We start from the raw sequence: 144,179 nt of genomic DNA on the forward strand, positions 1-144,179 counted from the left end.
TCTCTCTAGAATGCCCTGCAGTATTCTATGTAGAGTTGGATTGGTGGTTGCGAATTTCTCAAGTTCCTCTTTGTCTTGGAAGTATCTTGTTTCCCTGTTAATTTTAGAGAAAATTTAACAGGGTATATCAATATGGGTTGGAGGTTATTTTCTTTCAGGGCTTGGAATATTTCACTCCAGGATCTTCTTGACTTGATGGTTTGTGTCACGAAGTCTGCCATTATTCTGATGCGCCTTCCTTTATAGGTTATCTGTTTCTTGTGTCTAACAGCTTTTAATATTTTGTTCTTATATTGAATTTCTGGGATCTTGATTATTATATGCCTGGGTGTAGCTCTGTTTTGGTTGTAGGTGGCTAGAGTTCTGTATGCCTCATATATCAGAATATCATTTCCTTTTCCTAAGTTTGGGAAGTTTTCCTTAATTATTTCTGTTAATAACCTTTATAGTTCCTTTGTTTGTACCCCTGCTTCTTCTCTTACATTCTTTATTCTCAAGTTGTAGATCCTCTTCTTGTCTTCTAGCCTTTGTATTTTTACTGCTTGTTTCCTTGTTATTTTTAAAGTTTTTCCTTTCATAGTACAACATTGCAAAACTGTCCTCCAGTTTGGATAATCTATCCTTAGTTTCTTTCAAGCAGATTTGCCATCTTTCCATAGAGTTTTTAATTTTCTGGTAATCTTTTTGAATCTGCTTCATGTACTCTGTATTTGGTTTATATTCTTCATCAAATGGTTCTCTCCTTTGTTTGGGTTCCACCCTTCTTACAAATGTGTCTGCTTGAGGGGTGCTTAGCATCTCTTTTATTAATCTTGTTATATCTTGATTTACTTAGCTAAATATTTCACTTTTGAACTCAGCTATGAGGTCCCAAAAATATCTCTTTATGTCCACTGGTACAGTGTCTGGTGCTGCATGTTTGCTGTTCTCATTCTCCTTTGTATTTACCTGTCCTGGGTCAGTGTTCTCAGGGTTGGGACCTGGGGACTTTTGTTGTTGCTTCCTTTTCCCTTTTTTTTTTTTTTTTTTTTTTTTTGTTTCTTCCAGGAGGCCCCAGTTTCTTTCTTTGTTGGTTACAATTCTTCTGAAGCATGCTGGGTAGGTGACACTTCCCAATACAGTGTGCTAGTGAGTTGCAGACAGGTGCAGCTTATGTTGGCCCACCCCTCCGGATCAGTCAAACTTCTGAGGCTTCACTGCGTTAGTGTGGTTAGTGTGCATTGCTGCTGTAGGGAATTGATTTAAGATACTATATTTCGGGCTCAGCCAGGTCACATGACCCAGGCGTAGCTCACTCCACCAATTCTGTTTGGGAAGGGAACAACTGACTGAAGTCACTGCTGCCCCTTGTACTTGCCAGTCTTTCCCATTCCCAGAATGTCGTCCACCAGAGCCCCCCTTTCTGTGGAATGGCTCCACTCCCATTACTCACAACAGGTTGGTGCTGGCTCCCCGCCAGCTCAGCTCCAACCACCCCCGGCCCCCAACCTCCTTGTTACTGTGCCTCCAGTAAGCCAAGTGGCAGGACCTCGGATGTCTCAGCAAGTCACCCACTGTGTTGTGAACACTGAACCTTTAGCTGTTTCAATAATAGCACCAGGACTGTATCTTTGATTGCTTCTTCTTACCTTAGTTTCTCTGGGATGACAAAATTCATCTCCCTCTGCTCGATACTCTCCACACTGTATTATGTGGAATTCTAAGTTGACTTTTAGTGAGCCTCTGTAGCCAGCTGTTATCTATCCACCATCTTTGCTCCACCCCCAATGATGTTTTTAATTCTTCTGGAAAGATACTCAAAATGGGAAGAGCTGGGTCCAATGGGACCTCTAATCCTACTTTTTAAAGGAGTCTCCGTAGTACTTTGCACAGTGGCTGCACCAGTCTGCACTCGCGCCAAAGTGAAGAAGGACCCTCTTTCCCCCTCAGAGTCTCCAGCGTTTGTTATTTGTTGATTTTTATTGATAATCATTCTTTCTGGAGTGAGAAGGAATATCACTGTTATTGTAACTTGCATTTCTCAAGTGGCCAGTGATGTTGAACATTTTTTTCATATATTTATTCACTGTGCATCTTCATCTGAGAAGTACATATTCATCTCGGATGCCCATTTTTGGACTGAGTCTTTGAATTTGGGGGCTCTGAGTGTTTTTAATTCCTTATATTTTCTAGATAGATATCCTTTGTCTAAGGTACATGTGGCTAAACAATTTTTGCACTGTATAAGTTGTCTTTCACATTGTTGGTGAATCTTTTTGATGTGAAAAAGTGTTTTAATATGCTGAATTTCTAGTTATTGGTTATTTGATATACTTCTTATGTACTTTTCATTTTGTTCATAAACTCTCTGCACATATGTCTTCAGGATTTATATCTATTTTTTCTTTCAGACAATTTAGTGTTTCTGTGTTAATATTTAGATCTTTGGCTATTGATATCACTTTTCATTACATACAAATTGATACAGCCTTCTGGCAAATCAGATTAAGACTTTAGTGTGTGATAATAAACATGAGTCTAGTTTTAGTCTTCAACATGCAGAGAACCAGTTTCTCCAGCACCACATAGTAAAGAGGCTGTCTTTCTCCCTCTGAATATTTGGATCCTCTTTAAAAGAGAAGGTAGCAAGTTGCTGTGGAGTTATTTTTGCATTTTCTAGTCTGTTCTGTTGAGTCTTAGGTCTGTTATTAAGCCAGTATCACAATTTTTCTTCTTTTTTATCACAGTGACATTATAGTGTAACTTCAGCTCAGGGACTGTGATGCCCTTTGCCTTGCTTGCTTGCTCAAAATTGCCTTTGCTATTCTAGGACTCTTCTGTTTTCACATAAATTTTAGGAATTTTTTTTTCTAGAACTGTGAGGTATGTTAATGGTATTTTGATTGTGATTGCATTAAATCTGTACAAGAGTTTTGGCTATTTTCACAATGTCAGCTCTTCTTATCCATGAGCAAGCTGTATCTTTCAATTTTCTGATATCCTCTTTGGTCTCTTGTTTTACATTACAGTAATTTTCAATATATAGATCTTTTAATTCCTTCATTAAATTGATACTTAAGTGCTTCAGTTTTTAAAACCTATTGTGAAGGGTGTTGGTTCCCTAATTTCTGTGAGTTTGTAGCTTATGCACAGGAATGCTATTGATTTTTGAGTATTGATTTGTATATGTCTATACCACCAAGTTTGCTTATTAAATCTAGAAGTCATTTGCTGGAGAGTTTTGGGTCTTCCATATACACTACCATGTTATCTGCAAATATTGAGAATTTAATCTTTTTTCTTTTCCTGTCCTTATTCATTTTATTCTTCTTTCATCTATTTTCTCTGCCTATTTTTTTTTCTTGTTTGTAATGAGCAGCCAACTCAATACTTCATACTTGCTAAGAAGGTGCTTATGCCACTGAGTTGAATCCCTGGGTTTCTGACTAATATTTCCAAAACTATATAGAATAAGAACGATGATAATAGAAATCCTTGTCTGATTCCTAGTTTCAGAGTGAAAGTTTTTAGTTTTTATCCACTTAGTATGATGTTTATTATTTGGATTGCTTTTATCTGATTGAGAAAATGATAATCTATTCTGATTTTCTGTAAGATTTTTATCATGATTGAACTTTTTACTTTGTCAAAAGCTTTTTCTGCATTTATTGAGATGATCAGTTGACTTTGTCTTTGATTCTGTTGATATAGTGTATTACATGTATTGATTTATGTATGGTGATTTATCTCTGTCTTTCTGGCATGAATCACACTTAGTTGTGGTGTATAAACTTCTTGCTATACTCTGCTAGTATTTTATAACAAGTTTGCATGTATAGTTATTAAAGAGTTTGGGCTATAGTTCTCTTTTTGTTTGGGACTTTCTCTGGTTTGGGTATATGAGTAATAGTGGACTCCAGGTATGAGTTAAAGAGTATTTCTTCCCTTTCAATTTCATTAAACAGTTTGAAGAGTATTAGCATTAAATCTTCTCTAAATTTCTTGTAGAATTCAGCTGTCATCATGCACTTTACTTTGTTGGTAGGTTTTTAATTTTGTTTGTAATTTCATTAACTGACATTAGGTTATTCAAAATTATTATATCATCTTCATTCAGCTTTGATAATTAGTACATTGAGGTGGACATAAAATCTAGTAACTTTTTACAGCTAGATTGTCAACTAGCTACTCAGCCACATTAAGCACCTGTCATCAAGCATCTAGTCTCTGAAGAGAAACTACTTGCGAGTATAGGAAAGCCGCTTTGTTTTTCTCCAATATTTGCCCTATTACTATGATGAATAGTGTTTTATAATGATGGAATCTAAGTATTTAGAGAATGTAATGGTTTAGTACTCAGTAAAATCTTTGAAAATGTTTGACATTGTTTCTTGGTCTATTATGTATATCTTTAATTTTTCATGTAGAACACTTCATAATGGTTTTTGGCTTTCTAATATATCTTTCATATTATCCATCTTTTAAATTTTTAATACATTAAGAGATGTTGCAAAATTTTGGTAAATTGAGTTCCATCCTAAAGAAAGGCAGGCTCATGTAAGCAGTACAGCATGTCTTAACCCACATTATTTACTGAAATGCGCACTGTACAATTTCTGGCTCTTTCCTTAAGTCAAACTGACCATGAAAGGTAAATGATTTGAAACAGTCCTATAACACTGAGGTTCCAACAACAAAGCACCTAATGACACTACTGAAAGAGGACTTCTAGAACTACTCCAGAATGTGTAGAAACAGTGGTGTTTGAGGTGAGTGACTGTATGCTGAGGAGCATTAATATCTTATTCTGTAGTAAATTTGAAAACAATTAGACATTCATTATGTTTTTATTATAGAGTAATTATTGTTTATGTGAATCCCTTAGACCCATTGTATAAATTTGTGTAGTTTTAAAAGCTTGTCCTCATTTTAATAATGATAATTTTGTCTTAGAAATTACATTAGGGATTTTCAGAATTTCCTTGAATTATCAAATTAATGTCATCTAATTCTTTCTGTAATCTTAAGTAATACTACACATATTTTGTCACTTTATATGTTTCTTCCTTAATCTGCATTGAGTTTTCAACTGTATTTCTTAAAGGTGCTAATTTTCTTACTTATAACAATGAATTCCCCTAAATATTATTTCTTCATATGGTGACATTTTCATTTTTAGAGTTTGATGCTTTAGGTCTGTGACTTTTGCTGTCGTCATTATTTTTCCAATTTTCTCTTGTCAATGCCTCTTTGGTGGAGAGGTTCATATGCTTTGGATTTAGAAATATTTCAATTCAGTTCATTTGTCCATTTATTGATTGAATCACCTTTTTGACATTAATTTTTTTAGTTCTTTGCACACTCTGGATACGAATTCTTTTGCAGAGGAGTAGCTAGTAGAGATTTTCCAATTCTGAGAAGTGTCTCCACTCTATCAATTGTTTGTGCTGTTCTATAGAATGTTTTAATTTGAAGTAATCCTACTTGTCAAATTCTATAATTTCCTGAGCTGTGGAACTGCTTTTCAGGAAATCCCTGACTATGCTAGTACTGTATCTTGAAGTTTCTCCAATTTGTTTTCCTCTAATAGCTTCAAGGTTCAGATTTTACTTTAAGATTTGATAAATTTGGGCTTTTTCTTGTACAAGGTAAGAGCTACACATGCAATTTCCATCCAGATAGTTGAATGTCCAGTTTTCGTTATTTGTTTAGAATTAGATGGTTGTTAATATGTAGATTTATTTTTTTTCCTCTATTCTATTCCATTTTCCTATGAGTCAGTTTTTATACTACCATCATTCTGCTTTGTTACAATGGATTTTTACATTATTTCAAATTAGGATGTGGTACATCCAGCATTCTTATTTTAAATATTGCTCAGGATCCCTTTCTTCATTTGAGTCTTTTGTGCTTTTAGATAAACTTTAGGATTTTTTAAAAATAATTTGTATAAAGTATATCATAGATATTTTGATAGTGATTGTCTTGAATCTGTATATCACTTTGGCAAGTATTTTAAAAAATCTTTATTATGTCAATCCATGACTATAAGATGTTTTCCATTCTTCTAGTTCTGTAACTTTCTAGTTCTGTTCTGTTTCATTTTTACTTGTTTCTAATTTTCTACTGTTGAGGCCTTCTTGGTTATTTTAATTTTAATTTTTAAATAAAAATGGACAAAAATATGAAAACTTTTTCTCTTTAACCATCAGACAAATGTAAATGAAAACTGCAATGAGACTCCATCTCACATGGCAGCCATTGCTGATTTAATGTTATTTTGCTTTGAAGTGTTACTATGCCTTTGTTCTTCTGTTTCCATTGGTTCTATCATGTTGTGTCTTACTGGATTTTAATATGTTTGATAGCATAAACATTTTTTATGGAAAATGAGATAATATAGTAGCCATTGTTCATTTTCTGTTATTCGGTTCTGAATGCCCTGCAATACTTTCCTTCTCTTGAATGTTTTTATAGTATTTTGTTGTATTTGGTACTATTGTATGTGAAGGTATGCTCAACTGCTTTAAAGAAAGAAACATTATGGTTAATTGCTGTTAATATCAGATTGTCTTGTGGTGAAATACTGTGTTGCTTACATTGTTCTGTTCTGATATGACTTGTTCTGTCATCTTTTGTCTTAATCTTTTTAAAAATAAAATTAAAATTAAAAATTAAAAAAAGAGATTCCATCTCATTTCAATCAGAACATCTGTGAGCAACAAAACAAAACAAAACAAAACAAAACAAAAAAAAAAGCAAATGCCGGTGAGGATGTTGAGGGAAAAGAGCCCTTTATACACTTTTGACTGGGATATGAATTACCACAGGTACTATAGAAAACAAGACGAAACTTCCTGAAAAAAATACAAATATAAGAAACATATCCCACAGCTCTATAATCCAGAGTATATAGCCAAAAGAATGAGAGTCAACATATAGAAACAGTAGCCTGTGTATTCATGATAGTATTCACCACTGTCAAGTTAAAGAATCAGCCTGATTGTCAATCAATCAGTGGATAAAGGGATAAACAAAAATGTGGTAAACAGTAACCAACCATTATTATGCAACCATATGTAAAAATATATAATGTCGTCTAAAAGAAAACAGATGGAAATATTATTTAAGAGAGTCTCAGGTAAGTAGTGCCTGCATTCTTTCATTACGAACTCTGGGCGCAGATAACACGAGGTACATGGGAAAGTATAAGCTAAGAGAAAGGGGAGGGGAAGGTAGGGAAAGGCAGCAGCCGCGAGGCTGCTATCGGTACATTTTATATGATGGCGTTTCCCCAGTGAACTGCATTAAGTTTTATACTTGAAACCCATTAATAATTATAATAAAGGATAAATTAATACACTGCTTTTCATTGTGATATACATATACACACATATACAATATGTGTATATAAATGCATATGTATATAAAATTTAGTGTGTGTGTTAGATAATTGTATATGTCTAAAAAATAAAGAAGCATTTCTTTAAAAGCAATTAGCAGATCTGTCTAGTTTCTAGTATTGCACCTAAATCTGGACGTGTAGATTATTCTTTAATTATACTATGAGTACTCATAGTACTCAGATACTTAGCTCCAAGCTTCACGTCATTTTCTGTTTCTCAAGATTAACACTCTTCCCATTCTTCAAGTATGATTATGTTTAGTTTTCTGAAATTTTATTGTAACTTTTAGCCTACCTGCTTTTATAGACCTGTCTGTTTTCTCCTCAAGGTACCAGTTCATACCCTTGTCTTGAAATTTCTAAACATCTCTACAGGCCATAGGCTTTTTACTTCTACATATAATCCTGATTTTTGTTCCTCACAGTTTATAATATCAGAGTGTTTCCTTTTCTTTTGAAAATGGAATTTTAAATTATTTTATATGTCATATTGAATTTAATTTTCATTATTACACTGACATTGGCTAATTTGACTTTGTCACACACGGACAATGGTTGCTTTCATTTTTAAGCAATTTTTAAAATTTGAAACCATTGTGTGGACTGACATTTCTTTTACTGAATGGAAGCCCATTAAGGCACCATACTGACTGGCTCATCCATGAGGCTTACCCTTTGAATATGGAGAATAACATCATGGAAAAATAATGTGTACAAGTGGGAAGCCACACAGCAGGCAGCATTACACTTATTTAGAATCCGAAGGCTGAGAAAATCTTTCAGCAGGCAAGTTGGCCTAAGAAGAAAGCCCATTTAGAAATCCTTGATATCCAACACTAGTGCTCACAGTGCAGCTGAAGAGGCTATGACAAATTATGTTCCTTTTTTAAATTTACTTTTTCATTTTATAGAATAAAAGTAAAACAAAATTTCATATCAAAATAGAGAAATTGCATAGAGTCTCTTTTGAATACAGTGCCCCTCAAAATGCTCTCAAATGTGATAGGTGAATTTTTGTTTTCAGTCTCCCTGAAAATCAGGCTTATAACTGCAGAAGAAACATCAGGAGTGGAAAGCTGCATATGCAAAATGGATTTGTAGTGGGGAATATGTGTGAAATGTATTCACCTCTCTATCCCTCCTTTCCATATGGACGTGACTGAGTGCAAACAGAAACAAAAAAAGGAGGAATCATAGACTGATCTAGAAATTATATTCTATTTCTCCATATTCCTCCCAAGAAAGCTAAGTAAAAATATACGGGAAGACAAGATTTCAGTTTTAATTGAACATGGAATAGAGTTTTTAATTTGAGTCAGCTTCTTATGTGGTTGATCATGAACAGAAAGTAATATTAGCTACCCACAGAGAAGTGAAGGAAAGATTGAAGTCAGTGACGTGTGATAGAAGGTGAGGAATATGGAAAAAATCTAAAATCAATTCATATTGATGAACTGTGCAATAACACAGTTACATATGTTTTGGAGCTAGGTGTGAGGTCTGCCTCTGTCAGCTCAGTCTCCCTTATTGATGACATACCATTTATTTTACAAACGAAATCATCTTCTCTATGGCGAGAAAAGCATTTGCAGATCTTTCTAGTCAAAATGTTGATTTATGTTAATGATATTTCTAAAACTCACTGGAGGTAAAAAAGAATTGTTAAAATTTAAAAAGACTACAAATCTATGGTGAAGCATTGATCACTGGGAATATGTGTGTTTTCTTAAACTATACAAATCACTTAGAAGGAGAATGAATCACTGGCCAATTAGGTGAGTAGCTTACATTTTAGAAAAAAGAGTAGATCATTTTCTAACGATACTTGCTCTTTGGTCAAGAGCAAGAAATTCAGATAAGCATTGTAACTTTATGGTGGCCTCTTGAGAATAAAATGACTTCTTTCACAGCCACATGTATTCTATCGAGTAAAATAAAAATAGATCAGAACAATTTTCTTTGATGTTCTGGAATAAATGATGAAACTCTTCATAGAAGAAATAGGTTAGCACTTGGCATTGCTAATTGCCAGTTGTAAACATATAATTCACATTTTAAAACATACTTTTTCAATATTTTATATTTGGTTTTCCATATTAATACTTAAAGGTTTTACTCCTTGATTGTATAGATCACTATTACATTTCTCTACACATATAACTGATTTTGTTAAGTGCTTACGTATATACAATAATTTAGTTCTTCCTGGACTGTCTAGGCTACAGGTCCCAAACAATCACAATTTACTCTTACTTTGCTTCTTTTCTTCAGGGTTTTTTATTTGAACTATATTTTAACAACTGATTCAATAGCTACTTTTTAGTTTTGTAACCATTGTTATTTATTACTTTATGTCATGGCAGGACCTATGGTTAACACCTACCCTATAATCATTGGATTATAAACAAGTTCCTCCTGAATTAGACATAACTTTATATCTACCCTTTTGACTCCATATTTTTCCTCACACATTTTCTTTCCAGTTTAAACAAGTGCAAGAATTTCTTTTTGTAGAAAAATACTGTAGCAATTATACAAAATTTCTGATTAATACAGCCTGACTCCAAGGTGAATTAAACTTTGGTAATCAATTATCCAACAATCCTTCCCTTTCTCCTAGATACTTCTTTATCCTTCCTTACTGAAGAGTTTCCAGTGACTCAAAAGGACTCTTTCATTATCTTCACCTCAGCATTTCAGTCAGATAATCTCATTAATTATTTAAGAAATGAAGCATGGATTTTGTTTTTCAAATGGAGAATTACTCTCTCCTTGTCTAGATCATCTGAAGGCAGACTTTTAAGGCAGCTAGATAAACTAAGGAAAGAGACAATTCCAAAACTATCCCAATATGTTTGAAAATTTTGTATGTACAATTAAATTTCTCTAAAGGTCATTTCAGTGTGTCAGTGTGGGCTGCAAGGCTATGGTATTTAAAGTATATTTGCTTAATGAATATTTGAGAATATAGAACACATGTCTAGACTCTGCATCTGTTTGGGTGTTCAACCAGTTCAGCATAAACTGGTTGTGAACCCGTTGGGGAAAATAACCAGGCAGACAAGAAATTACATGAATACTGTTTGTTACTTAGAGGTAGGCAGCAAGGAACTTTAGAAGTCTGATTCACTGCATCTCAGTTTCCTATTATTTTTGGGAAGCTGCTTCAGGTAGATGAGTTACTTAACAATGTTGCCTAATCTTTCCTGCTATGGAGGATTTGAATGTAGTGGATTAGTCAGTTTTGCATAACTATACCAAAATACCTGAGTTATTTGACTTATAAAGATGCAAGGTTTACTTTATCTCATACAATTTTCCATTTTAGAATTATCAAGTGACTTTCAAAAAACACATGAGTTCCTCATGAACTGAAGAGAGAAATATCAGTATTGATTTTACTTTCCAAATTTCTAAAATTTATAAGAATAATAGACACAATCAAGTAATATGAAAAAAAATAATATGATAGAGTGGGAAAGGAATTCTTTTGGCCATTCTACTTTTCTGACAAGGTTAAAGATTAATACAATAATGGATCCAAGTCATTTGTTAGATGTTCATCCCTAAAATCTATGTAAAATTGAATTAAAACTTTAGCTTCATTCCCTGAAAAACTACAAAACAGTCTTCAAAATTTGCAAATTCCTAAGGGCTCATGTTCAATCAACTGTCAAAATCTGATATATGCATTCTCACAAGTCCACCACATTACCTGAATCAGGGCAGGATTCAGATTGATTTTTCTTTATTTTTGATGCCTGTGTGCATTACACACATGGACCAGCACACACAAATAGACTAAAAATTCAAGTGAACAATATATCCAAGAATGGAATAATGTGAATATTTGTGGGTCTCACAAACCATCATTTTATAAAGAAATAGAACTTTTCTCTTTTTTCCAATTTACCAACTTCTTATTTTTCCCTTGGTTCTTTTTTTTTTCTAAATGGAATATTTGTGTGTTATGGTCTGACAAAGTGAATATTTATATATAGTTTCTTTAGATGAATTACGTTGCCAATGGTGGACTCAAAATATCTTCTTGATGTAATGTCCCAAATTCAGTGTCTGCTGACTACTTGACAGTATTTCCAACTATGGGAGAAAACTTTAGGGTATTACCTTGAAATTCATTCTGATAATGATTCTTTGTAAAACATGGCATAATTATGATTTGCTATGCAATATTTTGTTCTAATCTTATCTTAGGTATTCATTTTGTAGTTATCATACATGAATGTGTTCTGGTCAGCTTTGCCCTTGTTGGAAAGAAATACTTGACATCTGCAATGTAGTGGAGGAAAGCTTTGGCTCATAGTTTCAATCTATGGTGAGCTGGTTTCAAAACAGAAATGTCATGGCAGATAACATACCAAAGGAAAGCTGCTTAACTCGTGGTGGCCAGGATTAGTGAGTTTCAGGGTCCAAAGATGAAAGATCGAGGGGCCAGGTGCAGGTAATGACCCAGTGACTAACTTTCTCAGCTCCAACCCTTACTTCTAACATGTCCTGCCACATCAAGTTACCAATGGATCCACTGATTTTATTAGTGCCCTCACACTTTGATTCTCTAGATAATCCAAGAAAGATGAAAAGTCAAGAGAGTAACTGTCATTAGTAAATACCTAAGAAATATCAAGAAGATTCTCCTACTTTGGAGATAGAAAGTATGTTTTTTAGAGTCTTGTTTGACTTTGAAATATCAGTAATGTCATTTAAATTTCAGATGCTTCCAGTTCACTATAGTACACACTAATTTTTCATATCCTTGGCATTGTGCACTCCGAAGTGCAAAAAGTACAAGTAGAAGTCATTTTGGTTCTTTCAAAGGGGTAACATTTTTATGTGAAAAAAAAAAAAAAAAAAAAAAAGCTTGAATGTTGTTGGCAGACTTTGGAAAGTTCTGAAAATTTACCAGTGTTCATTCAAGAATCAGGCAGAGTGAGGCAGGAGAGTTTCGAACTCAAGGTTAGACTGGGCAATTTAGTAAGATCTTGTGTGATGAATATTGTATTCACATAATTCTGTTGTAGGATCTATAAGTTTTTTTTTTAACATAAATATGTCTTGTGAAAATGCTAATTTACAATCTTTTAAAGTATCCTTTATCCTTTAACCAAAAATACAGGAAAATGTTTATCATGCTTCAGTCTTACTGACAATATCTTATTTTGTTCCAAAAATAAGTTATCAAAAATATTGATTGTAAGTGAAGCAAGGCCTTATAAAATATTTATTTTCTTAATTTCCTCTAAAAACCAAAATAATTTTCTTGATTTAAAGATAACAGAATACATTATTTTAATATAATTTTGTTCTATTTTCTTTTCAGGTAAATGCTGTGAGCTTGGAAGAATTAAACCAATAATAATTGTTAATATATATTGCATACTTATTAAGGATCAAGTAATCTTCTAGGTATTTTACATGCATTGCCTAATTAAATTTCAACAGCAATGCTATTAAGATAGGCACTTTATTTATTCTCATTTATAATTTAAGAATTTTTGTGGAACTAATTTGAGTGGAGCTCAGTTTTAAACCTAGCCACTCTGATTCCAAAACTCATACTTTTATGTGCTGATTATTTCTGACAGAAACTGTTCACTCAGATAATATCTCACTGGATTTTAACTTCCTATTCTTATGGAACAATGTAAAAGCATTGACTATACAAAACCTCTGAAAAAAACATATAATATATGAACTTTTCTTTTTCTATGAGCACCAAAGCCACAAAAAATTGCTTGATCTCTCATTTTCTATGATCTATCTCTTATTGTTTTTAATTTATATTTTGGGTTTCTCATATACAAAATCATACTACTCACGAAGGATATAATCATTATGTACTACAAATATGTATTAAATAAAAAATAAAAATTTTAAAAAGAACTGCTTAAGCTGAACCTGTTCATGGATATCTTCCGGTAGAACTTCTGAGTCTAACTTAGTGTACTAACATTCACTAAGTTTTCTCTACATGGCTGAATTTCACAACCCCCAATCCATCCTACACCCTACACCCTACATTTATCAGGCTTTCCATGAGATCCAAAAGAAAGAAAAGTTAATGTACCCTTTTCTTAACGTACGAGTCTACTTAAAATAAATATCCTTGATAAGTCTGATAATTTGAAGTTACACAATAAATAGTCGGTCCCAGTTAATAGCTATGTAGAAGTTGTATAATAAATGTGAAGGGGAAAAATCAAGATTAGCTTTTCCTAAAAGATAAGGCATATCAAATTCAAAATGCACTTGTATTTTCAAAGATGAGAAAAGCAGTAGGCATGTTATTGAGCAGTGGAGCTAGAAATATTTCAAGAGCAAATTGATTTTGAGTCTTAATTGTGTATCATTCATTGATTCCTGGTTGCCATGGAGTCCCAAATTATCAAAGACTGTAGAGGAAACACTGATGTTATGAAATATTTTGCCACTTGAAACTAAATTTTATAATCATATTTTTTGCTTCTTTTTATTCTGGTCATGTTACCACTTAAAATAAAAGGGAGAAGTATTTTCCTAACTATAAAATAAATGTTTTAGTATAGACATATATAATGTACATTTTAGAATGCTTATAACAAGTGTAAAATAATCGTATAATTCTTTATTTCACTATTTTTTAGTTTTTATTATTCACACATTTTGCAAGTTTAAAGAAATGCCTTTTTATAGTTTGCCTAGTTTAAATTTTCCCACATTAATGGAAATACTAAAACAAAATATGATGATAAAAATGGTTCTGAAATAATGCCCAAGAGAGCTTCTAAGGAAGACTTTATCTATTCCTTGCAGGCACAGCCTTAAAATATCATAAGATGTGAACTCTATTTAGCCGACGCTTCGGTGGTGTGTTTTTTACAACTAATCAGCACCTGAATAATCAAAGATGTGTACCATCAGTCAGCTTTAATGAACCATTAAAATACTTTAATGGAACTTAGGGTAATTAGAAAGTCTCTTATGCAGTTCATCTACTAACAAGAACATTTTCAGGATTAATAATAATGGAGTAAATTTTCTAACAAAGAACAGGCTCTTACTTTTCTTCAGCAATCCCATCTGTAAAAATAAAATTGTTTTATGTGTTGCAAGGAGGTGTTGCTTATAACTGATGATGAAAGTCATTCTGAGGTATTAATAGCTCCTGAGTTGAAATTATAAAAATCTGTAGTTCTTCCTTGGGGATCTGAAAGAAGAGAAAAAGAAGAAAGAAAAAGAAAACAAGGCAAAATTTCCCAATGATTCAAATTACCTTTGAAAAACTCTGATGCCTCAGACCTACTTTACCTTAAATATTAATGTTTGTGTTAATACTATTAACATAATATCACAACATAAAATGTTACTATGTGTTAACAGAAAGATTGTATATAATATTTAATGTTCGTATGACTGATTTTCAATGTTAGTTTCATTGCTCTTTGAAGATCAATATAAACAAGAGAATTTTTAAATTATCATTTTATTATATACTGATAGTATTTCAGTTATTCATACTCTACTGAATATCTAACTTGTCTTTATTGCTTGCTTTTAAACCTTTGTTTTGTTGTTTTGATGACAATGTATTTACTAAATAAATCTAAATTTCCAAGTGTTATTTGTAGTTAAATAGGAGAAGTACAAAAAATTACTGCTACAGCCTTCTATCTTTCCTTTAATGATTATTCCCCACTGAAGGGAATAACAGAATAATGGAATAATGGAATAATGGAATAATGGAATAATGGAATAATGGAATTAAAAACTTAATTGCCCATATGTCTAAAAATCATATCTCTGCACCTGAGTGATCTGAATTTTTTCTGAAGTTCTCTCTTCCTGCTTACCTCATACACTGCTTTTCCAGTTGAAAAAACGGAAAAAGAAAAATAATGCCAATTTCTCAGGAGTTAAGTGTTTCTTTTCCAATTAGAATTTCTGTCATTATTTCTCCACTCTTATTACAGCTGGGTTAGTTTTGTTTGAGGGGCTTAGGCTGCCCCATGTTCACCTATCCTTTTTGATTCTTTAAATCGGTGCCTGAATAGGATGGAGAAGTAAAAGGCTTCTCCAGCCTTGAGAAGTGGAAGAGGAAGCCATACTGCCCTGCAGCATCTGCACTTTCTCTCATCGCTACTGCCTGTGTTCTCTCAGGTATGACAGATCTTTTTGCTGGCCCAGGTGTCCTGGATAATTTATCTTGTCTCATTGTTGCTGTCTAAGGCACTTAATGTTTTCTCTTGGCAAGTGGTTTCCATCAACGTGCTTGAAATAGTACCGTTCTTTCACTGGACCCCATGGGACAGACACTCGTGGCATCCTGAATAAGACATTCAGGGTAAAACAGTGTCTCAACTCCATTTTGCTCCCCACTTCCCGTTTTCTTGGCTGTGGGATTTGTCCCGCATCCCTTGCAAGATAGTGCTGAACTTGTATTCCAGAGTCTCCTAACTTGCACTTCTGTTCTGTGCAAAGAAGAAAGCAATTAACTAACACCTTGACTTTCTGTATTCTTATATTAGTGAATCTAAATTTTTCTTTCCTGTCAATGTTGGGTCTTTTATCAGATTTTCTAATTTCCTCTCTCAGGTTTTAATAGTCTTTCAGTAAGAGCAGAAATTGTTAACTGAATTAAATTAGTATCTTTCATGTCATGTATACCAAAGTTAAAACTCAAAACCTAGATCAGACAAAATATACTTTATTTTTCTATTCCAGGAATCACAAAGGTTAAATATTTATTTTCTTAGCGACTCTTGTCATTAGAAGTAAACATGTGATAGCATATTATTCAAAACTAGAGAAGCAGAAATCTGTCCCAGTTGTAAAGTTAAAAGATAGGCCAACATTTTTGGAGCTGCTGTCATCCTTTCCCCGGCTCAATTTTATTCTTGGAACACAGAAAATCTCAATAATCTTTAAGAGGAAAAAAAATGTAGGTATATATGTTCCACATAATTTTGAATATATGTATATGAAGCAACTGTATCTATTACTTTGTGCCCACAAACTACTCAGTATTTGAGGAAAAATAAACTTGCATTTTTATTGTTTCCTGAGTATTTTATCACTTGTAAAATTTCTATAGCTATAGACACTCTCTACTTTTCAGATCCTGTAGAATGCTTTCATTTTTCTCTCGTGTCCTTAGCTTAGAGAAGTTTCATCATTCCTCAAAGAGTAATTGGCAGAAAGGAAATTCCAGATTAAAAGTTTATAGACCAGTATTTATCATAAAACCCTAGGTTACTCATGAATTGGAATATATCCTGGAATTTGTATGCATTTTAATATAAATATTGTGATTTAAGATTTTTTTTATATACAAAAGGTTGTTGGTATTACTATCCCTGGATGTTTCACTTGTTGTTAACCATCTCCCAGGATCCTCAGGTCTGGCTGGTAGATAGCAAATGAGGAGGAGCTGAAGCAGATACAAATTGTGTACCTGACTGTCATTTCATCATAGTTTCCAAAATAGGATGAATTTGAAAAATGATTCATATTGTCACTAATAAATTCTCTATTGTTAATTTGAAACAAATCTAGATATTTGAATAAAATTTTTGAATATATTTTTCCAGGTGTGGGAGGTCCAAATAATGAGCAAGAAGTCAGTAGCATACAGTATCTGGCTTTATGAATTATGAAAAATATAATATGCCATAGGTTGGTGATTATTTCCAGTACTTTACTAACTCAGTAAAAAAAAAAAAAGCTTTTTGAATAAAACATCCTGTCACACAAGGCATACTCTGTTCTTAGATGTGTGGACATTTCTGCCACGAAGAAGAGAATTGATATAGATGCACAGCTCATCTCTTATTTTAGAGAAATCCTCTTCTACAGTACAACTCCAACATGAAACATATATGTATATCAATTGTATGCTCTTGTAAAGACTGTAGTCCAACTGTGACCCTCACATTAAATCAAAACTATTCTATGTTCCATAAAAGAGCTATTCTCCACAAAGATCTGTTTTGAAACTTGGATGAAACTAGCACTTTGAAGCTTGGGCTATCTGATCTATATTTATTCAATTGTTTTACCTATAATTTCAGGTATGATGCTATGGTCTAGGAAAGGAACAAAGAAAGACAGATACGAATGCTAACTGCAAAAGTTCATTCTTTCTTTTGGAGAAAGTGGTCAGTAATCAAAGAAAAAGCACTATTCAGTGAGAGAGGAAAAAATACTGCAGAAATATGTTAAAAACTGAACGATTTTAGTGTTGTCAAAATCATGACTTTTTAAAGAAGTGTATGTAAACTGATGTCTAGATAAAATGCAAATAAACTAATTCATTACAATCAAGTTATTCTTGGAAAATATGTAACTGTACACTGTACACTGAGAGAAACTGTGAATGTTTGCTACACTAACAATACATTTCTCTAGCCAAATATAGAAATTAAAGAAACTGCAAGAAAAGTAATGATCAATTTTGAGACATGTATTTCATACATATAATGAAAGTTAGGGCTGTGTGGGTTTTGAGGGAGTCCCCTCATGAAAAAAAAATAGATTTTTACATCTCGCATTAATATTCCCCAGTCAAAGTACTTGTACAGTGAAATGTAAACAGACTTGCAGGTAATTACTGGACCCATAAGCCTCAAAATTTACTAAGCATCATATAAATGATACTTAGTGATTCATAGTAATGATTCATATAAAAACTCTCACAAATCCATATAAAATAGACAAAGATCTGTTTTCCTTTGTTCCAATCAGCCACTCTGGTCAACATCATTAGTTACCACACAGACTTGAATTACATAAAATAAAGCCAAAGAAATTTCATTTTGCCTATTACAGATGAACGCAATAATTATTCTTTTAATTTCTGTATCTTAGTTTTGGTCTTTATTGCTATTTGTCAAGTAGCAAAATACTGAAACCATTTATATTGGCAGAAGAAAATCCTATCAACATTTTAAGTGGTTTTAACTGTGTAAAACAGTACTTTACCACTGTTGAAAAAAAATATGAATGAACATGCACATAAAAGCAAAGGACTCATTCTGGTTTCCTGAAGGTACCATATCAAATTGCCACCATCTTGGTGGCTAAAAACAGTAGAATTTATTTTCTCAGATTTCTGGCATACTGGAGTTCAAAGTTAAATCCAGTGTCTTCTGGGAGTTCTGAGGGAAAGTCAGTGCCCTGCCTCTGTCTCAGAAGGGAGTGCCTTGGGCTGACCCTGAGCTTTCTTTGACTTTCAGCCACATGACTCCAAATGTCTATTTCATTCTTTACATCATAGCCCCTGTATGTGGAAAGGCAATTGTCCTGGGAATCAGAAGCCATCCAGAAAATGTGGTGTATCTTTCTAACCTCATGATCTTCAACTTGATTACAAATTCAGTAATCTCCAAGATAACATTCACAGGCCCCGGGGTTGAGGTGTAGTTTATTTGCAGGGTTGGGGCAGGGGGGCAGACTATAACTCACTAGTGAACCATAAAGACAAGTAAATGTGCCTAGCAGTTTGAAGCTCAGAAAATACAAGAAAAAAAAAAACCCACAGCTTATTCTATGTAGCAAAGTAAGAAGGTCTTTTCTTCATATTATTTTTATGTATGAACAAAAAAATAGGGAAGATAACGGCATAGTTTAGATACATGGCAATGTTACATATGGTCTTCAGTTATTGAAGATTAATTTTTAATATCTGCAAACAAGGCATTCAAATACATATACGTACTTGTATTATAATGAAAGACTATACAGTATTTCAATAAATTCTACTGTAAAGCTATGCTAATTGTAAGGAGTGGCTGAAATTGGAGATTAATCTCAAATGCAGAGAAGAGGCAAGTCTGGTTGGAAAACAATGAACCCCCCTGGCAACACAGTCCAGAGAACCCCAAGCCCTTAGGTGTCCTGCATGGGTGCAGATTTCTAGGCAATGAGATGTCACGTGACACTAAGTAGCTAGTGTTTAAATAAGCATGCTAAAGGGGTTGAGAATTTCTTTTCCTGCCATTCAGACAGAGGGACGCGGAAAACTGGAAACACCTCGAACTGCAGTTGGACACTACACATGTTATATTGCTCTGTGCCTTGTTTAGCTAGCTCTCATGTTACTTCTTATAATCTGCATTTTAAACAAAAATTACTTTTTGGCTATGGTTATGGTAATAAAGTTTATTTTTGGAAGATTTTAAAAATTATACTCAATTTTATTAGTATTCTTTTATTATTTAAAAACTAATACAAAACATGTATTACAAGTATATACTAATAAATAACATAGAAAGAAATTAATTTTTGCCATGTATATAATCTCAGAACTAATTAGTAGACACTATTACACAATATCATTTGTTAGAAATGAACAATACATGTGATTTGTTAGAGAAATATTGTCACTGTTTCTGGGTGCTAGGGATTCTACAAGAGATTTTTTTTAGGTTTTTCTCATTCTAACAAAAAACGGCACAAAACAAGCACAAAAAGTAGTGAAGTTTTACACTTATCAAGGTTAGAAAAACAAACACACTCTGCAGATGAGTGTGTGCCAGTTAAAAGTCGGAAAAGAGGTGCACTTCTCACTAGGAGAGCAGATCGTAGAGAAAGAGAGCACAGTGGCTGAGAGAACTTCACGGCAGTGTCTTCCTGCGTCCCACTCTTCAGGCTGACTCAGGTCGAGGCTCTCCTGCATTTAAAAGTCACTTACGTTCTCCTGAGACTAACTGAAGGAAACACTCTCTGGGCGGTGTGGCCCTGAGTGTATGTCTCCTGGGTCCCCATGATTGACAGGTCATATCTACTTGCCCAGCCAGTTTCATCTTGAGCCTCACTCATGCCTTCTTTGACATTAAAAAAGAAGGAAAGCATGCATAAGTAAAATATACAGAAAGAAATACACAAAAATAGAGGGAGACGAGAAAAGGAAGAAAATGTTCACTACAAATTTGACAATTTAGAAATGTGCACTATTAAAATCTTATGAATAATCTTTTTAACATTTTTTTCTTTTATTTTTTTTCTTCCCTTTCTGGTATTTACCTCACTTTATTCACTGATCAGATTTTTTTTCTCGACTGCTTGCTTTCTTCTCTAATTTTTATTTAATAATTTATCATCAATATTTGTCATTTACCAATATTCTCACAATATAATATTAATGATCTTCAGAAATTCACAGTTTTTTTGATATTATATATGAAATGTTTGGTGCTCATTTTAGCAGACTGTGTACTATGGAATTGGAATGATGCAAAAATTAGCAAGGTCAGCGCACAAAGGTGGCAGAAATCTGTGAAGTGTTCCAGAAAAACATTCAACAAAATGCAATCCATGTTATGTTTTATCTTGATACTTCGTTGCTGTCCTTAATGTTTTGTGACTCTATGTATCATTTTCACAGTCCTAGTTTTATGTCAAATTTATAGCCACAAATCAGGATTGGAAAGAATGTAGCATCTAAGAGGATCGAACTCTGTTCCTTTACAGCAATGAGATAGATTGGGTATGAACAAATTGAAACTACTCACTACATCTTTTGATGAGCAAAGCAATTGGGAAAAAACAGAAAAAGAGCCAACATTTTCTGTGTTTTTTACATTCTCATACTAATAAATTTAGAAATTTCATTAAATTTGGTATTTTGAGATTTCTATATTTTAAATAATTATCCAACTATCATCATTTTCAAATTAATTTAAAATTTCCAATTTATATATCTAACAAACTACCTTCCTTAACCTCCTTGCCTGCTTCTAAATTGAAAAACTGTAGTGATGTCATATAGAGCAGATTTTTAAAGATTAGTCATGTTTTCCTAATTCCTACTTATAAGTGCATTAATTTAAATATTTTCAAAAATTTGAATTCTGTGTTCAGTTGATCTCAGTGCTTATCAATACTTCTAATGCAGTCGTGGGCTATTGTAACATCTTTTGAGAAATATACTGTGCAGGATATACACAGTTTTTAATGATCATTTGCTTCCTACAGTTATCCATCTTTATTATAGTTTTTATTAATTTTTTAGTTATTTTTACATTCTGGAAGTTAGCTCCTTTTCAGGTGAATAGTTGGGAAATATTTCCTCCCTTCTTGTGGGTTCTCACTAGGGTACATTTTTTTGTTGTGGGACTGGGTACCAGGATTGAACCTAGGATCTGTGTACCAAGCTACTTTCTCAGGCTTTTTATTATTATTATTATTATTTAAAATTTTGAGACAAACTCTTTCTAGGCACTAAGCTGCCCTATTTTGATTAAAACCTGTGTTTCCCCTGCTAAGACGTCCAGAATGCTAGGGTAACAGTCATGAACCACCATGCCCACCCATGATACAAACTTTTAACAAACTAGGTATAAAAAGAAGATAACACAATAAAGCTTATATATGAAACCCCACAATTATCACCATATGCATGGGAAATTTTGAAAGCTTTTGTTCTCACTTCTGGAATAAAGCAAGGATGTCTACTTTGAATATTTATTTTCTTTGCTGTTTTCTTTTTTTTTTTTTCTTTTGTATGCAGGGATTCTCTGTGTTGCCAAGGCTGGCTTTACACTCTCAATCTTTCTTCCACAGACTCCTGATTAACTGGTTTTACAGCCATGTACCACTGCTCCTGGCACTTGCAGAAGTAATTTTGAAAATGCTGCTGGAAGTCCTAGCCAAAGTCATAAGGTAAGCAGAAATAAATACAGGGCATCCAAATCGGAAAGAAAGAAGTCATATCATCCTTGTACGTCAATGTGATCTTGTGTACAACATACATGGAAAAGACCATCAGAAACAGTCCTTTTTTGTTTGGTAATGCATTTTCTATGTGTATTTCTGAACAAAACAATTCCTACATCACAAATCACTCCACACAAACATTTGTTGAATTGACTATCTTTGGGAAATGTATTATCAATGAAAGTCTGTGGCTGACTTAACTTGTAAATTTAGAAATAAAGTTTGAATCTTTCCTGTTGAAAGTATTTTAGAGTTATTTTCTTTATACTTGAAGAGCTGTTATCAACTTGTCATTAATTGCCTAAGGCAGTGGTGGCGAGCCCATGGCACATGTGCTACAGAAGGTGCGCAGAGCTCTCTCTGTTGGCGCCTAAGCCAAGTCCCCCAGCAGCTGAGCATCAGATAGCAGTTGCTTTTTTCTAAGTTAAAACCTCGGTATTCAGGTTTAATTACAATATTGGCACTACATGGTAAATAAGAGGTTTTTAGGTTGTGGGTTGGATTCTCAGTCTCTAAGTTTTGCCATTACTGGGCTAAAGGCGGACTTATCTCTTTTCCTTTCTCTCTGCCTTTCTCATCGTACCAACACATACAATAATTATTTACTTTTTAAAAAGTTGGTTTTTCTTTTACTAGGGCAAATTTTCTTCTCTAATAATAGCTATTCATACTTAAACTTCTGTACTTGTAATTTTTGTTATCTTTACCGCTGTCATATAACCTGAATTTTGTCAGTTCATGTTTGTTCTTCCTAACAGATTTTGATATTAGTAATGCAATTGTTTTTCCTACTAGTCTTTGCTCTGCTGTAGTATGCATGTTATTTGTTGTAAATTATGGCTTGGAGCATATGGATTTATTTGTGCATATGCATATGTATGATGTGCATCACTTAATAGTGCGGCTATGTGTAACTGCAAAACTCTTACAAATTGCTAAAAATATGGGCACACTTTTCTGTTTTCTCTAAGCACTATATTAGAAGAAATATTTTTTCGCAGTATCAAGAATATTAGTCAGCTTTTCACTGGCTCAAAATATTGGACAGTCACAGCTTAAATGAGAATTCACTGTGGCTAATGCTTTTGGAGGTTTCGGTGTCTGCTGTCTAACTCAAGGCAGTAACATCACTGAGAGAGCATGGCAGAAGAAAGCTGCTCATCTCACAGCACCTGGGAAGCACAGGGCAGGGGAGGGTACGGGAAGAAGGGTCAGGAATCAAGTCCAGCCCCCGGGGTTATGCACTCATGACCTACCCATCTAAGCGCTCTTCTTAGCCCAGCAGAGCACTTTAATAACTGCCTTGATGCAGTATCGCGACAATCAAGTTGACAGGGTGAACCACAGGCGTTAGCATCATTTTGGTAGTATTTATCATAAGAATTTTCTAAATGTGAAAATAATATATTAACTTCTTAAACTAATAATACAATACAATGTTCCACCACTATCTAAAGCAGATTTATACATAGGGAAGCTTACTTTCCGTTATAATTCTAAGAATTATTTATTTAAAATTCTTTTGGAGGAGTTGATAAATTTCATGCATTTTTGTTTTGTTTCTAGAAATGCATAAGTCAACAGTAGAGGTATACAGCATCTTGTATTCTGGTGGTTTATTATTCTTAAAAGCAAGATTAAATATTCACACTCACTCCCAAACCCTATGGAGAAAATATATAAAGAATATTATACAAAATATAATATAGAAGATCACTGACAAGCATCAGCATGTTATATTTTCTAGCTTTAATACAGCTCTTGATGATTCCTTCAACACGACCTTTACTTGGGTACCTTAGGATTACTTTTTTAGGAATTATGCTGAGTATTGTACATGTGTGTATGTGGGGAAAACATATAGTATGCTTCAAAACTACCTTGTTTATGTACAATTAAAATGTTAATAAACTTATTTTTCTATAAAATACAATTGATATATCTGCATCTCAGTAATGCTATTGGGATTTCACTTAACAATAGCTATTTATTGACCATTCAGGTAACAATCACTTATTGTATACAACATTCCTTAAACTGTTCATACTGCGCACCTCTTTAGGCATTTGAGCGCATTCTTGAAAAGTGTTTCTGTGACTTAGTGAATGGTTTTGGTACCAGACTAAAATCACTTTAATCACAATTTTAGACTCTCTTTAATTGCTTTCACCTTTACCTACATAAATAGAAAAATTATACAGCTAGAATCAATCATTGTTGGAGAGGACTTTTTGATTCTTTATTGTTTGATTCTTTATTGTAATGTATTGCAAACACTTGACCACATCAAAATAATGATTCAAAAAGAAAAATATTAATTCAAGAGAAAAATTGATTGCTCTTATACTTAAAACATGATACAAAACTGACCCAACAAGTATATTTATTGAGTACTATGATCAAACTTCCAATGAAATTTATGAGTATTTTTACATGAGCCTGTATGAGATAAAAATAATGATGGAATTCTTTCTTGGGAGACGAAAAAGAAATTAAAAAGTAAAAAAGACAGAAAGCCCTCAGTTAAAGTGTTTTGCTTCATATGGAAAGTGATGTCTTTAATTACCAATCAGTGTTTTTTGAATTAAATCTTATCAAGTGAAACCAAATCTAAACTACATCTCATCGGAAATTAGTACACTCTTAATGAGAAGTGCAATTTAATAATTACAATTTAACCAATCGTGGAACTTAATTGCAAAGAAGCTATCTAATTGAGGACCTAAGCACTTAAAATAGTTTACACTATCATACTTACGGTCTTATATACTGATACTCAGAGTGATGTTTTCTTTATATTAAGCCCAATATGCTAAAGAAAAATATGTGTACAAAATCTTATTTACTGTGTGTTGATAATATTTGACCATAAAATTACCATATATTCTTTCTATTCTCTTTGTGTACATGAATTTTAAATTCTGTGCATTTCCAACTGTATGTGTTTTACTGAAATAGCATCAACACTTCAATGGTACATATTTGTCAGTATTTAAACTATCAAATAGAACATCTCTCAGTTTTATGCTCAGGAAATAGATGAAAATAAGAGATCATCTTGTTTATTTGGCAAGTTAGAAAACAAAGTACAATAAAACAAATATCTTCACCATTTCAAATAGAACATTATTTCCATCATTTCAATTAGAACTATTTCAGTATTTTGACAAAAATATGTCAGCCTTCTTAGAAAATGCTCAGACAAATAAATAGGCATTTCACAGAAATACAAAAGGCCAATGAGTACATTTGGAAACACATAGCATTGGTGGCCAATAAATTAAATTAAAATAACACCACAACTGCATCTTGCCCTAGAAAAAGCAGTCATCATCCAAAAATCCAATAATAAATTCTGGTGGAGCTATGGGGAGAAAAAAGATTTTGTGTAGCTAGTGAGAATATAAACTTGTATAACCACTTTGAATATTAATCTTGAGATTCATAAAAAAAAAATGAAACCATTTGCCCCAGGTATTCCCCTTCTAGAAATCTTTCTGAAAGAGTTAAAGGCATCATACTATAGTGATCCATGAATGCTCATTTTTATGCCAGCTGAATTCATAAGAGCTAACTGTTGGAAGCAGGCTAATATGTGCATCACCAGGTGAATAAAGAAAATGGGTACTTATGCATAACAGAGTACTATTCTGCCATGAGGAAATATAAGGTTGATACATTTTAGAGAAAAATGCATGTAGCTTGAGATGATGAAACTAAGGAAAATAAATAAGACACACAAATTTAAACATCACATAGTTTCACTTATATTAGAAACCCAAGGTACAAATAATGGACAAAATAAAAGATAGATAATAGGAAGTAAGGAGATAGGGCTTTCTCCAAAGGAGATAGAATTAATAAGTAAAGAGGAAGAAGGGAGGGGATGGAAAGGGGAAAAAAAGGAATTAAGCTGTGTTACCAATTCAGCATAAGGAAATATACAAATATGCAAATAAAAGATGGAAATCAAGAGGAGGAGGGAAAGGAAATTGAGGAAAGGGAATTAAGATGTACTATATACATGTACCAATTCCCACGAGGAATGTAAACGTCTACAAACATGTAACAATAAATAATACTAATATTTCGTATTAGTCTCATAGTACTTCAAAATTTGCTTACATGACTCAAAATAATCTCATTCAATAGTGCTTCTGTGGTTGTGTTTTTATATCTCTTAAACTATAAAGATAGGTACATCTGTTTTTACATACTTATCATAAAATTTTGCCTAATAGTTCTAAACTTCTCAAAGAACCCTCATCCACTGTTGATCTCTTAGAAAAATGTTTAAATAACTATTAAGTATTAAACAAGATGCCAGAAAACTGGATGGAGCTTTTTAGCACAGTGTCTGTTTAAAGTTAATGTGTATATAAAGGATACATATATATATATATATATATATATATATATATATGTATATGCATAATTATATAACATCATGATATATCTTTACATATTGTTAAATAATTCTGATTCTGAAGGTTTGAGGTATGCTCTGACATCCTGCATTTCAAACTCTGGTGATGCTTATGGAACTAATGCAAGAAATAAGATTTTACTTGGACAATATGCACCCATTATGACATTTCTAATGTGAAGTGTCTTGTGTTGCTATTATAGAAAAGGAACTAATCTACAAGTAGATTCTTCCTCAAATAAGGTAACAATATTACAATGTATTTCAAATAAGAGTCATCATTTCTGTTACCGCTGAGGCTATGAAACGATTCAGCTTCTACCATTCTGAAATGGTTTTCTAGTTGTAGCCAAATTCCCCATCCCAAACTCCCACTCTTGCACTGGCCAAACTCAATGCAAATCTGAAGTGTTTCTAACTAGGCAGACTCTTTCCTCCAGTAAGTACTGTCTTAATATTGGTAAATGTGATTAGAGTGAATTATAAACTCTCAGACTTCTACTGTCACGAAAATTTCTTCTTTCCTTACTTGGGACTTGCAGCTTCCATTGATTTTAGTATGCTATAAGGAATACCTGTTCAGTACCACCCTAGAATGTCATGATCAGACATCATGCCACAGTTTGAAGCAGAATTTGCCCTTTTTAAAAACCATTTCTAATTTTGATAGATGCTGTACTTAGCAATTGTTGACTTGCCAGGTATTGCATTTTTTCTGATTCTCATTAGTTGTTTTGTAGTTGCTTTAGAAATCAATAAATATTTCCATAAGATTTAGTCTAAAATTTTTGCAGGATTGTAAAAAGAATAAAAACTTTAGCACATTTATGAACAAAGTTTAGAGCCTTTCATTATTTAATTTCATGCTTTATTTTTAGTTTATAAGATATTTATTTTTAATCACAAAGATTTTATAAATTCTAGGTATATAATGATATATTACTGATTCAAAAAATGTCCTTATAAATTATAAAGTAATAGTAATTAGCAACGTTTGGCAAAATCCAAGTTAGTAAGACTACCAGAAATATATTTTATTCTTAGTTTTAATGATTCAAGATATGGAAATGAAGAAAGCACTAATGTCTTCTTTTCTGAACACTGAATACATTTTCAAGTCGTTTTATCTTACATTGCCAAAACGTTGAAAAAGGGTACTAAAGTCATCAGATAAAAAGCAATGTTGCGGCTCCAGAGTTCACCTATACTTTAATTTTTGTGCTTGAATCAAACAGACTTGGAGTGAATTGTGGTTTGTCTATTCTCAGAGATCTATATCTAGAGTCATGTCAATATAAATTAAGCTGAAACATAATGAAAAATAAATTTCCATCAATTTGTTTTACTGTTTGGCTAAGATCCAGAAACCTTATTTCCATTCTTGTTATATCATTTGTATTCCAAGAAAATTAAATCAATCTCTCATGTTCATGTTGACAATTCATCTGCAGTGTATTCAAAGTAAAATTCAGTTTAATATAAAGATAATAATGTATATGTTGTCCAATATAAAATAGTCTTGCATATCGATGATTTATGTATGATCTCCAGCACTGTCAGAATATTCAAAATATATCACAGGTAAAAAGAACTGCCAATATTTTTGTGGAACAAACATGTATAGGACTTAGAGAATCTTGACATTACGCTCATCCAAGATGTTTCCACACATACAATAGTCCAGATTTCAGTACAATAAATTTTGGGCTCTAAATAGTCTGACAGTATGGACTGTTCATGTTACACTTTCCTTCTTCTGTTAGTCCTTCACTTCGGACTCATAATCATTCTCTCTCTGTCTCTCTGTCTCTCTCTCTCTCTCTCTCTGTCTCTCTCTCTCTCTCTCTCTCTCTCTCTCTCTCTCTCTCTCTCCCTCTCTCTCTCTGTCTACCAGTCTTTTTGTCTTTCTCTCTCTCTTTTTATCCATCCTTGGATTTTTGCTCCTTTCTACCTCATCTTTCTATTGTTTGCAACACGTTACTTTAAGTCCTGGGAATATAGTAATACTTTTCATTTTTCCATGTTCATAAAAAACTAAAATTAATTTAAAGTCACTTGAGAATTTGTCCAACGTTAAATAAATTTGTCTCTCTGAATTATAAGATTCTACTCATTTTCCTAATTCTTATCATTTCAGTATTGTCTCCTTGATCTTTTCCCTTTTGCTGCCGTCTTCACACTTTATGGGATTCTACTTCAGACTACCTTCCTCTCGCTATTTCTGTGAATGACAATTTATCTGTCTCAGTGAGCGGTTATGATGATCACACAGTAAAAAATGTAAGATAATTTGATCATATTTTGGCATGTAGTATGCTTCAGTTAAATAAATATCAACATTAATACATTAATATCGTTAAACTAGTACACCTAAAATTTCTCTGCAGTTGAAAATCCCAGGACCATTGCCCATTAGAAGGTCTTAAGTTGCAGAAATTGTTGAGCCAGTAGAGGTGCCTGCCTGTGACAGGGGAAATAACAAGAAAGAAGTTCCCTGCCTTGTCACTTGCTTTTAAATATTTTGTTTATGTTTGAGAGATGGATTATTTAATTCAAGCATCTGAGGCATTGCTCCTTTAGGGTCTAATATCTTTATAACTAAATAGAGACAAACAGCAGAGTGAGTTTTGCCTGTGCAAGAATATCAAGCTTTATTTTAAACAGCATTTTAAATTGCTATTTTAAAATGCCTTCTATTAGTCCAAAATCAAACTAATTTCCCACTTAGGGGAAGATACAGTTTCCATTTAAACATATGTAATCAATTCTGAGTTAATTAACAATATGTAAATACAATAAACAGTACTTTATGGAATTCTCAACAATGCTAAAGTGAGGACATGAAAAAGGTTTGCAAACAGCAACTTAATGGAACATATTTATCTATATAGAAGCAATTGGAGTCTTGGAATGAAATTTATCCGAGATTAGGATTCTGACTCAGTTATTTTAAAACTTATTGATGTGCATCAACATCTGTTATGGATTAAGAACTGGAGGTCAACTTAACGCCAGTTGGATTACATCAGCATGGCACTGAGTGAAGATGCTCCACCTGAGGAAAGTTGCCAGCATAAATAGAGAGGTGGAGAAGGAGAAAGAGGTTGTTGAGAAGTTAAGGCATTAGTGCATTGTTGCATTGAGGCATTGTGGGTTCTCCTATGAGTCACTGTTTGAGCCGCTGGTTCTCCTGGAGAAGCTTTGGTCCTCACATCCGGAATTGCTTCCTGGCTCCAGAAGGGAAGACATGTGTGCTTGGTCTCCAGGATGAACTCGACATGCTGGCTTCCTAGCATGTGCCCGACTGTGCTTTCAGAGGAGGAGCTCAGGGCCTCTGTGTTGCTGAGGATGGCTGTGGTGCTTTTCAGGACAATCCTCGTCTTTGTTGTAAGTGTGACTTCTGGGCTCCAGCACAGAACCCTCATCACCAGCACAGCTCCTTCAACCCGCTGCATGGACTTTCTGGCTTCTACTGCTGACCTTTGGGCCTGCTCAGCACGGATCCGTAAAAGAGATTGGTATGAGTCCTTTTTGTGGACACTAGACCTCCAGTTGGACTTGTGGGAGGCACTGTCATGAGCTCTGGGTTTTTATCTGGACTCATGTGGGACCAATGTCCCACATGAGTGGGATTCAGGCCTTGCCTAAATATTCTATGTCTTTAGTGTTGCAGATAGATTTCTTGCATTTTCTTGTGTTAATTCCCGGTGACCATTATAAAACTAATATTATAAACTCCATATCCTGATTCTAATTGTTCTCTGCACAACCCCTAATTACAATAACATCACGCGAAATTTTATTTAAAAGAATATTATTACATGGGTTCTCATTTTAACTCAGTAATTCAGAACCTCTTGCTCTATAGGGTACATGTAAATTTTTTGAAAGATATCAGTAATATTTAATTTATCTTCAAAAAGATTAATAAAGAAATAGAAAAAGAAAATCAGGGGAAAATATTTATCTGAGATTTATTAAATCTAGATTACATTTTGCCAATGTTATGATCCAGTAATGTTTGTGAATATCCAAATCTGCACACTTGATTGGCAGTGATGGAACTTTCCTGTGGAGCAGAAAGACTGCACTTCAAAAAATTAAAGGAGATGCTACACAATACTTAAATTTGTGTGCAAGGTTTATTTCACTCAAAATTTTACTTTCCAGGTGCATCCATTTCTCTACAAATGTCTTAAAAGTGTCCGTCTTTGTACCCAAATAGTATATCATTGTGTGTAACTACAGCTGCTTTATTTTACTGGTGAGTATACAAGTTGCTTCCAAGATTTATCTATTATGCATGGTGCTGTCTCAAACACTGTTATAAAGACCGAATAAAAGATTGATAGATGGAGAGGAAGAGATTGATCTCTTGCAAATGGGAAGGAATCCTGCAGATTGAGAGCAAGAAGAATGTGGAAGGGGAGATATATTCATTAAAGATATTCCATGTACTAGAACCTGATATGCTCAGTTAATATATGTCTTATATGTTATAAATGTGATATAAGATTAATATATCAACACCAACACAAATGAAGAAAGGAGATTTAGAGGGAGGGAAGCAAGAGGGAAGGGTAAGGGATGTTCAATTGAAAAAGAATTAAACTGTATTATGAAAAGGGCCTCCTTCCCAAGATGACTGTAAACTGCATATATTGCAAACATGTACTGCTAAAAAAAATGAAAAGATGTAAGGGAAAAGGGTTTTGCATTCACGGAAATTATTTGAAAATGATATTTTTCAGTCTTCAGTAACTAGAATTTAATCAACTGACTGTCACAGCTGTAACCTGAAAACTTGCTCATGTTTTTAAAAGGGGAATTCAATGTAAAATTGCCTGCTGACTCATATGCCTGCCGAGAATTTAGTAGCAATTTGATAGCTGATGACCATGTGTGTTAGATGATTGGAATTTCTAGAGTAAAAGAAAAAAAATGCTGAATTACTTCAGTCCATGAATCTAGAAGAATAGTTTTAAAAGTAAATCAAACAATTGAAGAGAAATATGAAAGTGGTGAAAAACTAATTTTCTGGGGAGTCAAATAAGGACATTCTCTATAGTTTTTTAATAGTAAAACAAAGAGGTTGTGGTCATTAAAACTCCAGGTGCAACTAGGAAACATTTCTATGTGAAGAAGACTGTTACTTATTACAATGCTATTAATTATTGGCTGTTTACTTGGAAGTTTTGAAATTAGTATTTCAAAAATATTTGACTTCATTGTTACAATATCCTCAATTGTATAAAAGAAGAAAAAGCGTACTTACCAACTGCTTAAATCTGAGGTTATATTTGAACATGGATATGACACCAAAGTGTTTATTCACAACCATCCTTTCTTTGCTAATTTATGTTCAGATTCACATTATGCATTTTGTCTTTATCCTAAAAATCAATTGTTATGGATCTCTCAAACTCTGTGACTGCAATCCTTGATTTTTTTCAACTATGAGTCAAGATTAATGCACTTTGATATATTCTTAAATAATGTGGTTTTCTTTGTACTCTAACTGGAAAAAGAACTAAAATGCATTTATTTTTATAATTCTGTTTCTTTTAAAGTTATTCATATTATTTTGAATCTCTCCTCTTGCTCGAATGGTTTTGAGTTTGTTCACATGGTATGGTGCTAGGAAAGGAACATTCCTATGCTCAGCAAATGCAGTGGAGAAAATCAGGGTGGGAGATGATAGTAAAGCAGCTTTCATGATGAAGGGCTAGTGAAACAGATTTTATATATCTGAAGTAAAATAAAAATGGAGATATAAAGCAAAGGAATATGGCTACCATTTTTTGAAACAATATATTGTTTTAACACCTACAAGGTCTGGGCTGGGGATTTAGCTCAGCGGCATAAGCGCCTGCCTTCTAAGCAGGCAGTCGTGAGTTTGATCCCTGGTACCGATAAAAAGGTCTTCACACAAATGAAATCAATTAAACATCAAAACAACCCCAACAGTCGTAATTGGCAGATACCGTTACTGCAGTGATAGAATTGAAGCAAATAAATAATGAAGGAGTTTTGATCTTTAAGCAATAATACACAATTTAAGAAATCACATTTTGCATTTTGGGGCCGTTCAACTTTTATTCATATATGTTTGTGATACATAATGATTACATTCATTTTAGGGAGTTGATATCTATAAATAATACATCTTAATTCTTTGCATGTTGTGTGTATATAGTATTTAAGAGTTCTGAAAAAAATCTGTAAGATCTTTTTTATGTGAACTCAGGAATAAAAGTATCATTTAATATATGGGAAATATAAGGAGGAATGTGAGCGAGATACCATTTCCGAGGGGCTAAAATATATAACTGAACAAAGTTACAAAATTTTTTCTAGAAAAGTTTATTTATCTTTAGGCAATACACATAATTAAGAATAAAGATTCAAATGCAGATTTTGCCAGTTTGAATAATTGAAATAAAAATGTGAGTGAAATAATTAATAAATGAAATACAAGGTGACTAACTTTGTTCAACCGTGGAATTCAATAATGGTACAGATTACATAATATTTACTAATTTGATTATAAAATATTAAAATTATATGCCAAAGTACCCAAAAAGCTAGCCATTTTCCTAACACCCTTAATAATACACTGCTTTAGTCAGATTACTTTAAAAGACTTTTGGAACTTTTATAGAACTGTAGATATTTTAAGTCATATTCTTCCTTGACCCCATTTTCCTCCAATACTCTTTCTCCTAAATATTAGCAAAGTCTATGTCAAAACTTATATTTGTGTGTATGTGTGTGTGTGTGTGTGTGTGTGAGTGTGTCTCTTTGTAAAGGTAAATTTATTAGCATGGATTGTCAAGAAGTTGGAGGAACTAAAATATTACCTTGTAAGTTAACTATTTGGGTGGCCACACTTCATGCCTGGTGGCAAAAATTCTACCTTGGATCAAAGCAATAAAAGACTTTATTACTCATAATAATGATAAAAATATTAAGTTTTTCACGAGTGGTTTTCTTGCAATTAAACTTTGATGGAAGAGACATGGCATGTAAGATTAGATCTCATATATATCCTGTAACACACTGTAGTCCCAGGAGGTAACATTATAATAGAGAAACAATGAACTTATACATCTCAAATATTTTGTAATAAGCAGCAAACATGTCTGTTATTTGTTCCAGAAAGAAACTTTGTCTCTAATGCTGAAGGATAAAGTTTGTTATTTACAAAAAAATCTTGAAAAGATAATCTGGTATAATTTTGGATGATTTATATTACCATATATGCTGCTTTATTTTATATCATATTTTGTCAGAGAAAGAAATATTATGTTTAGGATCAGATACACAGATAAATCTGAATCATACAATTTCATACAAAATATGGAAAATATATTTTTGTAAAATTCTTCAGTATTGCCATCAGTCTGATATGTCGCAATTATCTCCCACTTATCCATAGTTTTGTTTTCAGCAATTTCTTTTATTGAAATCCACTACAGTCTGAAACTATTAAGAATTTATAATTTATTAGCTTTAAAATAAAACAAATATTTTGTAATATTAAATCATTATATAACATTGTAATGTCATAGTTGTTCTTTCTTATTATTAATCCCATTATGCCTAATTTATCAATTAAACTTAATCCTAGGAAAATCATATATATATATATATATATATATATATATATATATACTAAGATCTTTTATTATGAGCAGTCTTAGGCATCAGCAGCTTTGGTCCTGGAATGTAGCATTCAGAGATCAGAGAAGACTTGTAACATTTGGTCTGATTTCAAATTTTGTAAATAATGAGATAGATTGTATCTTGGTTACTTTTGTCTCATTGCTGAACAAAATACTTGATGTACAAAATAAAGAAAGGAAAGGTTTATTTAACCTATAGTTTTTGAGCTTACAGTCTATACCCAGCTGGTTCCAAGGCAGGATGGAGTAGCTAGGAAACAGTGCACAAAAGGGAAAAGCACTCCCCTTCCCTCCCTTATATTGTATCTCAGTTGTGCACTCCTGGGTAGATGCAGCACTCACATAGCCAATCCCACTGCTAGACAATGAATCAGTCATAAACTCTGCACTCGGCCACCTCCATGACTGCATGAGGTCTGAGGGGCCACCCAAACACAAACTGACCATTTCAGGTTGTAACCCCTAAATAACATATAGCAATAATTATAGCTTCAAAATGTATTATTTACATTTCCTCTAAGTATATTTCAATTGCAGTTTAGTATATCAAATATTAAATTATGATTACACACTTCGTCCCCTGAAATGGCATTGAGTTATATTCCAAAATCTAAAAATCACAAACAAAATTTAAAATATCGAGGAAAAAATAAAATATGTTTCTTTCTTATTATCTGAGGAGTTTGTCACCCAGATTTTTAAGTATTTTAAAAATGAGAAAAAGAGAGTCAGGTGGAAATTTAGCTGGATTTAGTCAAACCTGGGCAAGTGTCTCAGTATCATCTGGACTAGGGATAACATGTTTTAAGTTATGAATACAGCTATGCCTGAGAAAAGCTCTGTACTTTTTATATTATTTAGGAAAGAAAAAAACAACAGTTTTAACAAAAGAACATTCAAGTGTAACTGCAAACAGTGAGAAAAGAAATAGCTAGACATCTTCACATCACTGGATTATCAGAATATTCTGAGTGAAATTCAGCAAATTACTCATAAAGAAAAGTCTCTTTATAATTCACTCTAGACAGGTCAGTATTCTCTGTGATTTTAATACTAACAAGAAGAAAGTTCACAAATTCATGTGTATCATAGTGACTTCCTGTAACTAACTGTAATTTAATCAAATAATTGATTAGTCTCTCAGATACAAATAAATTATGAGCAATATATTTCTGAAATTTCTAAAATATCTCTCTCCTGTCTGTCTCTCTCTGTCTCTCTGTCTCTCTGTCTCTCTGTCTCTGTCTCTCTCTCTCTCTCTCTCTCTATATATATATATATATATATATATATATATATATATTTCAGAATAAAATTTGTAAAATTAAAACTAAATTCTATTTACTAATCAAAAAATCTCTTCACACTAAGGATGCGAGACTGAATACTAAGGACAGGTTTTTGCTTGGTTATGAAACCGTATTTTTTTTCCAGGTGGGCACTTATAAGGCAGTACGTAGGAACTAAAAGTTTTAATGCAAGATCCAGAAATGGTCATCAGTCTATCAAACAGAAATAAAATTATACTGCACGGGTACATATATGCATTTTTGCCTGATGAGAAAACATAAAGCTTTAATCTGATTACTTCAAACAGTCAAAAGTAAGAATTATTTTTTGAAATTTGGATTAACCTATTACAAGAAATTATGCTTGTAAGCTAATTTCTACTTGGAAAAGAAGACTACTTTTTAAGGACTTGTGTGTAAACAGGAAGTTCAGTAACTGAAAGAAGAAACTAACATATGATTTACCAAAAATTAAAACAAAGGCAAGCACAAAATATTTGCCTCAATATAATTTTGATCAATACGGTATTGGATCAAAGCTTGATCTCTGTCATGGTTTATGTCTGTGTCCCCCAGGCCTCATGCGTTTGCATTGTGCATTTGTGATGGTTCATTGTCTAGTCCTTGGATTGATGGTGTCAGTGCTACATTCACAAAGCGATGGAGCAAGGATGTGATGTAATCGCAGGAAGAAGGTATGTCACTCTCTTTTGCCAGTTTCTGCCTTACTGATCATAGCTGCCATGAACTGCTGTTCTGCCTTGCCAGCCTGCCTTGGAGCCAACTGAGTGTGGACTGAAACCTCCAAAAACTGTAAGAAATAAACCTTTCTTTTCCTAACTTTGGGCTTCAGGTATTTTGTCTCGTCACAGTGACGAGTCAAAAATAACTAAGATAATCTCATACTAAAGGAACTAATCCTAGGTATCAATAATTTCTTCAAGAATGATGAAAAATTAATATAAGTCATGGAACTTCAGCACTGTACTCCTATAAATGTAAATTCTGCTTCAGCATTCCTTAATTAATTTCTATATGCTAATCTTGTCAATGAGAACAATCTTGATTGCTTCAAGTTTACTACCAGGTATTAAGGGTTTAACACTCAGTAAGATAACCTAGTACAAAATACTTACGCTCTTTCTGGCCTGAAGTTAAGAGTTAATATAATGTAACTTACCAGGTAAAGATTATCTTGGTCACAAAAGTTGTAGATAAAATGTGAGTGCACTTGCAAGCAGGCAGTCGTGAGTTCGATCCCTGGTACCGATAAAAAAGAAAAAAGAAAAAAAAAGTGTAAAAAAATGTGAGTGCCATTGTAATCAACATGCATGTACTGACATATCCATTATGCAATAAAAAGGAATCAAGACTATTTAAACATCAAAAATATTAGATTAAAAAATACAGATTCCGCCTAGTGTGGTGGTGCATTCCTGTCATCCCAGCAGTTTGAGGCTGAGGCAGAATTAAAGGTAAACTTGAATTAAAGGTAAACTTGTACTGCATAAAGTGACACTTTAATAAAACAAAACAAAACTACATATATATATATATATATATACACACTTACACACACACACACACACACACACACACACACAGATCCCATGCTACAGAAAACTGGATCAGCATACTGTTAAGTTTATTGTTTAAAATAAGTCAGAAGGACAGAAGCAGTAAAATATGATAGACAGGAGAGTTGGGGATGTAAATCAGTGACACTGTTCCTTCCTGGCAAGCATGAAGTCCTGAGTTCGATTCTGGTTCTCTCCTCAAAAACAAAGATAGGTGAAGAGATTAAAAAAAAAAAAAAAAAAAAAAAGAAGTACCAAAGACAAGAGATGGAAAAAAAGATAAAACTTGTGTATAAAGACATGCTATACAGCTTATAATATTTGAATCAAATGTATATAATATTTCTTATTAGAGATACTTCCTATGAAGTCATTTGACTTGAAGTCTCTCAAAACACTCTTGTAAAACACTAATGCTGTCATAGATTCAGTGTAAAATTGTAGGAAATAATGGCATAAAATAATAGTAAGATTTAAAAAAAACCAGTAATGCTAGCCATTGAACAGTAATGGAGGCCACAAAAATCGGTACTCTGTAGACTTCTGTCATGGTTTATGTCTGTGGCCCCCAGGCCTCATGAGTTTGAATTGTGCATTTGATATGCATTCATTGTCTAGTGCTTGGATTGACGGTGTCAGTGCTCCACCCACAAAGGGGTGGAGCCAGGATGTGATGTAATGGCAGGAAGAAGGTGTGTCTTGCCCTTTGCTGGTTCCTGCTTGCTGTCAGCGGCCACAGTGAACTGTGGCTCAGCCATGCCCACCTGTCTTGGAGCCAACTGAGCGTGGACTGAAACCGCCAAAAACTGTAAGAAATAAATACTTCCTTTCCCAAGTTGGGCATCAGGTATTTTGTCTCAGCGATGAGCATAAAGTAACTAAGACAGAATTTGGTACCGAGGAGTGGGTCCTTTGCTGTGACTATACCTGGCCATGTTTTTCAAGAGACTTTGGAAATGGCTTGTGGGTGGAGTTTGGAAAGGTTTGGACATGTCGCCTGGATGCATAGAGCTGGAGCAGCTCAGGCTGTTCTGTAGAGGAGATTCTGGTCAGAGCTCCAGAGACAAGAAGGCTGATAGAAAGCCTAATGATAAAGGCCAGGCTTGAGAGGTTTCTGCTGGGAAGAAAGACTGCATTGGTTGTTGGACTCCACATGATGTGTGTTATGGCTTGGCAGAAAGTTTGTCTGCATTTTGTTCATGCCCAGAGACTTTGCCTGAGACTGAGACCAAGGGCACTGGACTGATTAATTTTGAAAAAGAAATTAAAAAGCAATTGAACATTGAGGCTGTGGCATGGCTATTGTTCAGGGCTTTCAGATAGCTTTATGTTTCAAATCAAGAGCAAAGAGCCCAGCAGGATAATTTACAATGCTGTGAGTTTGGCCAGAAGGAAAATTCCAGGAAGACTGTGGATTGTAAAGACAGAGTAGAGATTTTGATTGTTGATGGAAAATAGAGAGATAAGAAAGATGGCCCCGGGGCATCCCAAGAAGCGGGTCACCACCCTTTGCAGCCTCACAGCAATTTGAAAGAATTTGTGAAAGAATTTGTTCAGAGTAGAAGGCTGCAGAGAACCATGCTCCAGAATGGTGGCAGAGGCTACGTGAGGTTCCAGAATGGCGACAGAGGCCACATGAATTTCCAAAATGGCGGCAACACAGAGAAGATTTTCATCACAATCAGGTAAACAGAGCCCTGCAATCCAGGCAACTGACCCCTACAGCCAAGAGAGAGAAAAGCCTGGCCACTGCTCCAGCTAGCAGTAAACCTTGGTGGCATCCACAAAGTGCTGATTTTAGGTACAAGGAAAATGCACAAATTCTGAGGGTAAGATGGCTTCCACCTCGATTGCAAAGGGCCTGGCAGGCCAAGCAGTGTGCCCCTGAGGGCAATTTGTGAAGATGTAAGGGTGAAGCTGAAGGTGCAATGGAGACCCCAGAAGTTTGGAAAAGCCAGGAATGTGGATGATCCAAGGAAAGCTGCAAAAAGCGAGCAGAGAGGATTTAAGAGAAAAGCTGCAGGAGTTGAAATCCCTGGAAATGCCATGGGGGTGGAGTCACCCAAGCCTTTCGGAGCTTGCAACCAGACTGCTTCAGATGCTGAGCATGGAACTCTAGGACTTAATGTTTGTCCTGCTGGATATTGGACTTGCTTTGTTTCCAATGCTTTATATTCCCCTTTTGTAACTTTTGGAATGGTAATTTTATCTTGTGCCTTTGCATTTGAGAAATGTTTAACCTTTTTTCATTTGTACAGGTGTTACAGTTAAGAGTTTGCCCTAGATCTTGGAGGAGACTTGGGACTTGGACTTTTCAGCAATGCTGAAACTGTTAAGACTTTGGCAACTCTTGGAGGTGGACTAAATGTCTTTTGTGTAAAGGATGTACATGAGTCCTGGGGGCCAGGGGTGGAATGTCATGGTTTATGTCTGTGGTCCCCAGGCCTCATGAGTTTGAATTGTGCATTTGTTATTCGTTCATTGTCTAGTGCTTGGATTGATGGTGTCAGTGCTCCACCCACAAAGGGGTGGAGCCAGGATGTGATGCAATGGCAGGAAGAAGGTGTGTCTTGCTGGTTCCTGCTTGCTCAGCAGCTGCCATGAACGGGGGCCCAGCCATGCCCGCCTGTCTTGGAGCCAACTGTGTGTGGACTGAAACCTCCAAAAGCTATGAAAAATAAACCTTTCTTTTCCCAACTAGGACATCAGGTATTTTGTCTCAGCGACGAGCATAAAGTAACTAAGACAACTTCTTTTCCTGAAATGGAATAGGTGGGAGAAAATAAAACTTGTCATGGCTTTTAAAACACATTTTAAAGGATGCTGTTAAGTCAACTGGCAAGCACCCATGTTCCTGTCTTCCTGTTACTCACATTTCCTTGATGTATTATTTTATTGTCACTGTGAGAAAACACCTGAGAACAACTTACTATAGGAAAGATTCACTGTGGCTCTTGATTCCACAGGGGACAGTCCATATTCATTCAGCACTTTCCTTTGCTTTTTGGAAGATGGGGGTGCAAACTCATCAGGATGAAAACACAGAGCAAAGGAAAGATGTTTACCTCATGGGAGCTAAGAAGCTGAGAGGGAACAAGAAGATCAGATAAAATTGTAATGGATGTTATCTCCGGAATCATACCTCTTATGGACCACTCCCTTCAAGGAGGCACCTCATCCTATTTCCATCGATGCTAAGAGTACCATCTAATTATGACTTAAATAATGGATCGATGTAGTCATAAATTCAGGTTTTTAATGTTCCAATCACTTAAAAAGACACTAATTGGACACTAGGCCTTTCAAATATTTCAAATCTAACTCATTAAACATACAGAAGAGTAGCTAAAGAAGCAACCATTCCTTTTTAAAATACATGCTAGAACATTCAATGCTGATACTGCATTCATCAAGAAAAAAAGGGGAAAAATTTATTTTCAATAGAATTCTGATCAGATTTTGTACTAGGGATGATAAAATTACTAATTAGCATAAGGAGTCTAATATGCTTATTAATAACATTGTTGCATAAAAATTAATTGATTAGTTTTACAGTGTAAACTAAATATAAACCTGAGTTACAAAACACTGGTTTCCCACAATTTCATAAGCCCAGCAAAAACTGACTACAAGACATGAGGGCTTGTACATATAGTGAACATACTAACACAGAGAAGTTGATTAAATTCAGTGTGTATAATAGAGTTTTGACTTTCTATACATATTTAATTTTTAAGTTATATGATATATACTTTAGGACTTTAGTAAAATAAATTTAAAAATTATCATATTCTTTTATTTGAAAATAACATGATTATTTAAATTAATGGATAAAACTGTTTTATTCAGTGGTAAAGGAAAATAATCAATGTCTGTCTGTAAAATCACTCTATAATGACCTGTTTTAAGTGAATGCTTTCCAAAAATGTATGGTATGTATTCACCTAACAAAAATGTGTATATGATGTAACCATCCACAGGTTAACTAAACTATTGTAACAGTTCTTTTATCTAGTGTGAATTTGAATTTGTCATGTATGATGTATTATTTTTGCTCACTTTAAGGTAATGTGTTTACTTGGAAGTAATCAAAATGACTGATGACTTACAGTATCAAGATTTTCCTAAAACAGAGTAGTTGTACTAAAACAGGAATGAGAGCTAAGCAGTTGAGGTGGAAATAAGTAAGCCTCCAGCTGGAAATGTGCATTATACAATACCAATTCCACGAGCTGACTATAAACAGACACCAATATCAAGCTTCTAGTGCTTTCTGGCTGAGGGTTCATTTTCTGCCTAGAAATGAGATTCATTCTGAATTGTCCTCAGAAATTAATCTTCTGCTAGGTGTTAAATCATATGTATGAACTAGGCACAAGAAACTGATGCAATAGTTTGTATCCTGAAGTAAAAAAAAAATACCAATCTGCATGCTGCTTACAGTCAGTTTTACAGAGAGCAGACTTTTGCTCCACATAAGCTACACATTAATAGCCTGTCCTGAACATTATGCAATCCTTTACCTCCTTTTCATTCTCTGTCCACACTGATCATTTTCTTCATCTTATTGCTCTGGTACCCAATAACTGTGCTACAGGTTTGAGTCTCCAAGTGAGCCACCTTCACAATCATTTGTGTGGTGACCTAATCCTGTTGTTTAGAAGGCTCACAAAACTAGATCAATAGTCCATTTCTTTCTGTCATCAGCACACAGCTCTACTGTCACTTTGTCCTATATAGGGGAAATGCTAAGAGTTGTCATCATTTTTCCTTTTCAAGGTAACAACAACAAGTTTAGTAGAGACCCTTTGTATTTCTCTTTTTATAGTTTTAATTCTCATTTTCTTGTGATACTCAGAAGTGTTGAGGAAAGCTGCACTCTAGGTGTCATTTTCGCTGCTGGTCTGAAGATTTATTTTATTTCCTTTTCTGCAGCACACTCTCCCTGTACTTGGATTCCATGTGTGGCACACTTTTTCACTCTGTCAGGCTCTCTTCTCACATTTTTCCACTGAATCTATCTGTAACTCTCTGGAAATCCTGTGCACAGTCCTGGCCACTGCCTAGTGCCACAGCAAAAGTAGTCAGAGCTGTAGCATCAAAGGAGAGGATCTGATCTCAGAACAGTAGAGAATAATTTATTCCTCAAAATCCCTTCCTTCCCATTGATAGCAACAATTGGACAAATTCCTGATTTTCATAAAGTTAAGTTTCTCTTTTTCATCAAATGACTGCCAAATGGAAAACATTACAGTGTTGTGTGGTAGAAAGAGATAGTGTCTTTTTTTTTTTTAGAGAAAAAATCAAAACAGAAAAAGGGTAGAATAAATAAGAATTTTTAAAAAACTGTAAGAAATCACTAGTTGATAAATTACTTATTGTTATCTTAGAAGTTGTTGTTCAAGTTACAAAATCAAAGCATAAAATGTGGACAGACAATAAAACAATGATAGTACAAACCATTCTGTTTGATAAATTAGCAAAAACTTAGTAGTATGGTTATCTATATTGCGCACTTAAACACATAAAATTATATCATTCAGAACAATTTCCCTTTCATTATTATAATATATATTATACATTTTGGATCATATTAGTCTTTCAGTTTTTTATTATTGTTTTTATAAAAGAGAGATGGTACAATATTTACAAATGTGAGTCTGATTTATTTCACTTATGAGGATAGTCTTAATTTGCCTCCATTACCTATAAAAGCCTCAAGACCACCCTTTTATTGCTAATACTCTGTTGTATAAAAATACCTAATATTTTTCATCCATTATGTTGTTGATGGGCATTTTGGTTGTTTCTAAGACTTAACTATTACAAATTGTGCTGCTATAAACATAGGTGCAGTATATCACTGAGACGTGACCTTTCCAATTTTTTCTGGGAAAATACCCAAGAAGAGAATAGCTGGATTGAATGAAACTTCCATTTCTAGTTTATTGAAGAATATCCATACTGATTTCTACAGTGGCTGTACCAGTCTGCACTCCAACCAACAGGGGAGAAGGGTTCCTTTTTCCCCACAACCTTACCAACATTTCTTATCAGTTGATCTCTTGATGGTAGCCAGTCTTTTGAGAGTGAGATAAAATCTCAATGCTGTTTTAATTTGCATTTCTCAAATGACCAGTGATGGTCAACATTCTTCATGTCTCTGGGCATGAGCAAAATGTAGATAAACTTTCTGCCAAGACATAACACACATCATGGGGAGTCCAACAACCAATGCAGTCCTTTTTCCTAGCAGAAACTTCCTAAGCCTTTTTATCAGCCTTTTGGTCTCTTGACCTCTGACCAGAATCTCCTCTACAGAACAGCTTAAGCTGCTCCAGTTCTGTGCATCCAGGTGACATGTCTGAACCTTTCCAACCTCTGCCCACAAGCCATTTCCAAAGCCTCTCGAAAAACATGGTCAGGTATAGTCACAGCAAATTACCCCACTCCTGGTACCATATTCTGTCTTGGTACTTTTTACTCATCACTGAGACAAATATCTGATGCCCAAAGTTGGGAAAGTAATGGTTTATTTCTTATTGTTTTTAAGGTTTTAGTTTATAGTCAGTTGGCTCTAAGGCAGGCTGGCATGGCAAGGCCACAGTTCATGGCAGCTGCAAACAGCAAGGCAGAAACTGGCAAAAAAGAGAGACACATCTTTGTTCTGCCATTACATTGTTAACTGGTTCCATCCCTAGGTTGTAGCACACCATCAATTCATGCTAGACAATGAATCAGTCACAAATGCATGAGACCTGGGGGCCACCGACATAAGCAATGACAGGTTAAATGTGTAATTCCTCTGCCTCAGCCCTCAGAATGCTGGTTTTATTGGTATGTGACACAGTGCCTGGTCTATTTGCATTTTTTAGCAGAAGACTTTGTGTTTGTAGAAACTTTTTTTAATAAAAGAGAATGTTATATTAATTAGCTAAGTGACTGAGAAGAACCACACTAGGTGAACTCCAGTTATCTGCTCATTATTTTTTCACCTGATTTCTTCAAAGATCAGGTCCTAGAAAAATTTGCCATTATAGAGCCTATGTCTAAATTTTGTGATTATGTGTTCTCCCTTCTGAAATGTGTCTGAACTCTCTCCTGTCATTTTCAGTTGGCCTTCTATGATCAGAGTAACAAAATTCTACTTAAAAAATAAAAGTTTTTGCTTTCTCCTTTTTGGTGCAACAATTTAAAATTTGCTTTTTTTGTATATCTTGAAATGATTTATACAAAAAGTCATAACTCAATAAATGCTAAGTGTTATTCGGATACATAGCACCATAAAATAATTAGTCAGAATCTTCACAATTATATATTATTCTTAAACAAAGTGTACTAAAGCACTCCTGTAATATCAGGATTTTGGAGGGTGAAGCAGGGGGATCACCTGGGCTGCAAAGAGAATTCAACAAGTCCAACCTGAACTACATAAAGAAAGTCTTTCTCAAAAAATAAATATTCTCTTCTGAAGCTGACAAAGTCAACAAATATTGTGCTTGTGTTTCAAGGATTTCCTGAAGGAAGGTGAAAAAGATTTAGGAAAACATTACTAGTATCTCCTACATCCAGGAGAATTTTCAAAGTAGTTTTGAATATAATCCCATATCTAACATGTTAGGTCACTTTTACATCATAGAAAACACTACATTATAGTAACCTGAGGCTTTCTATAAAGCATATTGTCTTCTGAGTTTTATAATGCTTGAAAATTTGTATCAAACGCGTGCTCAATGTTTTGTAAAAATTCTAACATGATTGGTAATTAATTAAGAAGTTTCTAAGACAGTACTGAATTTACTAAATGCACTAAAGGTCACTTACTAGATCAAGTCAAAATTGAATTATAAATAGTTTAATAGTCTATTTTGATGTAATGGTCTTGTTTATTCACTAACTTGATGGAGCTACTATTTCCCCATAGATTTTCCATCAAGCAAAATAAAAGCATGCCTGATGTAAAATGTATACATTAAGTTATGCTAACACCACAGTGTGAAAGGGTGTCTTGATAACCTATGTCTTTGCTTTATCCAATCACATCACACAGATCAAACCTGTCATTGATGCAAGTAGAAAACCAGGGTTATTTCACTTTGATGTTAACAAAAACGGAATTTTTGTAAATTCCAATCCAAATCAGCTTTCTTATTAAGTTTAGCCAAACTCATCTTTATTCTCTTTGATATGTAATACCAACACTTAAAAACAATAAAAGTTTAACCCATTTTATTTTGCAATGAAATGTTTATTTGGTTTCTAACATGGCATTGATTATTCTAATCTTCATTCAGAGTACAGTCTTATGCTTTAGGGAAATGTGATAGTAAAGACTTCTTTTGAAGATTGTCTCCATGCTAAAAACCTTTAATTACATGTTCATAATAAAATACTAAGATACTTTGTTGAAACTGTTTATTTTCTTACCTCATGTGTGGGAAAGCTGCTTTCACTTTGATTAGAAAAGCAAAGAGAGAGATTATGGTTTTGACACAGATGCTTGTGAGCAGGGCAAACTCCATGTCTCCAGCTTTTAGTCAAAGAAAAATAATATTTCTTTACTTTTAAAAGCTTTTTTACTACACAGACATTTTGGTTGCTTGACATTATAAATTTTGTAACCTCCTGTAAATTTCTCCTAGCTAACATGTTGAGAATATAAAATATCTTTGAAATTTGCTTGCAATTTTCAAAAGACAAAGACTCTGCTATGCATACAGCATTACCACACACACACACACACACACACGCACACGCACACGCACAGACACACACATTGGAGTTATACTCATGATTCACAAGTATATTTGTAACTATTTAAATTATAAAGTTTTCACAGGAATCTAAGAAAAATAAAAAAAGGAAAAAGACGAAGAAGAAGAAGAAGGAGAAGGAGAAGGAGAAGAAGAAGAAGAAGAAGAGGAAGAAGAAGAAGAAGAAGGAGAAGAAGAAGATAAGAGGAGGAGTAAGAATAGATAGAAGAAGGGGAGGGGAAGGAGAAGTGGAATGGGAAGAAGAAAAAATAAGCATATAATATCGCTGTAAAATCATCAGTGTTCCAGGGGTAAATTCAGTTGACACATTTTGGTAAATTTGTATCTTACAACTTGTGTGGGGGTAAAGTGTGAATACCAACAAATAAAAACCATAAAATACTAGTAATTGTCTCTTGGCTTCTGTCTAAGGTTGTCACTGAACATGGAAGAGCCCAGTACTCATGTTAGTCTCAATAACCTGTGTTCATTAATGGAGTACGTGCAACATTTAAGTAAAAATGAATGAATATATAGATCTTAAAATATAGGTACCAAGGGATTTGCTCCTAACTCTGTTAATATATTATGCTGGTTTCTACAGTGATAAAAAAACAATGGGCAGAAATTAAAATAGTTAGCTGAGATCTACATACACTTATTGTGTTACTTTAACAAAAATTAATTCTTGAACATATTTTAGCTTTGTGACTGGAGTAAGACTTATTGTTCTGTGTCCCAAAAGTAACATCAGGAAAAAATCATTTTCTTTTATTTTCAGTAAGAATAGACTTCTGAATAGGTTAGAATAGTAAGGCATAACATATACATTATTAAAAGGAGGTAAAAAGATATACAATCTAAGAAGTATTTAAATTTGATGTTTTAGGCAATTATCAAAATATGTGCATATTAAAAGGTATGGAGAAAAAATGATTTTCAAAGAACTACTTTCATTTAATGCTTTAGTTAATTATCAAAAGTATATATTTTTCATATACAAGTTTAATTTTCATTGTACTACCATGTTACATATACTGTGTGTCAATAACATGTAAAGAATTGGAAAAACTCACTGTCCACATCATAAATTAAGAAATTATAAGTATAATAAAAATTACTTTTCTGTGATGTAACATCCTTAATTCATGAGTTTATAAAATAATTAAAATTTAATAAAAAATTCATGAGTCTATAAAATAATTAAAATTTAACATATTCCTTCATATTTCACAGACAAAAATTAAACACTAATTGTATTAGTGAAATTCTATAAGGTTAATCTGTGGTTTATTTTGATTTTATAAGCCGATTTTTTTCCAAATAATTTGATAAGAAAACAGATTATGACTCTATCTTACTTTTTCGTTCCACTCCTCTTAGGATAAACTCAACTATTTTGTTTCCCAAAGACCTTTTCATCAGTCTTTCATTCTCAATAGTGAGGAAGGGATCTCTATTGTCATTATATAGTAAAGTTTGGAAATTAATTGAAAATAACTGATAACATAGTAATCATAGAATCTTAATAAAAGTTAATTTACCACCTATTTCCACCAGATTGTACTTACATGTATGCAAAACAAATTGAGCGTGACATGGTAGGAATGGTCAGTGTAGTTTTCCTTTACCTAAAAAAAAAAAAAACTTAGCTAAAACTAAATTAACTAAGAAGATACACTGTTTAATTGGTTCATCACAAAGGCTCGTGTAGTAATATTATATTTAAGATGTATTTGTGCATGCAATATTTTTATAAACTAGGCTTGGATTAATATATATTTCCATGTGCTATAAATAGAAAATTATTAGAGTGAAAATGATTACATATGTTTAGAATTGATGCATGTGCTAGAAATTTTCCCATGCTATGAATGAAGATGAGAAGGATCTGAAAAACATCAAGGGAAGGCGTTTTTTTATTAGACATTATTCTGTGTGTGTGTATAAGTGTGTGTGTACATAGTTGCATGCACACGTGCATGGTATAATACAATAAAAACATCAGTACTCTTTAATTTAGTTAACTGGATGTTTTTTTTTTCTTTCATGGGAAACATAAAATCACAGTATTTAAAGTATGAGTAAGTAGAGATTTTTAAGCAGAATTTAATTAGGAGTTTACATTAAACTAAAAATGAAAAGGAGTATTTGAAAATTATAACAGTAGCTGAAAATGTGATTTAATCTGTATGCATATATGGATTAAAATTATAGATTCTTTAAATTAATTTTCCCATTTATTTACTTCAGATATTGTGAATATTTCAGTTGACCATTTGAAAGTACCAAATAATGTAACAGTTAAGACATTTTAAAATTATTCCAGTGAACCCACAGGCAGAGATTTCCTTCCTGACCCTAGCTGAAGTTTGACTAAGGAGACTAATTGTGGAACAGGGCCAAAGTAGCTATGTATGCCACCCACTTGCTGGGACACAGTCTGGTTCTGAGGACTTCGTGCCATGTGCATTCTTTTCCTGTGACAGTTATGAACAACGCTGAAATGCATGGTGCTTCTTCACTTTTCCTGACAAAGTGTGACCGTGAGATACTTCAGTGATAACTCAAGATGGACAGTTTGAGAAATAAGATATTGTTCTTCTATTCCAACAGTGTTGGGCTTAGTTGTTTAGTTGTTTCTGCTAACTTGTCCCGACTGAAATGGTTTATAAACAGTTTCTTAACTTCAGGTTTTGAAGTCGCTGAGAAGGGCAAATGATTGGGCAACGGGAATGTTCAAAGCCATTGTGCTTTTTGAAGGTAAGGTTGAGTTTAAGAAAGCTGATTAAACAAAAAAAGCAGAATTAAATTTCCCTTCCTTTTGTATTATTTCACTTGCTGTGAACTTCAGGGCAATGTTTAGTAAAAGATTATGGGAAATACCTTGACCTTCTGAATCTTCACAGAAAAAATTCACAGAGAAGTAGCAATCTAGTTTTCATTTGTTTTCCATAGATTCTTTAGAAGGGTACAGAATAGGACAATTTAGGGCTGCACACGGACCTTTCCATCAGTGATGGGCTTTGTAGATACCTGTCTGTAAGATGTTATTGCCCAAAGTGTGGCAATATCTTAGTTTTTGTAAGTACAAAAATCCCTAATATTCAAATGATGCTGCAATCATCTAACAGACATGTCTTAACATCTGTTATTCTCTAACGAGAAATGAATGGATATATGCATAGTTAGCTCAGAATGTGTATCATAAAGGCATATTTAATTTTACCACGTGAGTTTTCTGTGTGATGACAATATCATGTGAGTTTAGTTTAATTTAGTTTATTTTATTATGCCAAATGGCATATGTTTATTTTCCATATGCTAAAGCAATTTTCCCATCGGAATGAACCAAACCTAGTCATGATATCTTATTCATTTTATATAATATTATATTTGATTCGGTAAGAATTGTAAGACTTACATCTAAAATACTGTATTTAAGAATAATATCTTTTTTCTTAAAGTTATATTTATATTCATTAGGATAATGGGCCTGATGCACATTTATATTGCTGTCAATATTATATTTTTGGATTAGTACTGTCTTCATATTCTTAAATAGATGTAGTTTCATTCATGAATTTTCTGATTTTTATCTTTCAATTAGATATACTTTGTAAACTGAAACATAAAATCATAAATGTCAATGCAGTAATTTCTGTTTGAGATTATATATATATATATATATATATATATATATATCTTTTGTGTAATTTTAGTTAAACTTAATGTATATGTCATTAACTATCATTTATTTAGGGTAAAAACATTCAAGGCCCTTTCTTAGGTTTTGAAATTGTTGTGGTGCATTGTCATTATCTATAGTCACTGTACTATGCACTATAAAATGGCACATTGGAACATCTTACTGCTTCATATAACTTTCCTCTGTCAGGCTGAAGCCTCTGACTCTCTCAGCATCAGGTCATAAACACTCTAAACTTTCATGACATCAACTATTTTAGATTTCACATCTGTGTGAAATCATGGGATACTTGTATTTTTGTGTCTAATTATTTCACTGAACAAAATGATCTCTAGTTGCCTCCATGTTGTCTTGAGCAACAGATTTTTTTTTCTTGTTATGTCCTAACAGTATTTTATTCTTCTCAGGTATCATATGTTTTTGTGCAATCAATGAGCTATTTTCCTATCTAATATTGTAAATAGTACTGCAAAAACCCTAATGTCTCTTCAGTACTCTGATGTCATTTCCTTTCTATAAATACCCAGTGATGAGATTGCAGGATCGTGTAGCAGTTCTATTTTTACTAATTTGAGGAACCTTTATATTATTTGCCATTGACTCTACTTCAGCATATTCTCATCCCTGATGTGTGAAATTTGTTTTCTCCAAATCCTCAACAATAATTGTTATCTTTGAGTTTTTGATAATAGTCATCTAAGTGGAGTGGGTGATATTTTATTATGGCTTTAACATTTTCCTAATAACAAGTGATGGTGAATATTTTTGTTTTCATGCATGTGTTGTTCATTTGTATGTCTTCTTTGAAACATGACTTATTGCCCATATTCTAGTTATGTTATTTATTTTGCTACTGTTGAGCTGTTTTTGTTTCTATTATATTATGGATATTAGCCCTTCGTAGGATGTTCGGTGGCAAATACTTACACTCAATCTGTAGATGTCTTTCCTCAGACTGTTGCCTTCTCTGTGCAGAAAGATTTGAATGTTAGGCAATCAATTTTTTTTTTTTGCTTTTGTCTCATGTGCAATAGGGATCTTAAAGAGAAAATCTCTGCCAATTCTAATGTTTGAGGCATTTCATTTTATTTTCTTGTAGCAATTCCATTGTTTTAGAATGATTTCATACTGAAGTATTTAATAAATTTTGAGTTGATTTTATTAACCACTGAGAGATAGAAGTATGTCTTCTTCTCTATGTGGATGTCCAAATTTCACACTACATTTTTTTTTAACACAGTGCTTTATTCAGTGTGTTCTCTTGACTGTTTAAAGTCAGGTGGCTGAGAGTTCATGGGTTTACTTTTGGGTTCCTATTATTCCATTCATCTGCATGACTGTCTTTATCTATTCTTGCAGTTATAATTGCTATATTTTGCAGTACATTTTGAAATCAGGTAAAAAAAAATTGCCTCATCCTTTTCCTGTTTGCTCAAAATTTTGATTTTTTCATATGTTTTATGGTTCTAGTCAGATTTTTGGATTGCTTTTCTAGCTTTTGGAGACAAGAATTTGCACTTTCATAGGAAGTTGCTTTGAGTTTATAGGTTAAGTTGAATCATATTTTAACAATATTGACTCTTCTACCTCATAAACAGAGAATACATTTAACTTTCGTGTTCTCTTTACTTCATCAATGCTTCAGAAATTTGATGGTAAATATATTTCACTTCTTAGGTTAAATTCCTTTTTAGATTTTTTCATAAGAATTATGGATAAGATTATTTTTATTTCAATTTAGTCACTATTGGTATATAGTAACAGAGCCGAGTTTCATATTTTGACTTGGTGTCCTGAAACCCTTTTGAAATTGTGTATTATTTCTAAGAATTTTTTGGTAAAATCTTTTGAGTTTTCAACATCTGCAAATAGTGACAATTTGACTTACTGCAACTGTCACTTGGACTTGCTTTTTTTCCACTTTTACTGCCCCTAATTTTTTTTTCTCTTGCCTGTTTACTCTGTCTAGAATTGGTATTTCTGTTTTGAATAGAGATGATGAATTGGGGCATGATTTCTTGTTCCAAAAGTTTATTCTATGTCCTATGTCATTATAATTGTATTTTATTCAAAGCTCTTAGCTATATACAATGGCTATTTAAACTCTTTATTGTTACTTCATTTTCCTGGGTCTTTTTAATCAATTAATTATTCTGGGACATGATATATTTTATCTTTTCTGAAGTTTCACTTATCATTAAACAATTGACATTTTAAATTTTACATGTTAGTGCTAGAGTCTATTTCTTTGAAAAATGTTTGATTATATTCCGCAACTCCATCAAATTACAGTTACATACCTTTAAACCTTGCATTTGAGCTTGTTAATCTGGAGGAGGAGGATTTAGTTAGAATCTAGCCACTATTCAGCATATAATCTCATGAGACTGCTTCTTGTTCTTCCATTTATCATGATGTCTTTCAGTTCTGGGTAGTATGGATATAACCTCTTTGAATCTCATTATTCTTGGAAATTCATCGTAATGATGATTTTCCATGAGTCCCCTATTGACCTATTTTTGGTATTAATTTTATGTACTATATATTATATATCTCATATATATTACATATATATCATAAATATATGCATTTAACCAGATATTTCATTAAATATATTTTTAGATGTACAGAGATTTCTCTGAGAAACTCTTTGTATAGCAGTATGGCTTCCTGATTTTGGACTCTTCAATATTTTTGAATGGCAGCTTTGGTCTGCTTACCTTAGCCAGACCAGCAGCACACACTTTGTTCTCCATAACTAGAAATCACCTCCAGATAGAAAATTGAAGTGATAACAGAGTTTATGTCATGTTTTTCTTCTCTCAGAGATCAGTTCTGACTTGCTTGGTTACCAATGTTTAAAAATGTCATTTTCACATATTTCTACTGGTTGCATGGATTTTACACAGAGATAGTAATTACATTCTTCCATGTTACATTATGGTGAAAAAATTTTGGAATTAAAATTTCATTCATTTTCTTGAATTTAAGAGAAATTTTCTTTACACAGCTTTTAAAAAGTCCATCAAGATAAGCATTACTTAGATCAGATTTAGGTTAGGTATAGAAATGACATGCAAGAGAAAAATTACTGGTGATAAATGGTTTTTAAACTGCCCCATGCAAAGTAAACCTGAACATGTCAAACTGTATCAGACATCTAAGAATCTCTGCGGTTTGGGGCTCTCCTCGTCTGGTCAGGGGTGACGGTAGGATAGATGATTGTAGAAATGGTTCAGTAATATCTTCACAGAGTAACGGAGCAACAGCTAGAAGTCAGTAGCTTTATTTAACATAACAGCCTGAAAATAGAGAGGAGCACCTAATGCAACCAGACCACAGGGAATTTGGAGATAGTAAATAAAAGTGTGGTTCCTAGTGTCTGCCACAGAGAGATACATCTATCTACATGAACTTCACTTTGCAAAAAAAGCACAGTTCACCCAGACATTTCTGGACAACTGGCCCAACATGTGAAGTGGCATTATTATGTATAGAAGCAAAGTACCATGGTGTGCCTTTGTTGACATGCCTTCCACAGACCATGTGTTTTCTAGGCATCAGATTCCACCTAAATTAAAGTTCTCAGAGGAGATAATCAATAGGCACAATAATAATGTATGTCTCTCAAAAATCTTTCTTCAAATATACTGATCCTGATGTACAGTTGACCATCTACTTTCCTCTCCCTTTATCTATCATGTGCCCACACTGGGGTTTGAGGCTCTTCTCTCCCTCTGACCTGTTACCTTTTAACTTCAGTCAGTCACTCAAAGCCATATATTCTCCTGGTTTTTGTTGCCTTGACTTATGAAACCTACATCTATACCTGATGTGCTTCCAACCAATGTCAGATTTTTAACACTGTACTCCAAAGCCCAACTATTCAAATCTGCATGTGATGCAAACAGTTATTTCTTTTCCCTGCCAAAAGTCCTTCAATGTCACCAACAGAATCCAGAAGACAGTTCCAAATTGTTTACTATGCATAGAAGGGCATTCACAGACCAACTTTCAACTTCATCTCTTAGCACCTCAGCACTTACCTGAAATTGCCAGCTTCCACCTGCAAACTCAGGCCCCACTCTCATTAGAGTGCTTGCCATTCTTCAGGTTCTCCATGGAAACTTTCTATAATGCGGAAAACCAAAGTAAGAGCTCTCACATTTACCTTAATAGCATCCAAGGCTCATCCTGTCTCAGCAACCACTATGCTTATGTGTCAGTGTATTATTTTCTTTCCCATTAAAATATTGTATGTATCTAGTATCCTAGATTTCCCTTATACATATATGCTATAGAGTGGGCAAATGGTTTTCAAAAGAAAATAACATTTCAAATTATTCTATTGATTCCTGAAATCAAGATTGGTGTTTTTTTCCTCTCGAAGAGAAGATATATATAACACAAATATATTATGATCCATAATTTAATTGTTTTCTAAATGTACATTGGAAATTAATAAAAATAATAAATATTAAACTAGGAAAAAAAATGTCTTCAGGATTGCTCCATTCTATAGAAGATATAACAATATCTCCAGGAAGTCAAGAGTACTTCAATTATTACTATAGATTTTTTTTATTTGTTTTTATCAGGTTGTTAGACATGCAATACCTTTTATGTGAATTTAACTGAAACACAATTTTAGTTTGAGCTATCTTTGCCAATACTTAAATTCAAGTGTTGAAAACTAAAGAGGATCAATCATATCCCACAAAATGCGTAGCTGCTTCACATACTGCATATATGCACTCAAAAACATAAAACCAACAGACATCCTTGTTTCTAGCACATAGGAAACTACTTCTCTTAATACAATACTTTTATTCTCCTCTCCTATGTCTTTCGAGTACACCAACAACTTCTTGTTTCTTCTACCCAGAATATGTCTTTTTCTTCTCGTACAAGGTATTTGATATTTGTGCAGTAAACTGCTTGGTAAAGGTCCTGACAATTCAATTCATGGGTGGAGGAGGGAAAAGAGAAAGAGACAGCTAGCTTGACCAGATATTTAGAAAAAAATTCCTTTTAAAACTCTGCCTTTTGTAACAGCACACCTCTTAGAATAATTATTATTCCTGTGCTCTGTCTCCATCCTCAGGATCTTCCCTTGCCCTCTCCTCTCCCATCTTTTTTCCTCTACATTGTGCACCTCAAATTCTATATCTTTATTCCTAGTTTCTTTCAAGAGTCAAAAATAAAACAAAGATGGCCAGGGATATAGCTCTGCAGCTCAGCGCCTGCCCGTAAGCGTGAGGTCCCAAGTTCGATTCTCAGTACCAAAAAAAAAAAAACAAAAAAAAAGATAAATAAAATAAAGACAAAGTCAAATTCTTTATTTTTTTCTTTTGAGATTGGTAATGATCCTTCACATCATTTTCTAAGTCTACTAACCTACTAACAGTAGTCTAGTCCTTCCAAACACTATTCTGGCAAAATCCAGAATGAAGATGTATTTCTTCCCTAGACCTTTGCCAGAATAGCTTTGAAGTTCAGGCCACAGTTGAACTCACCACAGTTCTTCTATTTCAACCTCCTAATTGCTGGGATTACTGGCATATATCTATGCACCCAGGCCCTTTTCTTATTATATATCACGTAAATTCTCACAAAGATTTCTAAAAGCAATACATTAAATGATGAAAATACTTAAATGTAAATTAAACATTTTTACATTTATAACTACCTTCTGTACTGCACTTATTTATGGTGAAAATGTATTAAGAAAAATAATAATCACCAATATATTAATATTAATATATTAATATCAAAAGGAAAATATTCATGTATTAAATATTTATTATATATAATATATGTATTCTCTTTTATATTGATTATTTAAGACATTTTTCTGTTTTTCTTTTAATTTTATTTAAGACAATGTTAATTATAAGGTATACTAAAAGTTTTTTATCCATATTATAATTGCATATATCTCTTAATACTTGCTATGTTTCAAAAATATAATAATATTGAAAATTTTGCTATTCACTTTGATAACTAGCTTTTCTTGGAAATTAAAAGAAGACTAATTTCATGAAGTGTTTTACTTTATAATTTTGGGTAAAAACTTGATAGGTAAGAAAACAATCTAGCATTGCAGGTTTTTGAAAGCATGCATTTGATTATTTAATACAGTAAGTAAGTGGCGTTGAAAGGTTAGTGAAGCCTCATTAAGGAGAGACAGTCTGCACCTGATAAGAAGCCTGATAGAGTTCTGCACCTCCTTCTTGTTGGTTGTAATACTTGATGATATACTTTAGACCATTATATCAGTCTGCTAAGGCTAGTTGGGTCCTTCCAAACACTAATCCTTACTCTGAATGAAGATAAATTCCTGCTGAGGCCTTTGCCAGAATAGCTGTGCTAACCAGGAAGAATTTCACATTGTGTAACTTACAGAGTTCTGGAATTCAGGACCCACAAGTGTATCGCAGTAATGCTGAGCGATCATGTCAATTTCCCCAGCTAAACTCACTGTTCTATAGCTACGGAATTACTTCAATTTTTGCTGTTTCATTCCGCCCTAATTCCTCCTTTTTATGGACACATCCATTCCTCCATGTGGTTTTCCTCTTGTAGTTAAGATGCAGGGAAAAAGCTTTAGAATGGGAATAGAGGACATTTTATCTACAAATCAGCTTACATAACAGCTTCCATCTATGTGTAAAAATAATTAAAACATTTGTTCTGCCAAGATTAAGGCTCTCATTTTCATTATGGATCTCATCTCTCCCACTTTTCAAAACCTCTGCTTCATGTGTCACGTGTTCTTTTCAAACTGTCTTTTTGTTAAATTCCTTCAGAAATTAAATACGGTAATGGGCACTCAAATTCTATACAGGTGCCTGGGATGTGTTTTATTACAAATGACCATTTTTCATAAACTTTACTGAATGTATGAAGCACTATATTCCACTCACCAATGGAACTTCACACAAGAATGACATTAAACGTACTACTTCCGCCATTCTTTCATTCCCCAGTTTGCACATGCTTATTTTGTTTTTTCAGCCCATCACTGAAATTTATGTTTAAGTAAACTTTCCCTTTATTTTGCTATAAACCATGGCCATCCTTCTTGATTTCTTAACACATTTGGACAAAGTACAGTACTGCGAAACTGGACCTTTTCAATTCTGCCATTGCATGCTTTGTAATCTTTGGCAAGTTACTCCATCTGCATTTCTTGGTTTAGTCATCTCTTACAAAAGAGGGACTTTAAAAGTGCCTGGGTGAGCCAACCCAGCCTGGGAACCAGCGCTATGTGTGGACCCCCACCAGACTGGAACAGCAGACTCTAGCCCTAAGAAGTACCATCCCACAGCCTCCCCACCCCCACCCCGCCATAACTGACTGGCTTATCCAGATAAACAAAGACAGTGATGATAGCTATGGAGGTGAAATGCAATTGGATGCCTGTGGTTCTTGGTGTTTCACTAACATTGTAGGTCTCGGTGCAGTCATCTGATCATGGGTTCAGAGGTTAGTGGTATGATTGTGACCATTGTTGATTTCCTATGATCATGTGTTGGAAGTCCTGTATCATTTCCATTGTTTTGTTGGGCTGAGTTTTATTCTCCTTTGTTTTGTTTGATTATGTCAAATGCGATCGCAGGAGCAGCTATTTGTAAGATAATAAGATGTATCATGGCAGCAATTTGGGACATGCTATTGGCTCGTTTTGAAGACTTTTATTGCATTCAGTGTCTTGTTGTTTCTATTCTATTTGAATTTTACTGTGCCTGAAGTTATCTGCATCTATTTTGAAGATATCAAAAGGCATTATGGTAATTATTGTTGATTTCATGCTGTTATATAGGCCTATATCTCTTATATTGGTTTGTTTTGCTTGGTTGTATGCTGTTTTATGCTCTTTAAAATAAATTTAAAAAACAAAATATTCACTAGTAAATCACAAAAAAAATAAAAGTGTAATGGGTACTCACAAGCATCACATGTAAATTTATGTTAACAATGATACTATGACCAACATTTTAAATACTTACTATTATTATTATTATCTTCATTACTCCCTGAGAAGTTTTAACAGTATTCTCCTGGAGGCAAAGTCTTAATTTTGTTTTGTTCTCCTTTGCCACATTTCTTACCCTCTTTTAATGGGTCAGTGTCCTTTCTGATTTGTTTCTGTGCTGTTCCTAACCACTTTAAACCATTTTTTCCTGCACATTACAATAATCTATAACATTTTCAAAAATCAAAATACCTTGTTGTTTTCCTAGGCTGATGTCCATATGGTGCCCTAGACTAATTATAGTCTACAGTACGCAGATAGTAGAATTTTCGCCCTCTCCCACCTTGTTCTCCTCTTCTTCTTTCTTTTTTAAAAAATTTATTTATTCATATTGGGGGTCAAACTCATGGCTTGTGCTTACCAACCAAGCACTTATGCCACGGAGGTAAATCCATGGCCCCTATTCTTTTCTAAACTCTTTGGTTATTCTAATCTTTTAAAACAAGTATTAGAAAATTATAGCCCCAAAGCCTATAATCACTTTTTTATGAAATTTTGTTGGAAATCAACACACACATTTGCTTACTCTGATCTCTGTCAGCTTTCACATTGAAATGGTAGCTTTGGTACTTGCCATTGAAGTGTATGGCCCCACAAATTTCAAAACATATTCTCTACATCCATAGTACCATAGTCTAGAATTTATTAACATTGAGGATCTTTCCAAGCTTATCAACCTTCTAGAGTCACCTTCATTCTAATATTGATGCCTGTCATGGTAACAGGACAATTACTTTTAAAAGCTACAGTCTGTCTAATCTATTGCTAAAGGAAAATAATCCCATTTTGCCAAATTATCAAATATTTCTAGGCTCTGCTACTCTTTCATCAACTAAATTTCTATATCTCCCCTAATCCAATCACTCTAGATGAGTGGTGAGACTCCAACTACTTCAAGCAATCTTTGAACTATACAAAGCTTGATCTTTGTGCCTTTTGAGTCTTTGGATTTGCTGTTCTACAGTGTAAGAGGTTCCATAGCCCTGATAGAAGAGCTAGAAGCAGTGATAACACAGGAAAGTACACAAGACACCTAAAGAGACAATACTCTGGAATGACAGGGAGAGGGAAAGAGAGAGAGAGGAGGGGGTTCAGGATGAGCTCACACTGTCAGTCATCATTGCTAAAAGTATGAGACACAAAGTGACGCTTACGTGAGTCTGTGACCCTGCAGCCTAGTTTTGCATTGCATAACTGCAATTGTAGATAAAAACATAGAGCTCATCTTCAGGCATCCTACAAAAACATAAGAAGTGATAAATTTCTTGTTGCTGTAAATTACTAAATGTTGGGGCAGTGTGTGATATCACAAGAGATAGTGAAATAGGTAAGTTCAGACAAACTGAATTATGGTAAATCAGCACCCATTTCTGCAGTTGAAGGCAACATAATTATTTCTAAAACATCCAGAATCATAGAGGTAATAGTAAAATGTATACTGAGTGGAAAGAAAATAATGTTCACCAAACTAATCAATCATAACTGGAAATTTAGGAATCGTAGTTAGATTTTTCAATTCTTTTCATTCAGTGGTTGTAAGATTTTATCTGATTTACTTGGTTTACTTAAGCATTACTGTCCTCAAAGCTGCAATTATTATGCAAAACATACTTCATCAATATTGTGGTATATTTGTTTGCTTTTGCTAATTAGAAATAAATGTGATGATCTACAGCTTGTATTTATTTTAGTGTCTACCGTACAGGAAATGGCCAATAACTGTAACATCTATGATAATAAATTGCCTTCCCACTCTGCTAGACACCCTGAAAGGCTGGGCTCTGCCAGCACTGCTGTATTTCACGTTCATGTATTAAAATATTTGCAAATCGCGATCCATCATGAATGTCTATAGTAATGAAATCTCAGTATGTTCAGAGGTCTACTGCTTTCTATTCTAATCCAGGACATATTTTGAAGTTTGCATTTCTGCTGCTCCTAATTAACAGAGAGATTTGGATCAATGTGTCATCATAAATGGGGATAATCATCTCTATAAATTGTGTCCATATTGGTAGGGGCAGAAAGTTAATTCAAATGTATGGATCAGCAGCAGGACCAAGAGAAGTTGGGAAAAGAGCAAATTATTTGAAAATAATGCAGAGAAGACATGAATGACTATTTCTACCAAAGTATTGCTAACCACAGAAAGAACAAATAGTTTTAAAAATGTCTACTAACACTAAAGGAGATAATAAACTTCAGGCTTTATCTACTCAGAACAGAATGTACTGGTATTTAGCCACATTGATCAGTAGCTTTAAAAAAATGTAACATATTGAGAACTCAAAATAACTTTCTGTATATTAGGAGTCTTAAATTATTTGAGAATGTAATGGCATAAGTACTATGATTTTTATTGTTTGCTCTATAATAATAAATCATTTTTAATTATTTTTCTAAATTGTCTGCTGAAATTTGTGTTTTGCTTTACAAGAAAACCGCCCTAAATCTAAGGAGGTATAAAGCTAGGGAACTATGGATGTATGTCTGGCCTCACAGTTAACAAAGTTTCCTTGACATTGAAAGACCGAAAGCATTCCTGGGAAGAGGGAAAAGAGCTCATGATGGTTTGCTGCTTGGTCATCTTCTGTATTGTCTGAAGTATCATTTGGTAACTGTAACAAATAGAGAAAAAAAGAGAATTAAAAAGTGGCACACTGCCATTGTTTTGAAATTCCTCATCATTCAGAAATATATGACCTTCCAAAGACTGGTGGCATTTCTGCTTTTCAAAGGTCAATTTGGATACAAATCTCTACGTTGAGTTCTGTTGTGTACAACACAACCTAAAAGTTTAATCACTACCACTAGGAATGAGAAGAAGTACAACATACAGACCAATCATGCAATTTTTATTTGCTTTTCATGCATTCAACACGATACCCAGAATCCCATCTGTAAAGCATTTCTTTGTTTTCCAATAAGTCCATGTAGAAATTATCTTGGCTATGGACCAACTAATTTTCTCCTGCCTCTGGTTCCTCAAACTATTGTATTTTCCAGGAAACCTCCTTTTTCATTTTTTTAAACTGTCTTCCATCTGCTTGTGACTTAAAACGAAAGCAGCATCATATTGTTATATCTCTAGGACCCAGCAAATGAGGCTTAAATGATTTCATAACCTACAAAGTAAATATCTACAAGCAAATAGGTATATGCATCAAGCTAATAATACAAATTATGGGAATGAATATTTGGTTAGGTAAACAAAGTATTTGTCTATTTCTCTGTCTTATGAAATATCACCTTTCTATGTTTTAAGTGAACAGAAAGGAAAAATGGATGATAAGGGAAGAAAATCTTGTCTTGCCTACATATATATATTCTCATCTCTTTGTGACCCTCAAAGTTAATTATTTCTCTCTACATGTGTTTGCAAAACCAATTTATGTGAAAAATCTTCATAAAAGACCTTAAAAATTGTATCTTCTGGTGACTGACTCTAAACTTTTTACCTCTAACTCACAGTATTGATAATTTTGATGGCTAAAGATGTACTAGATAGAGGTTAAATTTAGATGGCTTGAAACCTACAAAAAGAAGCCTAATTTCATTTCTAAGTAGATGGAATGGCCTGAGTGGCCTTAAAAGTCATTGCAGTTTTATATAAAGCTTGGCAAATTCCCAGTACTCTGATAAGAACTCATACATAGGCATAGAGTACAAAGCCTCTGTGGAGGTCAAGATGATCTCAGTATTTATGTTTGGCACCAAGAATCCATGAAAAATAAATGACTTATCTTACCAGGTCCTTCATATGTTTAAGAAGTCATTTCACTTCAGCTATATTTTATATGATGTGCTATTAAGGCATTTTATACACTTAAGATGCTTGTATTCAAGTAAATGTCTATACATCATTAATTCTTTATATTTTCCTCTTTCACTTTAAATTACTATATATGTGGATATGATGATGTTTATTTCATTAGGAAGTGAAAAACTTTCACCAGGAGTGAATCTCTGAGCAGAGGCACTCAGTTCTCTTTCTTGATCATAGCTGCTCACATCTGGCATCTTTTACAAGTGTTCTGGTCTTCCCATGGTCTCTGGATACCACTCCAATCATTTGGTTATTACTCCATATGTTTATTTTGTTTTTATACTAACAAGTTCAGCTTGCAAATGTCTCTCCATATGCACTGTCTATTCTGCTTTGTTGGTTTTCTTTCTGAAAGTCACTATATTAGCCTTTACAAATTAAATTGTTCTCATAACTTCAATTCCCTAACTCATAACATGCTACACCACCCATCATACAGTCACACACCACCTAAAATATAAGATGTATTGCTTATTTTGAGGCTTCCTTCTTCTTATCTTTTAAAACTCAGTCCATAAAAGTAATTATAAAATGATATTAAGGAATGATTACTAAAAGTGAAAGATACTATGAAAGCAGAGAGAAACACACATGCACACACAAATATGAATCCCATATAACTCTTTTCAAGGAGCTTACAATCTGGTTGGATAATTCCAATAATGCCACAAAAATAACAGGGAAAATATTTTTAATTGAATTAGATAATCCATGAGAAACTTGCTAAAGTGTGGTTTTAAAACCAACAAAATTGGTATGACTTGGTAATTTGTTATCAATGCAATACAAACTGCTGTGTAGAATCCATCTGTCTTGGTTACTTTTTTCTCGTTGCTGAGACAAAATACCTGACACCAAAAACGAAAGAAGGAAAGGTTTATTTAGCTAACTGTCTGTGGAGGATTCGGTCCATAATCAGCTGGCTCCAAGGCAGGGTAGCATGGCACCCGGGCAGCTGTTCATGGTGGCCCAAACAGCAAAAGCAAACAGGACAAAAGCGAAAGAGCATGCCACCTTTATACTCTGACATTGCATGCAGGATCTACTTCTGAGTGGGTGCAGCACTCAGACCACCAGTCCTAGTGCTAGACAGAAAAACAATTAAAAATGCTAAATTCAGCTGCGTGCATGATTGTTTGAGGCTTGGGATGGGAGGTGGGCATCCGAACACAAACCATAGCATCACCAGACATGGTGATTTAAAACTGCATTTTAAAAATGTTTTTGGCTAAAACCCATGCATGTTAAAGTTTGAGAAGCTCTGAACCTGTTCTAAGAAAACAGCAAAACTTTATTTGTGACATGAAATATTGGAGCTTCAAGTACAGAGGTAGAGCAGGAGTGTCGTACCGAAACCAAAAACCATGCCTATGTACAAAGAAAAGGCGTAAGCTATTGGTAACTTACCTTATTTGGATGCAGATGAAGTCAGAGATGACAATATGTATAAGATAACAGTCAGACAAATAACTAGGACCTCTAATCTTCCTGGCAACTAAAGGAAAACAGATGATAGAATCAATCCTGAGGTCACAAGCCTGTAAATGTTTTAAAAGGCAGCTTTAGGAAAAACTTGGAAAGACTGAGGGTGAATTCTGTGACTTTTTGCTAGATTGACATTCAAATTCTAATAGATATTCTACCTTTTGAAGTCAATTCAAAATAAAACAATGATCATATTGTCTTTTTTTTTAAAGTTTTAGAATATAAACAAGATACCAAGTAGATAAAGTTTATTTAAACAGATACAAACCAGAAGAAAAGGCGGGGAGATGAAAATAATGTACCCATTTTACTTTCTCCAAATCTATATTTTAAGAAAAAAAAATAAGAAAATCTGAAACATTGGAGAAGATACTAAGGAAAAAAACAGCAAAGACATATAGCTAGTTAATAATAAGACTAAGTAATTCCTACAAATCTGTAAGAAAAATAATAAGGCTGTATAAAAACAAATACTATAATTAGTCATTAGAAATAAAGAATTTGGGATAACAATAAAAAATAAGTATATAGACAACTTCTTTGGGAAATAAAACCACAAGCAATGAAATATGTCTTAAATATTACACTTTCTGTGCAAAATAAATATGAAAGTCTTACAATACCAAATATGTAATCCTGATAGTAGTATAGGTCTTATTACAACAAAAACATAAATAAATTTTAGTCAAAATATATCTGTAATATTTGAAATTCTATATTATTTTTTAAAAGCCTGCATGTGTAAAAAATCAATATAGACTACATATACTAATCTCTGAAAATTCGTTCATCTCCAAGAAGTTTTTCAACCTAACCATTGTCCAGCAATCTAAAAATTGCATACTACTTTATCTGAAGCTGTTCATCAGAGACAGCTTGTTCACTTCAACTGCTGCTCCAGGATACATTTTCCTGGACTGCCAAATATTTACCAATTAATCCAAGTTCCTGTGGGTCCTAAGAATGCATCTGCATAGTGTTAAAAAACCAAATGATTCAGTTCTCAATGAAAACACAATTAAATAAAAATACACCTGAGATCTAACACCTGAGAGCTAAAGATATTGGAGGAAAAATAAGTTCTGGGCTTCTGGGCTTCCTATCTAAAATTGGTGGGCAATTCCAGTATAGAAAACAAAGAAATGAATTAATCTCTGTCTATAGGTTACACTAGATAAACCTTGAAGTATTATTTAGGACTATCTCTAGATGATCACACAGTGTCTATTTTATTTATGCTTTTTAAATAAGTTTATATTAAACAGTCCATTAAAATATCATATAAATTAATGGCATGCGTCCCTCCAAAATTCATGCTTTATTGTAGCACATGGAAATAAAATTAAATCCACATAAACAGCCTCATGGCTATTCAGGAGAAGTGTAGTAGGCCCCTGTTATATACAAGTGAAATGGTCCAAGACCTCCAGCTGAGACATGAAACCACTTACAATATTGATTCATTTATAATGTATTCCTCATATACCTATAGATAATAACATTCAATTTATGTTAGACACAATAAGATAACACCAATAATAACACAATACAATTAAATAAATTTAGTAATGATGCTATGGGCAGCTGAGCTCATTAGAAATATTATACACAGTCATACAGGGATAGACCTTGAAGAAGCTGGCACAGAGGACCAGATATCTTGTGACCTTGAAGAAGACACACAACTCTTGCAGCAGGCCAGATCTTAAGACAGAAGACAAAACAAATGCAACCACACCCTAACTATAAACATTAGAGATTAGGTTTGGATTACTTTGAGAAGCCAGGAGTCACCATTCCAATCTCCTGCAGGAAGAGCCACTGATCTGTAAGAACACTGTCTTACTGTGTGACTCACTTCCCCTTTTGCCCTTAATTTGTCAATTTTACCTGAACAATCGCACATCTTGGTTCACCATCGCTCTATCCCACCTCTTTTGCCCATCTGCTTTGAGAGTTCTCAGTTTTCCTCACTTTAGACCTGCCTCACCTCATGGTTTACTGGACCCCTTTTTTTCTCTCTCTCAGATAGAAGGTTTGTTTCTCTCAATAAATACTTCTGCTCTTAAACTCCGTTGTTCCTAAATTCATTCTTTGAATTTAGAGAACACAAACTTGTACTGGACATATAGAAGGCCGGGAGTTTTGTTTCCCTATATCAATATGGTATTGGCTCCCCCCTTGCTGGCAAATATCCTACTGTGCTGTATTTGTATTTCATGTGGTCATGGGAAATGGTAAGTGGTAAGAAGTGAGATGAATGACTTACTCTTTATTACATATCATTGTGGCTACTGAAATGCAAACATTGCTCTATGGAATCTGTGTATTGCAAGAGTAAGATATCTAGGAAATGACTAATGGGCAATCAGTGTGCCCACCTTGAATATGCTGCATGAAGTGATAATTCATAACCCTTGAACCTCACTATGCAGAATGGTATGCAGTGTAACACTCTAAATATTTTCTGGAATTGTCCATTTACTATTTTGGCCCTTTTTGACTCACAGGTAAACTCAACAAAGAAAACAAAATTGTGCATAAGGTGGAACTTCTGGGGGCCACGTTCAACTACTGATAATTTAAGCATGGAAAACAAAGCTGTAGATTATGTGGAAGTACTACAAATGCAAGGATAACATTCCAAGGCCTCAACAACAACTCTGACTGAACCAAAGTATTACAAAGTATTAATATACTTGTAGATGCTTCAAAGAAAATGGACTCTAGGTTGAAGATTATAAAGTCAAAATTGGAACTATAATTAGAATTATTCATCTCTATGTGTTCTTCCTCTTTTTGTCTCCATATTTTGTTCCCAGGGGAAGTTGTATTCCATGACACTTTCTGGTGCGTCTGGTGGAGTGGCTTACTTCACCCTAAGCAGCTCTCTGCCTCCAAACAAACCCACAGTGCGCACAAGTCATGTGCAGTGATGTTACATTGCTTGCATAGAAGAGAAGGTGTGAACACCAGAGGAAAAGGCAGGATTTGGAGTGACTGAGTTGGGGAAGGCTGAATAGGTTACTGTGTTAATCCTTCTATAATAATTTTAAAACATATCCCAGTGATGATTTTACCATTTCTGTCTTAATATTTTGACTGTAACCAAAACTGATATTATCCATTACTGTGTCTGCAAACTTGTATTAATATTTTTACATTATTTTATTTTGGTACATTCTTGTCAGACATAGTGGTAACATTCACTTTGTGGAATTTGGACCTTGCGTAATATATATTGATTTTTCTTTTTCCCCACTCTTCCCATTAGGCCACCTCCATCTCCTTATTTAACAAGCTTTGTTTCCTTTTTTTCCTTTAGCTCTGTTTCTTAAAATCGTGTCCTTTCTTTACTGCCCTAGCCTCTTTTGTCCCTCTTCTCATTTGAGCATTTTCTTTCTACTTCTCAATAGATATTATGTATTTTGTTTCTATTTACACTTTTGGTTCCTCACACTAGAGAAACACGCAATATTTACACAGAGCTTCCCGACCCAAATTTAAAGATCCAGTCCAAAACTGAGCATCTGAAATGAACAGACTCTTCTGAGATCAAGAAGTACAAAAGGCAAATAAATATATGGAAAGAAAAGTTCAACATCACTTTTCATGAGGGATGCAAATTAAGACAATGCTAAGATTCCATCTCCAGGAAAAAATGTTGGAATCAAGAAATCAACCAATAAAAAAATGTTGGTGGGGCTGTGGGGAAAAAAGGAACACCTTTCCACTGTTTCTGGGAGTGGAAACTGGGGCAATAACTGTGAAAATAAGTGTGGAGATTCCTCAAAAAATTACAACTAGAGGTTCCATTTGACCTAACTGTTGTCCTTCTTGGTATAGTCCTAAAAGAATAAAAAGCATCATACCACAGCAATTTTTGCATCACTGTGTTTATAGGTTCACAATCTGTAATAGCAGTATCTTGGAAATAGCCCAAATGCCCATCAACAGATGGAGGGATAAAGAAGATGTGTTTTTTTTTTTTTTTTTAAATGCATCAGAGTACTACTCTGCCATGAAAAGATAAGCTTGAGGCATTTCTAGGTAAATGGCTCTACCTTGAAACAATACTCTAACTAAAATAAAAATAATTGTAACTGATACATAAAAAATTTACACATTAATGCGTAACATATTTTCAATAAGTGGAACTTATCCAATTTTTAAATCAGAACAATCAAATCAGTATCCTAGAACATTTATTACTTTTAAGATAAAATCTTTGAAATTCCATTCTAGTTTCTGAAATGTACAGCATATTATTATAGTTAATACTACTGTGTAACAGCACTTCAAAATTTCAGTCCCATATTTAACTGTAACTACTCACTCCATTTTCCTTTTCCAATAATGTAAAATTTAGCATATTCTCATTCATACGAAGATGTTTTTCTTTAAAGAGATTTTTGAATTATAAATTATGAACTAAATATTCTTTCTTAATAAATTAATTTTAGAAAGATTACTTAGAAATATAACTTGTTAAAATGTATTTATATAAACTTAATTATTAATATAACTATAATTATATAATTATTACTGTAACTATATTTTATGGTATCTGTAAAAGATTTGCTGTAAAATTAAAAATCAACTTTCATTATAAGCTAAAAGATTGTCTAAAAAATAACTACATTGTAATTGAAAAGTTTACCTTTTTTATCCTGCAACAAGTTGAACTGGAGTAAGAAATAGAAGATCAGGTTATTTAAATTTATATTCTATGGCAATCATAACCAATAAACCTTCTGGCAGCTCAGTATTTGTTTTTTGTTTGTTTGTTTGTTTGTTTGTTTTTGTCTTTTTTCGTTTTTATCGGTACCAGGGATCGAACTCATCACTGCCTGCTTGCAAGGCAGGCGCTTATGCCGCTGAGCTAAATACTCAGCCCCCCAGTATTTGTTTTTATTTACTAATTGTTATGCAATATTGTTTTCTTTAGGTGAATTTATCCATCTTGATAAAATAATTAACAAATCAAAAAATGTTAAATCAATCCAAAGCTGACTGAGAAGACAATTGTCAAGGGACCAAGAGTTACCATGTATTCCTTCAAAGTGAAATTACATTCAATTTACAGAAATGTGAAAAACTATTTAACCAATAATTACATTAAAAATTATTGATTTGTGGTTCATTGAAATGGGTTTGTCTAAAGCTAGGGTTGGCCTTTGTTTAGAGTGTCAAAATTGAATATTTTTATTTCATTTAATCAAATGATTTTCATGTAATAAAACAGATGAATTACGTACATATTCAGCTCAACCATATTATTTCAGTAATCAAAATAATGATTGGAACACATATTTATTTAGATCTCAAAATTCTAGAAAAATATATTGCCTAAATATGATATTTTATTTAAAATAATATATGTTCAAGAATAGTGATTAAATTCTTTTTACAGCACAAATCTTTTGTATAGTATTTGAAAGATCAATAGAAATTTAAAACTTCTACCATGTTGAACTCAATATATCCCCCCCAAAAAACCCCAAGTTCCTGTCTCCAAGTTTTTATTTATCTATATTAGTGAATATTAACCTTTCAGAGACTAGGAGCCCAAACTGCAACCCAGAACCCACTTATTACTACAAGGTGCCAACACTGTAATTAACCTGCATACTGAAGTTTTAATTTGGAAAAAGCATTACATCTTTTGTCATCAAAGAAAAACACAGTAACACTCAAAGGTTCACCATCACTGATCTCTATTATTGACCTTAATTTTCTTCTTCCTCTTTCTTAGACGTGAAAACAGCTGAATAAAGACTCCAATAGTGTTTTCATCACAGTTGATACTAAAATTAAAACTACAGTAAACCAGAGATTAATGGGGTGCAGTCATATAAGTGGTTAGGAATTCACTCATCACTCTGTATCCTTGAGACCAATTTCTCAGAGCCCTAAATAGACATCCCCTAGTGGCCCAGAGTCCCTGCAATGCTGCACTGACATGACACTGAATGGGCATAAATGAATGGCCTCACTTGACTTCACAGTTGGATACATATAAAAGCAGTCTAGCTGCAGCCTCATAGTTAGGTTATTACCTTGCTCAATTGTTTTGCCTACCAGGAGGCAGCTGCATTGATGACTGATAATGAGGCAGTTTCTGGCACATAAAAAGCCTATGTATTCAAGCTCACACTTCAGTTCTTTGATAAAAATCAGAGAGCCATTCAAATTATGACAGTATAGACTATAAATGGTGCAAAGATGTCAATTAATAAACAGATTAGCTCAAATGCTAGAGAAGTCAATTTAACTTTCTGTAGCAATTTGCATGTTATTAACAAGCTATTATTTTTATGTACTACATGCTTTAAAGTATCTTAGGTAGGGGTTTATTTTTTCCAAATTCATTATATGGCAAACACTTAACTTGGAGATGGGAATTTAGAACAGATGGCCACTAGATCTGTATGAAAAATGAGAAAAATTCAGTGATATAAGAGGAAGAGTACCTGCCAATGACTCAGTCTAGCTTTACTTCAGTTGACAATAAAAAGAATAGTAAAATGTTAATTATGCTATAATACCAATGACAGTAATTAAAACAAAATAGAAACAGCATCAGCAGCAACAACAACAAAACATGCCCCAAATCAGTTTTAAGAATGCTGATAAATGGGATTTAAAAGAAGCTGTAAACATTGAAGATGTTTTGAGTGATGATGTGTGAAATTAGGGCTTGAGAACAATATTATTCTTACCTCTTTTTTAGAAACCTGACTGATTTCATGTCTTCAGGGCTGGCCTAGTGCCATAATTCAGGCCAAGTGGCTTTCACTAATGCCAAGTCTGTAACAGTGTATCCCAGGGCTATACACTATTCTGTCCCTCTAAAGAACATAAAAGATGGATTAACCAGCACATCACCAAGTAATATCAGATGGTCCTCCTAAGTGAAATGATGAAAACATTCTCCAAATGCACAAATTACTCTATTCATGAATTTCATTTTCTAAACCCTTACATTATTTCTTTCTTCATCCTGAGGCTATAACTAACAAAAAAAAAGCAATATTACACTCCAAAAGACAGTGTAATATGCCAGAAAAATTAAAAATACCATTCAGAAGCTTCATCCAACCATAGATGTCAAACTAATTAACAGAATTAATTAAAGATAAATACCTATAATAGATCTCAAAACCTGTTAACGATAATCACTTTATTAAGAAGTCAGCAGCAAGCACATCCCACATTTCACTCATTTTTAATTCTAACAATTCACCGAGGATTTAACATAGTACAGCTCATAGTTAATTAAATAAAAAAATGTGAACTAGGATAGGAAAACATTAGATAAATTTCCAGTAAGTTTAACTACAGTTTTACTTTCATGTTAGTGGAAAGAGCTTGCATATCTGCAAGATGTAAAGCAAGTTAGCTGAACTTCAGGCTACCAAAAAGTCTTTAAAGTAAGAAACACAAGCATATTCATCATTATTACCAAATGTATATGAAAATATATAAGTTCATTATCCTTTTTAAATAAAATAATATCTGATTTATTTTTTAAATGCATTAGTTCAACTTGGGTAGAACAGGGAGAGTGCACTTGTTAAATATGCCTTGAGCTAGCTGTTTCAGATTTTTATTGATGGAAATCTCTCTTTTGTAACTCTTCTTGCATGGCATATACATGCCTTAACTTGGAATTTTCATAAGGAGCACATTTTGCACTTTTGTTAACTGAATAATAATATTTAACCATCTACAATTATTTCTAGTACCATATACAATTTGTGTAAAATAATCTGCTTGTTGGTTACAAGACAGAAAATTTCAGATGAAACTCACCATCATGTAAGCATTATATAGAAATAAAATCAGTGTTCAGTGGACACATGTGTGGACGTGAGAATACAAGAACAAATGTATGAGTAATAAAGTATTAAAGGTTAATCCCTTGACTTTTTAAAAATAAAATTTAATAGTTGTTAATAGGAAGACATAGGTCATACTGTGAATAATCTTAATGGAAACTCTAAAAATCCTCATGATCATTGTTTTCCAATCTTCACCTATACCAATAGGAACATTTCATGTGGAAATGGTAAAAATGCTTGGACAAGTATGCTATTATAACACAGCACCAAAATCTTGATGATGTGGAAAGTACAGCAATGTCTTTCTAGGTTTGCAAGTCTACTGTGAGTGGCTATGGCTCCTTTCAAAATAACCTTGACTTGGAGGCTGGGCTAACTTCTAAGGGCCTGAGCTCTAGGAGCTCCTTTTTTGACCCTGTGTATTAACTTGCAAAATACTTCCACTGATCCCTCTAGAACTCATATTCTTCCAAAAGACATTTCCTTATGTTTTTAAGCGAATCTATAAATGCTTCTTTTTTCATTCTTACTCTGCTTGTGACCTGACTGCTTGGAGCACACTGCTTCCCCTGCTGCCCTTTCAATTTAGTAATCTTCTCTCCCATTTCTATCTCACCACTACAATATATTTTCTCCTTGTACTTCATTCCTATATTCAGATTATTTTAGCTATTTTGTAAATACCTCCCGCTAACAAACATGCTGTCTCACTCCTCTCTGTTTCAGTCTCCAGATACTTCATCCTGCTGCCTGAATGTTTTAATTCTGTCTTCACACTCAGTGTCTGTAACCATTCTGAGCTGTCTTCTCAGGTCTTGCAGCCCCTCACGTCCCAAAACCTTTTGTTTGACACTCCACTTCTTATTGCCAGGGCACGATTTAGGACTTGCCACTACCAATGACTGAAACTTGTGGGTGACCTTAATTTCAGATATTCCACAGCACTCCACCTCTCCAATACATTTGTTCTACTTTGACAAAAACCAATACAATCATATAATAATGTTTGCCAAGAATAGATCCCACATTATTCACCCACTGTGTTGCTCTTCTCAAATCTTCTCGTCCTTAGGAGCTCAAATCCTACAGTCACTGAGGCCACTACTCTCCACCCAGCCTCAGTTTCAAAGCTGACTCTCTCTTCATTATATTTAAGTGCCTAAACTCAAAGCTATGCTAATCGAAATCTCTTCTGTTCTTAGAAACAGAAAGCCAAACATGGCTGGAGCATAGAAATAAACATTTTGATCAGATTCATTTTAGTTTTATAATTTCTATATTGCAGTGACTCGTAGCTGCTTGGCATCCGTATTTTACAACTCTCACCCAGACTTTCAATTTCCAGGTCATTTACTCACTACTTTTCACCTCTCTGGAGCGTTCAGCACTGCTTTCATCTTCTCTGGCTTGATGATCTCGCTCTCTCTACTTTACTGGCACAGGAAGACAATATAAAGTCACACTAATACCCAGCATTTATTCACTCCCTGCATGTAGTTCCATTTTATTCACTAATGCCGGCTACAAATTCTCTATTCTCTGACCAAAGTACAATGTTTCATTGTTGACACTTGTTATAACGAGGAAGTTGCTTATCTATTTTATCTTTATCATACTTTACATTGAAAGATTTTCTGTGCTCATTCTCAGAATTACTAGAATGTAGTATGATTTTTCCAATTTGAAAAAGTGAAAATAGAAAATCTTTTCACGTCACTTGGCTATCTAGCTCCTAACCTACTTCTTTTCTTCACAGGTCCAATACCATCCACTCAAGTTGTACATATCAAGTACACCACTTCCTCTAGAGTAATAAGACCAATATGAGTGTTTCGCCCCACATTTTCAAGATGCAGTAAAACCATGTTACAAAGTCACAGTGCTCTTGACTTTTCTTTGATTTTTAGAATGTGATGCTTTATTCCCACTTATTTTAGAAGTGGTCCAATGAATCTTATTTAGTTCTGCAATACTTTTTCTGAAATGTTCCAGTGCTCAATCGATGGGGTACATTTATTTGTCTATATACTGCCTCAGGGTTAGCAGGATCATGGCAGACACATTCAAACGGTTGAGTGGAGGTGTTTCAAAGACTAACTACAATTAGTAGAGCTATAGAACCACCAATGGGAGACGAAGATAGGAATGAGCAACATTTAAAAGGGCTTGCAGGCGTGAAAAGATGTGTTGAGTGAAATGAATGCACAGCATCTATAGATACGGGAGCCATGGAACTGGTCATGGCGTTCTGGATCCAGCTTTTTATCCTGGCTGACAAAAACTATTAAAATGTGAGAGATTTTACAAACCAATAGCAGAATATGGCTATCATTGAATTATAAATTATATTAACGTTCAACCAAATTATATTAAACTGAGAAGATTAAGCTGTTAGCAGTTCGTACTTTGATGTAATTTTATACTATGGATGTGCAGTAAGCTATATCTTAATGAAATAATTATTTTCTAATAAAATGTTTCTCTGCTTATCTTTCCTATTTAGGCGTAGTGGTAATATTTCTGGCAGAGAAAGCAATGCTGTTCAAGTCCTTTTTCTTCTCTAGTTATAAAGTCATCCATCGTTTTTCTACGAGCCATACTGGAGACACATTACCGAAGTGAAGTCATATGATGAGAGATGTGTTATAAAGAATCGACTATAACCAGAATCAGAGAAATGTAGGAACAGGTAGGAAAAGTATTACCCTCAATTTTCTTTGTTCAAACGTTTATCTTTTTCCTTTTCCTCTCCATGCAAATTACTTGAAAACCTCCAAATGTGGTCCATGAAAACTGGTAGCATGAAGCACAAAGTGTAAGAGAGAAGAAAACGTGGTGCATCTGAAGGGGGAAGCAGAGAGGAGTGCTGGCGATCTCACCTTCGTGGTCTGCAGCAAGCTACTGTAGGTCACTTCCTGGTGTACCCAAACGTGAGTACATTTTCTAAAATACAACATAGCAATGCCATGTGTACTGCTTTCTAACTTGTAGTTTCTCTTAACAGAGTGTACTGGACAACTTTTCACCTCTATAAATATATGTTGACATCATTATCTATTACTGATTAATTGAATTAACTTTTTCTCCATCTCCCCCTTTAGCCTCCATTCTCTCCTTTCATCTCTGCCTATTCCTTCCCTTTGCTAACAATAGCTTCTTTATATTTTAAGGCCATCTTGTTTTAGGATTCATTTATTAGGAAGTATTTATGTTACTTATCTTTGTGAGTCTGGCTTGTTTTGTTTGCATGTTTTTTTGATGCAGGATCTTGATATGTAGTTCAGAGTCGGTTGGAATTTCAAGTGATTCTTCTGCCTCATCCCCCCCATGATAACATTATTGGAATGTGTTTCCATCGCCAGCTATCACTGACTTGTTTTACTTAATATTATCTCAAATTCCTAGCATTTTCCTGAGACTGTCATGGCTTCATCTATTGAAAGATGAGTAATACTATTTTGTGAATATATACCAGAATTTGCTCATCCATTCATCTGTTTGTGATTGCAAAAGCTAGTTGAGTATGTTTGTTATTGTGATTTTGGTACAGGTATGCCCACAGAATGCTGAATATGTATATACATACATATATATATATATATATATATATATATATATAGTATATGTACATGTGTATATATATGGTTTTAAGCAAAGTAGTATAATTGGATCATATGATAGTTCTATCTTTAGGTTTTGACTCTATTAATTTATATTCCTCCCAGCATCCTCATTCCATGTATTATTTTTTTGTATTCCCTATAACTATTCTCACTGAAGTGAGATGGAATTTCTGTGTTTCTAGGAGTGACAGACTAAACACATTTTTTCTTTTAGTTTGAGAGTACTTTCCAATTTGTGCTACTGTAAAATATTTCTATTCAGAGGAAATTGAGAATTACTATAACTATGTGAGGTGATGGACATGCTAATTTGCTTGATTGTAGTAATTATTTCATAATATGTGAGTATCTCAACACATTATGTATACCTTAAATATATATGATTTTGTCAGTTATACTCAATCAAGAAATGCCTAAGGAATACTTAATAAAAAAGAATTTTAACTAAAAAAATCTATTTAATTTAAAGACTCTACAATTTATATTTTGAGTGTGCATTGCTCCCTTGAACATATATATTTCTATTGTACACCTACACTTAACCTTCCATTTAGGAGTGCAATAGGCAGCTTGATCTGATTCTCTTCATAACTGAGTTCTTGTAGTACAAGGCTATTTTTCAACATCAGTCCCTCATCCCAATTTCAGATCATGTAATTTATCTTTCTCTTACTTGCACATGATAAAAGTACTAAATTTGTCCACAAGCAGTCCTCTCTTTTGGCACTACAACCATAATTTTAAAAAATCATTTTATCCATTTTAAAAAATAGTTTTAAGAATTATGTACTTGTACCAAATATATTGCTCTATATTTTCTATACATTCCTGATTCCTTTCCATGTCAACTATATTAGATTGTCCTTTTTATCATTATTTCTTTCTTATCATTTTAAAGACAGTGGTTTTAATTCAGCAAACAGATTTGAAACCCAGCCAAACTATGTCATTCTTATCTGGTGGGCTGAATTGTACCTTAGCCTCCAAGATTCCTGTGTCATAGTTAATATGTATCTTCTCCCAGTTCCTTAAACAATAATCTAGCTGATGTTATGAAATGATATTGCAAACGTGGTTAAGGTCCCAAGTCAAGTCAAATTATACAAGATAATGATGACATACGGGACTGACCTAATTAGGTGAGCCCTTAACAGATCCTTTCCCCTAGAGGCTAAGAGTGATCCTAAATATGGGATTTGATATGAGTGATTGTCTCTATGCCTAGTTTGGATAACCAATGAGAGAAAATTTCATGGGACATAGGGAGCCTCTATCAGCTGAGAGTAGAACTCAATTGACAGCGAGTAAAAATATAAGATCTCAGTCTTATAACCACAGAAACTTAATTTCATCAAAACCTCAGTAATCTTATAAGTATATTTTCCTCCAGGCAAAGCCTGAGCAATACCTTAACCTTAACTCTCTGATAGAGAATCAGTCACACCACATTTGAGCTTTTAAGTTAAAATCTAAACTAGTAATTGGGTATTTCAAGCAACTAAGTTTGTGATGACTAAGTTTGTGATGACAGCAATAAAATGCAAATGTTCTCCTACCCTCTTTCTTCTCGCACCATTCAGTATCAAATTGTCTTCTTTAGTCTTACGATTTCCTCAAGTATGTCCCTCACCCTAATAAGTCTCTCAGTTTCTTACACACAGTTGTCTTATCACTTCCATTCTTTCCCAGGGCTTCATTTCAAGGACTCTCAACTCAAAAGTAACTCATGCAAATTATTTAAAATTCGATGAACATGCAAAGAGGGCCTAAATTTTGAATATTTTATTGATCTTTTATATGTTTTGGAATGCTCTTCCTGGTGCATCCACATGATCATTTCATTTACCAGTAGTATTTTTTTCTTACATATAATGCCTCAATAATATTTTTAGTAGACTTTTCTATGAAATTATAGTTACTTTCCCGTCTGCAATATCTCATACCCTTCATCATTCTAATAATGGTTAATAAGTATGCTACATTATAGCAATTACTAATTTATCTAGTTCAGTATTTGTCTTCATGCATCAGAAAAGGACAGTTAAGGATTCTTCCGCATGTAGTGGTGTATTCCTAATTCCTAGAACAGTACATACTGAATAGAAGGATTTCAATGCATATTTATAATAAAAGGGAATTATAATTTGAGGAATCTTGGTGAGAATAGAGGGCTAAAGTAAGTTTTGGCATTAATGATTGGTTTGGGATTTAACTTAAAATTTCAGTACAAAAGTTTAGATCATATTCTATTATTTAGAGTGTAGAGTTTCTTTTAGGAAGTCTTCAAAAATAAATCTCATAGAGTTGGATATGTATTTTTGGATGTGTTTTATTTTATTTGGTTATTTATTTATTTTGGTACCGGGGATCAAACTCATGACCCTCAGTCTGCCCGACAAACGCTTATGCTACCAAGCTAAATCTCGCGCCCCAGGGTATGTATTTTAGTTATCAATTTCATTCAGTCAAAAGCTTGCCAATTGTACCTAAGGCCATGGCTTTGATCTTCAGCACCACAAAATAAAAGCAAACGAATATATATATATAGCTTGTAAATAATTTATGATCATTGCTTATAAATTCTAGCATGATTAAAAATACAAATGAACAGGTTTAAAACTTATGCAGATTACAATTTGTTTCTATGAATACCACTGTAATGAGTTTTCTATATACTCAAAATGCTTTAATCAATGAGCAACATAAATTGGACAAATGCAAAAGCACTGAGGTTCAAATACAATATGAGACTTGAAATTAAAACAAAAGTCAATAATGTGATGCAAATAATGTCACGTCTGTATGTACTTTATCACCTAATAGCCAAGTTTTAATATCATATTTTTTTTAAAAACACCATAAAGGAGACTAAACACAACTGATTAGAAGAGGAGCCCCGTTGGAGTAACTCAGAGAAAATCCTCTCAGCACACAGGTAATTGAAAGAAAGGGAAAACATAACTTAGATGCTAAAATCCTTCTGAAATAAAAGATTTTTAGGTCTAACAAAACATAGGTACAGGACTCTACTATGAGACACCCCAGAGGGCTGCCTGTGAGAAAGCTGCCTGTGTGTAGAGCCAGAATCCCCATTCTATAAGTTCTCAAATAACTGATGGACTGCACCAGGGTGGCAAGCCTAGGCCACACAGGACAGATTTGGGACATCAGCCCCTTTCTCCAAACAGTGAAATTGCAGACTGCCAGCAAATTTCTCAGGCACACACAGCAGGGAGCAACCAGAAACCTGCTCCCTCCCTCAGGGGCCACCCCTTTGTTTCTTGGTTTGTTTGTTTTTTGGTCATGCACCATTCCAGCTAACTGAAACCTCTAGTGACAACTAGATTAGGGAGGTGGGGAAAGTAGTGAGTGGAACACTCCATCTTTCCTGCCCTCTTCCCAGTAGCGTTTCACTTAAGCAGCCTAAGCCTTGGCATGGCAACTAGGAGGAAGTGAAGATTCCCCCTGCCCTGCTCTTAACCACCGGAGACAGGAGAGAGCAGAGTCAATGAACTGACAGACAGCACGCCACTACCTGCCCCCAGAACTTGAGAGAAGACACAGTGCAGTGTCTGCCAGGGATTGGAGGAACAGACTAGGTACAACTTCACACTGTGACTTGCCCAGCACGTGGCAGCCACTGAGAGAACAAAGCAGAGACAAATAGGGATAAAGAAACAAGGAGGCCCATAGGGACACAGAGAAAGTGCTGGTTGAAGACTGGCCCCAACCCCCCACCCAAAGATTAAGAACAGCTCTACACAGCACTACTGCTACTGCAGACTTGGCAGGGATTAGCCAGCATGGATCTGGGCTCTGACTTGGACACTGCCATGGAACCCAAGGCCCCAGAGACATTATGTTATTGTTTGTTTTGACAAGAGGTCAAACGCCATCACTGGAAGTAAGATAGCTTCTAGTAAATGGTTCTGGAAAAACTGGTTTTCACATGCAAACTGAAACTAGACCCGTGTCTCTCACCGTGCACTAAACTAAAAGCAAAATGGACCAAAGCTCTAAATATTAAACAGAAAGGCTAACTCTTCCAGAAGATAGAATGTGTAGAACATTTGAAGACATAGACTTGTTAGGCAAAGATTTCATGCAGAAAACCCTAATCTTATATTAAGAAATTAGGAATATTAGGAAAAATCAACAATTGAGGTCCTATTTATTAAAAAAAAAAAAAATTGACCCAGCAAAAGAAATCATTAACAGAGTAAAGAGACAAACCACAGTCTGTGGAAAAAAATTGCTAGTCATTCCTCAAAGGACTTGATATCTAGAACAGAGGAAGAACTGAAAAAATCAGATATTCCAAATTTAAAGACCCAGTCCAAAAATGGGCACTTGAAATGAACAGAAACTTCTCAGATGAAGAAGTACAAATGGAAAATAAATATATGAAAAAAACTTCTGTTCAACATCACTGATCACTTGAGGGGTGCAAATTAGATACCGAGAACTACATTTCACTGAAGAAAGGATGGCTATAAACAAGAAATAAATAACGCATGCTAGTAGGGATGTGGGGGAAAAGGAGTCCTTCTCCACTGTTGGTGGGAGTGCAGAATGATGCAACCATTGTGGGAAGATTCCGCAAAAAACTACAACTAGAGGTTCCTTTTGACTCAGCTATCCCCTGCTTGGTGTCTTCCTGAAACAAAATCATCTTACCAAAGGGCTATATGCACAGTCACATTTGGAGCAGCATAGTAATAGCTAAATCTTTGAAATATCCCAATGTTCATCAACTAATGAATGAGTAAAGAAAAAAAATATTTTAAATATTTTAATATTTATATAAATATTATACAAATATACATATATCTGTATATCTCCACACACAATGGTATGCTAATTAGCCTTAAAGAAGTATAATTTTAAAACATTATTAGGTAAATGGATATACCTTGCGACCATACTCTTGTTAAATAAGTCAGACACACATGTGTAAATATTGGATTATCTCTTTGAAATGAAAGTGTAAATAAGAATAAAAATGTGTAATAGGTAGTATGAACTACAAAGAAATTATTCAAATAGGAAGGGAACAAGGAGAACGGGAAAGAATGAAGGGAAAATAAAAATGAGAAAAGAAAGACCAAAGGAAACCAAAGATGTGCAGTAAGGAGGTGAAAACAAAGATACATATAAAAGAGGGGCTAAATGGAGGAGAGTGGAACGGGAACAAAGAGAAATCAAGGTATCTCAGACATGTACAAATTCTTTATGAGTCATGTGATCACTATATACATTAAATTGCTCCAATAAAATAAATTTTAAAAAAACACTGTAAAGAATATTATATACATAGATCAGTTGTTCAAATATTTTCCATTTTCAACTATAAATTCACTTACAATGATTATATATATATATATATATATATATATATATATATATTTATACACACATCTCTGTGTTTTAAAAACAAATTGACTTCTGCCTTTTATACTATCTTGGATTAAATCATAAGTCCTCCATTCACATGAACTAAGCTCTTCACCATGAATTATTACATAATATTTATATCACCCTATTCTTACCATCTTTTCACGTCTTTAAGAAAAACCTAATCTTTTAAAACAATAGCAAATACAATTTAGATCTGAAACAAAAATGAATAGGAATTTATTTCATTCATGCAACAAGTACTAGGAAGTATATTTTATTAGCATGTTACTGAAACATTATTCACAGACATTCAATATTTCTTTGAAAGTAATCTTAGAATTGGTACTTTATTTATTAACTAATCACATGTTAGTCTTAGTATAATTGATGTAATGGTTAAATTGGTATATGATGCTCTTTCAAAATGCCCATATTTTAAAAGCTCTTGGATATAATAAATCAACATTACCTTGCATCTGCCTGATTCTTTGCCTGTAAGTGTGATTACATATCTTATGTAAAAAGTAAGTTTCTATAACTTACTGTAAATGCCAGTGAGAAAATTCTGAAAGTGAAGATATATTTTTGATGTTTCTGTGTTGATCAACATTTCTGCTACCCTCAATGATGTTCAGCTTTTGCTGAAGGAAGATCCAGTCCCAGGTAAAGAATATGAATTGAAAGTTAAGATACCTTTCCTTCTACTAATTATTTTTCCATTAATTATTTCATTCTCTTTACTACAGTAATGTGCTTAATGTCTGGCTCCAACTAGGAGATTGAACCTTTGTTGATGCTAAATATACAAACTATAATTTTATTTTCTTTAATTCAATTGAGTTATTGTCCTGAAAGTATTCTAGATATCTAGCTTCTTTTGAACAACAACAACAACAACAAAAAAAAGGTCAGCAGAAGCCAAGAGTCTATATTCTTTTTCCTACCACATACAGTACCTATGTATGGTATTGCATCCTAACTGTTCTGAGGGGAAAAATGGGACCGACTTGACTGATTTTTGGTACTTAATTGTATCATATATATAGGTAAGTTTGCAATATACAAGACTGAGTTTTCAGCCTCTTCTTGCTGCAAAAATGTTATGATTTTATAATGATATGGGTTTTTTTGCAATCTTATAATGACCTCCTACTTTAGCTAATAACACAACGGATGTATATCACTCCCAGTTTGGGAACTTTGTAATTACTGCTGAAAAATTCCTTAAGCCAAAAATATGTGGAGAGGATGCGAATATGCTGTATTTCATGATGATAGTTAAGCGGTCCTTTAGGTCTAGCAAATAAGAGACTGATGTAAGATTGTAGATTCACAGATGTAGGGGCCAGAAGGTAGAGAAAGAAGCACTGGTCACCACTTAACATTTAGAAAACAGTATCTGAATGTCGGATATCAAGCATCATGCCTCTATGTGGGCAGAAACATGTGATTCTGATGAAGGTGCCCACTCCTGAGCAGTGAACCTCCTTCCACCTACTCACTGTCAAGAATGTTAATGAGCCGTAAGGTTAAACTGCAATGTATAATTTGATTTAGAATTTAGTGTTAATGTTGGCTTTTAGTAGGCTATTAAAACTGTAATTTAGCCTCTGAGATTTGTACGAAATTACTAGCACTTTTTATTTTGTGAAGAGGCAGAACCTGAAGTCACCTAACTCAATATTTGATCTGTGTTGAGGTCATAGAGATAAAAAATATTCAAAAACACCCTAAAACTAATAAGTGAAACTCATGAAATGCTTCACAATTTACATTTTTCTTGCTTCCTTTCATTAAATGCACATTTGAAAGGTGAGGCTCAAAAGAATGATAGATGTGTTTCTGTAGAAGAAATTATTTTATTTTGATTATAAATATAAACATTTCCCTCCAAATGTTAGAATACATTCCCAAAGGTGTCTGCTGTCTTCTTCCCATGCAAATACAAGGGAATTTAAACATTAAATCAGGTTATGTCATTTTCTTGAGTAACATTCTTTATTGAAATCTAGGGTGAAAATCTAGGCACTTATGCCACTGAGCTAAACCCCCAGCCCCAACCTATGTGAGTCTTATTAACAACAAAGAATAGTTACTGAAGAAAGTGAAAAAGAGACATGTGAAGATTAAATAGTATGATATGGGGCACAAGTAAACTTGAAAAAATAGGAACAATGTACAGATTCCATTGGGGAAAGTTCAAGCTAGTGCATACTTGCCTTAGTTTGCATAAACCACATGCATTTGGCAAATAATCTATTCAGGCAGTGATTGGAGTAGCACTTAAGTCAGTGTTCACTCAAGGCTGTATTTCTCTGGATCAGTATCACAAATTCTTCTCCTTCCAAATCCAAACATTTTTTTCTTCAACCGATTTGTTGCAACTGGCTAGTCAGGAAATTAAAGTCAAAGCTATCAGACATAGGTGAATGGGACTTCACCACTGTTCAGCATTTTCATGAGAATCTCAAAGACTAGGCAGGACTCCAGAAATCTGTTATAAGTTGCTCACAGAATAAGCTTTCAGATAATCTTTGTTTCTCGCTTGTAAAGAAGAATACATGGTAGTGTTTGGCAGTTGTTTTTCAAAGATGAAAAGTACATACTGGGTTGGAAAAGAGCTACAGACCATAGGGAGATATCCTCCATCGTATAAGCTGCCCGCAGGGCCCTGTCTTTCTTTAGAGCATTCACACCAGCAACAGCCTTCCAACAATGATGTGCAATCCCTATCTTGTTCAATAAGGTAAACAAGATGTGGCCTATTCCATGTTACATATCATTCACTGCCAGGGATCTCCATGAGTGAATTAAAAGAGATGGGTCTCAATAAATTTAAAATCTAAGGAAATGATATAAAATTATATTGATATTTAAGACTATAGAATAACGAGAGGTACATTGTGATAAAAAAAATCTTGTAAAACAATGTCACAACAACTTAAAGGTTTATATCCTCTGTATATAGATACACACACACACACACACACACACACACACACACACTTTAAATACAACTACACATGGATTTTTTTCCTAAAAAAGAGGACTATTCAATCCGATTCTAAGTCAAAGTTACAAATATTCAACTAAAATACCTGACTATAAAAGCAATAAATTTAAAAAATATATAAATTAATTGCTATGAATGAAAGAGTAAGACCAAGATATCAAAACATAATTGTGTTCTGTAGCTGCTGTTACTTCAGAATGAAAATCTTAACAGAGTATATTACGACGAAAGGCTTCACACATTGTCTCAAAGTGCGAATTCTAGGAAAAGACTACTACCCTCTGAAGAGAGATTTCTGTAGTGCTTCTTTCTTTGATGCTGTCATGGATAATCAGAGAAAATAAAAGTATTTGCCACATTCTATGGTGTCAATTACAATAGAATTTTTCTCTTTGAAAAGTATTGAACAGTTATAAGTTTAACAACAACTCAAAAGTTGTACTTTTCAAAATCATCTTTTCTACGGGCTGGAAAGTGGATATTCCTCACTGTCTACTTTTAATGTAACACTTGCACACAGTGTTTGAATTTTCTCCTGAGAATTGATTTTTATACCAACACATTTATAACTCTGAGATTGTGTGGAGAAAAAAAATATATGCACACACAGACACACTTCCTCTTTGTAACCAATCAAAGCTAACAAATGTGAAATCCTCTCTCTACACTCAAGATATCAAGGTAAGGAGGATACGTTTGAAAAATTGCTCTAATACATCAGAAAATATAAAAATCAATAAGCTATAAAAGCTAAAAGGCTTCTTCAATTTTGTCCCCTTATTACTCAGTGTAGGTGGCCAGAGCCCAGAGAACAATCCAAGGTTGCGAAAAAGCCATTATCTATCTAGTTGTGTATTTGGAACAATGTGTGCAGCTTCTCCAGGAAGGGACAAGTGTGCATCTACTAAAGAATAGGGAGCTTTGAATGGCCTCTAAATTCCTGCTTGTTTGATTGAGAGCTGAAAAGTGTGCTTGAGAAATCAGGCAGTGGAGACTGTGATTTTTGGCACTTTTGTGTGAAAATAAAACAGGCCTGAAGAGCGTTTCCCTCTTTCTTTTCTTCCCCTGCTATTTTTCAGGCATAGCATATATAGGGTGCTTCATGTCAGTGAACTTTACTATAAGACTCTTGGAAGGCAGTGAAATGCAGAATCTATGCTAAATAATGTCTATATTTCAGCCTTATGGTGTGAGAATTAGCTTGATTGGAAAATGTTTATTCTTTTTTCTAGAACATGAATTGGACAGGCACGGGTGATTTGATCATTCACTGATTAATATTATTAAACCAATTTTTCTTTGTCCAAAAATCTCTACATATATTATTTCTTAGTACAGATCATTATTGTGAGAATGTTTTTGTTTCTTTTCTGTTTTGTGTTTGTTCTTTTGTTTGTTTCATTTTGTTTGTGATGCCAGGGATTGAATCACACATTCTACACAAGTGCTTTACCTCTGAGTTATACTGCAGTCCTATTCCACTATGTTTGAGTGGCCATCATCACTATTTTTAAATAACTACATGTGATGTTTTGATAAATTAGAGACATACCATATTTAAGAAGACACCATATTTAAGAAGTATAGATCTATACAATTAGATAAAGCAGGGGTATACATGGTTATTTTTTCATTACTATAAAGTATCTTGCACACTACCCAGAATATTAAAAGCATGACATTAAGGCCATGATTCTTGAAAGATCTAATTTGATATAGTGACTCAGCCTTTATACAATGGAAATGTAAAAAAATAAAATTCTACTTCTTTTTTTTTTCTTCTTTAAATAGGATTTAAGTGCATGACACAGTTAAATAGTAGATTATATTTAACTTTTAAGTGGAATGACCTTTGTATATTCTTCAGTTTCTAAATATAATTTTAAAGATTTGGTATAATATAATCAAGTGCCATTTGCATCCATTCCTATCGCTTTCTATTGTGCTTCTCTGTACTTCTGAGCTTGGAAATCAGTATTCTCAAGAGTTCTCCATAGGTCTAAATGAAAATAGATTTTTAAAATTAGATATATTCCATAAGAATCAAAGCCATTAGATAAAGCAGATGCCAGTTCACTGAAAAATTCAGCTTTCATCAGTTATGGTATTGGACATACGAACTTACTGCTGCCACACTCTTCCAACATACAGAAAATATTTCCATAGTTATCATGGACTTCAGCTTTAGATGTAGGGGAATATCAATCTTTAATCATAAATATGATCTTGTGCTTTTGAACTAAAGTAATTGAGTGGTGGTTCCTGGCATGTTTGCCTGTCGGAAAGTGACAAAATGCCTTCCTTGATGGATCACTTATGAGAGTTCTCCAGGATCCTAGTAAGGTTTGCTCATGATATCCTTCTGACATGCATATTTACTCTATCTTTATTTATTTATTTTGATATCAAGAACCAAACTCAGGACATTGCACTCTCCAGGCAAGCACATATCCCAGCCCATTGTCTGTGTACTCTATCTTAACTCTATTAAGTCATTTCCCATTGAAATATATCAAGTGAATTCTGTTTCTTAACTCATTCTTAATAACACAAACATAAAATACTTATACAAGAAACAAAAATAAAACAGCACTAAAGTACATTTTTTAGGTAGATGGTCAAGGTCTTAAGCAATTTATTTATCAACAAAACCTCCTTTCAAATTTATTTAAATTAACTCCAGTGGAATTGAATTATACCTTCAGTAAAATTTCTGATCATTCCATGTTACATATCTTCAAGCTTTATTGTGAATAGCTTAAACTCCTTATTGATACTAAGAGATTATTCCACTGGCTCATATTTAAATTTTAAAAAGAGCACAAAGTCAAGTCTAGAAACATAATGTAAATATAAGCAGAAAGACAAGCACAGTCATAAAAAGGTTTTATTTATACTTCTAAAGTATATGCCAATACTTATATAGTAGAAGAGTCGCTTCTCTGAAAATAGAGGAGTATGCCAGGTAAAGTAATTGCATTCTAAATTGATCTATCATTAAGGTTTACTAATTTTGGTTATATTTTAATAGGCACCTATCTCCAATGTGAAAAATAGTTTACATATTTAGCAACTATGTTTGCAGTCATAGCTTTCAGAATCACACGGTAAAATACTGGAGACCTCCAGGTATTTTGACATCTCAGTGTCTTTAAACATAAATGTGTAAAATCAGTACTTTGACAACAAATGCACGATCCCTGAGTGGTTAAAGCTACATAGTTTAATCTGTCTATGTATTAAAAAGAATAAAATGCCAAATATATGTTTTCCTCTTGTTTAATATGAAAGTAAGTAATTTCCCTTTTACCTAAATTTAAATGCGTGTTTACACTAACATGTTTAAGAAATGCATTTAGTTGAATACTCATGGACAGTAAATTCTTACAAAACTTTTCCATAACATAGTGAATAGCATTAACATTCTTTAATAATCTAGAAAATGTTTTGAAATGAGAAAATCAAATATTCTTTTTGAAATTGTGCATGCTACCTCTGTTACCTCCATTCACAAGAAATGACAAAATACAAACTTGAAATAAATAAAAGTGTCATAATCTCTTCTGGCTTAAAAATCTGAAATCAATGTATAACTTTCTAACCCAGTAATATTGCCTTTGTTCAAAGAGTCCTAATAATTAAAGTAATGATGATTTTAAACATGCATGCTATTAAATAAAAGATTAAAAGTAAGTGATCATTTTAGAATATGACATTTATAAATATATGCATAAGCAATATACAGTGGTATGGAATAAGAACTGGTGATCAACTTAACGCCGGCTGGATTGCATCAACATGGCACTGAACGAATATGCTTCACCTGAGGAAAGTTGCCAGCATAAATAGATGGAGAAGGAGAAGGAGGGTGTTGAGGTGTTAAGGCATTATTGTTTTGAGGCATCATGGGTTTTCCTACGAGTTGCTGTTTGAGCCATTAGCTTCTCCTGGAAAAGCTTTGGTCCTCTTGTCAAGCATTGCTTCCTGGCTCCGGAGGGGAAGACATGTGCTGCTTGGTCTTCAAGATGAACTCGCATGCTGGCTTCCTGGTACATACTCGACTGCTTGTCATCAGAGGATCTCGGGGCCTCTCTGTCGCTCAGGATGGATGTAGTGCCTTTCAGGACAGCCCCAGTCTTGTTGTGAGTGTGAAATCTCGGCTCCAGCATAGAACCCTCATCCCATCAGCACAGCTTCTTCACCCCACTAGCATAGACTTTCTGGCTTCCACCGCTGACCTTTGGGCCTTCCCAAACCAAGAGACTGGTGTGAGTCCTTCTAGTGGGCTCTAGACCTCCAGTTGGACTCATAGAAGGCATTGTCATGAGCTCTGGGTTTTCATCTGGACACATGTGGGCCATTGCTGTGGGATTTAGGCCCTTCACTAGATGTTTTATGTTTTTAGTGTTGCATATAGATTTCTTGCATTTTCTTGTGTTAACTCCCGGTGACAATTATAAAAATAATATTATAAACTCCATGTCCTGATTCTAATTGTTCTCTGCACAACCCTTAACTACAACAACAGTACCATATTTATTAGTCATTATGTTTTTAAGTTAAAAGTAAATTATTGTATCAAAGCATAGTTAGGTAATATTAATTACCAAATCTTGTATAGTAAATATAAATGACCCAAACGCAATTTTATTAATTTGATCCCAATTTTTAAAAGTTCATATGTCATAAATCTACCTACACCCATTATAGGAGAATTTTAAATGTAGTATCCCCCTTTAAACTCTAAATAGCAAATCTTTTGTAACATCATCATTAAAAAGTTATTAGTGGCTTAATATTAAACACTGATAAATTAATACCTGCTAAACCTTCTCACTAGTTTTTCTATTCAGGCTTTTTTTTAACTTCCAAAGAAACATGTAAGTTTTATTCTTGCTTGGTAGAACATAATGCAGGAAGGCATATGATATTGAACTAAAAATTTAGTGTTGGGATTCTATCCTATTACATAATAAATGGCTTTAAAATCTAGTCTCTAAATATATATTACCAGATTCATAATATAAATGCAATAATATCTACCTTAAATAAATATCTGGAAGATACAGAAAAATATATAAAAAGTGAACCCAATAACCAAAAACAGAATCAATAGTCTATAAAAGTCTCTTCATAATAAAAAAGGTTAAGAAATTGCTACCAGACTCAGTATTTGCCCTATATCTGGTATTTGTTCAAGCTATCCTTTTTTCAAGAGGAAGTTCTTATAGGAAAGTTTCTGTACTGAGCAATCTCATCCAAAAAAGAGGTTATGTTATCGTCCAAGTGTCCTATGCTACACAGGACTGTGAAATTTAAAGACCTATATACCTCTGCAAGAAAGCCATTGCTTTCCTTTTCATGAACTAAGCACTTTTATTTGTTTAAAACAAATTAACAAAGGTGTTATTAGGTTGTTTCCCAATAAAACACAGTCTGAAAGCTTGACTAGTTATGAATGCTGCTCAGAAACTGTTGCTTTGAGGCTGGGGATTTAACTCAGCGACATAAGTGCCTGCCTTGCAAGCGCATGGTCGTGCATTCAATCCCCGGTACCAATAAAAAATAAATAAATAAATAAATAAATAAACGAAACAAAAACTGTTGCTTCTATTCTAGTTCTCAGGATTATTTCAAGAAATCACCTTCATTTTCTAAATGTCTATTTTTTTTTTGCATCTTTTTTGGCCCATATTCAGATACAACATTCCATCCTCATTTCCAGTGATACATATCATTGTCAACATTATTTACACTGAATGCATAAATATTTTACTTATTTATTAATAGCAATTTCTCTGATGATTTCTAACAGTCTAAGAAATGGGTTGCTTCATAAGGACAGAGGACAAAATTTAAATAGCTGACTGGAAAGGCTTAGTGAGCATTTCCAAATGGCCAGCTGAGTCCAGAAACACAGCAACTATTGGGTCAAGAGAGTCCTAAATTGTTCCAATGCTAAGATAATGGACAGGGAGATTATTATACTTATTATCAATGTTTTGTCATGGAAAAGGGGCTCAGGCACGTTTGTAAAATGCAACTGACTAGTACTCTAGAGAGTTCAACTACAACTGAAAACAATGATATTGCAATTAAACATCCCAAACATTTTTACAGATTTTTTTTATGAAAGTGTTTAATCTCTTAGTGTAAGAAAATAGATAAAAAGTTGCATTATTTAAACAAGTTTGTGAATTGGTTAATGAATAAAGAAAAAGGAAATGAAAGGTGTAATTTTGAATCTATTAATGAGATACTAAACCAGCTCATTCTGAGCAGGAAATTAGACCACAGTGACCTGGAGAAAACTATAAGAAAAAGTGTTGCATAAAGCCAGAGATTTTAAACTACGCAAAAATGATACTAATTTTTGCTAACATTAAGACCTTGAACAGAAAGTATTAAAATATATCTTAAAAGCAAAACAATAATTGGTAACATTAAAGTCGAAAGTGTGGCTATGCATTGCTGCTGATGTGGGGAAGAGTTATTTGTTCTCTAATAACTGTTTTATAAATTTCCTACATGGCTAGTTCTTTACTTGTTTTTTTTTTTACAAACATTCTGCTCACCATCTTAGAGATCTTATTCATATAAATATGATATCATTTTGAATAATGTCAACTTTATTTAGGTTTGCACAATTTTCTAAGGCTTTATCTTCCTCAGTTATATATTTAATCAATCTTTATACCACTGTGATAGTCACTGCAAAAAGAACATAGAATATAGAATCTTCCATTTGTTAATTTATTAACATAGTGTGAAAAAAGTTAGTTATTGGTCTCTCTGGGAATCAACGAATTCATCTGTAAAATAAACAACATAGAATTGTTGTAAAGATGACATACGCTGTCATGACATGTAGTTGGCACAGTGCTTGGCACACTGTAGCATGGAAAGCGATTAAAATTAGGATTCCCAATTTGAGACCAGCAGGACCCATTGTGAAGAGGCATCTGAGTGGGTCACATGTTCATGGAATAAATAAACCCTGGTGTGACAACAATGTAAAACATATTCATTACTAAATATTTTCATGTATACGTAAGAAAAGTACGTGGTAAAAATAAATATGTTCTGATGAATGTTTTTAAGCACCAAAGTAAATCCAAACTGTCTTTGCCTTTTGAATGAATTTTGACTCTGTGTGAGAAAGGAGAGGGAAGGGACAGACACGGAGAGAAGAGAATGTAGCTAGGACACAAATGAATGTCAATGGGAAAGAACAGCTACTTGAAGCAAAGGCCCCTTCCTTTCTTTCTCTGTTGTACACCCATGCACTGAGCACGGATATTCTGTCTACAGGCTGATGCAGAAGGTCTTTTCCCAAACAGAACTCACAAGGACGAAGTACCACACTTCTGCTGAAAGCTACGAGGAATCCCTACCTCCGAGGAAAAAAGAGGAGCAAGTTTTGAAAACTGCTTTCCTAACTCTTTTATAACTTGGATGCAATGTATGTTCCATCACTTCATCACTACCCATAAAGAACTTCATTTTGTGGGTTACTCTGATGTCCAAGTAAAACTTGCTTTCTTGGATTTGCTGCTTCTTTGCTTAAGCTTCTACTCTTGAATCTACCTGTCCTCATCATTCGCCTTCAAAAATTCAACTTGAACCTTTTCTTTAACACCAATACTGATCTATTGTCCTTTTTGATGTCACTTGAGCAAGGTACCAACCATTATTCCAATAATCATACTCTGCTCACAATCTCCTATCATTCAATATTTTTGCAAATATGTCATAATTCTATTGAATATCATAAATTCTGTTATACCAAGTCTATTTGATAATTCAGATGTTTCAAAATTTCTAGTACTCCTTTGACATGTAATAATTACTTGTAAATATAAAGGTCATTTTTAGATATATAGAGAACAGTATATAAATCTGTTCAAAAATGACTGAAATAACAATTTTAATATTAACTGTCTCCGAATCTTCCTACTATTTATAAAGGATGTGGGAACGCATCATGACATTTTTTAAAAAGAGATTAAAATTTATAGCTACTCAGTGTCACATTCCTGTAACTGGCCTTCAGAGAAAATGAACACTGTCAGTAAATGACTAAGAAAAGTAGACTAGAAGAGCTACATTATTTAAATGACTATACTACATCCTGGCAATCACTTTTGAAAGAGCTTTGATTTCATTACATATCACCATTGAACTTTGTGTTCATTGTCTTTATTTGTGAGAAGTAAATATATATCTTTTTACTCTGAGAAAAAACTATTTCATGGGGATTGGAATTATTAGTTCACTATTATGAAAAGGGAAATTCTTGTTTATGAATATCATATAAATTATATCAATTAATCTAATTACTAGAAAGCTGATATAAATCTCAATATCCCCCATTTATAGTTGTAATACAAAAATGTAAAATCACATTTATTTTTCTTATCATACACACACATGTTGTGCCATATATCATGAAACACTAATTTTTAAATAAACAATGAAATTGTGTTGTTAACTTTATCCGAAAGTTAAGTAAATTTGTTACACTAAAAATAAGACATGAGAAATTGATCAAGTATAATTTATCTAGAATACATTTAACAGAATTTTACACATTATCAACTCTGGAGGATCTGCCAGAATAGAATGCAGTCATGTCTGAATACCTAAAATTATTTATATTTGACTTTGCAATATAATCTAGCAAAGAACATTTTATTTACTAATTATGATATGTTACTCTGAATGTGAAATGAGCTTATATTCCCTATGTGAACATCCATTGTATGTACTGTCTCAATGCTGTAAAAATTTCATATTGTAAAAAGAAATATTGTTTTCTCACATTAATACTTGCATACTCATAAAACTGACAAGTACTTAGAACATTTAACTCATGCAAAGTCTTGATTTATTTCTTATTAAGTCTCATTGATGTTTTAATTTATGTTTTTGTTGAGAAGAGACTTGTTTTGATATGCAACCTAAGGTTTTGGTGAGTTTATCTATTTGATAAAACTAACCAATAAGTTATAAATGATCAATAAATACTGGGTAAGATATTTTGTGAAAGTTAGGAAAAATGAACAAGTATAAATTTTGGTTGTTATATAGACTTTTTTTTGCAGAGATTCAGATAGCTTTCATTTCTTTATTCTAAAGACATAATGTACTTATTTTTTCCCTATCAAAAGCAAAAGATGTACTTTGGGTAAAGTTAGAAATTCTACAAAATGAGTTATTCTCTGTCATATATTTTACAAGTATTTTTATATTTTACTGACATATTTGTAGTTTTACTGACATATTTGGCAAAAGTATGAGATTTGTAATCGCTTAAAAAAGAGGAAACAGACAATTGGATTTGCTGTAATAATTGATGAGCCCCTAATTTTTTTAGCAAAGAAATAGTTTTTCATAGTTTCCAAAATGTCTACTTACATATTATCAGATTGACAATTTTCAAATAAATGATTATTTTTAAAACTACTTCTTGGTAACTTTTCCAATATTATTAATATCAGCCATAATGTACATGTTTCTTCTAGATCATGGAGGTGTTGGTAATATCCAAAGCAAATCATTACTATTAAAAGGGATTACATATTTAATTCATAAATAAGAATTAAATACTTTTCTGTTTAAAAGATCATCCCTCCTAACAAATTAAATGCATAATTTTAGTGTACTATTCAAGTACTTTTAAACAATTATATGTTGCTCAATTAAGCAATATGGGTGAATCTTTTCACTTCTCACACAGATCGTTTCATATCATGAAGATACCTCTCAGTTTTCAACCACAGTGATGGACACCAAGACAGACTCCAGTTGAATCACTGTGATATGAATGATGCTCAAGATGACTGGCACCATGGAGAACTAGTCAGTCAAGAGATGATTATGTCCACATTTTTCACATAGTGATTGCAACTTCCAGGTCTCTATACATACTGAACATTGAAACCCAAAAGTGACATGATTTCCTAAACAAAGAAAGCAAGCCATTTGAAAATTCTACAATTTTCCTGTTTATTTTCCATTTGTATGCAAAACATACAAATAGACAAAGTGAAGCAAACACTTGATTTTGTTTGTCATAAAAACGTAATATTTGGTAATAAAGCTTGTAGAACTACCTGAAACACTGAAGAAGTTGGATTTGATTAGATAAATTAGCTATATGCATAAAGAGAACCAGGCTAGCAGATAATTACTCACAAAGGGAAATTAAAACTAGCTTTCTAACTGACAGTGCTATCTGACAATATTTGTATTAAACAAAACAAATTCCAGTATACCACAGTGGGAACACTAAAATTTTTAGGAGGCAAATGCATATAAATTAAATTAAAAGACAAGAACTCCTAGGAGAGCAACAGGTCAGCGTATTTTTAATTTTTAATTTTGTTTTGTTCTTATTCTGAGCTCAGTTAAATCATGATGCATCGCAGTATCTAAGTTAAATCGTGATGCATTGCAGAACTCCTCAGGACATCATTTTCCCCACGTCACACTTATGCACCATAAGCATCATACTAAAATGAAAACCTGTTTGGATATTAAACCTGACACACAATTACAGCTGTTTCAGACTTACGTTCTTATCTGTATTTATATTTAAACTTCAGTGTTGACCCAAAACTTACTCATAATTTCAAAATGAAGCAAAGTCTTAGAAGATGTATTGATTTTTTAAATAATTTGAAATATTTTTTTTTAAATATGACCAAGGCAGGGAAAAAGAGAGCAATAGCAGTAAGAACAAGGAAGGAAGAGATAACAGATTTTTAAAGACTACACAGCTGTATTAAAAGATTTGGACAGAAGATTTGAACTAAAATCTACATTCAAAGTAAATGTGTGAAAGTCTGACCTCCATTACAGAGACAGTTAAAATACCACAATATGTTATGATCTGAAAGAGCACACTTAGTGTTATAAAAATACTGCAAAACTAAAACAATATTCTATTATCACAGTATTGGCAGTGAACATATTCATTTGAAGATGATTTCTTTTCTGTTTAGAGTAAATATGTTGATTAGCTGCTAAACAGTTTCCTGAAGACTAGTTCTTCTTCTTTCTTTCTTTCTTTCTTTCTTTATTTATTTATTTATTTTTTGGCAACTGCCCATGTGCAGGTTGCCTACCCAGAAGTGCCTGATTCATTTTGTCAAACACAAAGGAGCCATAGGTGAGAATCACTACTGATTTAGATGCCTTTCATAGTGGTCTTCATATATTCTTGTATGAATAAAAGTTAAACTCTATGTTTAAAAATAAATACTCACTGTCATTCAAATTGTCTACAACTTGAAACAAAATTCTAGCAAAATTCTTTGTCTTTCACTCTGTGCAATCTCGGATAGTTGAGTTATCCTGGTGTTAGTGCGGTAAAATCATGGAAATTAAAGAAAATAAATTGAAACTATGTTAAAAGAAATGTTATTACAGATTGCTGAATATTATGATTAATCAGATGTTAAATCACTGCCTATTAAAACAATGGTCTATCCGTATGGATAGCCATAGCACTTAGGCAGTTGGTTTTGTGAGAGAAATAAGTTTATAAGTAACCATGAGTTAACTTTTAATTTTCTAGACTGTAATAAACAAATCAAATTTTTTTGACAATTTGATGATGACTTGCTCATGATTATAATAGTATCTGTAAGACAAATATTACAAAAGTATTTTAACCATTGTTACAATTTTGTACCATTATCAGGAATTTCATTAAGTCAATATTTTGGTAATGTAATATGTAAGAACTGTATCTTTAATATAGGTACTCTCTTTTAATAACAGTACTGTTATAGAAAAAAATAATAAAGTGGTGGATTATAATGGCTAAATATTACTACAAAGAAAATCAAAGAAAACAGACTATTTTACAAATTTTCATTCATACTATGATTGCAATATACTTTAGGATACAGGCAGTTTAGAGTAATTAATAACAGCAGTTTAAATATTTCTACAAGAGTTTATACAACAAAATAGTCACTTTAATACATAAATTTGATATTCACCAGGAAATTGCCTAGTCTATCAATAATTTCTTTGATAAGTGAGAGTTAACCCTTTTATTATTTTGTTACTGGAAATATATGAGTTGATCTCTATCACTACATTGATAATTGTATTTAGCTAATGTCTCTTACTTTTAAAATTCATTTCCCCATCTTTCTTTGAACATGGCTACTGATGGCCTTACCTACATAGTCTGTTCTGGACTCTCTTTTCAAAGTAGTCTTTCAAAGCAGGTTATCATTTTATACTCCTGAGCTTGTGATGAATAGGATCTGACCAGTTTCTGACATTCCATCAAGGCGTCAATTCTGTTGTGCTGATGCAATATACTTGGTTTTTTATGAAATTAACTCTTTCTGCAAGAAGATTGTCCTTAGTTTCAGCTTCACAGATGCTTCCTTTCTGACTAAGAAGTACAATTTTCATGTGATGAGGCTCTGAGTCTTCTCCCGACTTTTTATAGTAAATATATGCAAATACACCCAACATTATCAGTGTACTGGATTCCATGAAAGTTTTTCCACCAGATTATTTAGACTGTCACTTTTCAGGCTCACAGAAAGCTTTAGAACATGGAAAAAGTCTTAACAAATTATTTGACAAAACGCAATTACCATAGACACCATCCAACTTTGGGTATAGCTCTCATTCAGAACAGAGACCTTATGAGACTGGCCTCTGTTACCCACATTCCTATCAGCATTCCACTCTGAGTTTTCACCAGAATCACCCATAAACTTGTGCTTATCATATTCTAAGACTTCTCTAGCCAACTCTCTAAACCTTTTCCAAATTTAACCCATAAATCTGTACCAAAGACTAGTAAAGCACATTGTCAAGTACAATGACAGCATCTCTCCTACTTCTCTGGTACTAATTCCCTATAATAGTCACTTTTCCATCACTGGTGCAAACTAACTGACACCTGCAGTATAAAGGAGGTGTTGTCCATGATTGTTTTATTCCAAAGCAAAAGCAACATTATGGAGGAACAAAGTGGGGAAAAGCTGCCCACTCTGTGGTTGGCAAAAACAGACAGAGAAGTGAAGAGCATGAGTAAAGACTATACCTTTCTGGTCATCCTCATGGTGACTTGCTTCTTCCAACCAAGCCCCACCTCCTGACAGCGCATTCAACTATAAATGTGTAAGTGGATTAACTAACTGGTAATTATTGTGCCTCTTTTATCCAGCTGCCTTCCAATATCCCCACTTCTTAAAATATAAGCCTTTTGGAGCCATTTTAGATCTAAATCATAGCATCATTAGATATAAATTTCTGTATGCCTTTCTTTCCACTATAGCTTCATCCCTACATTGTGCTTTGGGCTGTTGGCATTTTTCATTAAAAAATATAGTCCAAAAAGCATTAATATGTGTATTGAATCTTTGTAAATCACTAAGAAAACATAAATGAATTTTAGTTATATTGTCTTTCATAACTTTATATATAAAATTTATTTTATTGAAGTTCATTCAGTTTTATTTAATTCATGAAACTGAAATCTTGGTGTCAATAATTTTTGTCTTAATCAACTTTCTTTATAATGTTTCTTTTTAAAAAGGACTTATTCAAAATGTTTTCTCAGATTTTGTTTGTTGGAAAAGTCTTGGAGAAAAGAGTGCTAGTCTTCTCAGTTTTATCTTCTCATAATGGCAGTTCTACCATGGAGGAACAGTTGGCTTGCCCTGTGGGGACCAAATAGCCCTATGCTAATACATGATAGGAAGGAAGAAAGCATTTTGTCTCCATTACTCCTACCAAGAGTGGAGCATCAAAAGTAAAATTTCTGTCCCAAGTATGTGGAAAGGGTTATGTTTGAGATAGACATGTTTCAATGGTGAAAGGCTGTAGCCAAACAAATGAAATTTAGAAATCATTAATGAATAAATATTTCTCTGTTTACTATAAATCTTCATGATTTCCAGAGACCACATTTAAAAATAACTTTTACCAAAGAAATAATTGTTTTGCTAGGACCATCTTATTTTATACCCCATAACGACCCTTCAGAAGAGCCAGTAAGTAGACTTGTAACATTCATTTCACATTTATGACATTATTATCCCAAAATTCAGTACAGTAGCTAAGATTGAGAGAATATATAATTTACCTCTGTGTTTCCTTAATTTATCTCTGTGACATACATAATTAATCAATAAATAAAAATTAAAGGCATTAATGAATAAATAAATCATTGATTTTTGTAGAAGTTTTAAAGGATTCAAGCCCAGAAAATTGAATATTACTATATTATGAAATGCTTTAAAGAAATCTTAGATAATAATATGAAAATATCTGGGATAAAGTCACAGTATTGTAATTACAACCTAGATATTAGTGAGTAGGTTTAGGCATGATGAGTTTTCTCTTTTAGAACACAGCCTTTCATTCAAAGGAAATATTAATTGTGTTTTTCTAAATATTGCTACTTCCCTTTTGAAAACCTTTCTGTGGAACACATATGTAGACAACATGTATGGAGCAATATTTGCAATGGCCATAAATCATTTTTGTGAAACACACTCTTCATGCAAGAGCATACTGCGTGGCATGGGCTTTGGTGGAATTCTGTGGCTGCCCCAGATACACATGTCATAGCCAATCACCCCAGCTCTCTGTCTCTAGTCTCTGCCCAATGACCTCTTCTTGGAGAAGAGACAGAATGTTGACTGAGGCTCTCTGCCAAAGCCATTGCTATTGCTATTGACCAGTGAAAGGCTGTTCTTGCCAGAATACACACTGTCAGTCACCTTATTTCTTTCAGGTCATTTGGGAAAGTATTCATGTGTAAGGGAAAATTCAATGTATACAGAAATTCAGCTAATGCATTTAATGGAATGAATTATTGATGCTTTTTATAGAAGGGATAATTAGTGAAGTAATAACACATGAAAAAGCATATAAAGCAAATAAACAGTATATTTTCATTTCAGATTGCAAGTTACATAAACTAATTTTCCAATGAGAAATAGGTCAGCAATTATAAGGAGAACAGTTGGATTGAGGGATGTGATCATAGGTTGGTAGAAGGAAAGTTCGTAGATAATGGGTAAGTTCATTATGTTGATAGTGTTTATTATTTCAAATATATACATCCATCAAACTTATGAAACTGTAAACTTCAAATATGTGAAGTTTTATGTCATTACACAGTAATAAAGTTATTTTTAAAAAAATAGTATATTAGATATTATCTTGGTTACTTTTCTCTTGTTACTGAGACAAAATACCTGACACTCGAAAATAAGGAAGAAAAGGTTCATTAAGCTTAGAGTTTGCGGAGGTTTTAGTCTGTAGTCAGCTGGCTTCAAGGCAGAGTGGCAACAATTTATGGTGTTTGTGGCAGAAAGAAATAAGAGCAAAAAAGGGATGCAAGCCTTTCTCTATCTCTTATACTGTAGGCGGCTACCTGTCCCAGGGTGTGTGCACCACTCACACCACCAATCCCAGCACTATATAATGAAACAGTCACCAAATCTAAACTCAGTTGCCTCCATGACTACATGAGGCTTCGAAGGAACATTCAGACAGAAACCATAACTTATCTTACACATCATAGTAGTTTATTGCTTCTCTGGCTAAAAGTGGTTTTTGATCAGCTTAAAAGTTTAAGTTATGGTACTGCACCAGTGCAGTGGGTCCTGAGTGGGCCTGCAACAGCCTGCCCACTCCTGGCTATGCTTGGCAGACTCTGGAGGTCGAAGCAAGCAAGCGGGCACCATGGGTTCCAGAGGCTGGGCGGCTAGGGGTAAGTACCCCTTGCACTTTCCCTTGAGCCTAGCTAGTTTGGGACCCTTTCTTGGCCCTAGGGAACTTAGCAGCTTCCAGGAGCACTGTCCCGGCGCGGTGGGTCCTGAGCAGGCCTGCAATCACCTCCCTGCTCCAGGCCTCCCTGCTCCTGGCTGGGCTTGGCAGACTCAGGAGTTCTATGCAAGCAGGCAGGCACCATCAGATCCAGAGGCTAGGTTGGAGCCAGCCTGCCCCACAGCAAGTGACCCTCTCTCAATCCGGGGAACTGGGTGGCCAGAGTCCCAGGAGCTGAGGGTATAGAAGAGGATTTCCAAAGAACTTGGGGAAGCCTTGGAATAACACTTGAAACACTTGAAACACAGAAATATAGGAAAATGACAAAACGAAAAACCAAATTACAATCTCAAACATCCAGCCCATCCCATGAAAACTTAGGAGTGATGTACATAGAAGAAAATATATGCCATACACCTGAAATAGCAACTCAAATAAAGAAGCAACTCCAGGAAGCTTTAAAGGAATTCAAACTAGAAATAATCTCCCAGATAAAAGAAGAAATGATAAAAGAAATGAAGGAGATGCTGACCATATCTAAAGAAGACACAGTTAAAAAAAATCAAGGAACTAGGCAAAAAGATAGAATCCCTGAATGAGCAATATAAGAAACAAACAGAATACATATAGCAGATGCAAAGAGATATACAGGAAATAAAAAATTCCATTGAAAGCTATAAAAACTGCATCAATGAAAGTGAAGATAGAATTGCAGACCTCAAAGACAAGATTGCAGCTAGTGAACAGGAAAGGAAAGATCTTTTCAAAATAACAAAAAATCAGGAAATAACAATTCAACAACTGCAAGATGATGCAAAGAAAACCAACATAAAATTGATAGGGATAAATGAAAAAGAAGAGGACAACATAAAGAGTGTCAAAAGGATATTTAGAGAAGTAATAGCTGAAAATATCCCAAACATGAGATCAGAAACCGACATCAGGATCAGTGAAGCATATAGAACTCCAAATAGTCATAACCAAAATAAAACTATACCCAGGCATATAATAATCACTACCCCATAAATCCAACATAAGAATAGAATATTAAAAGCTGTGAAAGAGAAAAGACAGATCACTTACAAAGGAAAACCTATCAGAATCACAGCAGACTTCTCAGCACAAACAATAAAGTCAAGAAGAGCATGGAGTGAAGTATTCCAGATCCTAAGGAAAATCATTTCCAACCTAGACTGATGTACTCTGCAAAACTGTCCTTCAAAATCCATGGAGAAATAAGATACTTCTATGATTCTCAAAGAATAGCTGAAGAACTTCATGATCACCAAGCTAAACCTGCAAAGAATATTGAAAGACAGTTTAGATAAACTTAGGAAAAAACCACTAAGCAAATCAGACAACCAGAAGAGAAAGATAAAGATGCAACAGCAGAAAGATAACATGTCAACAATAAACCAACATATAACAGGTATACCATTAATGTAAATGGTCTCAGTGCACCAATTAAAAGAAACAGACTGGAAGAATGGATCAAGAAACAAAATCCAACCATATGCTGTCTACAAGAAACCCATCTAATGCAAAAGAATACTCACAAGAGCAAGTCAAGCCCAAAATCAAAAGAAGAGAGGAAATTATAAAAATCAGAGCAGAAATAAATGCAATAGAGACTAAGAAAACAATCCAAAGAATCAAAGAGTTTGTTTTTTGAACGAATAAATAAAATTGATAAGCCCCTAGTCAACCTTAGTTAAAAAAAAAAGGAAGAAAAAGCTCAAATTCTTTCAATAAGAAATGAAAAAGGTGAAATCACTACAGGCTCTATAGAAATACAGAAGATCATCAACACCTATTTGAAAACCTCTGCTCTCAAAGGTTTGATAACACAGAAGAAATGGACAGATTCCTAGAAACATATGAAGTTCCCAAGCTAGGTCAAGAATATGTAAAACTGCTGAATAACCCAATTCCTATTAATGAAATGGAAAAAGTAATTAAGTCCTTACCTACAAAGAAGAGTGAAGAGCCCAGGCCCAGACAGATTCACTGCAGAATTCTACAAGAAATACAAAGAAGACTTAATGCCAACACTCCTCAAACTCTTCAATAAAATTGAAAGGGAAGCAATCCTTCATATGTCATTCCTGGAAGCAAATATTACTCTACTACCAAAACTTGAGAAACAACCAACTAAAACAGAGAACTTTAGACCAATTACCCTAATGAACACAGATGCAATAATCCTCAAAAAAAATTCGCAAATAGAATGCAGCAAATCATCAAGAAGATTATACACCGTGACTAAGTGGGATTCATCCCAGGCATGCAGAGATGGTTCAACATTTGTAAATCAATCACTTTAATCCACCATATCAATAGAGCCAAAAGTAAGAACCACATGATCATTTCTATAGATGCAGAAAGAGCTTTTGACAAGGTCCAATATTCATTCATGATAAGAATCTTGCAGAAAATTGGAATAGATGGTCTTTACCTCAATATAATGAAAGCCATCTATGACAAACCAACAGCCAGTATTATATTAAATGGCCAAAAATTGAAGGCCTTTACTTTAAAATCAAGCACAAGACAAGGATATCCCTTATCATCATTCCTATTTAATATAGTACTGGAAATACTAGCCAGAGCAATTAGCAAGAGAGAGAAATAAAAAGGGTAAAGATAGGAAAAGAAGAAGTTAAATTATCATTGTTTGCAGATGATATGATGCTCTATATAGAAGACCCCCAAAACTCCATTGAAAGACTCTTAGATATAATACATAAATTCAGCAATGTAGCTGGATACAAAATCAATTCTCAAAAATAAGTAGCATTCCTATACACTAACAAAACATCACAAAGATAGAAATAATAGAAACCACCCTTCACACTACCAACTAAAAAATTAAATATATAGGAATTTCTCTCATGAAAGAAGTGAAAGATGTATCCAGAGAAAATTATAATATGCTTAGAAAAGGAAATTGAAGAGGAACTCGGAAAGTGGAAAGATATCCCTTGCTCATGGATAGGAAGAATAAATACTGTGAAAATTGCCATTCTCCCAAAACTGTTATGCAGGTTCAATGCAATCCCAATAAAAATACCATCAACATACCTCATAAACCTAGTGAAATCACTCCTAAAATTCATTGGAGTGAGAAGAGACCTAGAATAGCAAAGACAGTTCTAAGCAGCAAAGGCAAGGCAGGAGGCATCACAATCCATGACTTGAAGTTATACTACAAAGCAATGGTAGTAAAATCAACATGGTACTGGAATCAAAACAGAGCCGAAGGTCAATGGAATAGATGAGAAGATACAACCACAGCTACAAACACACTCAACCAACTTATCTTTGATAAAGGGGCCAAACAGGTTCACTAGAAGAATGACAATCTCTTTAATAAATGGTGGTGGAGGGGCTGGGGATTTAGATCAGTGGCATAAGCCCCTGCCTTGCAAGCAGGTGGTCATGAGTTTGATCCCTGGTACTGATAAAAAATAATAAATTGTGTTAGAAAAACTGGCTCTCCATATGTCAAAAACTAAAACTAGACCCATGCCTATCACCATGTACTAAATTAAAATCTAAATGGATCAAAGATCCGAATATTAAAAAGAAACACTATATCTATTGGAAGAAAAATTGGGTAAAAACCTTGAAGATATAGGGGTAGGTAGAGAATTCATAAACAGGACTCTAACCACATGGGAAATACTTCTCAGAATCAATAGCTGGCATCACCTCTTATGAAAAAGTTTCTGCATTTTAGAAGACATCTCTAACAGAGTGAAAAGAAAACCCACAAACTGGGAAAAAATCTTAGTGAATTGTCCCTCAGAGAAAGGAATTCTCTCCAAAACATAAAAAAATTTTAAAAATCAGACCCCAACAATTCAAAGATCCAATCCAAAAATAGGCATCTGAGATGAATACACACTTCTCAAATGAAAAAATACAAATGGCAAATAAATACATGAAAAAATGTTCATCAACATTACTCATTAGAGAAATACAAATTAAAACCACACTGAGATTCCATCTCACTCCTGAAAGAATGGTCAGGATCAAGAAAACCACCACCATCAAATGCCGGAGAGGCTGTGGGGAAAAAGGAATTCTCCTGCACTTTTGGTGGGATTGTAAATAGACTGGTGCAACCATTGTGGAGGTCAGTGTGGAGGTTTCTCAAAAACCTGGGATTAGAAGTCCTATTTGTTTCAGCTATTCTACTTGTAGGCATATTCCCAGAAGATCTGAAAGCATCATACCACAGTGATATATGTGCACCCATGTTTATAGCAGCACAATTTGTAATAGCCAGATCTTGGAAACAACCTAAGTGTCCATCACCTGAGGAATGGTTTAAAAGTTGTGGTATTTTTATGCAATGGAGTTCTACTCAGCTATAAAGAATGATCACATTGAGATATTTATAAATAAATGGGTGCAGCTTGAGACCAAACTCATAATTGGAATGGTTTTATTATGGGATGTTTGATTTTACTCTCTTTGATGATATGAACAGGTATTCTGAAGAAAAGAAGACATCATAATAGCTAGTGCTGATTTAATATCATCTTGTTTTGAAGTCCCAACAGAAAAACTGTTGTTTTTCTGTCTCCATTGGTTTTATCATGTTGTATCTTATTGGATTTTATTATATGTGATAGTATAAACAACAATTTTTATAGGCAAAAAGATAATATAGAAACCATTGTTCATTTTCTGTTAGCTGGTTCTAAATACCTTGTAATATTTTCATCCTCTTGAATGGTTTTACACTGTCTTGATATGTTTGATGCTATAGTGTATGGTTATGCTGAAATATTTCAAGGAGAGAGACACTATAGTGACTACTATTAAATTGGGTTATCTTGTAGTGAAACACAATGTTGTTTAAATTGTTATGTTCTGAAATGTATTGTTATGTTGTTATGTCCTCTTTTATCTCAATCTCCTGCCCCCCTTTTTAAATTTTTTTTTATGATTTTTAAGAGAAAAATTTTTAAAAATTAGCAGGATATATTATAGTAATAATTTTGACTTTCTATTAACTTGATTTGAAGCTCTGTATTGCTCTCACCATCTTGTTTTGACTGATTTTACTCTATTCTATTCTGTTTGATAGTATCAAGTTTGACGGTACAGGCAACTACTTTGAAGGCGATAAGATGCACTATGATGCTCATTCTGGTTTGACTATTATCTTCTTTTGGAGTCCTGTAATGTTACCAATGTTTAGGTTTTATTGGTATTTTTCTGTACTGATTTGTTCAATTTTATTATACCTGATGATATAAGCAATTCTTTTTAAGGTAGCAAGAGGCATTATGTTAACCATTGTTGATTACCTTGTATTCTGTTTTAACATCATGTACTATGTTCATCCTTTGTTTTGACTGACTCTGCTTTGTTTTGCCACATCTGGTTTTATTCTCTTCCAAAAAAAGTAATAAGAACTGTGGGAGTAATAAAAACCCAAATATGTAATTGTTATTGTAAAAAAGAGAGGAAAAGAAAGTGCTCTAAAGGATACAATTGCAAGTGTGTTTAGGTGTGTAAGATAGATGACCATATTGTTAAGTTTTTGTTGGATCATTGAACACAACTGTTTGCAGTCTCACTGTTTGAATGTCCACTTTGTATGTTTCAGTTTTATAACTTGAACAACTATTTCTAAGATGACAATATGTAATCTATTAAGTAGTAATTTCTTACTGTTTATTTTTTTGAAATCCTATATTACTTGTACCCTTTTTTTCTTTAAATAAAATTTTTTAAAAGTTTAAGTTACACAATGAGAATTTCCAAAAGCAAAAGTCACATTCACAGTATTGCTACTTGTCATGGGTTAGATTTCCAAACATCTTGTGTATTTGGAGACATAGCACTTGAGGAAGTGATTTGAACATGGGAGCACTATACTCATCAATAAATTCATCCATGATACATTCCTGGCTGAAAGTGCTGTTAGAAGGTGGAAACTGGTTGAAGGTTGCATACTGGGAGCATTACCTGGAAAGGTTTATTCTTGTCTCCAGCTTCTCTCTCCTCTAATTCCTGGCTGTCATGGGTAGAACAAATTTCCAGTGCCACTGCCCTCTGCCATGAGTTTTCTTAGTTGGAGGCAACCAGCTGTGGATACTGAACACCATGAGCCAAAATAAACCTCATTTAAGTTGCAAGTTATTATATCTGTGTTATTATATGATGGATAGGTGACTAATACACAAGTTATATATGAATTTCCAAAATAAGTGAGGAAACAGTCACATAAATATCACATATTGAATATAAAAACTTGTTAGTTATTCCCAGTTTCTGGCTCATAGCAATAAAGAGTAATTCTACTCACTCAAATACTCTTTTATATAAAGAGAATTTTCAGAATTATCTTATGTCTGAAAACTCCTTACCCTCTGACAATAACTTGATCATACAACTATAAGAGGTTGTATCATTTATATATTTTATATACATATAATAATTATTATTATATTATTATTATATATAATAATTATTATTACATTATATATTATTATATATTATATATTATATATTATATATTATTATTGAGTTTTTGCTACCCTCCCCAATTTTCTGTTATCTGAAATAGGCAGGAATGGAGGGATGGTGCATAATTATATATTATTATAATTATATATTATTAATAATATATACTTATTATTATTATTATATATTTTATATGTAGCATATTGAGAAATGATGACTTTAAATATAGATTTCAAGTTATGGATGTATATTGATTCTGTTTACCTTTTGTGTTAGCAAGATTGAGTTCTTAAGTTATATATACATATTCAAAGATGAAAAAATTCCATACATTTAATGTAATCCTTGTAGAATGAAAGATATTTTGTATCTTTCATACAAAAATTTGCAGAATTTGAAGAATTTGAAATACAGTGTTATTTTGCGTCAGGAATACTTATGCTTGCAAACAATTTGATTCCCAAACAGAAGCACTTGGCCATATTTGCTTTTGTCTGCAAACATTACAGTGGATAACAAACACAACTGCTACCATCTTTCCATCAAAAAGACAAATAGCCATCATTTCCAAAATCTTAGAACAAATTAACAATTAAGTTCATGAGTTAAGGTGTATTCAAATCTTTAGGATAAGCACTGTAATTTTAACCTTATCACAAGAAAATAAACCTGGCATTACAAACAATGGTGGCTTGCTAGGGGATTGGGCGAGGAGTCTCTGTGGAGAAATCATATTAGAGAATATGATAACATGGAGAAGGCCAGACAAATGGATAACAATTCTTATTAACCAAGGTGGTAACTAAAGGGAAAAATAAAACTGGGAAAAAAGGAAAAGCACGGATGGAGAGCTAAAGCCTGGTGTACTAACTGAGCCCCATTAGGATTTAAGGTCATGCTGAGACTGCAGCTGCTAACAGGAGCCTGCAAATCCCGCACCTTTAAGGCGGTGCACTAACCAGTGGATCAAAGAGGAAAAGTTGTATTGGTTTTTGGAGACTGCTGGTAACTGAGACCAGGGACCCCACGAAGCAGCCAGGGCTGCCTGGCTGCACCAGAGGAGACTGTGAGTTCCGGAGCTCCAACCCAGGACCATGCAGTTTTCTGAGCATTCAGCGCTGTGTCGGGAACCCAGTGAAGACAAGCAGCGCAATGTGCAGTGGAACCAAGAGGAAGATCTGCATTGAGTCCCAGTGAGTACTAGGGACTGGGTCCCCCATGGCTGCTGTCCCTGGCTGGAGGGCATCTTGGAATTGGGCAGAGCCCGCCACTATGGCTGCATCCGTGACATGGAGAGTCTGGTGGAGGACATCTTGAAATTGGGCAGAGCCTGGTGCCCTGAGGGCATCAGCGACACAGAACTAGTGGAGGACATCTTGGAATTGGGCAGACCCGGTGCTGCGGTGACATTAGATAGTCACTCCTGGCACAGAGAGGTCTGGTAGAGGACAGCTGGAATTTGGGCAGAGCTCTGTGCCATAGTGACATTAGTCAGCCACTTCTAGCACAGAGAGAACTGGCAGGATCTTCTGGGGCTGAATCACGCCTCTAGTTGGCAGATACAAATAGTAATAAGCAGATACAAAATAGTAGATACAATAAGCAGATACAAAATAATCATGACTCTGTGACGTCCACAAGGTACAGCCTAAATTACAGATTGACTAGCACAGAATGGAGGCTAGCCTGCACCGTCCCTCCATCCCTGCCTACTTCAGATAACAGAAAATTGGGGAGGGTAGCAAAAACTCAAGTCAGCAAGCTTCAGAAAGGCCCTAAGCAATACGGAGAGGGCCAGAGACCCCTAGGACACTCCAGTCTGAAAGAAACCCGAAACATGACAAGAGATAGAAATTTAAAAAAAAAAAAATTTCCAGCTGCCAAATGTGAGAAAATAAGCCCAGAGGAAGTAAACACAGAAGAGGACCAGCACAGTAATCATCCAATACTAGACACAGCATCAGCTGAAATAAAGAAATACCTTCATAACCTCACAGACAAATTTAAAACTACTTCTGATCCAAGTGAGGTGAGATATAAAGAGATCACTTAAAGAAATGATAAGCCCTGCCCAAGAGAACACAGATGGAAGAATGGAGGAAATCAGAAAAGAAAGAAAATTCTGAAGAATTTAAACATAACCTAGAATACATGAAACAGATCCAAAGAGATTACCAGGAAAATACAAACTCCATTGAACACTGGCAAAATACCTTGACAGAAACTAAAGTTAGCCTTTTGAAACTTGAAGAGAGATTTGTAATATATGATTGTGAAAGGAAAAACCTCTTAAAAATAACGAGGAACCAGAAAGAAACAATTAAAAGGCTAGAAGATGACAAAAGGATGCATAACTTAAAAATAAAGCATGTGAGTGAGGAAGCAGGAGCAACCAAAAATGAAATACAAAGAATATTCACAGATATATTAAAGGAAAATTTCCCAAGTATAGGAAAAAGAAATAATATCCAGATAAAAGAGGCATATAGAGCACCAGCTACCTACAACCAAAACAGATCTACACCCAGACATATAATAATCAAGATTCCAGAAATCCACCAAAAGAACAGAATACTAAAAGCAGCCAGGGAAAAGAAGCTGATAACCTACAATGGAAAAATTATCAAAATAACAACAGACTTATCAACACAAACTCTCAAATCAAGAAGGGAATGGTGGGAATATTCCAAGTCCTGAAAGAAAATAATTTTCACCCAAGACTCATGTACCCAGGAAAACTCTCAAAATTAATGGAGAAACATGATATTTCCAAGACAAGGAGGAACTGTGGGAGTTCGTGGCCACCAACCCAAATGTACAGAGAGTGCTGAAGGACATTCCAGGGAAAGAGAGAAAGGGATACAAGGATTTCAGCAACAGTGGCAGAGAGGCCTCAATGAATTGGGTAGACAGTGGAATGAGGGAATAAGGTGGACAAATTATAGCAGTAAAGTGGAGTAGCAGACATGAGGCAGAAACGGTAAGCTATAGTCTTTAGTACAGATAGCTTTGATACACTAAAAAAAGGCAGATGTCATTGTTAATAGTGTATCAGGATTTAAAAGTCACAGTAGTCTTATCACCCTGTTTAGTTTGAATTTAATTTGTTCCGGTCTGTGCACTCATTTCAGATTTGAGGGCACAGACATCTGACCCAAAAATAGCAGGTTATACCATGGTAACTATTCTTAATTTCCTATCAACATAAACTGAAAACCTGTATTACTTACATTGTTTTACTATGACTGATCTTATTTGAATCCGATTCATTAGATTGTTTTGCCTTGGCTGATTTTATTTGAATTTGGTACAGTTGATAGTACCAACCCTAAAAGTAGAGGCAACTACTCTAAAGATGGCAAGATGTAAAAGATATCCATACTGGTATTGATTATTAACAGCTCTCAAGTCCTACAATGTTTTCAAAGTTGTGTTTTTATAAAAATAGCTATGTAATACTATGCTTAACTATTTTAACCCTGATGATGTGGATAAGTCTATTGAAAATAACAAGAGAAAGCATAGTAACTATGGTAGATCACCTAATATTTTGGTCTTATGTGTCTCATTGCATGTTTTTCTAGGAATTTGTTTTGCTGTCTTGTTATGATTTGTTTTTTCCTATAATACAGACAGTATAGATATACATGTAGAAATTCACACATGAGAAGAGTTTTTAAAAACTATTTACGGGAACAGTTTATATAATGCAAGATGTAATGAACAGATAATCTGAAGAAGAAGAGACACTAAGAAACCCAATGCCAATTCTGTAGCATTATGATATAAAATTTAGCAATATTATTATTTACTGATCAGAGTGATATTAGTCTAGTCTCTCAAGTTCAATTTCAGCATATGCAAAGATAAGGACAGCTACTATGAAGAGAATGAGAGACACTATGGTAGTTATTATTGTCTTCCCCAATGTCAGATCTTAAAGACCTAAAAAGCCTTCATCATCCTGTAATGATTTGATTAGTTCTACAGTATGCAGTATGTATTTAATGTGCGTGAAATGGGAAAAACTATTTGGAAGAAACTAAAGACAATTAGATAAACAGTGAAGATCTCCAGTGGACTTGCATTGAAATCTGTATTTCTTTAAATAGTTTTTTTTTATTGAACTGTTTTGTTCTGTTTTGATATGTTTAATCTTACCCTCTTTAAGATAAAAAACAATTATGTAAGACTGATAACCATATTACGAAGTTTTTGTTAGATCAATGAGCAGAAGTTTTTGCAGTGTCACTATTTGAATGTCACTTTACATGCTTTAATTTTGTAGCCTGAACAACTATTTCTAAGATGACAATATGTACCTTATCAGCTGGTGATTTCCTACCATTTATTTTTCTGTAATTCTGTATTATTTCTACCCTTTTTTATCTCCATGTATTTTTTTTATTTCTTTCTCTTTAAATAAAAAAAGAGAGAAAAAAGAAAAGAAACCTGTATGTGGCTTTGATGCATTTTTGAAAATTTATTATTCCTTTTTTTGGATGCATTATTAATAAAGATTAATAAAGATGATGAAAGGAATCTGGATTTGGAAGCGGTCTCTATTAACCTTTTTGCACAAAAATGGATAAGTGTTGGAGTTAGAAACTAATTAGAGGGCTGCATGGAAGTTGGAAATGATTTGTGGATTTCAAAATTCTAAATTCCTTCACCTTATAGAGTGGATTTGACCAGTTTTAGCTGATCAAAAGGTTAAAAATTGAAGAGAATTTTTTGAAACTGGGTTCAAGATATATCACAAATATGAAACAAATAGAATGCCTTTTGTGATGTCTAATAGTGACCTCCAAGGAGAAAAATCCTGTAATTGGCAAAAAAATTGTTTCAAGGAGATTTCTTAGAGATTTACAGAGATGCATTCTCTCAATAGAGTATTTGAAGATTAGCCAACAAATTACATAACCATCAGTGCTCCTGAGACAGTCCTTACATTACACTATGAGATAATTTATATGCATTTTTAAGAGGCGGGTTTTCAATTAATAGATCACAGAAAATGAACAATGTGATGTTCTATATATGAAGGCTGAATTTCCCAAACAACAAATCATAAAAAAGTAACAAAGAATATTTCCAGCACTTTACATTCACCAGCAAAAAATCAGTATCAGTACTATTGAGATGGTCAAGAGAAAATGTAGTCTCAACTGTACAAGAAGTAGGACAAGTCCTCTGTTAAACAGATGTTAAGTCTCATGGATAATGCATTTTAAAAATAATTAGAAAGCAATGAATTCATCTCTAAACTAAAAATAACGTTGTGTTTATTTGAAGGACAAAAAGATAATTCACTTTGACTTAGTTTGCTAGAAAAACTTGTTAACCTTGATCTTTGGTTTCTGAGGTTATAATGAAAGCAATGACAGGCATTATAGAAAGGTATATAAATAGAAATAACCACACTGAATCCATCAAGATGTATAATGTTAATTGATGACTCTGAACTTATTCATTCACTTATTAAATATTTTAGCAGCTAAAAATACCAGGCATCATGCAATACCTATGAATTCACAAGTGAATAGTTTGTCAAGAAATTTATCCTCAGGATTTAAAGGCTGTTGAGAAAAAGCTATAAAATAAGGATTAGGAGTAGGTCCAAAATAAATGCACACATAATTGCTTAGAACTTTAACACTTGGCATGCTAAGAATTTTTAAAACACAAATTAGTACTTTTTATGTTGTACAATACAATTTTAAAAATTTGAATTATTTTACAAACCACCCATGTAATTTCTTTCTGAGTTCCTGATCTATATAACTATATTCTTCTAAACTTCCTTTGTGGAACATCAAGGCGAATCCTGTCTCCAGTCAAGGTCCATGTAAACAATATCAGGATCATAATTTATGACAAACCTTACCGTGAACACTGATAACTTTTAAGAAACTATGAATTTGCCAAAATGTATTTATTGTTGATTGTCATTTGAACAGGTCTGGAGATTCTGAAGGTACACTAGAGAAAAGCAAGAGAAGTATTTGCTGAGGAGAGCCAAATCTGCACTGAAAAAGACACAATAAAGAAATGAATGCATAAAAGTCAACTCCCATGACTACATGACATACCCATCACAATAAGTTATGTGAGACAAAATTAATCATCGCATACTCACTGTTAAGTGCACGAGGTTAAGAGCTGGATATTTTTCATGAGTGGTCAAAGAAAACCTATTGACAAACCTTTTTTGAGAGAAGTCAGAATTAAGAGAGTGAAGGTGGTATTGACGGGAAGAAAGTCAAAGGCCAGTAATTTGGGAGCAATCCAGAAATGTTCAAAGAGTAAAAGAAGGCAGGAAATACTGAGACACTCAGAGAGGGCAATTGAGAAGAAAAGACTGCGCCAGGAAACAGTAACTGTAGGGCTATGTGCCACTGTAAAGTCTGTTACGTGACATTTTCACTATTGCATGTATTTCTTAATATTACTTTGGTTTTTATGCAGAGACTAATGTGCAGGGGAAGAACTGAGGGCACAAACAAAGCAGGGAGGAGAAAACTGTGGCAGTCCTGGTGAAAGAGTTCAGGCCAAAATGAGTGCGCTGGTGATTTGGTTTCAAAGCAAATGAAATAGGCTTTGTTACTGATGTAGACATGGGTGACCAAGAAATGAAGGAAACCTGTTATCTGTAAAGTATTTACCCAAACCAGTGCAATAGAGTGCAGACATTTTATTAAGATGTAGGAAAGCAGGGAATTTGATAACAATAATTGAATTGGAAGAACAATGTCAAAAGTTTGTTTTGGGTGTCTTCCCATATGGGACACAGATATGACTTTGGGAATCATTTCTACCACTCTTTTTCAAGATTTTCTCTAAAGAAGCTGTAGAGGGAAAAGTCGATTTGCAACATCTCTCTAATTCCTTGTGAACAAGGATGGTTACTTCTCTCTTAGGAAATAGATATAACACAACCCTCCCTCTGACTTACACTCAACATATGATAGGTAGTGCTGTTACAGGTATAGTGGTACTGAAATTGGTACATAAGCATGTAATATAAATTGCTGTAGCCCAGATTTAAATATATTGCTTTCATAGGACAACTATTTAAAACTGTAATCACTTGATCACCAAGTTATTAGCAATAAAATGTTGGTTATTATAAAAGGCCTCAAATACATAATTGTTTACCATTTTATAGTCAAAAGTGAACTAAATACTAATGCTACACATCAATCAGCAGCCTGCCAGCAGCTGTATGCTTTCTCTTCCCCCAAATGGAAAGGATTTTTCACCTGTGAGAATGTTTCTTCTCCATCAAAGTATGGGCACTTTACTAGATGTAGTAGGCATGTCTTCAGCTCCATTGTTGGGTTCAGTGGACCAAGAAGTATGCTCTGTGGTACAAACTTGTGTCAATGTCTCTTGTACTTGCAAATATTGTACATGATATGTCGGTGTCACTCCCGGCCGGCAGGAAGGACACACAACAAAGTCTGGCAGTGGACAACCTTTTCTTTTATTTTCCTTCTCCGTACAGCCTGCCCCGGGAATCCTCCCGGCCGAAGCCTCTGTTGGTCCGCTCCCCGCGGCTCCTTGCGTGCTTCTCCCTACAGTCTGTCCCGAAGCCTCTACCGGTCCGCTCTCCGCGGCTCCTTGCGTGCTTCTCCCTACAGTCTGTCCCGAAGCCTCTACCGGTCCGCTCTCCGCGGCTCCTTGCGTGCTTCTTCTGCTTCTTTTGCTTCTTCTTCTTCTTCTCTTGGCGGGAGAGGCACTCACTTTTATAGGGTTCAGTTGTTGCTAGGCAGACTATCTTACAGGGCGGGTTGTGAAGCAGGAGATCTTACAGGGCGGGTTGTTTACCAAGCAGGAAGCAGGAGATCTTACAGGGCGGGTTGTTTACCAAGCAGGAAGCAGGAGATTTTACAGGGCGGGTTGTTTACCAAGCAGGAAATAAGCGCCATCTTAGCACACTCGATGGGAGGGGTAATCTAGCTCAGGCTTTGCTCTTTCCTACAGGCCTCACGTCCGCCAAGTAAGGCGACCGGGCTCGGCCGCGGCTCCCAACATCTCCCCCTTTTTTATTTTTTATGAATGTGCGCATCGTAGCCCTTCCTGGACTGGGTGCAGAGGCTTATGCCCTATGCGTAGGCCCACCTTAGGTCCTTGGCTTAGACCCTGGTCGGCCGTGCCATGGTCTGCCAAGGCCCTGAGGCCCTCGTCCTTTTTCTAGGGCCAGGCACAAACTGGACGGAACCTGGATGCACACAAGCTTGCACTCATTTCCTCTCCGTAAAGAAATCCCCTCGGAGAGAAATTTAGACCTGGGCAGCATCTAACAGTCCAGCGGCTTACGTGCAGGATGGGGTAGGGCCTGGCTTAGGTTGAGTCGCACCGGGGGAGTACGCTCTTACCCGTCATTGACTCTCCTACCCAGCTATGTCATAATTTTTTAGAGGAGGAGTGTGGGAAGCTCACCGCCCCTAGACTCGGTTGTAGGCTAGGCGAGCGAGCCATGCATATGCCTGAGGATCTTTTTGTCCATTTTGGGCTACCGCTATTTCTATTCATCTTGTTGGTTGGTCTGTGATGGATCTCCGGTAGGGCAGGTCTGATCTTCAGTCGAGGGCTTTGTTGCCCGTGTCAGTCTTTCCGGTACCCACAGTGGTTCTCGTCCCGGTTCCTGTGGGAAAACACAAACCGCGCCTCGGTTCCAGCTAACCACCGGATCCGGGCCCATCCATTGTCCTGTTAGGACATCTTTCCATTTAACCCACCCTTTATGGTTGGGGGAAGGGTTGCAGTGCTCCATAGCTGGGGAGCAATTATCATTATTTAAATTTAAAAAATTGTGTGTGAATAGTGCCATGGATAATCGTGCCTTTGGGGCCAGGCCTTGGCCTACTTCCCCTTTTTGTTTTTGTAAAATTTCTTTGAGGCTTCTATGAGCCCTCTCAATGATTCCTTGACCTTGGGGATTGTATGGGATACCATGTTTTAATTGAACCTCCATCATTTTGCAGAACTCATTGAAGGCTTTGCCTATATAGGCTGGTCCATTATCAGTTTTTAATATTTTTGGTTTGCCCCATGCGGCCCAAGCCGCCAGGCAATGATTGATCACATTAGACACTTTTTCACCTGTTTCTGCTGTTGCAAATATGACGTGAGAACAGGTGTCTGTGGAAACATGAACATATTTAAGAGTCCCAAATTCCTGTATATGTGTGATGTCCATCTGCCAAACATCACCAGGGATCAAACCTCGAGGGTTTACTCCCATCGGTATGGCAGGTTTGTATGTGGCACAGGAGTCACATAGTCGCACGATATCTCGTGCATCTGCTCTGGGAACATGGAAATGGTTAGACTGGAACCTCTTATGGAGGCTGGGGAGCAGCAGGAGCTGCGCTATCCTGTCCCCTTCACTGATTACCATAGTACCTACAAGAGTTTGGACCATAATTTTAACATTGCCTGTATAATCTGAGTCTATGACCCCAGGGATCACCGTAAGACCCCGGAGGGCTGTAGAGGACCTTCCAATTACCAAGCCAACCGTGTCTTTAGGCAGCGGCCCCTTAAAGGTGGTCTCAACCACCTGAACACCCATATCGGGCGTCAGTATGAGTCTGGAGGCGACACAGAGGTCCACGCCTGCTGACCCAGGGGTAGCCCTTGTGGAAGGCTGCCACCCTGTGTTGTCCTGTCTCGGGGGTGGGGGCCCGCCGGCGAGGAGGGCCCCCTCTGGCCGTTTTTTGGCTCGTTAACATCTCGGCCACAAATACGATTTCCCTGAGCGTCATAAACTGACCTGCAATCCTCTGCCTTATGTGGACCCTTTCTGCATCGCCCACAGACGTTATACGATCCTTCATTTTTAAGGCGAGGCTTGGCGTCTGCACTATTTGGGCAGTTGCGTTTAATGTGTCCTGGGTCCCCGCAGCTGAAGCACCCCTTGGCTTTATGTTCCTCTCTAGGCCCGCGAGGTCCCCTTTGTTGCACTGCCGCAGCCAGAAGAGCTGCAACTCCCGAATTAGAAAGCGGCCCCCCTATTTCTCTGCATATTCTGATCCAGGCGTTAAGATCCTTATTCTTATGTGGGGCTATTGCTGCCTTACATTCCTTTGTGCATTGTTCGAAAATCAACTGCCTAACCAGCGGTTGAGCCACTTCCCTATCGGAAAAGATCTTATCGGCGGCATCTTGCATCCGAGCCACAAAATCAACGAATGGCTCTGTTGTGCCCTGGACTATTTTAGAAAGGCACAAGGATGCCGTTCCGGCACCACTCACCTGCTTCCAGGCGCGAAGCCCAATGGTATTGATCTGCTCATAAACTGCACCAGGGAACCGAGTCTGATTATCAGCGTGTTGGCCTTCCCCCATAAGCATGTCTCTATTCCACCCCCGGTTCCCTCGGCTAGCGTTTCTTTCCGCCTGTTCAGCAGCGAACTCGGCGTACCAGGCTCGCCAATCCAGGTAACTACCCGAGGGCAGACACGCCTTTGCCAGCTGAGTCCAGTCCGCGGGGGTGAGGGGCCCAGAAGACAGGTTCTCCAGCATGGCAATGGTGTAAGGCGCAGTCGGCCCAAAGGTTGTAACTGCATTTTTAAGTTCTCTAATCTGCTTTATTTCAAAGGGTTCCCACACATTACGTCCCTGACCCATGGCCATCTGTACAGGATATATCCCATAGGGGCCGCTATCTATCCCTGGGAACGGGTGGTCTTCATTAGACACACGACCCCCATGCCACAGCTGTCTGTGGAAATAACGTTCCGCCGGTGGCGGAGCATCGTAAGATGGCGGCCGTGGCTGAACAGAAAATGGCGGCCTGTGCGTTATTTCCTGTACTGACGGAAGAGGGAGGAGTTCCCATGCGGCGGCATCGCGGCGAGGGACCGCTTCCGGGAACGAGTTCCAGGGCGGAGCAGAAGGTTCTGTCTCCCTCCCCTGCCAGGGGGCGCTCAGAAGCTCTCTGCTTTTTCGTAAGCCTAGCTGAGCGGAGCGCAATTCGCGGCGCAACGCAGCGAAAGAGCCTTGCGTCTCCCCATCAAGCGACTTAGGCCCCTGACAGCTGGTCTCTTTGGCCTCCTCACCATTCAACCTTCCCTCGTCCTCGGAGTCAGACGACTCCGAGGCTTGAGCCCCGTCCTCCTCCTTAGCATCTTTGTTCCCCTTGACGGACCCCTCTCGGGAGCTCCCTGACTGGGCCTGCTCAAATACCCTGCGTACTTTTGTAAGCTCTTGAGAGCTTTCCCCGCAACCACCCTCACTCTTAGTGCCGCTACCTAGCATGTTTCCCATTTTTTAATATGTTACTCACCGCGTGAGGCCCAAGGAATCCGCCACTTACGCGTGAGCCTGAGAGGAGTCTACAAACCCTGTAGGTGCGCGCCACCCAGGGCCCAGGTTTATCCTCTACTCACCTGTCTTGCAGCTCTGCGTTGGAGCGTTGTCCACTGCCACGTCTCGGGGGTGATCAGCTCCCCGTACGGGCCACCAGATGTCGGTGTCACTCCCGGCCGGCAGGAAGGACACACAACAAAGTCTGGCAGTGGACAACCTTTTCTTTTATTTTCCTTCTCCGTACAGCCTGCCCCGGGAATCCTCCCGGCCGAAGCCTCTGTTGGTCCGCTCCCCGCGGCTCCTTGCGTGCTTCTCCCTACAGTCTGTCCCGAAGCCTCTACCGGTCCGCTCTCCGCGGCTCCTTGCGTGCTTCTCCCTACAGTCTGTCCCGAAGCCTCTACCGGTCCGCTCTCCGCGGCTCCTTGCGTGCTTCTTCTGCTTCTTTTGCTTCTTCTTCTTCTTCTCTTGGCGGGAGAGGCACTCACTTTTATAGGGTTCAGTTGTTGCTAGGCAGACTATCTTACAGGGCGGGTTGTGAAGCAGATCTTACAGGGCGGGTTGTTTACCAAGCAGGAAGCAGGAGATCTTACAGGGCGGGTTGTTTACCAAGCAGGAAGCAGGAGATCTTACAGGGCGGGTTGTTTACCAAGCAGGAAATAAGCGCCATCTTAACACACTCGATGGGAGGGGTAATCTAGCTCAGGCTTTGCTCTTTCCTACAGGCCTCACGTCCGCCAAGTAAGGCGACCGGGCTCGGCCGCGGCTCCCAACAATGATACCTGAAAATTCAAGCAACATGACTGTCTCTTTGTGGTACACAATGAAAAGTGAAAGACTTGCTTCTTACCTTACAGTATGTATCCTTCTTGAGGGTTGCTTTAGCAAACATGCTCTGGTAAACTTGTGACTTTTAAAAATTTTAATTGACAAAACTTTAAATATTCAATGTTACAACATGGCTAATTTTATATAACACATATACATATGCATTATGTTATGTCTGCTGCACTCAAGTAGATTATCATACAATTCCAGCAGTTCAGCTTCTGGGTAACAACGTAGAGAAAAAGGAAATAAGTATCTTAAAGTGGTATCTGTAGCTTTGTGTTCACCACAGCATTACTCACAACAATCAAGATATACAATGTAGTGTCCTTTGATAGTTGAAGGGAAGGAGGGAAAAAAAGGAAATGTGCTATGTTATCATTATATTACTCAGGATTAGCAAGAGAGAAATTCTACCATTTGCAGCAACCTAAGCTGTAGAATAGAGAGATGTGATGGGAAATTTGGCAATAAGAATTGAGAAAATAAAACCTAAAGTTTATTTTGGGAATTTTCACAGTAGGCACAGCTCTGGGAAAAACTGGAAGACACTGCTAAACTTAATAAAACAAATAGAGAAAGACAAATACTGTATGATCTCACTCTTCTGTGAAACCCAAAATGCTACTTCATGGAAACAGGGCATAGAATAGTGGTTGCCAAGGTTAGTAAACAGGAGGAAGACTGGAAATCTGGTGACAAGACTAAATTCTAGTCGCAGAAAAGTAAGTTCTGAGAATCTAACATCCAATCGCAGAACAAGTGAGGCCTGAGGATCTAACATCTAATTTGTGGAAGGTTGTGACAACTCAGTCTGTCAGTGACTACATTTGATAATCATCACTGCAAAAAAAGTACCATAGTATAGTATAGTGACCAGAGTTAATAACACTGTATTTCTTATTCAACATTTGATAAAAAAGAGATATTGTGTACTTGCCACACATACCATTTTGAAAAACACTTAGAATGATTTCTACTTTGCTATGTTCTTTAAGTTTTCTACTAAGATGATAGAATCTTAGTCTTCAAAATCATTTTTGTAGCTATGCATTAAGTATTATTTTAGCTGTAAGTCAGTTGTTAATTCTCTATAAAAATTACTAACATTTTGGTAACATTTTTGTAATGCATGTTAGATTTTAACTAATGAATTTTAAATATGCATTTACATGACTATACTTTTCTCTTGTTTTCTTTAAAGATGATTTGTTATTATTTGATTTCTAAATTCACTCTATTCTTGATTCCAAAATAAAACAAACTTGATCCTGGCTTATTGTGCTTATACTGATCTATTTAATATGCTAGCATTTTATTTGTAATTTTGTTCTATATTTATGAGATTGGCCACATTTTTAGGAATATATTGGATACATTAAATCAATGGTAAACTAAAAAGGAAAATTGTGGCTGTGCATGGTGTCTCATGCATGTAATCCCAGCACTCTGAGAGGCTGAGGGAGATGGATTCTAAGTTTGACCTCAGTGTGGTTAATTTAGAAACTTAGAGGAAATATCTCAAATTTAAGAAAAGGGCTGTGAATACAGGTTTATGGGAAGACCATCTATTCCATCTCCAACACTGTAAAAAAATGGAATACCTGAAGAAATATTTATAATGCTTATGATATTCTTTGATATTGAAAAAAATTCAACAATGGAGCCAGCAATGACTGAAGATGTCTGTGTAAAAATTTGGCTTTTCTTACTAAGGTAAACAATTTTTTTTCAAGTACATGAGTAGTCTAATTTCAAATCCATGCTTTAAATCACAATTGATATGGCAAATTTTGGTGAGTTACTTTTTCTATTGCATCTCAATTTTCAAATTACTTTCATATAATTATTCAGAAAACTCTAGTCTTTTTAACTACTGTATATTTTTATTGGTGTCCATTTTTACATTTCATATTAATGATGAGCTTTTATAACTTTTCTTAAATGATTCTATTATTCAAATAGATATTTTATGTGTTTTAACATAATTTTATAGGTTTTAGTACATATTTGAAATATATAATGACTACATTCACTGCAGGAGATTACTACTTGTACATAGTGCATTCAATTCCTTCTTTTTTATTAATTTATTCTTAACAATTTTTTCTTTGCAGACTTATTTAGGATAATGCACAGACCGCTGATTTGAGTTTTTTTCTTCCAGCAAGCACCACACACTGTAGTATTTTACCATCTAACGCTCTACATTTTAATGTTCTCTTTTGACTAATATTCATACAGGTTGATATGCTACAAGTCATTAACACTTAGAGCAAACACTTTCTAATTTTCTTTGTGATTATATATTATTTAGCGTTGTATTACATAACTTCCTCTTGTGAGGTAGTTCTTGCTAATATTTTTATACATGTCTTCTTTAAAACCAGTATGGTCACAGTATACTTTAAATTGATTTAAGTATTTTTAAGTTTATTAAAATTATATTGACTACACAAGATATGACTATTTTCAGTGCATTAAGTGTGCCCTTAAAAGGATAGTACCTTTTAATTAACTCATCTACACAGTTATCTGTGGTATTTATTTACCAGACATATTCACTGTAGTTTCTTCTCTTAGAGGGACTGATTGAGTGAGTCTCCATGGAATCCAGATCCATTGTTTTTGGTTCCTATGTTCTGTCCATAAATTGTGCCACATTTGGTAATGTATTTCTTTAGTATTATCCTAATTAAATAAAGGTTCAAATATAATTAAACTATCATCATGAGAGAGGATTTAATACTAAGTTACTAGAAACAATGTGGCTCTTAATGCCTTCCTAGAAGTGTAAAACTTAGCTCTAAAATCTCACCTTAAATTTGCAGAAAGGTTCAAGGTCATAGTACTGAAAAGAAAACAAAGCATCAGGAATCATACTTAAATGTATTTATTACAAGGTCTTCGTGTCGAATAATCTACATTAGATGTGCTGTTTCCAGCACAGAACTTTTCAAGGAAGGTTTCAGCTCAATAAAAAAATGACAGTGGTGACAGTTTTTTTAGGTGTTAATGTACATTTTTTATTGTATACTTATCTCCTTAGTGATTGTTCATAATTAAATATAACAATGAAAAAGCTCCACATATTCATATGTGCAATAAAATTTCATAAAAACACTTCATGTATTTATTACATTTGGATTTAAGTATTTGATATCCTTTGATATAGAGTATTATGGTTCTATTTTAAAATATTGATTAACAATTTAGGATTAGAGTTTAAGTGTAAATTAAAAATAATTTTAGATTAAATTTGCAAAAGCAGTTATGGCTCTCTATATTTCACATTAGTTTTAATCTATAAATTATTTCACTGCCTTATTTAGCTCATTTGATTAGCAGAGATCTTAAATTATTAAAATTGTATATGCTGATAACATTACATAAACATGTCACAAAATTATGACTTCTTTATAATTATTTTATTAAGATCATTAAAATAGTAATAAAATTTGTTGATTGAGCATAATCTGCAACATATTTGTTCAACAAATTGAGTATCAATTTTAAAAATTAAAGTATTACAAATGAATTTTTGTTTGCAAACATCACACTCATCATTAAATGGACATGGTAATTTCCCAAGATATATTTGTTGAATCAGTGAATGAATAATTCATATTTTAGTACTTTTAGGATAGTGATTTAATTAATTCATCCACAGAATTATCTGTGGAACTTGTTTGCCAGACATATTCGCGGAAGTTCCTTCTCTCAGAGGTACTGATTGAGTGAGTCTCCACGGAATCCAGCAAAGTCCTATCTTTATTGTGTCTCAATTTGATTCTTATGATTAGTAAATTTGTAATATCTTAGTTTAAGAGGGTTCTTGTTTCTAATTTGCTTTCAATCTAGTCTTGGCTCAAAGTTCTGAGTTTTTGTTTTGTTTTGTTTTATTAGAATCATATGCTGGCCACCAAAGTGTCTTATGTAAACCAGCTTTTGAAAGAGGAGCCCCAGTGAACTGACTTGCTTGCTGTGTTTTTTAAACCTTCTCTCTATGCTGCTGCTGTGAGAGTGCTGGGAAATATGTTCTCCTTTGTCAGGACACTGATCAAGAAATTTCTATTAGAATATTTCTTTTCAGTGTGTGACAACTAATTGGTGTCATAAATAATCACGAAAAGAGGCGAATCTGATGGCAACTCAGAGCAGTGTTTCACAACTACTTAAAGATTTCCTCTCAAAGAAGCAACATAGGCAGTGTGAATGCTTATTCAAATATGCTCAGATGATACTCAAATTTGAATGATTTTTTAAAAAGTAGTTTCTTCAAATTATTAACATTTTCCAGCTTGTAATAAAATAAAATGCTTACTTCATCCAGTTGAAAATGTAGGAAATGACTTTAGCCTGGTGATGTATTCCTAGATTGAGCTGTTTGAGCCCTGATGTGTTCTCTTGTAATTCATGGATCCTTATTTTGCTGTGAAATGATGCCCTTGCCTGTGTAAAATCACAGGTAAACATTTTCATTCAATAACGACCAGCCAAAGGTTTCATCCAGACAATGGAACATTACTTCTTAGTTATTGAAATCAATGCCATTTTCTACTGTCACTTTAAATTTACAATTTTTCATCTGAATCAGAACTGTGATTATTGAGGACTATCTCTAATATCCTATTGTCTGCCAGCAGAATTACCCGGACTGAATTGAAGTTTTTCAATCTAGTTACTTTTTTTAAAACAAAACAAAACAAAAATGCATAGACCTATCATCTAAGAAAAATGGGGTATCTAATACACAGAGGAGTTTTTAAAAAGGAAGTTTAAATCCATGAAGTTCTATAACAACAAAATAGCAGCAGCATTGTAAATCTAAAATTAGCTCAAATTAAATTATCTGCATATTTATCTTTAATTGCATAATTCAGATGCTATTAATACTAAACATAGAAATACATTTTTAGCCATGTCACTTCCTAATTAAGGACAGAAAGATGAAGAGAGAAGTGTCTCATAAGATCAGTATGGCTTCCTATTTGAAGCCGAGTAATTGTCCAGCATGAGATAACAAAGTGTCCAGCTCACCCAGTCAAACCTCAACAGAAAACAAGCAGGCAAATAGGAGGAAGATAATTGATGATCTGTATTTTTACAGTAATTCATATCTGTATTTTTCTCATCCTTCAAACCCCCATTGTCAACTCATTAATGGCAGAAAAAAATCATTTAGAAATTTATCACTTTAAAAGGAAAAAGTACATTTTCTAGGAAGGAAATTGTTCGTCCTAGTTCATTTAAATTTCTTCAAAATTGCATGAGTGTATTTTTGTAACAAGAAAAGATAAAGGTGTGCTCTGGCAGTGATAATGACCATTTCATTGGAAACCCAAACGTATTGCATGATGAACTGAGTCATCCTATAATCATCAATAGAAGATGAGAAGATAAATTGGATTTATCTTTATAGTGATATATATATATGGTTCACAAAAATATATTATATTTTGAATGTAAATAAGAAAAAAATCAATATTCTAATATTTTGAAATAAATATTAATAGTTCTATATTATACGGCCAAGGCATTGCAGTATTGGCTATCTATATTTTTAGTGCACAAATTAATTTATAGACATACTCAGCTGAGGTCAATGTTTCCATTATTGCATGTCACTTGATATTCATTTAAATATATGTATATATGCATAGTATCAGGCATAAGCTCCATTTGAATAAACACATGAATTCAGAATCACTGCCTTCATCAAAATACAAGCATAATTCAAATTACAAAGTTTGATTTTGTAATGTTACCACATCACCTACATACAACAAGTTAAGCTCAAATGGGTGCATTTAGATACTTGAATTTCTTGTTTCAAATTAAAGTGATTCATTTAAAATTGTGGGATGGGGAGAGTATTTTCTTCATGCATTTTGGTTTGCTTGTAATTCAGAATTAATATCAAATTTCACTATATTTAGTGAATGATCAAATCAATGTTTATATTAGCACTTACTTACCACTGACAACCTGTGTCATATTTCTTGTCCTTAATTTCACATTTAACATGAGAAACAAAAACAGCACATCTGGCACAAACTTGAGCCAGCTTTTAGACAGTGCACAGTAAAAGCTCACTCTCTGCTTTCACGTAGGTTAGCAAGTTATCTGGCTTTTCACATAAGCAGCATACTTAAGTCTATCAATGTGGTTGAGGTTTTCAAAACTGAAGACACATGATCACGTGCGTAGCTGTCTGAAGAGTTATCAATAACTACTTTTTTACAGTAAAAACTATTGTTTAGCTAATATTGTTCTGACCACTGCACCTTCTGTTATTATGCATTACATAAAAATTGATAGATATCTATTATTACACTTGAAAAAATACATGATTGACCTCAACTCATGAGTGATAAAAATGGTGTTTTTTCTCTTAAACATATAACCCAATACGAGTCTTCAGCAAACTCTGCTCTTGCTTGTCTGTGATGATCACCATTCCGTTTCCAACTTCTGTGAGATCACCTTGATAGATGTCACGTGTGCATGAGATCATGTACCATTAGTCTTTCTATGAATAACCTTATTTCACATGAACATAAGATTTTCTACTTCTATGTGGTTACATGGAAGAGGATTTCATTCCTGTTTATGGCTGAGTAGTATTCCACTGTGCATATATGTATATATCTGCATCTTTTTATCAGTTGATGAACACCTTCACTATTTCTATTTCTTAGCTACTGTGAATACCTATGGTACTTGCCTTAAAAAAATACTACTGTTTCAGGATGCCCTCCCAGACATCACGTGACATTTTTCCCACATGGCTCTTTGGCTTATTCTTTCTGTAAAAGATTCATAGTTTTGTTTTCAAAGACCTAAATAACTTTAGAGCACTAGTGAAGTAGTTTGTAGACTCTCCCTTAATTGAAACGTGTCTTCTGTTTTTTTTCTCATGATTAGACCATGGCTATGGAAAATTGTAAGGCAGGATCTAGGCGTGAAGTGGCAATTCCATCACATCATGGGAAGGGTGCATATTATTAGAATGATTTGTCACTGCTGTTATTAACATGACCCAATCGTTCAAACATCATTTTCCAGGTTTAACTATTATATATTTGTTCTTTTTAAAATTTTTTCCATGTTGTGCTTTTTGGAAAAAAATCATTATATGAAGCTCACTTAAATTGTGAAGACATATACTCTTTTTTGAGGGAAAAATTGTCTTCATAATTATATAAATTATGTATATTTCTGTATTTGACTCCAAAATTTTACATATTCATTCAGAGATTTATTCATGTATGGACAGATATTTATTTTAACCTTTGATCTATATTCCTATATAAAGTTATCATTCTATACCCCAAATATCTTTAATTTTAGAATTAGGAACCTCTTTTATTTTTATCCTGGGTTATTTGACAAATCCTTGTCTTTGTTTTCATGTTAGTTTTGTTGAATAGTTATTGGTCTTCTAGCATTATAAGAAGTTTGAGGCTCAGCATGTGTATTTTCTGTCCTCATCATTTTTCAGATAGAACTGGTTCTTTTTATTGGAGAAAGTTATTAGAAATAACATCTGGTATGCTTATCTATCAAGGGTATCACTGATTCCAGAGTCTCTCAGATACTTGAGAAATAAAAAAGTGTACATCTCATGAGTGATAAGAGTGGCCTTTTCACCAGTGTAATGCACTCACAAGCATTTCTAGGTCCTTATTTTTATATTAAGCTAAACATCAATAACCATTGTATGCAGTTCTTTACATCTGTGTCTGGATGCCTTTCTAACGCATTAACTATGTGAACCGTGTTCCCGCACTACTCCACCTGTGAGACAGTGGTCTCTCAATAACCACAGCTCATTGACTTACATTTCTCAATCTCTGAATACAGTTGCTTTAGAAATTGTAATCTATACACTAGTTTAGAGGAACTTTATCAACAAGGCTGTATTACTATCTGAATTTTTTTTTAAATTTTAGTCCTAAATACTCGTCTCTCCCTGTTACAGGCGATTGCCTTTTCCCTCATTTCATCTATGAAACTGTTTCATATAATTGTAAATAGTTTATTTTTTCATAATTTGCATTATATCCTCATTACTCCTTTCTAAAAACTATTTTTCTAGTTTGCATATATTGTATTTAAAAATTTAAAAATCAGACAGAATAATTTCACAGTTCTAAAATTTTCCTCGTCCTTTCCCTGTTTTCCTGACAACCAATTTTTCCCTGTTTACAGTCACTAAGTTTTACTTTTGTGCAGAATATTTTCTAAATAGAAAAATATACTATTGAACTTTTTAGATGGTCTTATTTTGCTTAACAGAATGCATTTATGATTCATCTTTCTCTTTGTCCTATTAAAATTAGCTTACAATTTTCACCAATAAGTAGTTTTCCATTATGAATATATTCTACAAATCTATTTATATATTCATCTACAGAATAAATCTTATTTGCCTCCAGCTTTGGGCAATAAAAAACATAGTTTATACAAAATATTAACCTTTTGGTTTTGGAGACATAATTTTCAAATCATGTTCATGAACATCATAGGATCCTCATTGTTGGATGATGTAGTACAAAGGCATTTAGCTTGTAACTAAGGTATAAAGTCGCTTGCCAAGTAACTACACAAAAATCCTACATTCCTACAAGCAATGTACCATGTTTCTATTGTTCTTCAGTCTTGCCACAATTGGTCACATTACTGCGTGCATGCATGTGTGTGTGTGCGCGCACGTGTGTGTGTGCGTGTGTGCGTGTGTGTGTGGGGGGGGTAGGTTTTTTGGGCACTCTAACTAGCAGGTTATATTAGATTAATGTTTTACTTTGCATTACATTATGAGTGTGTTTTATCATATACTTCTGTACTATTTACCTGATTTAGCAAATTGTGTGTTAAGATTTATTTCTTATTTGGTTTTGGGTTCTTGGGTTTCGTTTTGTTGTGTTTTCAGTATTCTTTGTAAATCTAGATACAAGTTCCTTATTAAATAGTATTTGCAAATGATTTCTTGCCTTCTTTGGCTTACCTTGATTCTCTTATTAGTATCTTTGCAGGACAGAAGATTTCAATTTAATTCTGTAAAAATGTATTTAATCAATTATGCTATTAGTGTCATATATAAAAAGTGGTTGCCAAATGCACAATCACTTAGAACTTTTTAAAAAAATTTTTTCCTCAAAAGTTACATAATTGTAACTTTTATTTTAGACTTTCAATTGTATAATTTTTATGCAAATATCTACGTTATGTGTCTCTTTGTACCCTATGCATAAACAAATTTCATTGTTTCAACATCATTTCTTTGAGGGCTATTTTTTTTTCTACTGAATTGTCTCTTTTGAAAAATCAGTTTTTCTACATCTATTTTTAAAGTCCTTTCTGCTGAAATGATCCATGTATCTATTATTTTGTCAATGCCATACTGCTTTGAATATTATAGCTTTACAAATGCTAGATAAGGATTAATGTTAATCCTTCAAAGTTTCTTCCTCTCACATTATGTTGATTTAGTATTTTGTTTTTCCATATAATTTTAGAATTTTATCAATATCTATAAAATTTCTGTTTGAGATTTTGAATGTGCTACAAGTATAAATGTAGATGGAAAAACTGAACAAGATGAAGACTTATCTCTAAATATAATTTTCTGTGTTAGATTTTTATTTCTTATATACACTAATACCTTGGCTTATGCATGCTTCAGTTTGCAAACAGGAGTTTTCAACAAACATTTGCTTTCATTAGCGATTTCTTTACACTGGGTGAGTAACTCAACCATAGCCATCTCTCTTGCATAAACTTGAATGGAGCCACTTTCCTAGAATTGTGGAACAAATTGTTTGTGAAATTAGATATCACTGTAAATTTATTTAGCTTCTATAATTTTATGAGAATTATGCATGTATTTCTTTTTGATGTTATTACATTTATTTTCTATCTTAATTCTAATTACTCATTGTATGTTGAAAAGCAGCTCATTTTTATATTGCACTTATACTCTCAATCACATTTTGTACCGTTTTATTACTTCTAGGAGGGTTTTGTTTTGCTATTGTTTTTTTCCTGCCTCCCTTGAGATATTCTTCGTAAACACTTATGAAATCTGTGACCGAAAACAATATTACTTCCTTTCTAAACTGCATAATTTTTTTTTCTTGTCTTCTTATACTATCCAAGACTTCTCATAGGATGGTGCATAGGATTAGTGAGAAGGTCCTTATTGCCAAGGCATTTCTAAATATACAAGTATACTTTATTTGAAAAAAAACATTAAATTGGCAATTACTCTTTGTGTATTTGGATCATATGTCTACATCCAAATAAAAGTTAAATATAAACAGGTTTTATACCCTTTTTTTCACCAAATCAGGGAAAACAAAATAAGGTTATGATCTGCAATGTTTATATTATTCTGTTAATAAAATGAGAGCAAAGCTAGATTTTCGATTTAATTGGTTGAGACACACCTAGCAGATGAGAAAAGCACATTTCTGGGTGTGGATCATGGAAAAAAGATCGTTGGAAATTTTTTATTTTCAGTACTATTAAAATTTAAATCTAAAGTGTTCTTGAAAAGATGCATGTATTCAGAGGTGGGGATTTCAGAAGGTGAATAGATCATAAGGGCTCTAAATCCTTCATTGGATTAATTATTTGAATATGCTTTTTAGGAGACGGGGCCTGTTTGGTGTGGGTTATTAGTGACATTGCCTAGAAAGGTTTATTCTTGCATCTGGATCCTTTTTGCTTTCTGCTTACTGGAACACCTGCTTTCCACCAAGCCTTTCTACAATGCCATTTCTGCCCCAGAGCCCACCAGCCAAGAATTAAGTGCCCTGGAAAATAAGGGGTGAGATGGTGTGTCAAGCAATAGGAAAACTCAGTAATACAGATTCTAAATCTATTCCTTCTTCCCTTCCTCTCTGGTGCTCATTCTAATCTTTTCTGATTCCAAGGTATCATTCAAGAGTAGCATTCTCCACCACACCCCTGTGCCATGATGGTTCTACCCTGGAGTCAACTAACCAAGGAGTTATCTAATAACTTGAGTCAAAATAAACCTCTCTTGTTTTAAATTTTGGGTACTATATATTTTTTAACTGAAGAAAAAACTTGACTAATACAGAAAATCAGTACTAGAGACGTTTAGGCATTGTTGTGACTCTAAGTGACCATGTAGTTCAGAAAACTTTGAAACTGGTTTACAAGAGAAGTTTACAGCTGAGAACACTGTAATCTAGGTCTAACGCAAGATTCTGGTTAGAGCTAGAAAGAGAAAATCATTGAAGTAGAATGTGCATATTAAATGCGAGGCACATGAGGTTTCAGTTAAGATCAAGAACTCTATTCAAAACTAGATTGGAGACTACGCTTGTTACACTTTGACAAAGAATTTGTATACATTTTTTCAATGTACTAAGACTTTGCTGAAGGCTAAATTTACAGGTGGCAAAATGTTAATGTTAGAGAAAATTTCAAGGCAGCTCAATGTTCATTATGTTGTGTAGCTACTACTTTCTTTTCTCAGCCAGAGTTACAGAGTGAATCAACATCAAGAACATGGCAGAAATATCTGAAAAACATGAATTTTGACCTAAAATATTGTATGTGCAAAGTTGGGGTCAAATAAGTTGTGGTGGTTGAAATAATTGCCATTAAAATAAAATCTTAGTTTTATAAGTAAAACCTTAGTTTATAATTGTAATTCATACCAGAAACATGTTTATAATCCAAAGCACCTGTATATATGAGTTTCCCCATAAGATTTAATGGAAACTCAGATTCTTTCTTCCAAAACCCCAAAACATTAACATAAAATCAATTACACTGCTGTAACATAATAAAAATAACAAAGACATGGAAAATACACCAAAAATAAATTTAACTTCACTTTTCTTTGAAAAGCTTTTTTAGCTGTGAGGGAAACATTCAGCTGATGTGAGACAGCAAGGTTATTGTGTAGAACAACTTAGACTATCACTAATCAAATCTGTGCTATCTATCGATCCAATACATTTTTTTTGTACACTTTAACAAGTAATCTACAATGACTTTTTTATTTTTGAGGATTTCATTGAAATGCAACAGGGTCATGAAACAGAGTCCTTGCTACCACTGCTACAGCCTAATTTGAGTGGTGCTTCCTTACAAATTTTTGCTGTTTCCCACTTTTGCACATCTCCCTAATCTCATTTCACACAAGAGATTTTCTGCATTTTTTTCTCTTTTTCCTGTACAGAGGAGATCTCCTACATAACTTCTCATTTTTGTCAGATGATCACCATGATTATGCAGAGAGGGGAGACAGAGAAAGAGAGAGAAAGAAAGAGAAAGAGCATTGATTCAGTTGTGATCATGCAATGATTGGCATACTTTTATTGCAAAACATAGCTCATTTATCAGGTTAAAATGTATTATTTGCTCTTGTGACAGACCAAGTTACTCACAATGTAAGATTTTATTGTACTTCAAGATAGTACAATGGACAAGGAAAAAGATGTCTTGAAAATCTCTAAAGAATGAGTGAGACCTCTTTCATTTTAGTCTCAATGGCTCTATAATGTGAACATTTTACTTCAGATAAGAGGCTATTGTGTATTCTGCTCAAAATGGCTGATTATGGAATTGTACCCCAGGATGGATCTCACTGTACTCACGCATCTAAGCATAGCCCATAAAATCATGAGTTGTGGCCATGATTCATGGTAGTATCACCAATGCTTGAGCTGGCAGCAGACTTTGGTATCACTAATTTCATAGTTGTTACAGTTTGTGTTTAAATGTCTACCCAAAAATCTCATGTAGTTATAGATGTGGCTGAATCTAGCCTTTGTGATTGGTTTATTGTCTAGTTTTTGGATTGATAATGTGAATTCTACATCCAGCCAGGGGCTGGTGCCCTGCAAACTTATAAGGAGGGAAGAGGTGCATATTTTCCTTTTTGTCCTTTTTGCTCTTGTTAGTTGTGGCCCTTATGGATGGTTCCCCTTAGCTATTCCATCCTGCCTTGGAGCAAGCTGAATATGGATTGAAACCTGTAAGCTAGATAAACCTTTTCATTTCCTAACTTTGGTGTTGGGTGTTTTGTCCAAGCAATGAGAGAAAAGTAATCAAAACACAACTTGGACCCAGTGGAGTGGGGTTGCTGCTGTGACTATACATGATCATGTGGTTCAAAAGCCTTGAATGGTTTGTGGGAAGAGTTTGGGAAGGTTTAGAGATGTCACCTGAATACCACAGGCTGTTCTATATGGGAGAGTCTGATCAGAGCTCAGAATACCAGAACCAGTAAAGACCAGGCTCAGGAGGTTTCTCCTAGGGAGGACTAGATTAGTTGTTGGACTCAGCATGATATGTGTTATGCCTTGGCAGAAAGTTTGTTTTCATTTTTCTCCTGTCCAAAGGCTCTGACTGAGATAGAGATTAAAGGACAGTGGATTAATTAACTTGGAAGAGGAAATTTTAAGGCAGTCAAATGTTGAGTCAGTGGCACAGCTATCATTGGGGACTTTTAGCCTGATTTATGTTGTGAGTCAAGAGAAAAGATTCCAGCAGGGTGATTTGAAACATGATTATGGCAGAAGTGGGAGAACTACAGTAAAACTGTGGGTTTTAAAGATAGAATTGAGATCTTTATTGTTCAAAAGGAACAGAAGAATAGAAAAATTGTCTGAGGCCATCATGAGAAGCTACAGGCCTCTGCCCTTTACAATAGAGTCTGCTTTGAGAAGAAAGCTACAGAGCTCCATGTTCCAAAATGGTGATGGAGGCCAGACAAGGTTCCAAACTGGCAGCAGCCACACCAGATCGCAAAATGGCAATGTCATGGAGAATTTGTTCCTCAATATTAGGTTCAGAGTGCTCAGAAATCCAGGCATTGACTCCTGCAGCAAAGAGAAAAGAAAGCCTTGTTAATGATACAACTGGCAGCAAATCTTGAGATCATCCATGTGGTGGTGGTTTTAAGCACATGAAGAATGTACAAATTCTGAGGTTTATCAAGGCCTCCACCCCACTTTCAGAATGCCTAGGCGGCCAGGCAGTGTGTCTCTGAGAGGGCAGTGTGTGAAGCAGTGAGTATAAAACCAAAGGTGCAGTGAAGAACTCAGAAGTTTGGAAAATCCAGGAATGTGGATACTCTAAAGAAACCAGCAAGGAAGGAGCAAAGCTTGGTCAAGAGAAAAGTCATGGGAGCTACAATCACTGTAAATACCATGGTGGATAGAGCTATTCAAGCCTTTTGGAGCTCACAATTTATCACAGTTTGCTTCAGATGTCTCACATGAAACTACAGGATGTAATGTCTACCCTGCTGGATTTTGGACTTCCTTTGCTCTCATTCCATTGTATTCTCATATATGTATCCTTTGGAATGGTAATGTTTATCTTGTACAATTGAATGTTGGAAGTGTTTGGTTTTGTTTTCACTTTTTTACCAGGGTTATAGCTAAGAGTTTGCCTTAGATCTTGGATGAGACATGGGATGTGGACTTTTCAGCAGTGCTGAAACTGTTAGGATTTTGGAAACTCTGGAAGATGGATTAAACGTCTTGGCATGAAGGATGTGCATGTGTCTTTGGGGGAAGGGAAGGGAAGAATATTATGGTTTGTGTTTAAATGTCCACCTAAAATATCATGCACATTTTCCAGAAATGTGAAATTCTATTGAGCAAAGCTGCATACATGATGTACACGAAGCTAACTGAGAGCTGATATGAATAACAATTAGCAAGGCTGTAGAGATGGGCTACTCAAAGTTTTTGAAACTCATATAATTCCATCACATAACTTAAATGCTGAATTTGGATTTATAGGCTCTAGTGTTTTCCTTTTTAGATTGTTCCCCATTTCTTTCTTTCAAAGGGAAATGCTTACCCTGTGACACTGTACCTTGGGATTATGTATCTTGTTTATTTTTATAATGGCTCACAGTTAAAATTTTGCCTTGAATCTCAGGGGAAATTATGGTGGGTTATTTTTGTTTGTTTGGTTGGTTTGGTTTTGGGTTGTTTTGGTTTCTGTTTAATTGTTTTCAGACAGAGTTTCACTCCATAGTCCAGTCTGGCCTTGAACTCACTGTGTAGACCAGGTTGGCCTCAAACATATGATTGAGGCAGTCCTTCTGCCTCAGTCTCTCAAGTGCTGGAATTATAGATGCCTGCTAAAATACTCAGCTCAAAGGAAGCTTTGATTTGGACCCTTGTAAAAGACTAGAACTGTTGAGACTTTGGGAAGATTATTGTAATTCCAGTCGTATAGAAGAATACTAGTTGGAATAGAAGAATATTATTTGGAATAATGATTTTTTCCTCTTGGCAATTATGTGTTGTGTAAAGTGATGGATGGTTTCAGTGTCAAGTTGATAAGCAGTGTAAACTGACAGTTAAACTGCATAGAGAATTTGAGTAAGGATTGATAAACCACACTTCTGAAGATGTTTGTGTGGGTCATAAAAGTACCACATCAAGTCTATATCTGAAACTTCAACCCTTCCTGTTTGGAGGTCACTCTAGCCTCCTCTGCTTTATGGCCCTGATTAACTAAGCATTTTTGCCTAACATGCCTATCAGCCATGATATTTCTGCCTTGGAATCTTTAAATCCTATGGATTTAAACTTCAAATACACTGAGCTAAAATAAACCTCTTTGATATGAAATTCTGAGTGTCAGGTACAGTGAACCACGATCAGGAATGCTGAATAATAAAATATATTACTTACTTACTAATTTACTAACATATTTTTGCAATGTCAGAGATCAATGTCAGGGCTTCATGCAAGCTAAAGATATCTTCTATTACTGAGTCATATCTCCAATGTCTGAATATGTATTTCATATTTCAGTTTACTTAAAACTCTTATTATAAACTTATGTGTTTGAATATTTTATAATTATAGCTATGCCTTTACCCAATGCAGAGACACATTTCTGATATGTCTAATTTAAATTCCATTTGTTAGAAATACCCTTTGTGACTTTTATTCAGTAAAATGTATTATGTGCTATGTTATTCTGGTGTAAATTGTGATATATTTTATGCATTTTAAACAATTTTATTATCTTTTATATCAGAGTTATGAAACAAAAAGGTTTAAAATTTAAAATGAAAGAAAATTTTGAAAGTAAATATAATCTAAATAGAGTTATTATAGAGATTTTTAGTAAAGAAGTCAATTTTTTAATTTAAGAAGCCAATTGTGACCAAATATTTTTAAAGATATATTCTGAAATAAATCAGTTGTTATACTTCTTTAAATTGAAAGTTATTTAGACACCATAAACTCTTGTCATGGTTTTGTTTTCACTGCTTTGGTCATGAGTGATAAATCCTAGTTACTAGTAAGACCCTATGTTTTTTACAAATTTATTTTCTAATTATAAACTACTGCTTTCTGAGACAAGACAAAGAAAACTTAACGCTGTTATATTCTGATGCATTTTGTTTAACAAATAACCATATGCAATCCCATGACTTGGCTGAGCTGATAAATACCACAGGCTCCTGTTGTCAGCCTGTGATTACTTGATTGCATTTTGTCCCAGAGAAATAATATTTTAAGTTTTGATATTTCTTATTAACATTTATTTTAAAAGGTTCACTTAAACATTTCGCAATATCCCTCACCTGTGAACCACGTCATTCTTCAAGCACTCATTATATACTTGCCAATATTACATCATATAATTGCAAAATTGAGCAATCATATATTGTAGTCATGTGGAATATCACATGCAATAAGAAAGCTAGAAAGAGATATTCATACAGTACAAGGAATGTCAAGATTAAAGACATTTTCCTAGTATTATGTTATCAGTGGTGGCTTAAAAAGATTTTATTGAAGTGTTGTATTTCTGATTTCTAGTAGTTTAGAGAGTAAATAAATTTTTGTTGTTTTACCAATGAAATAGCTTATTAAAAAGTAGATATCTAATACAAAGGAGATGAGAGTTCCAAATCAGTTGTATGGATTCCTTGCTCAAGAAATGGACTCTGTGCACACTATTGATTGTCTCATGTCTGTGTTTGTTTCTGTCTCTGTCTCTCTGTGTATATGTGTGTGTGTGCGTGCATGTGTGTGTGTTTGTGTGTGTGTGTGTGTGTGTGTGTGTGTGTAACAGGTGAGATTTTAGAAAGTGATTAGGACATTAGAGTAGATGACCTACAGAATCCTAGTTGCTTCATAGGGAGAGGGACCAGAGGGGATACACACACACATGATATCCATCGCCAAATGTCGACATAATAATGAACCAAAATAATCTTTATATAATGAACCAAATAAATGAACCAAAATCAAACCAAAGCATAATAATGAGCCAAAACATCTGAAAAGTTATACAATCTGTGTTATTGTGTTATTGGAAATAGCAAATAGACTAATATACCGCTCTTTTATATTTTCTCATGTATAATAAAATAATATTAAATAATTACTTTTTATGGTTTGATAATTATACTAGCAGTCTAATTTCTTTCAGTTGACAAGCACAGTTTAGAAAATCAAACATACAGAGAATTCAACGATGTTTACGCCTACATTAATACACATTCACATCTAAATATAGTGTATATCTGTATCTGCTACAGTAGATATACTCTATTGTGTATACTGTATTTGCATATGTAGTATATGCTATACATGCTTAGGGCTTCTCAGCATTTATGCCTAATATTCCAGCATTACTTCTTTTATTTATTTTTTCTATTTAGAAGTCTTCCTATTTATTTATACATTTGCTGTAGGAAATTCTATTAATATTTTTTCATCCAAGCACGATTTTCTCATCTTTACTGCAGGCTATGTTTTCTGAATATGGAACTCTTGGTCAACATTCCTTTTTTTTGAAGTTAAAGAAAAAATGGTTCATTTCACTCTTGCATCCAAACCTTCAATAAATAATCTCTGTGACATCTATGTCATTTTAGTCTTGGCAACTTTTGAATATCTTTTCTATTCAAGTTAACATTTTAAGGTTTATTTAGTTGTGATGGTCATGTTTTTTTTTTTTTTTTTTTTTTTTTTTTTTTTTTTTTTTTTTACTTTGCTTCAGGAGAAATGGGGAGAGATGATGTAGTTCCTATTGTGTGGGAATACAGTGCAGTCACTCCATTTGATGTCTGTTAATTCTAAGTAAGTTGTCTTCTTTCACAGGTGCCCTCTGTAGGACTGGGTGGTAGTGAAAGTTACTGATTCTTTTCTCTGTACTTTTTGCATGGTGTCACCTGAGCCTAGAAATGAGGAGTGCTTCATCAGCTCTACCTGGGAGTGGCATTTGAGGGATCTTATGTAGTCACTGACATAGGAAGGAGGTTTGTGCCTCATTACTGATGAATATAAACAAAAGTTCAAGCTCCAATTTTGCAGGCTTTGAAACCACATAAGACGGGACCTATAAAGTGACTGAGTCTTCCCCTTTACAGTTTGGTGTGTTAGGGATTCGACAGGACATCAGAGGTGGAGGCTGGTTGGAATTTTTCTCCTTGTAGTACTTTTTGGAATTATACAAGGCTAATTCTTTTTTTAAAAATTGGGTTTTTTTTTTTTTTGACAACTATTCCTTTCCAAGTATATCGTTATATCAAAGCAACCCTCAAGGAAATTTTGTTGTTGTTTTTTCCTAAACTCATTGGTGTTGGTGACCACTACAAAGTGATTTTGAGCAAGATTTAAAATTAACTAATTGGCTTTCTGTGTTTATCTGTGAGTCTGTCTTAGGCTTAGGCCCCTTGCCTGGTGACAGGAGCTGATTCATACTAAGTAAACCTCCATGAATCACTGGTCCTGGCAGAGACCTGTAGTGGCCTGTGAGGCCAGAGATGCCTCAAAGGGCAAGATAAGGCCGCAGCTGAGGACGCCTGGCTCCAAACCCAAGTAAGTAGACAGAAACTTCATCTGCAGGCATCTCACTCCTGTGTCTCACTCCTACCATAAACGTCATCATTGAGATAAGTTGATTCTCCTAAATTGACATAATTTACTACTTGGATAAGTCTTTGAAGTGACTTTTAAGATCCTGCTCAGTTCCTGTGCCTTCCTCAGCATCCCTTCCCTTTGTTTGAAAACCTAATAAATATGAGCCACCCCGAGAGGCTCTTTGTCTCAGCCCTTAGGGCCTTAAACTCTGCTTTAGGGCTTTGAACCCCTGGAGCCCTAAAGTCATCATTTGTCTCATTGATTTAAGGATTTGTCATATATTTGTTTGGGAGATTGGGGACCTTGGCCATGTCCCTGATACATTGGTATTTTCCGATTTCCAGTTTCTTTGGTACCCCGTTGGAGGTATATGAATAATAAAACCCCAAGAAATGCATCTTTCTCTGAGTTCCAGGACACCAGTTCATACTACATTTCACTTTCTGCTTATGTTTATTTAAAATATAATGTTCGGGGATTTATGTTCATACAATGTGAATAGGATATGGAGCAGATAAGCTAGTCTACCTTTCCAGAAGTTCTAGTCCTACTAGAGCTTCTTAAATATTGGAGTGGTATGATTAGACTTCAAATGTGCAGACATAAAAGTACAGGAATTGATAGACAATAAATGACATTCAGAAAATGGACATAAAAATTGCAGGGAATTTTTATTTTGAATATTTGAAATTTACGTTCATGATGACACTGCAATATTTTCTCCACACATTAAGTATTCTGTGGTTGTAAAGACTTTGTTTCCATTTGCAGAGTCAAATTTAAATCTTAATACATCAAATGAGAACGACAGTGTAAAAAATAGGAAATAGTAAGGAGAAAATATGCTTTAATCAATTATAACAAGTTTCAGGTTAAAAGCATAACAATACATTTCTAATAGTTATACTTTTCACTGAATTCAGGGGCATTTATGAAAATTTGAAGAGCAAGATGATATAATAAGAAACAATGGTAATTTCAGAGCTCTACATTTTCCCACTATGAACATAATTTTTAAGAGCTTGTAAATCAAAAGTTCTAAATGATAAAATCATAACTTTTCTCTATTTAAATATATTCATAAAAATGTGACACAGAAAGATTTTTAACTTAAATCATAAATGACAATCAAACCTGTGCAATTAATGTATTATACACAGATATGTGCAGAAACATATATATGTGTAGGTGTATGCATTTCAATACATTGTCCCAAATCCAACTCCTCGGTATCCAACATTGAACCCATATACATAGACACATACCCATATTCAGAATTAATATCCAATAAATTTTTCTTACAACATAAATTGATCTTTTGGTTTATTAACTGCAATATTTGTGGTATTTTAATAAAAAAGTCAGTGTCTACTATGCACTTCTTAAATTAAATTTGTAGGTAAATTTCTGATGTCCAAAGACAAGGAGTTGCTATTTCCAACATTATTAATCCATCAGTTTAAATTTTAGAATCTCAAATAAGTGACTAAATTTTAGAAAATTGTTCATAATCTTGATTTGGATAAGAAATAAAAACAATGGTTTCATTCCAGAAAAAAAAATTCTGTAATAAATTTGAACTTAAAGCGTTTTCCATGACTAAGAAAATTTCAAATCTATGTGCTAATATGCCTGATAAAAACTCTTAACCTTATTTTATGTATATGTATATATGTATATTCACCATTTAACTTCTGACAAGTTCCTCCTGGGGCTCTTTCACAAAATTTCACCACAACATTTTCAACATAAAATTCATATGTACCTTGTGATTATATGAAGTATTATAAAATGCACAAAGAGCATTTAATTTTTTAAGCAATGTTTTACAGTAAAAGACACATTTCCATTAACTCCTTCAAAATATCTCTGCTTGCTTTTAACACACTTGTCCTACCATTCCTGCTGCTTTTCAAAGCAGTTCTGAAAACCCTCTTTCAGAATTATCTTTAGTTGTACTGTCTTGGTTGCTTCACTGTCCTGAGTTGATTTCAAACGTTTACTTTTCATGGCTGTTTTGAATTTGGAGAAGAGTGGTTGTGATGAGTAAAGAGGAAGAGGACACATTTTAATGTCCGTAAAGTCCTGCTTTTCCATGGGATGACTCTCAACAGCAGCACTCAACAGACATTCATGAAAGAAAATTTCCAGAATTGCTTCAGTAAGTGAAAACATAGATGGGATAAGTATATTTGAAATGAGGGGCAGCAATGTCAAGGGAATTAAAAGCAACATCTCTTCACTGTAATGCATCTTAAAAATTTTAATGAATCATCTTTTATTCAGGTTAGTTCTTATATATCCTTTATTCTCATAAACATCATTATTATTCTAATAGCTATAATCATGATTATGGTAGTAAAATAATGTTAAAAGCAGACACTCTCAAACAGCTCTAAACTAGGAACAGTATCAAATATTTCAAGCATACCAACTCAGTGATAATTTACTGATTATATATAAGTAGTTCATAATCACAACTAGCAAAGAGAAAAGACATACTCAAACCCAATAGTGTATTATCTCTGAAAAATTTGTAACTAATCTCTTTCATATTATTTTGAATTTCTATATGTTTACATATTCTTTCAAAATTTCTGTGGTTGTTCACAGAGTAACGTAATCTTACTCAAACCACTAAATAATTGTATCAATGTGAAGTGTGTGATATAATTTAATATTTCTATAATATAGAAAACATCATACTTTAGATATTATCAAATAATAAATACCTTTAGCTAACAGTTTGACAAAACAAAATTTGCTATTCCAGGCATAAGTTAAATAATGCGTTATTTAAACTGAATAATATTTGCAAGTAGTTTACAACATATTTAATAAAACCATTCAAGATATTCAGACTTGTTTTGAGCTTGTATAGTACATCAGTTGCTACCTAAGATTACACTTTTAATTCCCTTGTGGAAATTTGCATGATTTCTAATTTGAAACAGTAATTCTAATGAAGCATGATAATTACCAAATCAAAACTATTATTTGACACACAGTAGGTTTTCTTTGTTGAATTTTTACTGTTTTAAAATTAAATCCTGGAAATATTCATTCACTGAAATTGCTACAGACAGAGTATCATCAGGCTTAGCTGTAGCACCTGTAGCTTTATTCAATTGACTTTCAACTGTGGGTCCAGGCACATATAAAATTTATCAAGATTAGATGACCTATACAGATGTGGAATTAAATGTTCAATATTTTTTCCACAAGGGAAGAGTAAACAAGTTATATGTTTGCACAGAGCTCATATGTAATCTCAAAAATCATTTCTTCTTTTACCAAAACAAAATAGTGGTTGTTGTTATGCTGTAAAAGCAAACAGAAAAACACCAAAAAGTTGGCAGATGTAATTAAGACCCTGATCAGCTGTTGACTTAATTAAAATGATAATTACTCTGAGTGTTCTTGTGTTAAACAAGTGAGCCCTTAAACGTAAGAATAGGGTCTCCATGGAGTTCATATATGTTCTCCTGTTCTTTAAAATGTAAGCTGTTAAGCAAAAGTGTCTATGCAGGGAGGAGATAAAACTGCAAAGACTTGGAGTGTGACTCATTCCCAGGTAACACCTAGCAGGAAAATGAGACCTCAATCATGCAATCACAAGGAACTGAATTCTGCTCATTGGAGGGTGAAAGAAGATCCTGAGCATTAGGTACCATGGCAACCAATGTGATTACATTGTTCTGAGACCCTAGGCAGAGGGACAAATGAGGCTGAGCCACAGAGACTGGGAAATACTATACAGCTCACTTTTTATGCTATTAAATTTTGGTGATTTTCTAGATAGACATAGAGACCTAATACAGACTAACCCTCAGAGCAGTCTCCAGTCCCTACTTATAAAACTTACCTTGGCTTCAGTCACTATTTTTGCTGTATATTTTCTTCCATTATGATTACTGACTGACATCATAGATCTCATTTTTCCAAAAATAATCAAAATAATTCTTTGTGAATGTATTTGATATGCAAATGCCCAGTTGGTTACCATCTATGAAACAACTGTTCTATTTCAACACATATACACATAAATTTATCATTTCCTATATTTCAACCACAAACAGACATAATGTATTTATATTTCACTAGTAAGAATATTTAATTGTGAAAATTTAAATTAATATCCCAAACTGCTAAACGTGTTGTATAACTCAAATATCAGTCAAATTTGTAAAGTACATTAGTTAATGCAATACCTAAAAAACTGAAGGTGACCAAATGTTAACATAAGTGTTAGAGGAAAGAAATAGTTATTAAGGTAAGTTTTAATTTGCTGTGTTTCATAAATGAGACACAATTTTTTTGAAAATCAAAATATATTGTTATTTCTCATATCTATTTTATTGCTTCAAAAGAATATTTGACCAATATATCAGATCAGAGATATATTTACCAAAGTTACTTATTTCATTTGAAAAGCAACTGTCACTGTGCTTCTGGAGACGCCTAGGCTGTAACTTTTACTCCTCACAGACAGCTTATAATCAATCTTTTAGTGATATTTTTGTTCCTCTGAAATAGTTAACAAATTGATTTAACATGTCTATCTTCAAGGACGGATGATTCTAAGAGTAAATCTGTAACATAAATTTTACCTGTTTTTTACATTGTTTTTCATTGTGGGAAACTGTAACAATTCAAATGAAGTGGTTTCTGCATATGATTTTAGTCTGTTCTCCATACTTAAAGAAAGTATTATTTCCTACTTCTGATATTTGGCAGGTCCCTTTCCAAATATCTCAAACAATTTATTCTATTTCTATAAGATAGATGATCTACTTTGTCCATTGATCTTACATAGTTTACACAAAATCTAAAAGGTAGACTGAACTGCCCATGCAAATATTTGTCATTTATCTAGAGATACTGGAAGTGAAGAGGGTACTCATTTCTCTAGTTCTGAAGCCACTTTTCCACCTCAATCCAAATGTTTTGTCACTGTTTATTTCTGTCATATCAATAGCGACTGATTAAACTGCTTCCCCCCCCCCCCCGACTTTCTCAGAGACTATCTTCCTTTTCCTTGATTCTGAGCATCTCATTTTGCAGCACCACTGAATAAGGAGAAGCAGCAACAAGGAGAAAAAGAATCATCAAGTTTCTTCCCTAACAAGTTGTCATTTGGAAGCCATTGAAAAGATCATGCACAAAGGCATTCTTAAGAGTTTTATTCTTTTGTGGGTCAGTCTTTTTAGCTAGGTCAAGACTGTTTGAAACTTAAAAAAAAAAAATACAGTTATCATATTTACAAAAACTAAATTCCTGTTCCTGTTAAAACTTTCTTTGGTTCACAGGGTTTATATTCCATGAATAAAATCTGAGGGGCAGCAGACTATGATAAATTGTGCTTTCTCTAAACTAAAGTTTGAGCATTTTTTGACTTATGTCTATTTGCTTCTTACGCTGCTCTATAATCTTGCTCAATCAGATTTAGCCTGTATTTTAACTATTTTGCTGACAGCAAAATCAATGCAAACTGGCTTAAGCAACAAAAGAATTTATTGACTCCTGTGAGCACAACCTAACTTACGACACTGGCTGCTGGTTTGTTCTTACCTCCTGTACTCTGCAGCCCTGCATACTGGCAAGCTATGTGGACGCCAAGATGCTTGTTGTCACAATCCAGCACAATAGAGGCCTATTCTTGAAGTAGTCTAAGAAAGCCTTGAGAATGATATTGATCAGAACAATTTAGATTCAATGTTTATCCTAAATAAATCAGATGGCCAGGAAATGTAATTCCAGAATGCATTTAGTCCTCCATTACCAGTTACATATGCAAACCTTCAGGAAAGCCTCAGCCTCAGCCATAGAGATGGAGAAGAGGGGGGAGCACACATGTCAAATGAAAAATAGCCCACTGTAGGAAGAAACAAATGGATGTTGGGGGGAGCAAGTAATACCTGCCTAGGAAGAATGGTTTTGGTGAAAATTCTGTTTCCGAAAGATCTACTTATTTCTGGAAATCCCACAATTTATAACAAGTCTTTAAGAACAAGATTCATTTAAATTAAGGGGTTTCGTCATATAATTGCATTCTGTGGACTTCCTCTCTGTTAAGTAGCTTTTCACATCTTTGCTATCCACCACCTGCAGGTGTTTAGCTGTGCGTTATAATAAGCGTTGTTCTGGGACCAGTGCCTGATGACAACACTTCTCTCTTGCCCCACTGACAAAGGTGGCTTCCATTTTTGTTCATAAATATTCAAGAAGCCAGATGAAATGCCTAAATCAGTCCAATGAATAGTTAAATGTGATTTTCAGTCTGTACAGATTTTACTTAATGCTGAGATTTTCTCAGAAAGACTCCAGAACTACAATTTTTCTAGAATTCCTTTGTCAAGCCATTCACAGAAGCTGAAAAGCTGAACCGCAATGATGAAGTCCTACAATGGCCTTCAATCCCATAGCCATTTGCTTCCACTTGTGCATTTAAATTTGTAGCAGAACTCTAAATGTTTAGCTTAATTGCCCTACTATGAAATACAGAGATTTATGAAAGGACGCTAACAGCCTGTCCCCGTGCCATCATTGAAAAGGCTCACTGGGTATTCAATAAAGGAGGGAAAAAAGCATAAGTATAAAGAGGCAAAAATTACATTTAAATCAACATGGCAAAAAGGTTTCCATGGTACAAGCAAAAATTAAATCAAACAGTGGGGTTCTTTTCAATTCAGGCCTTTAAGAAAATGGGCAAGATGTAGTGTTCTTTATTTGTCAGACAAGTCACACAGTTAATAAGTGCTAATTGCACAGGATTGGCCTCAGTTATGTCAGTTAATTAAACCTATTCTAATATGCACTGACCAAACCTCCCTATGTGGCGGGCAGGCACAAAAATGACAGCCACATACAGTGCATCCTTCTCTTACGTGGAAGAAGAAATCAATACTGATTTAGTTGTAGCCGAATTGAGCCATTTTGTCTGCAGTCTTTTTATGTGTAAGGCCCCCTGGCCATCGGTGTGGGAAAACATTCATGGAACGAATGCATTTAGCAAGAGTAATCATCATCATCGTGAAGTGCTTATCAGAAATGAAGACAAAATGCAATTAGGCTAGATTTACAGTTGGACCAATAATTACCACTCAGATGTTTCAGCTGAATGGAAAATACATGATTCCAAACCATGACATTTGTGTTCGATTGCCTCTCCTCCTTCTCTTGTGATCTCTAACCCTCCTCCATTTTCTTTTCATTTTTTTCACATTTATAAAATATGTCAGTCATGATGTAGCACAGCTGAATAATTGTCATAGAGTCAAATGCTTGCAGATGGTTAATGGAAACAGAAAATTAAATGAACAGCAGTAAAGAAACTCATACAAAATTAAAGAACTCTATTGCAAATTTAAAGGGTCATTTGGTTTCATCAAAAATCAAATAATATGAATATGTTATCCTCTGCATGAAAGAGACTATGTTAAATTGTTTTGAGAGCTGAAAAATGAGCAATCAATGATGTGCTAATGAAATTTGTGAAAAAAAAGTCAAGCACTATCGCAATATATCATAAATGGCCATTTAGTTTCTGCAGAAGGCACACTTTGAGGGCACAATGTTGGTTATTTCTCTTTTTGTTTTTTATTTGTTTCAATTATATTTTACTTGAGATTATTGTTAAATTATCGAACTGGAGATATAATATCAAAAAAGATTGTTACAAAAAATTTTAAAAGGAAACATTAAACAATTAAACTAACCAGACTTTACACTGAGCTCCAGAAAAATTAAACAACATACTTTTTCCAACAATATTGTCCAAAATCTTTTTCTCATATGGCAGAAACCTAACAATTCATAACAAATTTGTGATATGTCTAAAGTTCAGATCAATGATCCCAGTCTTGCAAGGAATAACATGATTTAGACCAAATAAGCTCTCATCTGACTGGCATTTTGAAAATATATATTTGATAAAAGTTTGTGAAAGGAGAAGCTGATTTTCTGGCGCGTCACTTGAAATGATGTTGTAAAGTTTCATTCAGAAGTGGATTTCAATTACAGATTCTTAAAAATAGATCAAGATTACAATATATTATATTCTTCATTCACTCATGC

General features: G+C 34.3%; 1 long non-coding RNA gene across 1 annotated transcript; it reads left to right on the top strand.

Annotated features, from left to right (window-relative positions):
- The first annotated feature begins 29,633 nt into the window (after positions 1-29,633).
- Positions 29,634-67,227, top strand: LOC134472932 (uncharacterized). The gene is made up of 4 exons (XR_010042966.1): positions 29,634-30,037; positions 30,690-30,783; positions 36,070-36,188; positions 65,392-67,227. It is a non-coding gene; the product is annotated as an uncharacterized LOC134472932 (long non-coding RNA).
- The last annotated feature ends 76,952 nt before the right edge of the window (positions 67,228-144,179 follow it).

The sequence above is a fragment of the Cavia porcellus genome, unplaced genomic scaffold, assembly GCF_034190915.1.
Source record: "Cavia porcellus strain 051 isolate PalLab524CR breed Dunkin Hartley unplaced genomic scaffold, mCavPor4.1 scaffold_2, whole genome shotgun sequence".
Lineage (NCBI taxonomy): Eukaryota > Metazoa > Chordata > Mammalia > Rodentia > Caviidae > Cavia > Cavia porcellus.